This window comes from Rhea pennata, chromosome 1 (assembly GCF_028389875.1).
Source record: "Rhea pennata isolate bPtePen1 chromosome 1, bPtePen1.pri, whole genome shotgun sequence".
Lineage (NCBI taxonomy): Eukaryota > Metazoa > Chordata > Aves > Rheiformes > Rheidae > Rhea > Rhea pennata.
The window spans coordinates 99231793-99374384 of NC_084663.1; the positions used below are offsets into that span (position 1 = coordinate 99231793).

Sequence of the window (142592 nt, forward strand, 5' to 3'; positions counted from 1 at the left end):
TTTAGTTATCGTGGCAGTTTTAACAGCTGTGACCTTCATAAGCATGATACTTTTCATCATGAAACTAATCAACAGAAGAAGAACAAAGTAAGGGGAACTTCCATTTTCTTGTTAGTTGTATGACTTGCCTGTGTCCAAGCTGCAGCTTACCTTTCTGGTAATCTTCCTGTTACCTGTCGGTATCTTGTATATACCTGTGCTGGATATCTACCAGTTGGTGATTGCAGTCATAAAACAGCAAGACTCACACTAAATGCCAGCAGATTTCTAAGTGCCTTTAATGTTGTTTCAGACTGCAGAATCACAGTGCACCCAGCACAACTGCGGAGAAGCAATCCTTACACCAAGATCCAGGCAAGAAAGCCCCAAGCCTGCATATCCCGAAGGACCAGCATACTGCTTAATCACAGTGAGGTAATGCAAATGCCTGGGATTTCCAGCAATTATTCAGACCCATCAAAAGTCTTGGCAACACTTCTCACAAATGCATCTGCTATTTTATGCTGCCTGTAAGGTACAGCATCACTGATATTCTGTGTTTATTGTTTTATGGACAATGGTAAGAGAGGACCTAGGTGACAGAGATGAGAGAGGAAAGCTCTCTCCTCACATCCTTTTGACATTGTCACACAGAAAATGACCCCCAGAGATGTCCTGGTTCCCTGTGGGGCCATCTAAGAACTACTTCCCTGCTGCAAGCTGAGCTGCAGCTGCAGGTCATGAAGGCCCATCTCACTGGGGTAGTTACCACCCAGCGATGGGTGCCAGTGGTGGAGAAGGAACAGGTTAATACAGGAGGTCATCAGGGAGAGCAGCATGGATACCCAGCATCAGCGATGGCAAAATAGCTGGAAATTAGGGGAAAAGGTACTAGAAATGCCCAGGATGTCAGAGAAGGAAGAAGATGATGAAGCACTGGGGAGCTTGGGATCCATAACTAGAAACCTCATAAGGATGTTTTCACAGAAGTGGCTGTCCTGCCCTGTTGGTCATACAGGCATGAATATGTACTGGTGGGCTAGCGGCATCCAAGACAAAATTAGTCAGTGATCACAGCTGATAGTTTCTCACTTTTCTTTGACTTTTTTCAAATTTGCTGTTCTCCTTTCAGGCTCTTGTTAGTCCTGTGCTGTGGGTAGAAGCCCTTCTGTTTTTCCATCGTTTCTCTCTAGTAGATCATATTGAGCTGTGTCATGGTTACACCACTACATTGGTTCTCTTACAGAAGCAGACACCATGATCTTCACTTCTCAAAAGGCTACTATGTTTGAAGAGAAACCTGAAGGAGAACAAAAATTGCAGGCACTTGTTTTCAGAGGAAGCAGGGAGCCTGAACGGTAATGTGTTTGAGAGTGGAATAAGTGTCGTCAGCTGATTACAGAGAAAACAGCAATGAGTTATGTTTTGACTGAGGAACAGAGAAAACCGAGACATCTCTCGGGGTGAAAGACTTGCAGCTGGACAGTCTTCTCCAGTACAAGCAGAGCTCCACAGCCTCACCATTCCAACAATCATTTCCAACAAGTGACCAGAAATTTGGAAGGGAGCTATTTAAAGGAGTGTGTTAAGTTTAGAGACATAGGTTGTTAAGGCTGTGTTGCCTCTCTTGGTGTGGGAGAAGAACATGACACACGTAGAGTTTCATACTCACGTGACTCTGCTAAAATAAATTTCTTAGCTCCCTAGTTTTGTTTCCATCAACTTGTTTCCTTGCTGCTCATGGGAACCCGGGTGTAGCAGAGTCTCAGCCCCCGGCTGAAATAGCCTAATGTTGTTTTTTCTTCCCCTCCCTGCATTGAGTTATTACGGGAGAAAAGCCATCTGCCCAAGGATCCTTGGGGCTGGTGCCCAGTGGGGGGGGGGGAAGGGCTGAGCAAGTTGTCCAAACCCAAAGGTTGAGCTACTGATCCTCACACATGGCCTCCCTTCACACCTCCTCTTTCTTACCAGAGAGAAATCTCCAGCCACTGCAGCAGGAGCTACTGGAACCTATGGTCCTACGCTCCTTCCCTGGCCCACCAGTAACCATCTGCCCTTTCCAACAACAATCCACGTTTAAGCGTTGCAAGATACGAACCTGTATAATTGCATGCACAGTGAAACTCCATAGCATAGCTCCTTGAGAGCTGTTATTCCCTGGAGTTCGCTGGGGTTTTGGGGCATGCCTGTCATGTCCAAGGTCGCTCCTTGCAGCCACCTCCAGCTGAAGGCATGTCCTTATTCCCCGACACCCCACCATCAACTGTGAGGGCTCACAGATGATGGGTACTCTTGCCTGAGAGTGAGGGAGTGTGTGTGAGTGTGCAGGGCTGCAGGGAGGCAGATGAGGGATGCAGAGACAACAGCATCAGAGGTGCACAGCAGTTGCACAGCAGCAGGACAAGGGGCAGTGGACACAAGCTGGCACATGGGAGAGAGTTTTTTTTTCCTCAGCACATGGAGATCGGACACTGGAACAGGTGCCCTGAGATGCTGGGGAGCCTCCATTCTTGCAGGCAATCAAAGTTCACTTTGATGAGGCTTGGGACAGCCTGATCTTCCTGGACCCGCTCTGCATGGAGGTCCCAGACTAAGTGACTGCTGGAGGTGCCTTCCAGTCATAGTTATTCTGTGATTCTACTGGGTGTTTTTTCTCTATCTGTACTATTCATTTTGCTTTCATTTTTCCGCAAGACTGTGAGATGTGACCATATGTGTATAGAAGCCTTTGGAGATATTATCCCAAGTTTTTATTTTGTGCTCCCTCTGGATATTTCACAAGTAATCTGGCAGGAGAACCTCTGCTGCGAATATAGTAAGATCTGTGGAACCATCTCAAGGCAGATATTTTGTAAGAAATTATATTTTTAATGGTTGAAAATGAACAGTTTCCTTTGCAACTTTCTCTATCACTATGTTAGAGGATAAGCTATGTTGCAAGAATCTCTTCAACGCAGTTACATAGGCTTTTCTAGCATTTTGCTTCATTGTGCAACCTCAACGCCAAATACTTCTTTTCGTAACAGCAGAGTACCCTCTAGTGGGAGAGATCAGAAATTAAAGCGGTAATCTCTGTGAGTCATCCATGAAAATAACTTGAGAGTGCTAATTTTTGTTTTTCTGTTTGGACTTTCAGATAGACCTCTGGGTATGCAGCAAACCTATCCCAGCTATTAAGAAAGTAGAGGCACTATGTCCAGAGAGATTCAGGAATAACACAATGGAATGACTTTATGAGGATCTGATTGTGGTTACTGAAAGATAAAGTATTCAAATGGATTGACAGAGAGAATGGAGCATTTGTTTCCAGTCCTGGAGAAAGATCTTGCAAAGAATGAGGCAAGATGAGTATTTACCCAGCAAAGGAAATGGGGAAATGTTCCCAAGTTGCTTCTCCATGCTCTTGGGCTGGCTTGAGAAAGCTAAACGACAGCATATTAGGCCTCTCATGGAGACATACAGGGAAGGGGGAAAGGCAGCAGTTTGGTGGGTCCTGGGCATGGGACAGCAGTTAAGGTGACAAAATCCCTCTTATAAATTCTGCCCAGACACTGGTGCGGACCCGCTATCAGGGTGGGGTGGTCTTTTGATGGAATTGGATTTTCTGCAATAGGGTTTTTTGACTGGAGGAGCTCTAGCAAAGCATAATCTCCAGTGATGTTTTAATCACACATTGCTTGATGTTTAAAGAGCAATTATTCCCTCTGTTCTGGTAGCCCATGTGCTGATTCAGCTTGCTTTAAAATGTGCTGGCATAAAGCTTCATCTTGACGTTCCTTGAGTGAGAGCTTTCTGAGGATAAAAAAAATCATTAAATATTTTTTAAAGTAGTTTGTCCAAACCAGCACTCAAACCAACCACAGAATTTATCTGTGTTTTTTCCAGGCACCTGGAGGTCATGGATATACTGATCTTTAATCATAGTTATGCCTGGTAGCCATCAATGTATGTGGACGAACACAACAAAAAAGAGGAAAGTGAGTTGAACTACTGCTTTCAAAAGATAACTTTTTCCCAGGAAATGGAAATTCTAAAGAAAAATATGCAGGCTCTGTGCTGTGAGATAGCGATTAGTGGTACTCGAGCTATGCACTTGCTTGTAGGAGAGATGGATGGCCTCACCCCTATATTCTTGGCAGGGAGTACATGATTTATCCTCTGTGCACTTCCAGAGGCTCTTTTATAGGAGAGGAATGAGGAATTACACTGGTAATTGCCTGTGAAATTGTGCTAACAGTAACATTTTCTGCTGTACTGTAAGAGCAGAAACCTATTTTTGCCTTGCCTGCATATGTGTGGATTTACATGAGGCATGAGGATGAAAAAGATGGCAGATTCTATATAGTCATCAGCTGGAGATATTTAGTGTTCTGTGAGCAGTAGCTGCAACTCTGTTTCCTAACAAAGATTGCTAGAGCCTGGAGTATTGCTGAATATGTTAAAATTAGAGAGCCGGAAATCAAGGAAAAATATTTTTCACTTTCCTAAAAAGCAGAAAGTCCTCTCCATTGGTTTATTAGACATGCAATTTGTTGAATCAAGGATTGTAATGTTTTCAACCTTTATAATTTTACTACTTTTCATAGGTTATTTTCAGTAGCACAGACCTCATCCCACCTCTGAAGAAAACTGCATGCAAATTTTTAATGTTTTAAGAACTTTGGTTGAGGAGGAAAAATGAAACTATGACAAAATACACAAAGAAGGAGTCAAAAAACAAATAAGCAGAAAAAGCCCTTGTTTTTCCAAGAAGTCTCATTTGTGGGTTTTTCTAAAACATTCCAGTACAGAATTTCTGCAGGTCAGATAAAATGTTGTTCACAATTGCTCAGGTAGGAGTTTACAAATGCTCTTTGATTCTTGCTGATGAAATGGAATTAATTGTCTTTCTAATCCTAATATTTGGGTTCTGTCTCTTCAGAAGGAAAGAGATTAACAGTTTTAAAAGCAAAACAAAACCAGGCAAAAGCTGGGACCAAAGCCCTCTCAAAAGCCTGCCCCTCTATAAGGCTCAGATAATATGCCTGAGTTTTCCTTTTTTCTAGCGTTCCTGTCCTGAGAGCCAAAGGAGGTTCAGCAGGACCGCAGAAACGAGTATAACAAATTGTAGGGACCATCTCACCTTCCTTTTGAGATATTCCTCTTTGCTGACTATCAACCTGATTTTGTCCCGCTGACTTGTCTCGCCCATGGGAAGTGAGGATTTGCACCCTCTGGGATGAAAGAATATTTATCCGTGTATGTAATATGTTGTACACTTCTCAGGGGTCTGTGTATCCAGTGATGTCCACAATCCCCCCCCGCCCCTGGCTGCCAGGTTGCTCGGCCTCAAGCAGAGAAAATGCACTGAAACGAAGATCAATGCGAGAGTCATGATCTATCATCAACACGAAAGGACCAGGGTATTTTACTGGGAAATTAGAGAGGGGAAGAGACCTCAATCTTAGACACCGATATCTCAGATGTACTGAAATCGTAGGGCTGCATGACACACAACCTCTCCCACTTCTGTTAGGCTCTTCTGATATCAAACCTTCTCTTACAGCAAAGCTGAAATTTTGGGTTATTTTACACAGATGGTCCAGAACTGGAAAGCAAAGCAAAATGTAGAATGTTTCCAGCTCTTTCCTGCCGTGTAAAGGGGCCTTAGAGCCTTCTAATGTTTTTTCCTCACATTGTTAACATTTTCTGCTGGAAAATGTGGTGCTCTGTGCTTTAAAAATTGGCTAAGACATGAAACTGAAAAATGTTTAGCATTTGCCTTGTTTATAGAGGAAAGTTTGAGATGGAGAAAATATGTGGTTTGCCTGTGGTCAGGTGTTTGGATCACTAGCAAAATGATAATAGGTGGCAGATCTTCAGATTAGGCTGGACCTCCAAGTAGAACTCAAGAAGTGAGCTGGTCCAGTGTTTCTGACTTTTGGTAGGACTAAATGGATGTGATGATTAAGGGGGATATGCTAATTTGTACGCACACAGACAGAAGAGAGGGAGATCAGCAGAGCCAACAGCCTTGATCTGAATCTCAAGTAGGTGACATGACCTGTAAAACTTACTGCTCTTTCTGTTACTGGAAACTGCGTCACTGATTCTAGTCTTAGCCTAGCCCTTTATTTTGCTTCCTTGTTAAGGAAAACATGGAATAATGCATCACATTATTTTCCTTTAAACCTGTAAAAGGTTACTGTCTCAGATAGCTCTGCTTAAAGAGGTCATCAGTCAGCAATCAGAGGAAGAACTAGGAAACATGTCAACAGCAAGCATGTTAACAACATTAACAGCCTCCACCCAGAAGGCAAAGGAAAGAATACAGAAAATAACTCATTCCTGATACATGGGATTTTCCTGTTTAACCAGCACAAGTAGCATTGCAGATGAAAAAATAAAAGGAGCTGGAACAAAACACTCTCTAGATTTTAGGATTTGAGGTTTCTATTTGCTTTCTTTCTCACAAAACTTCAAAGGCTTTCTTACACCCAAGAGTCGGTGTTGTACTTCCCAGCTCCAGAGAAGGTGACTTACAAAGACCTCGGCAAAATTCAGCAGAGATGGCTGAACCGAGCCAGGAGCTTGTGGGAAAAAAAAGAAATAGATGAAACACGAGCTCAGAATAGGATAGAAAAAGACTTAGACTTTTGTTTCTTGTTCTTCTGTGATGAATATAAAAAGACTTTTATTTTCTGAAACGGTGGATCTGCCTAGAGAACTTTCCATTTGTCTCTGTCTGCCTCAAGTTTACCTGTAGTCATCACCCATTACTTCAGACCTCCCCTTTCCTTCTTCAGCTCTAGTTTCCTCCCTCTCTTCCAAGGAAGAAGCCCTCCTCCTTTCCATTTTCTTCTTTCTTCTCTGAGTTTCCCCACCCTTTTGAGGGAGTAGTAGAATTTTGATGAATACAGAACTCCTCCACCTCAGAAGACATGGGTAAGCTAATGCAAAATACCATCCATATCCCATGAATCCCCCTTTTAGTTTCATGACATAAGGACAGGAAGATGTCCCTGAGACTTCTCTGTTTCTGTCTCTGTGATTGCACAGAACACTTCTAGATAAATTTGTTTTAAGCTGCATAGTCCACAGTTCTCTGGAGTTCCCTCTGAAATCCCCTCAACTATTGTGAAAGCAGGTAAGTACATAAGATTTATAAATTTTTCATGGAAAAAAATGTGCGTGAAGGTTATGACAGAATCACAAAATGTTTGAGGTTAGAAGGGACCTCTGAAGATCATCTAGTCCAGCCTCCTTGCTCAAGCAGGGTCACCTAGAGGATGTTAGCCAGAGTTGCACCCAGGTGAGTTTTGAGTATCTCCAGAGAAGGAGACTCCACAACCTCTCTGGGCAACTTGTGCCAGTGCTCTGTCACTCTCACAGTGAAGAAATTCATCCTCATATTCAGGCAGAACTTCCTGTGGTTCAGTGTGTGCCTGTTGCCTCTTGTCCTGTCACATGGGACAACTGAAAAGAGTTTAACCCCATCCCCTTGTCACCTCCCCTTAAGGTATTTATAGATGCTGATAAGATCCCCTCTTAGTCTTCTCTTCCCCAGGCTAAACATGCCCAGCTCTCGCAGCCGTTCCTCACAAGGCAGATGCTTCAGCCCTCGAATCATCCTCGTAGCCCTGCGCTGGACTCTCTCCAATAGCTCCATGTCTCTCTTGTACTGGGGAGCCCACAACTGGACGCAGTACTTGAGATGAGGCCTCCCCAGGGCTGAGTAGAGAGGCAGGATCACCTCCCTCGACCTGCTGGCAACACTCTTCCTAACGCACCCCAGGACACCATTGGCCTTCCTGGCCTCAAGGGCACATTGCTGGCTCATGGTCATCTTGTTATCCACCAGCACTCCCAGGTCCTTCTCTGCAGAGCTGCTTTCCAGCAGGTCAGCCCCCAGCCTGACTGGTGCCTAGGGTTATTCCTCCCCAGATGCAGGACCCTGCACTTGCCCTTGTTGAACCCCGTGAGGTTCCTCTCCGCCCAGCTCTCCAGCCTGTCCAGGTCTCTCTGAATGGCAGCACAGCCCTCAGGTGTATCAGCCACTCCTCCCAGCTTGGTAGCATCAGCAAACTTGCCGAGGAGGCACTCTGCCCCCTCATCCAGGTCACTGATGAAGAGGTTGAACAGGATGGGAGCCAGTACTGAGCCCTGGGGGACACCACTAGCCACAGGCCTCCAACTAGACTCCACGCCACTGTTGACAACCCTCTGAGCTCTGCCTTTCAGCCAGTTCTCAGTCCACCTCACTGTCCACTTTTCTAACCCACACTTCTTGAGCTTGCCTATTAAGGTGTTACGGGAGACAGTGTCAAAAGCCTTGCAGAAGTCAAGCTACACAACGTCTACTGCTCTCCCCCCAATATCCAGGCAGTCCTTCCATCACAGAAGGCCATCAGGTTGGTTAATCAGGATTTCCCCTTTGTGAATCCATACTGACTACTCCTGATCACCTTCTTTTCCTCCATATTCTTGGAGGTATAGGTAAGTCAGTCTCAAACAGCAAGCAGGAGGTTGGTTGCTGGTGTCCTGGCCTGCTTTGGAGGGAACAAATTGATTCTCCAAAAGGAGAAGACTGGCAGAGGGAGATTTAAGTGACTCTGGACCTACCTGCTGGTCCTAGCAGATGGAAGGAAATGTTGAATAAAAGGCAATTGAAGAGCTTGAATTTTACTTTGTGTGTTGGCAGAGGGAAGGTCTACATTAAATTGAGCATGGTGGTTGTGCAGATGTCTCTGAGAACAGCTGTATCCAGCTGGAAGAGCCAGTGTGATGACTTCTAACCTCCAAACAGGTTAGATCTGACCCTACAGGGGGTTGCTCTCTTTTTTTGACATTATTCATCAGGTCTAACAGCACTGTTTTATACACTGAGATACTGAGAACAATGGAGAAGATCCATGTTTAACATATGGAGGAGCCCAGGATGGCTCTGGAAAGGTGGACACAGGCGTAGCAAGCACCACCCCATTCCTTGAGGTAGTTTAATGGCAACACTCAAAAAAACCCCAAACATCTGTGTCTTAAATATGGAAGGCTTTGGAGTTTTATATAGGCTCTCTTGACCACTATGAGGGCATCTTTGTCAATAACTTCGGTAGGGGCTTGAAATTGTTTCATACCCAAGTTGTTTTTTTTCCCCCACCAGCACTGATGTTTTAAAACAGGAGGCTTTCTAGAGCTTTGTAACAGAGATTTTTAAATGACTGTGAATAAAGTATGAACACAAACGTGCATCTATGCATGTGAAAGCACCAGGAGAAGCAGCAAGCAGCTGACAGCGTTGGGTATCGATAACAAAGGGCACTCTCACTAGCTGGTCAGTTTGAGAAATGGGTTGTTTCTGTCAAGCCCAGGACAGAGCTCTGATAACTTTACAACAGAAACAGCCTGTCAATGGGTGATCTACTACTATAACAACAGGAAGGTGGCAGGGAGATTGCAGTGTATCACCCACCACTTCCCTTTTCCTCTTAGCCCAACAGGAAGAAAATAGCAAAAGACCACTCCCAAGGATATAAAAGATACGGCCAAAAATCAGAAGACCTAATGAGGGCTCGACAGAGAGCATCCTCTGCCCTCCCTGTTGTTACAGCTTTCTGCTTGTGAGGATGAGACTGTGTAAAATCAACTTGCTTAGAGATTTCAGCATAATAAAATCACCTCTTTCTGTAAGTTTTTTCACTAAGTTTTTACACAAATTTCCTTCCGCCTCATGTCAGAAAGAAGGTATTTTTTGTTTATCTGGGTTGAGGATCCAGAAAAGAATTACCTTAGTCCTACTGCTCAAAATTTTACTGGTGGTGATGGCCAGGCTATTGACCTGCTACTAGCAGTTAATATTCTGATTTGTGCTAATTAAGAAAAAAAAACCCAACTTTTTCCAGGTTTACGATAACCTTAGTATATTTGTTACATAACTTTCAGTGAGGCTTTGCAATAAATAAGATCAAGAAATTGATCTGGTCTTTAAAAAAACCCCATTTTCTGGAACACTAAGTATTTACTACCTAGTACCTGTGAATGTCACAACTCTTAACTATTTATGTATATAGTTTATTATCATTATCCCATAATCTTCCTGCCATTGGATTATTGTTTTGTGACAGTAGGAAAGTCTGTAATGGTCCCACTAGGAATGAATTTTCATTATTATCACTGAAGTGAAATCAGGGAAGAATATGCTTTGAACATAAAACCACTTTGCTTTGGTGCATATTGGAATACAATCCAAAATTTCTTTAAACAGAAGGCGGTTCTGTTTTATGCTGCAATTGTGTTTTTAAAAGCAGTGTGATTGTCCATCCCGAAGCACAATTGGAATTAATTCTGTGATTAGAGTCCTGGAATTGTTAGAATCTCATAGTCTTTCAGTGTTTACTGTGTTTCTGTCTGAAGCAGTGCCAAGAACAATCAAGACATTTCGTTGGTATTAATTATCCTTGAAGGAAAAATGGGGGTTCCTGATGGGAACACAAAGGCTGAAGGAGGAAAGCAGTCTGTTACATTCCTGGCAGCTCAGCGCTTAGGGGAAGGAAATCATTTTCAGGAGATTCCAGAGGCAAAGGAGTCCTGGCAGATGCTAAAATGTGTTTATAGTTTTACTGCTGAATGATTAAAAAAAGAGCTGGGCATGAACCCCACGACAGGCTTTCCTACACCGATTTTGTTGGTGTGTGGGGCTGAAGCCCAACTCCATGACTGTCGTCAACCCCAGCCCATCATGGCAGCAAAACGGCAATGCCTTGCAGGTCCTTGAGGAGGAGCAGGAAGAGGATCTGGGCACATACCGCAGTTTGGCCTCTGTCTCTGGGATCACTATGGAGCTAATGCTCCTCCAAGTCCTTTCCAGCACCTGCAGAGCCAGAAGGTGGTTGGTGTCTGGGTGAATTTCCAATGGGCAAACCAGGACCTGCCGGCAGCGAGAGGGGTGGCAGAGCGGGCGTGGACACAGCAGGTTGCCCGCGTGTGCTCGGACGCGGTGCCCAGCATCGCCGAAGGGGTGAGAGAAGGCCCGGGGGCTCGGAGGGGGCGGCGAGCGCCGGTGCCGACCCGCCTGGCGGTGGGCCACCAGCCAGCACCGGCGCCGGCACCGGCACCGGCACCGGCGCCGCTGACTGTCGTTATCTTCGACGACCGGGCGGCGGGCGGCGCTGCCCCCGGGGCGGGAGCTCCGGTCCCCGCGGGGCGGCGCTGGGGGGGGGGGGCGGCACCCGCCCGGCCCGACCCAGCCCGGCCCGGGGCTGCCCGGCTTTTTCTCGGGTTTTGCTAGTCTTTTTATTTATTTTTCTTTTCTTTTTTTAATGTGATCAGCTACCAGCGTCCGTGCGCAGAGAGTAGCGTCGGAGATACCGCTGCCACGCTGGAACTCGCAGCCAGGCACAAGCTGCGCTTTGTCCGGACGGTAAAGTGCACCGAAAACCGGCGCGGGGATGCGGAGCGGGGCAAAGGGCTAGAAATTGTGTGTGTGTGTGTGTGGGGGGGACACACAGGGGTTTGAGCCGTTTCCGTGCTCCTCGTGTTTCTAGATATCGTCCTGCGGTGGTGCGTGGGGCTCCAGTTCCCGTTAGACCTGCGTATTTTGCTTCAAAAAGTATCCTTTGCTCAAAGCACGAAAGGTTTCTAAAAGCGGATTGGAAAAGGATTATAAAACGTCTTTTAGAGCAATTAAATACAGCAGTGGGGATACAGTCTGTAGCTCAGGAAACCTCTGAGATGCCGTTTGAGAGAGCATAGCATGAGAAGGAGCGCTCTTCACTTGCCTTAGCCTTACCCCCCGCCTTTTGTTCCCCTGTTCCCTCCTAGTACACTAGAATGGATCTCTGACTTAGAGGGACTTTTTTTTGTGACCAGTATAACTGCAAGATATGCTGGTTCCTCATTTTAGGACATCTGGTAGCTATGCTGGGTCAGAGCAATGATGTGTGAAGGAATTTGCCGTGCTGAAGCATCCAACTATGTTCTATCATCTGGCAAGTTCATTACTCATTTGGCTTGTTGCTGATGAATTCTTATTTCTTGATTTTATGTATACAGAACTTAGTCTGTATTCATGCTTCATAACTGTAGAGCTATATAAGGAATTGGTTTTGGCCCAGAGAGCTTAAAATATAAGGGCAGGCTACTTGAAGTGTGTGCATGTGTTATGTGCACAACTTTGCTGGGAATTTCTTTTTTAAATGCAGTTTCCTTTCTCCCTCTCATTCATTTATTTATCATCTCTTGCTTTCTAGAGCAGTATGATAACACAGAAAATACTCATCATTCATTCAGTTTTCTGTTTATTGGGTGTCATGAAAAACTAAGAGTTGGGGTTTGTCTGTGTTCTTGATAGGAGACATTGCCAGGAAGCATCAGCTAGCCTTGCTAATACTGGCAAGAAGTTCAGGAGTGTGTGAACTGTGTTACAAAAATACTTTTGGCCAAATAATGTTTTCCACTTGAATGATGGAAGCTTCAGTTCCAGGCAAGTCAACAAGTCAGGTGGATTATGGCAGTATTATCTGAGTGAGGGAATAGGGAGCAAGCCAAGAGTTATTCACTAAGGAAAGGAGAAACACAACCTTTCTTTTTCCCCTTCCCTTCCTGGGAAATTTGTGGGTAGTAGATGCAGTATGCCCCAAAGGTTCCCCAGTTCATTCTGTTTTGGGCAGATGGAGAGTCCTGAAGCCCTCAGAGAAGGTGCTTCCAATTTATCCCTTCCATCTTGCGTGCTAACTTTACCTCTCTCACACTGCTCTAGCTAGTCCCAGGGCATCTGCTGCTTCATAAATTACAGGTAATACATCAGGCACCCTTCACTAGGCACCTTGTGCAGCTCTCCTCTCAGTAAGTTGTTGCCACAGTCAGTCTTTGCCGTTAATGGATAATTTGCTGATAAATAAAATAAGGGCAGGGAGATGTGGGCAGAAAACCTAGGGATATCTGAACAACTCTCCTGGCTCAGTGATGCAGGTTCATCTGAACCTGTGCACAGCTTGAACCCTTTGCAGTGCCTTAAAGGGTCCCATCACTAAACTGTTTATTGCATTAACAAGAACTTGCTTTGGTTCATCTGAAAGAGTCCACTTAGCAGTTAAATTAGGTGTCACCTAGTGTTTGTGCTGGAAGAAACAGTGACTAACTATTTCTGTTCATCTCCTGCCATTAATGTTTGTATAGACCTTTCTACTATTGCAATGAGAATCTGTAATATTTTTTATCTGCTCATGTGGGTCTCTGAGCTACAAGAGCCAGGGTTTAAGCAAACTTAATTTAAAAGCATGCTTAAGTTAAACTAATTGCTTTACATGCATGAATTCATTTATTCAGTAATTCAATATCCATGAGCAAGTGCTGTATCAAAGAGTAAACTGCTGTTTGCAATTCTGGCTTTAAGTGTGAGTCCTTGAGGAACAGTTCAGAAAATGAATGCCTTTCTAACTTCCATCACAAAATATTCTGCTCTTTCATCTCAGCAATTTCTATGTTGTGTAACAACACCTGTAAAATTTGCTGTCTGCTACTCATAAATATGTTTTTCTTACATAACTAAGCAAATGTAATGCTCACTCCCTGGAGAGATGATATCCCTGGAAGATGATCGGTTATTAAGTATGATATCCCTGGAAGATGATCGGTTATTAAGTCATGCATCTCTTCTCATCTCTCTTCAGGTGAAGAGGATGCTGCCTTCCAAAATGACTTTCCAAGCTCTGCTTCTGAGTCTGTTTTGTATTGCGCTTGGAAAAGCAAGTAGTAAGTTGGATTTCCTTCTCTCTTTCTGAAAATGGTTGGAGGTCTGATCTCTGATTCCTGAAGCTTCACCAGTGAGAGTACAGGCCAGGAAAAAATAGGAGTAATACAGGTCACTGATCCTATTTGAGGCACTTTAGATAGCTGAGACATATGCATGGAGCTGGCAGATGTGACGCAGGACCTACTGGAGCAGCATTTGGAGTTGGAGGGCACACAACAGCTGCCCCTAAAGCAACACTGGACATCCTTGTTTAGGCAGGTGTGTTGAGCCCTAGGGGAGAGTTCACAGCTTCCCATGCTGGATTCTCTCCTCAGGACCCAGCCTCTCTTTCTCTTTCCCTCCCTTTCAAACATGTAGCAAACTCTGAAGCTATATTATCCAAAAATTCTCTTTAGCCCATTTTTCCATGCAGTTCTTTGAGAATGGCTTTGTATGTGCCTCCCCTGTGCATTCAGTCTTCCTCTAGCTTTCTGAGATCAAAAATCACCCATATATCTGCTGAAGATGGGAAACCATATATGGATTTAATAAAACTGAAGGGAATTTGCAGGATCTGGTACAGAAATGGGTTATGTTTTTTCCTGTTAAAGAATCTAGTGAAAAAAAGCAGGGCCTCAGCTAGTGTAAATCAAGATCACTCCATTGACTTCTAGAGGATACAAGAGCAGGACTTTTGGGTTTTGGAAAACCACAGAAACAATATGTCATTAATAAATTGCTATGTCTGTTGGTAATCCAGGCCTCAGAGTTGGCTACAGACTTTTAAATATGAGTATGATACTAACTCATTTCATTCACTGTATCTGTTCCTGCAGTGATAATACACACTGGCCACAGAAAGGTGAAGATGGGAAGCAACGTGACTCTGAGCTGTGTCCTGACAGAGCCCAAGGAAGTTCTGCAAGTGACATGGCAAAAGGACTCTGAAAAAACACGTGAGAATATAGCTACATACAGTAACGTAAAAGGACTAAAGATTCACAAGCCCTTTCGGGACCGATTGAATTTCACAAGTCTGGTTCTCAACGAGACAAACATCACTTTCTGGGACACTAGAATGGACGACTCAGGATGTTACATATGCCTCTTCAACGCTTTCCCCATCGGCTCCTTCTCGGGACGTACCTGCCTGAGCGTCCTTGGTGAGGCTCTCTAGAGGCAGATGTCTCTAATGGAAAGCAAGGTGTTTTCTCAGCCACAACATTTCCTTCGGTGGGCTGAGAAACTTCAGTGGTAGGAACTTGCTGCACGGGACATGGCATAGAAATAGGGCTTTATTACTGTGAGTAGGACTCTGTGGGTTGTATTCAAGCCTGCTGCAGTTTCGGCTCCTGAACTGTCGTTATTCATTATTTTGTGAGTACTAACTAAAAAGTAGCTAAAAGTGGGATCTTTATGCAGCCCCTGAGCAGCTGGAACATGTGCAGACCATGTTCCTTGCATGTCCTTTGGGTGCCGGGTATAACTCCAGTGCTGTGAGCTGCTCTGCCAAACCCTATCACTGATGGGGGATTAGCAAACAGGAGAACAGCATGAACCAAAAAAAAAAGGTTTTACCTGACAAATTATTTTAAAATCTGGGATATCAGATTATGTGGAACTTTTGCAGTATATCGTTTCGGTATAAGGCAAAGAGCAGTGAGTCATGGGGAAGATCTGGTCCAACATACTTCACTTGCATTCTTATGCTGCAGGCCTGTGTGAGAATTTGGTAAGCTGTGCTCTGGTTGATACTGGTTAAATTGCTATCAGTGCCTCTGACCAGGTGCTCTCTGTGGTGATGGATTGTTTCATTTGTGTCTTGGAAGGTCTCAATGCATCTGTCCATTATAACATTTCCGAAGGACATTTGACAGCCATCTGTAATGCTGTTGGCCTCCCAGAGCCTACCATCAGCTGGAATGGCTTGTTCAATTCCACTCCAACACAGGAGAAGGTCAGGCACGCCAATGGAATTGTGTCCATCACCAGTAAACTGGAGATCTACGACACACAGAGCCTCAGGGGGCAAGAGCTGACCTGCAAAGTGAGCAACAGGAATGAAGAAATGGAATTGCCCGTGAAAATGAGAAAGGGTGGGTGAATGATACTTGTTAGCGTTCTCTTAGCCTCTGTCTTTTGCATTAGTGTGCTTGGATCTGCTGTGAAACAGAGGGAGTGAGATGTGTGTGTTTCCCACGTAAGAAGGAAGGAAGCCCTACTCTGCGTTTTTAGTAGCAATGTATTGTGGTGTTCACCACAAAGGAAAAAAGCCAAACTAGGGGACTGTGGGTTTTAGAGGCACCACGCATTTTGTAGCAAGTTGAAGCTCAGTTTTCAGATAGACCTTTCTCATTTCTTTGACAGCCCAAAGACACATATCAAGTGAAAAACGTTTCTATCAAGTGAAAACTCTGTGGGTGGAAGTTTGGAAATGAGTATCTTTGAACAACAATTAATCAAATATCCCAGTTAAACTTATTGCTTGTTTTAATACCACATTCAGTTAACCTTCTGCACAATATGTTTTAATTTCCTTGACATTTTGACTAAGACAGGCGCACATTGCAGTAATCATCAGGGAAAAACAGCTTTTAAGGCAAACAGGAAGATGATCAATTGCAGATATTTATTCTAGTTTTATGGGGAAATCTTAAATACATCAATGGTGTCACATATGAACACTTTGCAGTGCCAATTTATTTCTTCTTCCAACATTCTGCTCTGCTGGAACGGTATTAGCCCAGTTCTACAGATGAGAAAGAGAAGCATTGTAAGCTTAAGTACTAGTCTGAGTTCACTCAGAAACATTATGATATAACCTGATTTAAAATTCAGATGTCTCCCAAGTCCAGAGCCTTAAAGACCATTTTTCTGTTTTGTGAAAATTAGGAAGACAGGAAAAGCAGTTTGCAATTGTGAATTAAATCCCTTGGTAAGTACTTAGTGAAAAGTGATTGTTACAGGAAAAATAGCAAAGAAAAAAAATCTGACTTTTAAAATTTTCTATCAAAAAATTTAAAGCAAATTAGCTCCTAATTCTCAGTGATCTTAAGGAAAAATTATACTAAATCTTTTTATCTTATTTCAAATACAATATTCTTTTGTTTTGTTTGAAATGAAAATGTGTATCTGAAAGCAAGAAACTGAGATTGCTATTATTCATTGCTAAGAAAATGAAAAATCAGTTAACAGCCCATTGTTTTAGTGATCTAGCCTTTCAGAGAAAGAGAAATTCAAATGAAAAAGTTAAACCTAGCTATGCTAAAGGACATGATAGTTTCAGCTTGATCCAAATAAAATTCAGTTCAGTAAGTTTTCCCACTAACATCAGAGAACTTTGAACTGAGCCTTCATATTATTATTTTGATTAATGACAATCAAATGAAGTAGCTAATGCCTGACCCAAGAGACCACTTGCACTGGAATGTTGGTTAGCAGGCCTCAAAACCCATGCGCGTACTTTCTTTTTTGAAAGTTAATTTAGTCCTTGCAACAGTGATAGAAATGTTTAACAGTAAAAGAAGTATCTGCTATTTTGCAAATAAGAACTTGAATGCTAGAGGAACAAAAAAATTCCTCTGGAAGTTTTAAGACTTGTATGAAATTCTGCTTATGTACATATGCCAAATGCCATATCAGGCATGAGAACTGACAATTTTATTTGCTGTGCACATTTTTTTTTGACAACACATTTTCTGGAAAGCGGCAGGCAAGTATGCTTGGCTTTGACACACACTCACTCTCTCTTTTGAGCAATTACTGCTGTCATGTAGCTTAGTAATAACCTCCACAAAATCTCAGTTAGGAACCATTGCCATTAATCAGGCATTCTCTTGGCTTTTTTTTTTTTTTTCCCCCACTCTTTTCTCCCATATAAATCATCTTTGTTTCTTGTTCTTCGCAGAAGAGTCATTCTCATTCCTTGGACTGATGATTACTTTGGGGATTTTACTTGTTGTCTTCGTTCTAATTGTGATTGCAGTGTGGTGGAGGAAGAGGATATGCAAGCGGGGTCAAAGCGGTGAGTCATCTGTTGCATGGAAACCGACAGTTTGCACAGAGCAAAAGGTCTTGCAAGGTGCCATCTACACAGAAAAATGACACTTCACTGAGATATCGTTAGGGGCTATGACACCATCGTATTGGACAAGGAAACTTCATAATAATGTGGCTAAAATTATTAGAGATTGCCTCAGTACCATGTAATTTTAGGAGCTGTTTTCCTACTATTACTGCCAAGGGGCAATACGTGACTGTAGATTAGGAGGGGAGGTTACAAGCAGAGCAAGACACACTGCCTCTATTTTGCTTTCAGGTGGAAGTCTTAGCAGACATAAGTAATTCAGTAGCCATTCTTGCTTTCACAGAGGGACACAAACATATTCGGTCTAAGTCTGCTCAGAGAGTTTTTGGCAAGAAAGCCGCTTGCTACATTGGAGAGAAGCTGAACATGAAGCGTGATGTGCCCTTGAGAGAAGAGCTCTCTTCTGGTCATGGCACCCTTACATATTTTAAGAAAAAAAACCCATATAATATGATGGAGAAGTTACTGAGTCTGAGTTGCTTCCAATTTGGTGCATGAGTCTAATTCCTAATGCTGAACTAAGGAGAAATTGAGGACAATGCAATTGTCCTTGTATATGTGATGACCTGATACACCCGATAAATAATCAGATATCTGGTCTTAATTATTATAATTAAAAAGTGTGTGGAAAGGAAAAAAAGTAGAGAAGGGGAAACCAGGTAAGAAGTAGGAATGAATGAAAAAGGCAAGGCATTGAAGAAGCTGCCCATGTGCGGAGGAGGTGGAGTCTTCAGCTTCAGAAACCACAGAAATGTGATAGTCTTTCCTAATCTCACTCTTGTATGAGTAGATCAAAATGGTGTCTGGCTTTAAATTGTATTACTGTGTTTAAAAGTAGTTTCTGAAGCCAGCACACATTCTGGCTTTAAATTGTATTACTGTGTTTAGAAGTAGTTTCTGAAGCCAGCACACATTAACTCCTGAATATTTATATTCAGGAAAACTTCAAATAGTTATATTCAGTAATATTTAAATAGTTGTTTCATACTGATAATGTGAATTCATGTAAAGAGGTATTTCCAGGAATGTCAGACTCTGTTGGGCTGGATGCATAGTATTTACTTTCAAGAGGGAGTCATCTAATAGATCTGCCATTACTAGAAGTACAAAATGCTTCACTGAGAAAAAAGAGAAGCAAATGCTTTTTAGCTCCCAAATAAAACTTTTAATTGTAAAAAGCATTGAGCAGCTTTGCATGAATCCTGCAAGCAATTTAGAAGAAGAAAAATATGGTACAGTTCTTTAAATCACTGTTTAAAACAAACTACTTTTAACACTTGGAATTTCAGACCAACACGGAAGTTAAAAGAGATAAAAAGCTTTATGTCTAAAACTGACACACATAAGGCCCATGCAGAGAGTTGAAAGCCTCGAAGAGAATTTACAAATGCATGGGCCATGAGTTAGTTCTTTGTTTATTTTTCTTAAGAGATTAAAAAAAAATGAGATGCTCATAAGAAAAATGTATCCTTACACAGCAACTTGTACTAAACAGATGGTAAAGGAGAGACTTGGAGGGAGAGGTGACCTGGTAGAGGTCTGTGATCATCTGCTAGAGTGGATCAGGGAGTGACCGGCAAAGAGAGAGCTAAAAAAATGCAGCAGGGTCCTGCGCAGGTGAGAAACTATTTTCTCATGTGCCAGATGAGGAGCACCCTGCTGAGATGCTAGGACTGCACTGCAGACTGAAGCAGGAGCAAGGTCACACACTGAAATGCTGCTAGGCCCGACCAAACTTCTTAGCTTTAGACAAGGCTGAAGATGTTAATTAACCTGCTGGCATGAGTTTGGCCCTCGGTAATTAGCTGTTCCCCAGACAACGTGTGCATGTGGTTCCAGCAATGTCATACAACAGCACCATCCCCAATGGGCAGTGTGGTTAGCTTTACAGCAGGTTTCCTCACCCTGTATTGCCCACTGTGCAGCAGGCTTTGGACCCTCGAGCTGTCTCATGCGTCCTTGTGCCATGTCGTGTGAGACAGTTTCTTGCTGTGATGCAGAACAACAGAGCTTGAGGGTTATTTTGGATGCTTTGAACAGAATATCCTTCCCACGCATGCAGAAACGTACCTAAGTCTTAGACACACAAGGTTACCCTGGGGGACCAGAAGAGACCTTCAGTCAAGTGCTGAGCAGTGGGGATGAAACATTCTGAGTTCCTTGGCTCTGGGGCCAAAAGTTGTCTGTGGCTTTGGCTTCAGCAGTACAGATGTAGCCAAAGTCTGCTTAAGAGAGAGAAACCATGTGTCTATGAATACAAATGGATTCCTTTCAAAATTTTTGAGAGTGGACTGAGTTAATGTGAGGGGCAACACATTCAGGATGTTTGCTTTCTGTACAGCCTGTTCCCTTTTTTCCTACCTGTTAAGTAAGGAGGTGTTGCTAGAGATGATGTTTCAAAATTGTCTCCCAAGTCCTTCTTGTGGTGGGCCTGGAGGTTTACGTTTTGAAGAATGTAGCTGGCAGTGGGTGATGGTCACGTTTGCTGTGATTTTAAGAAATGGTGTACTGCTGCTCCCAGGAAAGGCTGAAGGGATGGGCTGCTGCGACACGGGTCACAGCACTTTATAAAGTCCAGACATGGGGTTGGTAGTCTGGTGTGTGCCAAGGGATGTGCGGATAGGGATAATGTCTTAGTGCCGCTTAAATACCTCAGATTAATAGGTCTGGATCTCTTGATCTGATCTGTGGAGGATCTAAGAGCTAGTTCAGCCAGATAATGTCACTCAAATCTTAGAAGTAAGTGAGCATGTGTGTTTGGGTTCAGTCACCAAACCTAGATCCAAGAAAGATGAAAATTACACAATATTTTGGGCATTTTAGTTTTCTATTCCCAGAATCAAAACCGAAAAGCTGCATTTTGTTCTGTGTAAAATGTTCCATTTTGAAAAGAAATCCTTCGAGCACACTTGTAAGGAAAGTATAAGAAATGGTAAAGCATGATGTGTTTACACTCAAAGGGCTGTGCCCCTTCTTTCTCACCTAATAGCTCAAAGGTTAGAGTGCTCCCTGGGTCAGCAGTGATGCGGGTCCTCACACCCTGCTGCTCGGAGAGCATCTGGCTCCCCAGCCCCACACATGTCCTGGTGCATCGCAGAGTCAACATTTTAAGTAAATAAGTATTCACCAGGGTGGGGAGGGTAAGCCAGGTAAGCAGTGTCTAGCAGTAGAAGTGAGTTTGTTGCTTTAGAGCTTATTAAAAAGCAGATTTTTGGGGAGTTCAGTTGTCAGTGTTCCTTCCTACTTATAGTGAGTTTGGAGTAACTGTGATGCCAGGCTGTGACTTTTACAGGAGCGTTTAAAGTTTTTTTACCTCTTTTTTTTTTAACGCAGTCTAGTTTGTGTTGCTCTTGTTTTTTATCTTTTCAGTTGCTGTTCAATGTTTACTTTTGAAAATGCAATGCACTGGCTCAGATTCCTTCTGCATAAAGGCAGCATTAGTTTATCCAAAGTAATTTTGACTAGCTGGTCCTCTTCCTTTATAAAGGGGCCAACATATGTAAACATGTGTAGTCCATCTTCCTAATGTGCATGTGTTTCCTTGAAAGCTTTATTAGTTAGCCTGGCGTAAAACTCTCTAATATTGGTGCAGTTTGATCATTGTGTCACTATTTGATTTTCTGGTTGCCCTTTTTTATCCAGTGCTAAAAGTACTTCATCTTGGATGTGACTCCACTGTAACCTTCCCAGCCAAATCCTTAGTAAGCCAAGGATAGGTGTGGAGCTACAGTAGCCTTTAACACTGTATTTGGAAAGTGTTAGCACTCTAGAGCTAGTACATTTTAATGAGGAAATCCCCTACACGTCTTTCTTTCACCTTTAAACAATGCACATTAGACCCAGGTCCGGTTTTGTGGTGATTTGGTTGTCACTTGATCATCTTTGAGACTGAAATTTATGGTCTTTAAAGCGTTGCTTACAGCAGAGTAAACCAAAAGAGCGTAACATTTGGTGGGAAGCCCTTCTCTGGGCTCACTCTGCAGTATTCTTAAATATTCTGTTGGAGCGAGGGACAGCACCTACGTACATGTCTCTGGACCCAGGTCTTACAACAACACAAAACTGGGGGACTGGGGGATGGCATTACTTTCTGAAGTTGCTTTCTGGGATTTCAGTGCTTCTTTTCATTCTGGACTAGACTGAAAGCAAAGCCGTTCCAGTTTTTTAGCCTGAAACAGTGGCTTTTTGTTTGGGTGTCTGGGGATCCTCCTCTGTCACAGTTTCTGCTGCACTGTTTCTGCTGCTCGGAGTAGTGTGGGTTTTAGGGTTTGTTTGGTCTGCTGTTGCTTCACTCTCCCCATGGCAGACACTTGGGAATCAGATAAGGAGCTGGATGGAGCTCAGAATTGTTGTCCCATGCCTCAGGCATTTGTCTTAGGTCCCAGCTGACAGCGCTTACTCATAGTTTGCTTCTCTCCAAAACCATCTCAAGTGAAGCATCTTCACCAATCCTGTCAAGCTGGCAAAACACCATTTATTTGGAAACAAACTGAGCAGTCTTTGTGGCAAGAGCTGACACAAAAGCATCGAAAAGCTGAATCTTCATCCTCCCTTACAAGAGCAAGCACTTGCAAGCAAGCAAGCTCTCCTTTGCCTTGTTTTTGTTTACACAACCGATGAGAGCTATTTCTGAAAGAGCCATTTTACTGCTATTCTCTAGTGCTTATTCAGTCTGGGGAAAGCTGAGAAAAGATTGTTTACAAACCCCAGCTAAAAATTATCCCAGTTTGTGTTTTATTTGCATGACTTTGCTTCTTTCTTCAGTGGATTTACTTTGACACCCGGCACCGGGTGCTGGCGGGGTTCGGCAGCAGCAGGCAGCGCCCGTTGCTCCACGAGGGCCTTGGCCCACAGAAAACATGGGAAAAGCGGAAAACACAGCTGCGCCTCCTACTCCCAGCTTGTTGGTTAAGGAGCAGCTAACTGGTGCCACTTGGGCAGTTTGCTATGTGTGATTAATACAATATCTGTCCCATGCATCAGGTCCGTGCTCTGATTTCACTGCAAAATAATTTCCTACGCCCCGTTTCTTTTTTTCTCTTAAATAAGAGCGCTTTGTGTGCAGCCAGAGAATGGCTGGCAGCTGAAATGGAGGGAAAATAGCATTCCTATGATGCATGAACCGTTGTTTTGCTGTTTCAATTGCCCCTTTAGTTCCTTGGTAAGCATTTACAGAGATGCTCAATTCTGAATTTGTTTGTTTGTTTGTTTAGCAAAAGCAAAAAAAAAATACTTTGACAGTAGGCAGTGTTATTAGGCAAGGGCATGGAAACCTCTCTATTATACTTTTAGGCCAAATGTAAGGAGGCCAGGAATTTTGTTTTTCATGTCTCCACTGGTTTATTTGTTAGCTATCATTTTTTAAGTAGGATGCTACATTGTCTTAATGTGGGTGCCTTTTGGATAAATTACTTGTCACTGAAATGAGTGTCAACAGTAGGCCAGACCTAAAGTCAGTACATTAAACTTTAAAAGCTTTTCCACTGTCATGTTTTCAAGAATCCTATTATATTGTATGTTAATGGTATTTTCCCCTGATACCCCTGATTTCCTCTAATTCTTAGTCATGTTAACTAAAAAGGACTTTTCTTAAAATGGCCTGTGAAAAAAGATACTTTCAGGGGTCGTAGACTGGAGAGGACTCAAGCATCAGGACTAAATTTTGGAATATTTAGCTATTGGTATATTCAGCAAATATCCTTATTTGAGTATTTTCAAAACCCTGAAAGTCAGTTTGCTTTTCGTGGTTTATAGATCCATTTTGCATATCCCCAGTCTCAGTGTCATGTTCTGAATTTTGCAGTGAGTGGCTGCCATAATTAAAACACTGTTTTGTTTAGTAGCAGGTCGCTGATTATTTGCTTAAAACTCACATAATCTAATCTTCAGGTCAACTTTTTTCAAAACCTGAAATATTATTTGAAGAGGAATTGGTAGTCTTAGGTTAATGAAAACACAGAATGGTGTAATAATTTTACCTGTTTTTTTTGGTAATTGTAGGAAGGGGTGAATGCTTTATTTCCTTTTTTTCAGTAAGTCATTCCTCTTACGTGCAGATAGATTAATACTAATCCTGAAAATTTGTTTCACTGTACTCCATGCCTCTTGTTTGGGAATGTCTTCTTATCTTTGCTCCACCGTTTACTCAGTGAGGCTTTATATTCAGCTGCCAATTTTGTACTGTCAGAACGGGCCGTTACAATCGACTAGTTGCTTTCAAAGTACTTTTTTAAATGTACAGGGAATGCAAGCAAATGCATCTCAAAGCACGCTCCTCTTGAAGCAGGAGGCAAATTCCTGCGCTGCGCTGGGTGGGTGGCGCAGCTGGCCGGGGTCGGGGAGGGCCCGCTGGCCGTGCCATGAGCGGCATCTAGACTGGATGTGTTACATTTCCACTGCGAGTTTCACGGCAGGGCATGCAAATTTTGTTTGGATGTACATGCCTCTGCGGCAATTTGCTGTGGAGGGCTGGTTGTTGTTTAAAGCAATAGAAAGTTAAACCCCGAGTAACGAGCTGCCTGCGCGAGTGAAGCGTGCCACCGCTCGTCCTCGGAGAGAGACGGACGCGTGGCCAGGCAAAGGCTGGGAGTCCTTTCTTTAAGTGCACCTCTTCAGGGCATTGTCTCTACGCACTATAAACATAGCTCCAGCATAATTCTGGGCTGGAAAGATAATCTTTCTTTGGCGATTTGACAAAGCTGCCTTTTATAGTCTACTTTAAGCTGGAACTGATTCTGCAGTCTTGGTGATTTAGACCACCAAGGACAAAGCGTTGATTTAAATCTTCCAATGCAATTATGTTTTCTGCTTTTATGTTTTCATTAGTTTCCTTTAAAAAAAAAAAAAAAAAAAAAAGAAAGAAAAAAGGAATTTTTTCACAGTTGTACCGTAATAACTGTAGGTTTTTCTCTTGCAATCAGAAACTTGAATTTACATGTCAGTTGGTACTTTGTGTTATATATTTTTTTTTATCTTTTTTTAATACCTTTTTCAACAATGCACATCTCTCTGCATTGATAGAGGTGAAGTTACCAGACGGTAACATCTTTTGGCGACTATGGCAAGGTTATGATTGCCAACTTGCTCCTGAGGTGCAATAGTTTGTAAAGCGAAGCCTTGCCCTCCACCAAAGTGAACACTGTTGCATGGCATGTCTGCTAGCTGGGTGGTTTGTCACCAAAGAGAAAATGCCATTTCACAGTGCCATGCGCATGACACTTTCAGAATTGTTATTTTCAGACTTTCTCAGAAATAAGCTCCTAGAGGGCTTTCTCTCTCTTTAAGAGGAAAAGGGGAGAATTGAACAATGTGTCATCTCTAGTGAACAGAACCAGCCAGCAGGAAACGCAGGTCAAAGTCTGTTTTGGGGAGTTGTGGGGGAATGCAGACTCCATGTGTAGCAGGGAAGTCCCATGGTTGTTCCCCCAAGGGCAGTTTTGAGGCGGTTCCACCCTGCTTTCCCCACAGCGGCGTATTGCTCCTCGCTGCACCCGTGCTGCTCAGCAAGACCAGAGGAGGTAACACAATGGCCACGATTCATCCTCTTTCCTGTTTTTCTTTGTTTTCTAGGATTCTAGAGGATTCCCATTCATCTACCAGATCACTACAGCCTAGCAGCCTGAAGTTGACCTTAAAAGCAGTGACTTGCATGGCTGGAAAGTAACAACGATCAAAGGGAATTACATCAGGACCAGAGCACTACCTTATCTAGATGCTATACTTATGGCCGAAAGATTAGCACAGTGACTGTTATCCGGTCTAGTCACTTAACTGTAGAAAGTAGGACTGGGGGAGCATTTAGTCAACTCCTCTGCTGCCAGGCTATTTTTAGTGTTTCCAGTCTGTAAAACATATTTGCCTTCTTCCAGTTGAATTGTGAAAACCTTCAGGTTTGGAGGCTCTCTTGGGATGCTATTCCAGCACCTAATAGATCTCACAGTAAAGACAGATTTTTTGTTGATTTTTCTTTTTTCTTTTCTTTTCTTCTTTCTTTTCTTTTCTTTTCTTTTCTTTTCTTTTCTTTTCTTTTCTTTTCTTTTCTTTTCTTTTTTCTTTTTTCTTTTCTTTTCTTTTGCTATCGCATCTATCTGTAATTTTACTTGCTGCAACTCTGCCTCCAACACCTTCTTCATGTTGTCTGCTTCTCTGCTTTTCCAGACAGCTGATCTGACATTTGTCAGGGTGGCAGGCTGTATTGCTTAGCTCTCCCTAGAGTGATCTGCTGCTATGGGACTCTGATGGTACCAGATTTGCCAGCAGCCCTGGGAAAGGGCAGTAGGGCTCCCGGCAGGTGACAGATTAGAAACAGTAGTAGCCACAGTTAGGGAAGAAGTGTTTCAAATGTATATATTTTTTTGGCTTTTCTTCTAATCTTGTCTGTTCTTAAATATGTAAATGAGGAGAAGTGGAAAGCACAACCCAGTGAATGTGGAAGTACCGGCATCCCCTTCTTGTATTTCCTTTCTGAGAGATGGTTCTCTCTCTCTTTTTTCTGTTAATACCCCAGCTCATTCCTTGCATAGCTGTCAAACTGCAGGGACTAGGCTTCTGGGTAGTTCCCACATGTTGTCGTCATGTGCGCTATCCAAAGCGGTCTCCCCCTTTTCCATCCTTTCGTGTCACTTCCTTCTGAATGCAGAAAAACTGCCCTGCGGGCCAAAAGCAACTATTCCCTAGTTTGACTTTGTCATGTGAGATGTTGCACACAGATGTACCTATCATGTCACTGCTGTGAACTTCATGCTGTCAATGGCAAGTTTGACAAAGGTTGAGTTTGCGCGACGGTCCTGCCTGTCCCATCGGCTATGCCGCTCCGCAGCACTGGGGAGAGCAGGTAGCTCCCAGGCGCTGCGTTGCAGCTCCTCATAACTTGCAAGAGGTCAGAGCCTCTGTTTGCCCTGCGCCTCCTGGGGCTTGGTGAGGGCTCAGTGCACATTTGCCAGTGCGGACATTGCTAAAAGCAAGCCTACCTCTGGGAGTACCAACTGCATGGCCTGTTTTACTGACAGGTGGGAGGATGGAGGGGTGTCCTCTGGGAATGTTTGATCTACTGGTGAGTGCTGACATCCAAGATGTGTCTCCATCTTCTGCTCCGGCTTAATATTAGTCATCCTATTGGGTTGGCAACCTGCCTGTTGGGTTTGATTAGCCCTTTTCTTGTGCATCTGTAATATCATATTGTATTAAGCGTGTAACATTTTGGATTGTGCTTATTATGGCACATGTTAATCGAACACACCTACTGTCTATCTAAGCATCAATGGTGAAGATTTGGCAGATAGGAGACTTATGACTAATCATTTCAGAGTGATTTTTTTTTTTTACTCAGAAGGAGTACAGTAAGAATATTATCTTCTAGTGTGGCAGCCTCTTTAGAGTCTGGCAAAAAAAATTGTGCAAATGCACGTCCACATGTATTATTCAGAGCACGAGAGGGGTGATGTTTGTTGCCATTATTGTATCAGCAACCTGGCTATTTTGCAGGTGTGATACAATATATTTATACATTTCATTTTTTCAGTTTAAAACAGTTGATCAAGCCAAAACACCAACTGTTCCTTTTTTTTAATCTGCTGAAAATAATTGAAGTCCCCAAAAATGTTTAATTCAAAGTTGTGTTTTTTAATGTAGTTTTGATTTAAACTTCCTTTCTGTACAGAAAGTGGGACCTCACAGTTTTTTGTCTTGTTTTGTTTTGTTCTTTTTAGACTTTTTCCAAAAATATTTTTCAATAAGTTTTTAAATAAATTTAGAAAGTATATTTGACCAAAGCAGCTGCAGTTTACTTCAGTTTTGAAAAAGGTCATCAAATTTGGTCAATCAAATTATAATTTTATATATTTTTAGCAGTTTGGCATGTCTCATGTTTGCTACTTAATTATCCCTTATTTAAAGTTACATATTCTACTGACATATTGACTGCCTTGTCTTGTGTATTTGCCTTTGCTGAAAAGACGCCAAATAAAGCAACTTTGAAAGTAAGGCCGTATGATTGGTTTCACCTGTAAGCGGCACCCATGCCATGTGTGGGTCTTTGTAAATCAAACGCACTGAGTCTGAGCATGTTGGTACCGAAGATGAGAGACGCATCGTGATTGAGCTGTAAGTGTGTGATTAAATCCCTCGGAAAAGTCAGTAGCAGATTGCTGTATTCTTAAAGGCATATGACCTTTCCTGGAGAATTGTGAAACTACAGTGATTTTTTTTTCAATCTGCCAGAAATAGGCCTACACTTTCCTTCTTAAAAAATGGGATGATAAGAACATGCTTCTGGTTAAAAGGACGTGGCAACGCTCCCATCTGCCTAAAGGACTTGGAGCGGTGGGGTTATGGCCTATATTTCACAGTATTAGGGAAAGGCAGCAATTTCTTGCTTGTCTGAGTCTTTGCCAGTAGGTAAAGTAACCTTCAGAGAATTTGAGGGTGCGGCATAAACTCCCACTTACGTATTTTCGGAGGAAACAAAAATCCTCCTGCTGCTGATGGTTGGTAGGAGCGTCCTGTCGGGTGCAGGCCAGAAGCGAAGGTCCTGTTGCCCTCTCGCTTGCCCGACATGCTGGGAGGGACACGGTCGGGGTTTGGCACTGCCTTAGCAGGGCAAAACAAGCACCGAGCGACAAAGCTAATGCATGGGGACCGCGGCCGGAGGCTCTGCATAAGGAGTTGCTTTTTGGCGGCCGGCCCGCTCCTCAGAGACTGTTGAGATGTTGGCTTCTCTGCCGAAACAATTGACAGCGATTTGTTTAGTTCCTACAGCTGTGTCCTCTCTTTGTGTGCTTTTCTTCCTGGCAAGCTCAAGGCTGCTGTTGCTCTCAATGTGGAATTAGGCTGACAGGCGGGGCAGGAAGGTCAGGGCAATGCTGGAGATAATGTTCTCTGTGCACCGCTGTGCTGGCGGGAAGCGATGGTCGTCAAAACCCCAGCAGGATTATTGGGTGGGAAATGGGGAGTTCCTAAAAAAGTATCACTTGTGACAGAAAAAAAAAAAAAAAAAAAAGATGATATTTTTCCTTGCGTCGGCCGCTTCCGCGTTGTTTTGCCATTCCATTGCTCCAGCTGCCTCTGAAAAGGGGCAAATGCACGTGGAGGTTTTTTCTTATATCCCATCCTCCTCCTTCACTGATCCAAGAACCTTCCTCCTGCTTCTGCGCAAGCTATTTGCATTTTCCTATGCTAAAGGATCGACTTACTGGAGTCTACAGGTGCCTTCTCGCTGGTCTGTCTTCTCGCACTCCTGGCCCCTTGGCTCCATGGCCACCTCGCGCCCAGCTGGCTCCCTGCTCGCTGCAGCGGTGGTCGCCACCAGTGTGGTGGAACGAGCTGTCAGGGGAGGAAGTGCAGAGTAATTTTAGAAGCCAGGAGGATGTAGGGTGTTTACCTGCGGTTTTTTTTTTTTTTTTTTTTTTTTCATAAGATGGGTTGAAGATAGTGACAGAGTCGGCACTGGGCAAGAATTTGTGTGTCGATGGCCAGTATTTAACACCCAAATGGGGCTTAAAGAGCTTCTAGGTTAAAAGAACCAAAACTGTGCATTTCTGAGGTCATGTGTATTTAGCCATGTTCACTTTTTCCATATGGATATCACATGCTCTCTCTCCTTTTTCCTAGATTAGGAAGTTTCTATTTCCGTGGTCCTAATTTCATGGCATCTAGCTGTAAACCTCTACAGCCTTGTGCAGCTACATTTCTGTAGGGTCAGCCTCCTAATGCTGTGGCGATCATTTTATGTGCCAAAAGAAATTCACTTTACAAGTTTTTGTAGCATATTGGAAAGCTCACCAGCACTAGGGCATAGGTGGCTAGCATGTCTTCTGGCAGTCAGCAACTTTGATGTGTTGTCTTCAAGAAATCTGACAATGCAAGGTCTCAGAACGACTGTCTACCTTACCTTAGTATGAAAACATAAACTGCAACGGGGGCTACCAGTTTTCCAGTGAGCACCCCAACTTGCTGTAGTCCTTGTGCTGAAGCACAGACGAAAATTTGCAGCTTTCCTATGCCTAAAGAATCAATATATTCTCTGTAAACTTGGGACCCTTTTGCCCTGCGGTATGCAGGGATGGCTTGAAAGCAATGGAAATGGTGGGTGCTCAGCACTGTGGTTCACAACGTGCTCTGCCAGTGAGAGAGGTGGACAGAATGGGCAGAATGGGGCAATGCAGAGCAGGATTCCAGTCCTAGCATCACTCATCTGCATTTCCTTTAAGAAAAATGAGAAGTCGGATTTCCTTACTAATTGCTCTTCAGTAAATCCCTTCTGGAAGACAATGTAGCTCAGTGTAGGAAGTTGACAAAGGAAGGAAATTAGGTGGTTTGCCACTGCTTATTAGAAACGGGGTTTAAGCACTTCACTTCTTGTCAGATGAAGCATATATTATACGAGCTGGCTTTTCCACCAGTGGTATTACAGAATCGCAGAACAGTTGAAATTGGAAGGGAGAAATCTGGAGATCATCTAGTCCAACCTCCCTACTCAAGCAGGGTCACCTACAGCATGTTAGAGAGGGTTGCATCCAGGCAGTTTTTGACTATCTCTGGAGAAGGAGACTCCACAACCTCTCTGGGCAACCTGTTCCAGTGTTCTGTCACTCTCACAGTGAAAAAGCCGTGAAAAAGCTCATGTTCAGACAGAAATTCTTGTATTTTAGTTTGTGCCCGTTGCCTCTTGTCCTGTCAATGGTCACCGCTGCAAAGAGTCTGGCCTGTCCTGTTGACACCCTCTCCTGAAGTATTTGTAGACATTGATTAGATCTCCTGTCAGTCTTTTCTTCTACAGGCTGAAGAGTCCCAGCTCTCGCAGCCTTTCCTCATAAGAGAGATGCTCCAGTTCCCTGATCATCTTTGTAGCCCTATGCTGGACTCACTCCAGTAGTCCCATGTCTCTCTTGTACTGGGGAGCCCAGAACTGGATGCAGTACTCTAGATGAGGCCTCACCAGGGCCGAGTAGAGGGGCAGGATCACCTCCCTTGACCTTCTGATAATGCTCTTCCTAATGCAATCCATTTAGGTTAAGAAACTAGTACGAAAGTGCTTAATGTGTTTCAGTTAGTAAACATACTATGAGAGTCTGATGGATTTTTATTTGATAGATGGATTTTTATTTTTATTTATTTTTATTGTCAAAAAATGTTCCTGATTTTACCTCCTTTATTCCTGTTTATGTCCTTTCTCTGATATGTGTCCTTCCCTGTCCTATGATCCTTTGTTCCTCTCAGTCTTGGATATATCTTTTACTTCTTGGTCTTTCTTTTGTTCCTTGCTAAGGATTTTCCCAGAAAGTGCTAATTTCTGTCCATCTAGCTGGTCCCCTTTCCTCTCTGATGCCAGAGTATTCACAGCAGTCACTCCACCTAGAGGGAAAATACCAAGAAGGTATTGTCTTCTCCCTGGTTCTCAGTAGCCCCATGGTAAAAGTAGCCCTAATCCTTCTCCTTGTTTCCAAACCAGTTCTTCTAGGAGAGGTGAATAACCCACACACCAGCAGACAGACTGGGGAAAACCAGAAGCAGCTACCTACCCTTTGGCTGGCAACAGGAACTCCTTGCAGGGCTGGGATGCCTGGGACTCATGACGCCCTGGCTTCTCCTCCTTCTCCTGGCTCCTCAAGTCTCTGATCAAGACACATGAAAAAAGCAAAGGTGCAATTGAGTAATGTGACTTGTGTTTCATTATAGAAAAAAAGGGAAGCATGCTGCACTTGTGCTAAGATAGATTTACGTCAAGCAGCTGCAGCTGGGACGGCGGGCAGCATTGGGGTGCTGCGGCACAGGGCTGCCACAGGTACCCTGCCAGCAATCTCTAGGCAAGCACTGTGCCCTCCTCTTGGTGTTTGCTCCGTATTGAGGGGAAGTGCTCTCCTCAGCCTTGCCCCGTGGTGATGCTTTAACAACAGCTTTCTGGCTGTAGCAGTAGTTTGCTGTGGCTTAGTAGGAGGTAAAATTATTCCTGTTTTGTATTCAGATGAAAGCTTAATTTAACATGACGCTAAGGCAGCAAAAAGATGACTCCACCCATACCAAGCTTTAAAAGAAAGGAAGTGAATGTTGAGGGAACTTGGGTTTGGGTTTTCTTTTCTTTTTTTTTTTTTTTTTTTTTTTTTTTGAAAGAGTTCACCATAAACAATACCTTATAAATCTCATCCTAATGCCACAGCTAACAGAAAAATCCCCTTTGGTCTCCAAAGACTATGAGTGCACAAATCTACGAGTCTTTGACCTTGAACTGAATGCGTGTTCCTAATGCTTCCTTGAACCATCAGGTTTTTCTCTACATACAGGGACAGGTGAGATGAGATACATGAAATGTTTTACAGTCCATGTGGAAAAACGGGATTGAAGTTCAGAGCTAAATGCATGTGCATTTGTCCTATGTGATCTGGAGCGATGGTAAGATCTCAGACAAACCATTCAGGGATGTTTCTGCACTAAATTGTATAGTATTTACTGGGATCCTAGATTCATATTTGAGTGTAAGGATTTTTAGGAAGTTTGTTGCCATGTTATCATAGACCAGCTAGGAGCGCTGCTGACTGGAGTTCATCTATAGTGAGCAGCTCACCTCTCTGCCCTTCTCTTCCTTCCCCATCACTCCCACCCCTGTGAAGCCCTTCCCAAATTGCAATTGAGAATCCCATCTTCTAACTGTATTTAGACACCAGAAGGGCTAAACCTTATTGCAGTTTACAGTAATAACCATGAACCATCCTTTACCCACATGTATCAGTGGAAAGAGCAATTCCCATTCTGCTGGTGCTGAGGAGCAGCACTTTGGCTTTGCTGCTAGCAGACCCGGGATATTTGAGAGCTGGCCACAGGAGAAAACAAGAAGTGTTCCTCAGCAGGCCTCCTATTGCACAGATATTGCAATTTTGCTGAAAGGGCTAAAATCTCAGTGTTGGGGAGGAGAAATGATGCAAGTTCATTGAATGCGTGTAAGATCTTGTTGGCTGCCTATAAAGAGCGAGCAACGCAGAGGAGGAGCCTGTCTCGGCTGCATCTGTCCCCTTTGTGTCGGAAGGGGCCGAGGTGGTGTGAGGTCCTGGGAGGTGCCTGCCATGCAGGGCTGCAGGAGTTAGTCACCGTGGCCTTGTTTAAAACCTGAGGTTAAGCATTTTGCTGCAATCTCCCAATGTTGTTTACTATAAAGTGCTTATTAGGACTGAAAAGAATTTATTTTTTGAGACTTTCACTGACCTAAGCTGTTGTGGTTCGCATGAGATCTGGACAGTCTTGAGTCTTCAGACACATTTCTCTTAGTACTGTGCAGACCAAAGTTGGATAAGAAACTTCGAGCTGACGCTGGACTTAGGAGAGAGAAAACTCTGTGCTGTGGGATAAATGCAGTGCCTAGAAGTCAATATAAAGCATTTGTTATGCTTCTATTTTTGGTATGTGAGCAATACTGTGTGGAAAGTCCTCGTCTCTGTGGAAAAATCCCTCTGTTCCCCCCAGGAATGGGAACTATGTCCCAGCCAACCAGAACAGATATTTCCTCTCTCTCTCTTCTGGCACAGCTTTGCATGCTAATCCATGCTATGTAAAGAACCTGGGGGTAAAACTAGCCCTAGGAAGTGGTATGGGAACCACAGCATTTAAAAGAATTGTTATATTAAAACCAGAAAAGACAGAACCATCACAGATGAACAAGTGTGTGAACCTAAAACGGTGCAAGCAGCTAACTTCACTAATTTTCTAGTTCATGGTGTTAGAAGTGCTCCTCGGGATATTTTCCCACGGTGTTTAAAGTAGGGTTTCTGCTGCAAAGTTTTTCTTCCTCAGTCTTTTTCATATTAGCTGAAGAATCAGTATTTTAACGTAGGAAAGGAGATATTCCTGAAAACAGCACAGATGTTGGGTCTGTTTTTTGTGACCTTTTTGCAAGTCTGATTATTTCAGGGCATAGGGAAAGTGGTAAACATAAGGCATGAGTTTATTTGCTATTATCCCGATCCAAATGTTACAAAACCTGCAATGCAAACTATAAATCTTCTGCTCAGTGGATTTACACCACTCTTAAGGCAGTAAAAGTAGTCTTAATTTAATACCCTTGCTTCATTTGCTTGTCTAATGTAAAGAACAGCCGCTTTAACAATCTCTAGGTGTATAGGATCATCACAGAATGGATTTAACCAGGTACAGCTTTCAAGCAGTCATTACTTATATGTGTTCCCGATTGAGTTGGTGTGCTTTTGCTAATCGTTCCTGTTGAAATATCTGGGATAGTATTTCAAGCTTGATTTAGAGCATGCAAGTGTTTATATGCTTTTTAAAAATGTATGTATTTGGGGACTGTTTCTCAAAGCAGACATGTCTGTGAACAGGCACTTGACAGAAGTGGGGCTCTTGGTACAACTGCATCCCAGAGCACTGGCATTCCCACTTCAGATGTTGTATGATGTTTGCTCATTGCCCTTGTCTGCTGACGTACTCTCAGATAGTAGGTATTAATGTGTTTATTTTTAAAATGAGGAGTTTATATTAATCTTGTCACGGTATAAATAATATTAAGTCAACAAGAAAATAGTACTTTACTGGATTCACTGCCAGAAGTTTCACTTCCAAATATAGGAAAAATCTAAACAACTGCTTTCTTGCCTTTCCCACTGAGCTGGTGAAAGGAAACCTTCAGTAGTAGAAATATTTTGTGAGAGAAGTGTTTTTGAGGTTTAGTATGTCTATAAGTTAGTGTTCTATAATTTTTATTTTACATTTATAAATGACTATGAAAAAGTTATAGAATAGATATTTTGTAAACAGCCCTGAATATTGCACAGTTCTACATCTCCTGATTCTAATTTGCTTCCCTGGATGAAAGGAAGGGATTGCAGTAGAGGGTAAAAAGCAGCAACGATTAGGGCATGCAAGAAACCCAAGTAAGCTGTGCTGTGACTTAGGTAGGGGTTGGATTTGTTGTGAATTTCCTTTCTCAGAGGCATTTCCAAACCAGTAACTATTTGGAAATGGAGTTACCTCAATTCTCCTACTTTATACACGGAATTGTGTGGAAGGAAACGCTGAGAACAGCCTCCACTTTACTCTGTGTCCATGCAGTCAGGACACTGAGAGCCTGATGGCTTTGGAGCAAATCCCCTCAGGGAGGGCAAAGAGCTTGAACCTGCCTTGTGTGACATGGGGTACTGTAGATAAGGCAGTGCTCCACAAAAGAGGAACTACTGCTAGTAGTAGAAGTGATTACAAGGAATGGTGTCAGCATTTCTAGTCTCTGCTTGGGTCAAAAGTTTAATTCTTTACCTCTCTGCCCTTCCTTCCCTTCCCCACCCCCCACCAAAAAAAAAAGAAGAGGATAAATTTAGACCTCTTTTGAGTAGAATCAAAACTTACTCCATCTTTTGTTTTATCTGATACCTAAGCTGAAAAATTGAGTGATCAGGCAGCACTGTTAGGTTTGATAAGCCCAGAGGTTTGGCAATTTATAGTACTAAAAGCTTCAGTAAGAATACCTTCGGTACTCTTCAGAAGAGTAGCTTCTTTTGGGTGGTCAAGGGAAAAGGCAGATCAAAACTCAGAGCTACTACATTATTTGAGTCTTCCTGAGTAACGTGCTGACACCTCTTTCCTGGGCACTGATTAATCCTATTGCTATAAAAAGAGAAAGCTTGCTTTGGGAGCTGTGGGTGGAATGGCACAGCCATGGAGGCTGATGCACAGGTTAGGAAATTGTGTGTGCCAGATTGCTTCTCCCTCATCACCTCTGCAAACTGGATCAGGGCTGGAGAAGCAATTTAGAAGGACAGAGACCAAGCGTGGAAAGGAGATGTGTGCCACATCCTCAGCTCCCTGAGAAGGACAGAATTTGCTGGGCAGAAAACAGTCAAAGCTATGCAATAAAATCTTTCTTAGAGCATCCTTCTGGTAAGCTGATTTAAAAATAAACTGCTGTATATATCGAGGCTGGCCATTCGTGAGTAGCTGATTCAAAGTTTGGGGTTAGGCTTTTCTGTGGTCTTTTTTCTTCCTTCCTTGTTCTCCTAAGTCTGGAGAAAGTTTGACTTTGTGATGAGCAGAGTAGAAGCCCACAGGGCTGCTTCCGTGTGTGCTGGGAAAGTTTTGCTGATGGTGAGCAAGGAAGGCACAAGTCAGGAGTCAACTGCAATTCCTGTTGTTGTTGGAAAACCCACACTTGCAGAAACCTGTCACAGGACTTCTTCAGATAGCGCGTCATGGATAAACTCGCCTGTTCCCAGGAGAACTCCTAATATCTAATGAGGACCTTTACACTGAAAAAAGAAAAGGACCAAAGCAACTCACCCCAAAGACTCTGTCTGAGAACTAAAATCTCTAGCTCACTGAAAAAATGAGGGGTAGGACTGAGCAAGTTTCCTGCCCTCAACACCCACAGTTTTTGAGAACCAAGTCAAGTACACTGAGGAGTTGTGGGGAAATTTGATAGAAGTGGCTGAGCTAGTGACAAACACATGGACTTCTCATTCAAAAAGCTGTCCATCACAGAGAACATTAAATATTGTTCTTCCATTGCTCTGCCGAGCTGATTTTAGTTCCAGGTAACAGGACCCAACAGAAGTACATGGAAATGCAAGTGTTTAGTTTTCATTCTTGCAGAAAAAATTCTGGGATACTCCAAGTTCCTTCTAGCGTCCCATGTAATCTTACATTTATTAATTAATTACTTCTGCTCCCCATCTATTCTCTGTTCCCCTCAGCATCTTTTTCTGAGGTTGCAGGTTTTGGGCTCTTTGCTGGGATTCTTTTCCTACTTCCTTGCTTCCAGGCAGAAGCCTTCTTTTCTGGAGCAGATGTAGTTGCTTCATAGAAAAAAGAGAACTTTCCTCCTCCTTCCCAAATACTAACTTAAACCAATCACTCTCTTTTTAAAGACATATGAAAAATTGAAAAAAAAGAAAACAAAACAAAACAAAAAAACCCCAAAGGTGTATCAGGAATTTCACTTCTGCTCTAGAATAAAATTCTTAGATCCAGGGAAAGGCACATCTACAGGACCTAGGACCACCTCAAAAGACCTCTGAGAAGCAGCTACCAGAGCACAAGTTGCATGGGGGGGAGGGGATGTATCTGTGTGTATGGTATGTCCAGATCATCTGGGAGGGGGTCTTGTCTTCCAAGAGGAAAAACTCTGATTTTGCTGCTCCTCATAAACTTTCATTTTTCCTCACCACCAGTAGGGAAATCCTCAGAGCACTGATTCTTGGGATAGGGAAGGATTTGAATATAGAAAGTGCAATAAAGAAAGTACTGCCAGTCTGAAGGGCGGGTGTCAAGGGGATGGGGACAAACTCTTTTCAGTTGTCCCATGCGACAGGACAAGAGGCAATGGGCAGAAACTGAAGCACAGGAAGTTGCGCCTGAGCGTGAGGGGGAATTTCTTCCCTGTGAGAGTGACAGAGCACTGGTACAGGCTGCCCAGAGAGGCTGTGGAGTCTCCTTCTCTGGAGATCTTCAAGGCCCACCTGGACGCAGCCCTGTCTAACATGCTCTAGGTGACTGCTTGAGCGGGGGGTGTGTGTGGGGGGGGGTGTTGGACTAGACGATCTCCAGAGGTCCCTTCCGACCTTACTGATTCTATGATTCTAAGAATCCCCTAATAAGAAAGGGAGATAAGAGATGATCCAGGTGTGTACACAAGTTCCAGCTTTAGGCTGGAAAAAATCTTTGAGTATTAATGTGGAGATCTGGCTCTTCTTTCTTGTATTATTTCTGTTATTATAGGTTTGAAGCAGTATAAAGAGGAAAGAAAAAACAGTACTAGCTTTTCCACCCCAGCTTGAAAAAAGGAATTGTTTTGTCCTATGGGAGCAGGAATTAAAACCTCTCACTGAATCTCACATCATCTTTGGGGATGTTTCTTTTTTTTTTTCTTTTTTTTTTCTGCTCCATAACCTCAAGAGAGCTGGCTACCAGCAAGCCTGAGCCTTTTAGCTCCATATCCTGAGAAAGTTCAGACTGCTTTCCTCACAGCATGTCTTTTTTTTTTCCCTTCCCAAGCTGTTGTACAGGAAGAGGTGAGAGCCACCAAGCCACAGTTTGCCTTGCTCCCTGTGAGCAAATCTGTTGATATAATGACCCAGTTTGGAAGGGGAGGGTGAGGGCCAGACTGCTCTGTTCCCATTATAGCAAAACTGCTTGTAAATGGTTGATTCCCATTCTTTGTTTTTTCCAAAGGAGTGTGGTGGGCTACCACTTCTTTCCTACAAGCAGGCCACTGCGGAAGGGAGGATGAGAGGTGGTGCATGTGGGCGGTTGGTCACTGAGTTGTTTTCTTATTTTGAGTTATTTTCTTATTTTGCGGCCTTCACTGCTTGAGTTCAGGGAATGTGTCTGAATCACCAGGGAGGAACAAAAAGCCAAACTGTGAGTTTTAGCTTGCAGAAAACGATTAGGAGACGAAGGGGAGCCACAGGAAGCTGTGGGTGTAGGTAGGATGGGAACATGTGAAGTCACTTCGGTAGGACATTTTCATAGGCAGAATGTCACACGTTTTATCTGTCTCCTCCTGCCTACCTTTTATCTCTGTTGTTCTTGTATCTCAGCTTTGCTCACTGCCCACATGCTTATCTTTTTCCATCTCACATTTTGTTTGCTCTTTTGGCTCTTCACTTGCCATCGCCTTTGTACCCTGCCATGACCGAAGATTATAACCAGTGCAATGGAAAAAAAACAGCACATTTTGGCTCCCAGTTGCCTGCATGTATTTTGGCAGTACTGCAGGATACCTGTAAGTCTAGACCCCTTACTTGCTGTGGCTGTGAATGGAAAGGTTTGCTCTGAGGTGAAGACTCTAGAGACGAGGAGCCTCAGAGTCATGTGTTCTCAGCAATGGACAAACGTGCTGTGGGATGTGGTTACTCCAGCACATAGGTGTCATCCACTGCGTTAACTGCAGCCATCAGCTCATCCTTTAGATAAGGACCTCCGTAAAGTGAATCAAAATACTTTTTCAATGAAAAGAGACCCAAAAGGCTGAGAGAGTACCATTTTTCCAGAATCAGTTGCTGCAAATATGATTAAAAGCTAGTTATAAAGGAAACTTCTGCAGAGAGTACATCCTGATATTTCACAGGCAACTTTTATCTGAGTGACTCATTCTCCATCAAAGAGAAAAACATGGCACCTCTTATTCTTTCCACTGCCAATATCTTAAAATATTCTGCTTTCAGATCTGAGAAGCACTAATTAATACGATAAGCTGTAACTTCACATGTTTTTTTTTCCAGCATGCGTTTTGCTGATACGCGTGCGTTTAGTAGGTTTTCAACAGGGAGCAATTCAAAGGTTGTCAAGATAAGAATGAAAAGTCTTGTACCAAAATTCACTGAGAAACCTAGAAAAACAGTTAATTTTAAGAAAAATATAGTAAATATTTTCAGAGATCTAGTGTAGCAGTGCACTCTTCTTTTGATTATGTGAGTGCAGCTATGCTGAAATCCTTGATAAGCAGTGAGCAGTGCTTAGCCTGTAACTTATGTGATTAATATGGGACTCTGGGAGGCCTCTAAACAGTGCCTATATATTAAAAACCAGAGACAAACCCCTCTTTCCTGTGGTTATAAATCTGATGAGCATTATTTCCTTCTCTGTTCTTATATGTAGCTCCTGCACTGAGGCAGACTGAGGGATTTTTGGACTTTTAGGAAGTCTTTTGAAGAGCAAACTTGACAGCATGTCATTAGTGCCCACAAAGAGGGAGAAAGACAAAACAGCAAAGGTTAAGAATACATATATTGTGAATATGTCATGGCAACCCTCAGCTGCCAACCAAAGCTAAAGGATCATTCACTTTGATGGCACTGTCCTGCCATGTCTTTCATGAAAGCTAGCCTTGAGCTAAGCATGCCGTTCTCCTTTATATGCCAATATGAAAATATGGAACTTCTTATACGTTTACATGAAACATTTTTATCATCTTATTCAAGGTCACATTGTGGAGATTGAATCCTGACCTGGAAGTCCACAGACGGTACTTATTTTGCAATACTTGATGATATTGTCAGTCCTTAGGTTTTGTGCTCCTGTTCACCAAAATATTTTCTGGGAGGCAACTCTCTTTTCTCCCTTGGTAAAAATGACAGCCTCCATAAATATCAGGCTGATATCATCAAGCTGAAATTCTGGGAAAGAGCATCAAAAGTTGATGAATTACAGGAAACGTGAGAAAGATCTGACATTGATAGAGAGCTCAAGGAGGAGGCAGATCCATGAATACCAGGGTTTTCCAAATTTACTGAAGCTACAAGGAGGTACTTATGTCTCTGAAACTCATAGCTGTTTTACTATTACTGTCTGTGCATTGTCATCAAATATTTATTTAGGCAAAATGTAAACTTACTTCGTTTTTATATAGCTGGATAGCCACCACCATTCAGTTTCCCAGGGAATAGTGATCAGTAGATTGGGGGCTTGGCCATGTTTGGAGCACCTCATACCCTCTCTGCCTGAGAGCTAGCAAAGCAGAACATCGATTGGAGAGAGAGATCTGCCACTGACCATGTAAATCCCAGTATCTTTGACCTGCAGCAGGCTAGCAAGAGATTGCTTGAATCTCTCCATTAACTGCGGATTTGTCACAGAGTCCTCCCAATCAACTATGGCATAGAGAAAGGCAACCTTTTTCTCAGCAGCTGTTTCTTTTGCTGAAACATGCTGCCTTATCCCATAAGCCGAGCAGTGGAGGCATCCGTAGCTCGCACGGGTTTGGGAGCTTGTACTGTACCTATAGTGTCAATTAATGTCTTAGGATTCATGCTCTAGCCTTCCTAAAAATTCATTTTGTGTAGAGCTTGTGGCTGTATGACATCAAACTACTTTTTTTTTTCTATGAAGTTTCTGCGTTTTTTAATTTTGGGCAGGCGTAAATTTTTATTTATTTGGCTTTTATCATGTGTAGTAAATTTATTAATTACTAGCATGCAAAACAGCTGTTTATATTGCATTTCATTATCTAGCATTACTTGTGTCGATTGTTCAGCTCATGCAAAGACAGGTGGCAGGCATTAGCTGGTGTAGCACTGTAGTATTGCTGAAGAGGTGTGCATTACGTTTTAGGCTGGATTTCAAAGGTACCAAACGGATTGAGATTATGTTCATTGATTTGTCGAAGATAAAGTAATTCTAGAAATCTTTCACTCTAAGCTAAAATCCTTGCTGGAACCTACTGGAGCTCTGTCTTAAATGGGAAATCTGTCAAAGCAAACAAATAATGCACAACTTAGATCTACTTGCAGCAAACACAGTAGAAGCGCTTCCATCTACAGGCTGAATTTCAAATGTACCTTGAAGCTCAACTAGGTTGAGACAATTTTTGATTCTGTTTCCTCTCCATTTGATACTTCTGCACAAGTATTTGCATGGAGTTTATTTACTGTATTATTGTCGTATTGCTGAAAATCAAAGTTGGCAAATGATCTAATGCATCAAGGAAAAATGCAGGGAAAGATAACTCATTTTAACTTATGAGATTCTTATGCAGTCTTGATTTCCGCTTAAAATGAATCTAAATTCAAACACCCACTTCAAATATGGATCCCAAACGGCATATAAATGTTAAAGCAGTTATACAATCTTTTGGCAGGCAATGTGGAAATCTTTAAGAATCTAAATTGAAAACTGTGGGGGAAAAAATGTGTGTGTGCACCTACGCTGTTGGATCAAAAGATCTTTCAGTGCTTAAATGTGAAGGCGCAAGACCTATTACTTGCTTCTTGCTTTAACTTTATACCAAGGAAAAGTATTTTCTTGCCTGTTAGCTAGAAATATCTTCATCTGAGACATTTAGGTTATTAAAATATCTATCATATGATGTTCAGATAAACTTTAAAGGACTTACTTAAGTTCTGTAACTTATATAACCCCCTTGGACCTTCTCAAAGCCGTGTTCAGAATGTCCAAACTGGAATGCTAAATAGTAAAGAACTGCCTTTATGTTTGGCTGTTGCTTATTGAAGTTCCTGGACTTGCATAGACCAGAATTTATCTGGTGGCGCCACAAAATACGCAGTGAGGCTCAAAAGAGTTTGGGGAACCAAAGGGAAAGCCCACTGCCCTCAAAGTCCTGGCCTGAAGTAGATCATGCAGCGCAACTTTAAAGGCAGTGTTTGTCCTATAAAGACAGGGATTGTCCTAAACAGATTAACAGTGATTTGGGTTACTGTATTGGAGAGACTAACAGGAATGGGCAACAAGGATCACACTGATAAATGAATAGTAAGTAATGCTCAGGAAAAGGGTATGGGAACTCCTCGCATGAGTTAAGTATTTGAAGCTAATTGCAACAAATGAAGAAGAGGATGAGGCATCACCAGAGACTGCAATATCTGCTTTTGGAAGGAGCGGAAGGGAGATCCTAGAAGATATAGGTCACCCAGATAACAGGATGAATAATAGGAAAAATGTCATTTTATCATTATGTGACTAGGGAGTTAGGAAATGATGGAAGTAAAAGCTTACATATGTGACCTTACTTTGGCATCACTGGGTGTATACATGAGCATAGTCTCAGTCCACATTTTTCCCCATGGGACCCCCCCCCCCATTCAGCAAATAGGGTAGGCAGTGCTCATAAATTTTGGTTGTTCGATATGTGCTTTTTCAATGCTTTTCGCAAAGCTCATGCTCTCTTCATGGCTCTACTTGAGCACTTCAGTGGTGTGAATCTTCCTGCTTCTCCTCCTCCTCCCTCTGAAGGAAGGAGACAGCAGGGATGTGCAGAGCCCATCACAGCATGACCCAGGCGGGCAGGCTTAGGGCTCAGGAAATGAGTGATGTGCAGTCAGGACGGAAAGGGCTTCCTACCTTTGTATTCTCTTTCTTTAAGAAGAAGCGTGAACTATCCTGGAGCAAACCATCATTTTTGCCATGATGCAAAGAGAAAAGGCAGAAAGCAGATTTCCTGTCCGCCAAACAGCCCTGTTTGCTCTATCCTTTCTCTGAAGTTCTCCTTTGTTTCTTAACCAAGACCATCACTTCCAAAACAGCATCTGATGCTGCACAGAAATTAAAATAGCATTTTCTAATGAAATACTGTAACATCTATTCAGATAGCCTCAAAACGAAATGTTATGATCTTCCAGAAATACTCTAGTTTTAGACATCGTTAGTCATAAAAACAATCTATTTAACAAATAGAAAATTTTCACCAGAAAACATTCTTTTCTGAGCATTTCAATCAACTTCTTAGGGGAATTTAAAACAAGACAGACTCTGGAAAACTTTCCTGTGGAAAAAAAAACAAGGTGGTGTTTATGACTAGTACATTAAATGTTATGGGTATATAACCCTGACTTGAGCATCAGAGTAAATACGCTGCCTTATCTGGTATTTGAGTGTGCAGAGCTTTCTTGACAGAGCTGCTAAATTGCTCTCATGCTCATTTAGACAAAAATGCAGTTTTCATGCAACTTTCCTGGCAATTTTTTAAGCTTTTTTCTTTTTTTATTTATTTATTTATTTATTTCCAGGGTGGTTGGACTCAGCTTGGCACGCTGTTTGTCCCACCAAACCCAAGTTATTTAATACCAGGTGCAAAGCAGGGCTCATACCCTGGCTGTGGCCCCTCAGCTGCCAGGTGTCCTCCCCAGCAGTGCCAGTTTGGCCATGCTCCTCCTCGACCCTGCAGCCAGGCTGCGTCGCGGGAGAGGTGCCTTAGCCCATCACGGCAGCTCATGGGGCTGTGCATGCAAAACGGGCAATAAAAGATGAGCTGTTTTAACAGTGCAAAGAAAGTATTTTTTTAAATCTGATCGTAAATCTAATTGTCTTTTAATTATACTGCCAGCTTTGGCCCTATTGGTGCTACTCAGGAATATTTCTGCGGCAGGGACAGGGCCAGCTGCCTCTTCCTGCACCCCCAGCCTCTGTCTGGGGCTGTTGACAAAGACTGAGCCTGTGGTTTAGAAGCAGTGAAGCAATGACACGGAGGCGACACAGGCCCCACACGTCTGTGAAAATTATAGAGTATTGCTTTGTGTGTGTCACGCCCCGAATACAGTCCTTCATCAGCTACACATATAGCCTTCCTGTTGGGAACAAAAATGTGTTTGCAGAAAATTCAGAGAAAACAGAGGTGAGGTGGGTGGAGAAAAATGTCTTGTGGAAAGGACATAAGCTAAAACCTCTATTTAGCACGTGAAAGGCTGTCTTGTGCCTGCTCATTATTGCAAAAACGTTTACAGTTTCTGGACAGTCTCAGAAGAAACTAATGATATTTATTCCTTCTTATCCTAATGTTTATTTCTTCTTACCCTAGTCTTTCCTCTCTGGAGACAGCTACAGCTCAGTCACTATTTATAGAAGGAAAACCCAAACTGCCTAATTCAGATCTGCTTTTCTTGGAAGATCTGCCAGAGGGTATGGTGTTCCCACGACCGACGTGCTCTGCTGTGACACTCTGCCCCAATATTACACAACTTGGGTTGTGTCTGTAGGTTTTGTGGCCCAGGAAGAAGGTTGCAAGAATCCAACTGCATCAGGGCTGTGTGCTGCATCAGATAATCTCGTGAGAGGTCTTGAGTTTCCTGCCCCTCTACCTGTCATTAGTCGCAGAGGGACAGCTTGATTGCAAGGCAGTCTCACAAAATGTTGCTTCTTTCGCTTTCTGATAGGCAGCAGGCCTCAGCTAGTGGTGCCCAAATTTGCATGTGCAGATGTGGGACTAGTATATTTAGCTTGGCTGATTGCAGAACTCATCTCTAGATGAAGTCTTCTGACTGGCTCCAGTCATTTTTCTCCAGGGATGCAGACATATCATTTATCTGCACTAATAACTAAGCTTTGTTGTAAAGAAAACTAGGTAACATTCACAATATCCTCTCAGTATGTGCAGTTTGCTCCAAGACATCAAGTAATCCCTATAATACAAGTGTTACTATCATAGTGGTGTTGATGTGGTAGTAAGAATACCAGTAGGAATTTGTATTCTGTCTACTTCAAGAACAGAGGCTTTCTCAAAACAGTGCTTGTGATAACATGCAGTTTTTAAACCAAGTCTATCTGTATTCAGATAACATACTGAAGAATGTGTCCAGTACCCCAGAATATTAAAAAGGAAGGAAGGAAATGAGAAAAAAAAAGAAAAAAATAACCCAAGGATGATCTAACCCCATAATCCCATACAACTGTTAATCAAGGCCACCTATGCTGATAATATAGCCTGTAGTCTGGAAATAGTAGCTAGTAAAAGGATATTTATTTATGGAGGGGAAAAAGAATAAACAACCGTGAGAATGCTAGAGGGATTATCTTCAGATCTTGTTAAATCTTTGAGATTTGGATTAATAGTGTTCCTCTGCTGACAGTTGGGCAAATTGCAGTTCTTTGAGGGCCTGTTTCAGAGCACATTTATTTTTACGTTCTTCAGAGATAAGTGATAGTTAAATGTCATAACTGTATTTTCTGGATTTGGAAGGGTGTACTTTGTGTGTCTTGCTGGGACAGCCCATTGGGTAAGGCATTTTACAAGGATCAGAGTAGTAGATTACAGGGAGGAAACCTTCATATCACAGTCCTCCCCAGCGCTGCTGCTGACCCCAAGAGCACGCTGTGAATCCAAAGGCTCAGCTTCTCGTTCCTGGTCTTGCACTGGTCAGCTTGGGGGAACTCGAGAAATGTCTTTTCCTCTTTTTTTTTTTTTTTTTTTTTTTTTTTTCCTACCTCCATTTTGGTAACTCGTAAAGGAGGAGTTATGCTAAGTGACTGCTCTGACTGTGTGGCTATCACTCTCTGACATTTCTTCCAATAGCTCTGTCTTTGGCTAAGGAAGAAGGCGAGTAGTAGTAGTTTAGGGTTTACCCCTTGGTTTTACTGTACTCTCTATACTGATGCTTAATGAGTGTTTCTAACATAAATCTTCCAGGGATTTTAACAGGCCTGCTGTAGCTGCAAATCAGGCCAAGGAATTTAACTCCCCTTCCTCCACATATTATAAAAAGCTATCATTTTTCATGATGGAAGGATGTTAACTGCAGTTGAAACAGCTTATGTGGGATGTCTGCTGCCACTCGCTCCAGCTACCTTGGCATGCTCTGCGTTCAGACAAAACCCAAGCTATAAAAATACTTTTTCTGTTATTAATAGTTTTATTTCTTCTGGTTCTCCTACCTAGAGTCCTTCTCTGAAAGTGTTTACCCCAGAACATGGCAAGGGCAGGCTTTAACCAAACTATCTTTTTGTGCAACAGAAGACAAAGCTGGGAGTCAGCCTCCCTCCGCCACTGACTTCTGAACTCGCTTTATCTGATGTGAAAACCATTACATCGAAGCAATTGTGCTTTGCCATGTTTCCCCAGAACTTTGTAATCCCACTTCAGATGCTACAGGGATCAGAGAAACTGAAGTCTAAGGGCTGGATTGACGTATTTTACCCATACAAATCCTAGACTTCCCTCTGCTGCCACCTTCATGTTAGGGGGGGAAAAGCCAACTCAGTTCTGCATTAGGTAGAGGTGCACCCCAGGTCTCCCACCAGGATCCCATGTCATGCTTGCTGCTGTCTTTGAGCTCCTAGGAAGGACTCTGCAGTGCAGTTTCTTTCACTCCTTTCTGTTCAAAAGGCTGAGACTGTAACTTTGCTTCCTGCTTAGTGATTATCTGTTGTTGTACTTGCAACTTGATGTCAGGTGAGCAGATACCATTCATAGATGTGCCTAGATTTATCTAGGTGTAAGTGTGTTAGTAGCATTGGAAAGGAGGCCTGCAGAGAATGGTGAATGGATGTGCCATGGTAGACTAAAAGAATTGGGGTTTTTCTTGGTGAAGTTCATAGCAAAGTTACGGGATCCCTGCTCTGTGGGTGGGATTCATGCAGTGCCTACGAGCAAAGCTTTCTTCATAATCAAGGAGTGAATCAGCCTTTTATATGGTGTGAGTCATCTGATACCCACTTAACAATAAGGTGGACAAATTGTGAGATATTTGTCCCACAAATATCTTGAGGGAGCCTTACAATGGCTGGCTCAGGCACAATGACTTCACATATCCGCAACGGGTGGGGTGGACGCCACACCAGAGTCTGAGTGCAACTCGGAGAAGATGACAAGGTCCAGCTTGGGGATGCTTGATTATATCCTGTTTTAGTAGATGAGGTTTTACTTTGTTTTGTTTAGTTACTTTTTTTTTTTTTTTTTAAGAGGAAGAAACTCTGAGGAAAGACTAGTACTGTATTTTAAAGTATTTCATTTGTCAGGGATAAAGCTAGATGAGAGCAGAGAACACCCTGGATAAGACTGTAGTCTTCATTCTCAAAATATACTTTTTAAAGAAAATAAACAGAAAGGTAACTATTTTAGCAATGAATTTGGGGGAGCCAAGCGCTAGTGAGCATGTGAGGCAGCCTGCTGACAGGGGGGCCAGGGGCTCTGGTGACTGGAGTCACTGAAATGAAACACGGTCAGCTCCTCGCCCAGGCACAGTGCAGAGATGGGATGAGGGCAACTTCCATCCTTGCAGGGGATTCCTCGGGGTCAAGAAAGACATAAGAGGATGCTAATATTTTTAAGACACTGTTTCTGTTCAGACTACAGCTTTTTGGATGACGAGGCCTTTCACTGGCACCAGATTCATTAAAAAGTGTAGGATTAGAGAAAAGACTTGAAATGGAATAAATGCGGTAAAATGGACTTAGCAGTCCTTACTGTGCTTGGTGTTCTCCAGTTAAGCAAATTAAACCCCTTCTGGGCAAAAAAAATCAAATAAAAATAGTATCTCATCAATTTAGCACTGAAATTTCAACAGTTGTGTGGGATTTTTTTCCTGGACACTTACCTTGTCGTGAGAAGAAGCAAAAGGGTGAACAGCTAAGGATATAATTCAAAGAAAATGGGCTAAATTTTGTTCTTAAATCAACGAAATCCACTGTTGGCTGAGGGCACGTCATCCAAAGAACTGCAGAAAAGGAGCCGGCGCTGCTGGCGGCCGGCATCTCCGAAGAAGTGACGCGTCCTGTTTCAGCACCGTGCGAACGGCGGGCGAGCCGAAGAACCCCTAAAATCACCAGGAAAAAACAAAGGAGAAGAAGAAAAGAAAAAGAAAAAAAAAGGGGGGGGGGGGGAGAAGAAGAAGAAAGGAAGAAAATAAGCCAGCAGAAAAGGGGAAGCTGGCAGGGGGCTTGCCGGGGCGCCGCCGCGGGGGAAGCCCGCGCGGTGCTCGGCGCTGCCTTTCGCTGCCACCTAGCGGCCGGCGGGCTCCGGCCCCGCCGCTCGCCGCGCGAGTTTGCGGTAAAGCCTGGGCTTTACCGGCGGGGTTTTAGCCGGCCCTGAAGTGGAAGGAGTTAGCAGGCTGGCACAGTTTTGGGGGTGTTTTGTATTACTAGGCTGGGAGGAGCAGCACCTTCCAGACCTGAGCAGCCTGACTGCAAATGAGGTTCCAGCATTGCTGCCAGGCACTTCCAGACTGACAGGTAAAACGCTGATAAACACCGGAATAAGTTTCCTAGTGTAGGCAGCTCCCCCCCACACACCCCCATAGCCGTCCTTGACGCCTGACTTATCATCCCTCAGTAGCACCTGCTCTTTCTGTAAAGCTTTAGCTTCGCTGTTTTGGAACAGCTGTTGCATTGGTGTGGCATACTCAGACATAACTATTTATTGCAACCAGAAATGAGATTTGCAAATGCGGGCATCTGCACGTGTTTAACACGCAGTCAGTCTTGTTTTCTCAGTTGCTGAAACTAACAGACTTATTGTGTGTGTGCACCTGCGGCGTGTTGGAGAGATTTCAGATGTATTCCCTTTTTTCTGGAAGGACTTATTTGGCCTGTGTTTGGGGACACAGGTTAGCATCCCTGCATGCTTGCTAGGTGCTTCATACTCATAATGCAGATTCAGTCTGCAGTGTATTGCTTTTGTATTTGATTTCCAATTATCAGGAGTTCTGTCACTGCACTGTAAAAATACTTCCCAAGGAGGCAGAGCATTTTGAGAAATTTGTCCAAAATTTCCACACATGTAGAAGATGAAAGACTTTCACTTTACAAGTATTTTATGTGCGTTAGAAGTCTGGTACTTTCCACCTTACCCTTGGTGGTAATGAAGTAATTTAAAAACAGGAGATCACTCTGCGTTATTTATTTTATCTTTCCCCTCCAGAAAAGTCAGAGTGTGTTAACAGCAGTGGTACGGACTGGCAGGTGATTTCCCATGCGCACAGCTAGGGGCCAGTGACAAGGGATGCCCGTGGCTCAGGAGCACACTGGAGGTCGGAGGGGCTCGTGGTTGGGCTGGAGCTGGCATTGCTACAGCATCGCATGACAGGAACTGACGGCCCCAAGCTGGGCCAAAATGGGTGCCTGGACCTTGGCCGGACAGAGGCCACCATGCCTGTATAAAGTATTTTCACAATCCATGCTTCTCTTGATCCATCACCCTAGCATTGATACTGTAATGCAACAGTGAAAGCTCACTGCATAGCATGTGTCTGCTTTCTGGAGCAAGAATGCTATTTCCAGATCTATGGATTTACAACCTTTTATCCAGCACTACTGTTTGTTGTTGTTGTTTTTCCTCCTGTAGGGCAAATTTTTGTGTTTGCTGATTCAGGGAAATAAGGATTTCAGCAGAGATATATGAAGTAGTAAGTCCAGTTTTTCAGGCATTATGCTTGAAGAAAGATGTGAGCCAGTTTGAGACAGCAGCAATGGACCACCAATGGGTCTGAGGATGAGCTGAAAGAAGTGAGGTAACTTAGTCTGGCATGAGATGTGGTATCTTCAAATATGTAAACGTAAACATATTTACTCCTATCCTGCACAGAGGATAGGAGTAAATGTTTTCCTGACCCCTTGAAATAAAATAGGAAATGATGGCTTTAAATTTGTGGAGGACTGTTCAGGCTGAACCTGAGGAAAAGCCTCTGTGAGTAAATGATTATAAGTAAGTTGGCAGAACAGATGACCGTGACTGACTGAGGACTCTCCATCACTAATGGCTTTAAAAACAAGTTAGGAAAAAGCCTGTTGCAGATGGCTTCAGTATTGTGGCCCTGCCTTGGGTCATGTAGTCCCTCCTAGCCTTCCTTCTCTTGCCGTGCACTCTGCAAAAGCAGTGTCATTTCATTCACTTTACAGGTGGAAAAGGAGGAGCTTGGAAAAACACTAAGCCCTAAGCAACTAAAGGTACCTTCAAAGTTCACCCTTGTTAAAGTGCAGGCTGAGCTGGGGGATGGCCAGAGGTCTCCTCCAAAATCCTCTTTTCCCAGCCAGTGAGAGATCCTCTGTGGTCCTAAGAGAGGTCCTCTGTGGTCCTTAGCATAGCCTAAGGTGACTTTATCGAGAGCAGATGCATCGTATTTAGCGCTAGAGCCAAGTATGTGTACCTAGGGCTTTCATGAAGGCAGTTCCATTTCATTATCACAACCAACAGCCAGAAGTTGTCTGACTTCTAAGCCATTAATATACCCATTCACATTTCCCATATTATGAAATAGATGCATTTTTGCAAAACATGCCGAGAAATGTATTACAAAGGCCACTTCAGGGATGACTTACATTTCTTCTCTTTTTTACTAGGGAAAAAGAAAGTTCCCCAAGCCTTCTGTGCTTGTGAAAGATGGTGCACTGCCAATTCTGATACCAGCTATCCTCTTATCACAAGAAAGATGCTGCAAAACTCTTCAGATGAGGAGAAAATGAAGCTTTCTGCCCTCAGCTGCCACACAGTTAAAAAGTCTCTCTCTCTGCATTTTTCAGCTCACACATCTCAGTGGCAATTGGTGCTTCAGCAAGGGCTACATCATCAAAGGGCTGCTGGAAAGACACGTGAGGCTCCCCAAATCCCAGAGGAGAGCTGCCTGCTCTCATTCTGCACACTTCTGTTTTGAGTGAGGCACCCTCTCCCATAATCTGAGGTCAACCGGACTACTTTAGCACTTCTAGCTTGTTTCTGGTTCATCTTTTGCTTTTTCTCTCACAAGCGTAGAGCTCTAAAGCTCCCAAGGAGAGAAGAGAAACCACACTGGAAGACGAACGCCTTGCGTGGGCACTGAAAGCTGTTTCTGCTCAACTTGTGTTTCCTCATGAGAAGTAGGTGTCTAAAATCAAAGCATGTTTGTCACTTCCCTCGCTTGCTTATGATGTGAGACCACTGTTTTAGTAAAGCCTGTCCCCAGACTACAGAGAAGAGGAAGCTGATGGGTCACGGGTTTTTCAGCCTCTGAGCAAGATAACTGGCCTCTGTCTGCATCTGTGAGGTCCCAAACTGGGGAGGTGATAGTGATACTATAACCACAAATTGCGTAAGGTAATTTTTACGCCTCACTTTTCTGTTATGACAGAGGCTGCCACTGTAGATAAAATACACCACTGTAGTTTTAAATTTGGCTTTCTTGAGAAAATGGAGGGTCTACTGAACCTACCACTTGTAGCAATGACTAATGCACGAACAAAGGTAGCTACAAGTCGTTTAATTCATTTTTTATTAAATGAAATTGAAGTGACATTTCACAAAGGCTCTGGGCCTCTCTACAGAACTTCTGAAAATGCACAAAAATGAGGCTAAATCCATAATATGAGTTTAGATATTAGATTTCTGGGTAAATCCTAAAAAAAAGGAAGGACAGATGTTAATTAGTAAAGTTAATTAGTAAAAGCCTTCCCTACTTAACCTTCCTTTCCATAATCCAGAAATGATAGAGAGTAGCTAAGTTGCTCCGTGCATACTGGCAACAATCCTATCTTTCTCTTTTACTGAGGCAGAGAGGAGTAGAAGCTAGGGGCTACATGAGAGAACAGAAATTTCATCTGCTGAGCCTCTAAACTGCAGGCAGAAATCTCTGGATAGTGACTTTACAGACTCTCCTGAGCTCCATTTGAAGAATAGTTATCTGTGAAATGTAAACATCTACAGGCACTTTTCAGCTGGTGAAAAATGAGAAAGTACCATCGATTTTGATGAAGCTGAATCCTTTTGCATTAGATAAAAATCTGGCTCTTTGTGAACAGAAAGTGAAAATGCTGAGACTTGATAAAATGTGGTCACAAGTCGCAGTCTGGGTCAATGGACACATGTGCATCTGCCTACATAGGGAAATGCTGTGTATGCAGTAGGAGTGCCTTTTAACAGATACTACCCCAACTGAGGGACAAGTAGTCCTCAGAAAATAGTATTAACCACAATTTCAGATGGAAAGAAATAGATAGACTGTTATTACAATGTTAAAGAGATCCCCATTAGCCAGCGTGATTGAGTTTAGGAAGTGCTGTTTCCCAGACCACTGAGCTAGAGCTTCTTACTGGGATGGCCTGGAGCGTTTGTTAGTTACTGGTGGGTTTTAACCACATATATTATCATAAAGTTCCTTTACGTATACCAGTAATGTGCTTTTTGAGTATGTTTGCCTCCAAATATCTTTCTGCTTTTTGGAGCTATACTGTGGGTCCTGAGCACATAATTCAGTGTCCAAAGAAAGGTTTTGTCTCAGCAGCTAAGCTGCCGCTGAGCCCAGGACTGATCTTAAGTGGCATCAAAGTAATGCTGCGTGCAGCCAGACCAAAACTAGAAAATAATACATATACATTAGCTTATCAGGAAAATCTCATTTGAAAAGAGGATTCCTGTTGGTTTACCTCTGAATAATATCAGTTGGATAAAAAATTAGCTGTCACATCACTTGCTTGAGGCAGCAAAGAATTATTCTTGAACTGATTCACAATGATCACTGCAGGCTCTCAGTTAAGCCTAAGTACATGTCATGACAAGCATATTCTTTGCTCCAAACTTGAGGTGATCAAGTATTTCTCCTCTCAATACATGTCTATGAGACATGTATAATTCTACAAGTTCATTGAAAGATGAACTCCTCTGTCTTACGTGCTTCGGCTGTTAACACTCTCTGTTTCCAATATTGATTAACTTCTGTTTCTGTAGTTATATTACAGTAACTGTGGCGGTAATGTTTCCTTCATGAATTTCCAGAGCAGTGTATGTGCACATGAAAAGGGAGAAAGAGGAACAGCCATTTGTGGTTTGAGCTCAGGCTCAATACTTAAATGCAGTAGTTAGGAAAGTAGAGGGCTTGGTAAGGTCACCTGTGTCAAACTGAAGTGTATCTGTGCGGTTGATTCACGTGGATGATGTATACTACTGACCTGCGTGGAGAGTAGCAGGGGGCTTATTTGGTTCCTAGGCATTTTCCATTTCAATAGGCAACAGAAATTGCACATGAGTGTGCCCCTGAGGTATTTTTTTTCATGGAAAATAGTAGTTGTCATTTAAACTCCCACAAAACTGAGAGAGTTCTTCATCTTGCAAGTCCGTATCTGGCCTGAGGGACACGAGCTGCCACTTACACTGCAAGCTCCACAGCTGACTCTGCCGTCCTCTAGACTCCTGTGGTTCTTGCTGGGGACCCTCTTCTGTGCACCTTGTTGGACCTCCTTCTCCTTTCCTCCGACTTCCTCTGAAATCTGCTCGCTGTCTCATCCCTCGCCACCTACTGTGTGTTGGTTCCTGTCTTTTGCTACCATTTCTGTGGCCTAGTGTTTGTAGATACTGAATAAGGTAGGGAAACCGAGCTGCGGAGACTGCAGAATGAGGAACCTGGTGAGGGGAGTGGGGTGGGGAGCAGTCCAGGTACGGAAGTTTGCCTCTTCCCTGAACCTATCTGTGTACCCAGTCCGGTGGGGCGACCTAGTTGCAGGACTCAGCTCCGGGCTTGCTTACTCTGCTCCCCACTTAGGACCTGTGGGATATAGGGAGTCCCAGGGAGCATTAGCGCTCACCTGGAGGTCAGAAAGATCCTACCCAGCAGCATGGGGAAAGGCTGGGGTGCAGGGAGCAGGATGCTGGGTGTGGGGCTGCTGAGTCCCAAAGCAGCCTATGTTTCCAACTGTCTCTGCTGCCCCTTTTGCTTCTTGTGTTGAGTCTGCTGCCTAAACTGTGCAGGTAATGCAGTTAACAGTGGTAGGTGCCCACGCTCCTTATGATACGTAATAGGGATCAGGATATGGTAGCTATGTGGGAGAAAGTATTGCAAAACAGGTAGATGGAGAAGCAAGGCTTGGCAAACTGTTGCTTGATCTAGCAATGTGGAAAAGTTTATTGTTCACCAGATGCAATCCTGTCTGTCCAACCTTTGAACCCAAGAGCTGGCAAATTAATAAACCTCACTCTAGTATACATATTTTTCAAATTTCCTTATAAGGAGATAAAATTTTTAGGGGAAAATTTGGGGAAAGTAAAAACTAGAAGGGTTGGCATGTTTTATTCTCTGTTCAAAGGGCCCCACTCATTCTATACAAGCTTGTAAGAGGTTTATGTGATGTGTGGGTTGCTCAGGAGGGAGCAGCTGGGCAGCGCAGTTACGGGTTCCTCCCTTGCCAGAAAAGCTCACGGGATTTCAGTGAAGGGCAGTCGCGAGCTTTGCTGGCTTTGACAGACCTTCAGCTTCGTGGACTTCACTGTTTTCTTTCCACATGGCTTTGTGGGTGTACCTGAGAGCAGCGCATCTTTGTAGGTGTTCTTCTGCCTTCCAGTGGGACTATACCTGTACAGCACATTTGTTGCAAAAATAGCAAAAGAAAGTCAAGAATGGAATGTTATATAAAATAGGTGAGAAGCCCTGGGGCTATGTCTTAGGAGGGCTGTGCAAGTGCTGTACGTTCCCCACAGACTGAGTCCCAAGCCTGAATGTCCACTTCAATGCACTGCAGTGGCTGTATGGTGTGCAAGGATAACCCTAACCCTAGTACCTCCTCATTTCAGTAATGTGCTGAGCCCGTAGGCAGGACAAATCATGAGACTGCGCTGGTCCTACTGGTGTCCTGCCCATCTGATAGGTTGTTGCCCTGTAAAATCTGCAGGCCGTCCACTGAGCCTTAACACAGGTGGTGCTAGGTGTGCCATCTCAAATGTCACCTTCGGGTATTGCGAGGTGCAGCAGATGCCTGAGATGAATATGCAGCTGCTTCGCCGAAACCTTACACAGTCCGCCCGGTCCGCTGGCTGGTTTTACAGCATGGGCGGGAGTAACAACTTCTTTCGTTTCTTTCGAGACGGAGAAAACTGAGTGACACTGTACTTAGCTGAATGGGTTATGTTTGCCTTAAATGGCAGATGGCTTCAGTGAGCTCCTTCTGTTTCCTTGCTTCAAAAGGCGCAGTCTTTTGATTTGTTTGCTTAAAACAAAAAAAGAGCCTACTGCGGGCTCCTGTGCTTTTCTTCCGTACGCTAGTGCATTTGATGGGTGAGGTGCTTCCTGTTTATCTGCAGAAATCTCCCCTTCCAGATCAAATTTGGCTCTCTGGGGAATTCACTCAGCCGAAGTTCTCGGTCTCACTCAGACGAGCCCAGCTTAAGATTTTACTAGCCGTTGCGTTTCTTGGTGGCGCAGTACTTGTTACACCCGTGCTCAGCCCGGTCGCAGGTCTCCAGTGCCAGCGCTCTGTTCTGGGGCAGCTCTGAAGGGACCTGCCAGTGCTTCTGGCTCGCAGGGGCGGCAGAGGGAAAGCGGCACGTGCTCGGTCGTATGCACCTGGGTGCTTGCTGGGGACTCAAACAGGCCCCCAGCTCCCTTCCTTGCCCTTCTGAGGGATCCCGGACTCTTCCCAGTATGTATTGTATCACGGGCAGAGTTTTGCAAAGCATCTTCGAGAGCGGTATTTTTCACCTGTGCTTGCTCTCCAGAAGGAAGGCTTTTTTACTCTATCCCTTCTGCAAGGCTTATGTTCAAGTCCACTCAGGCTCCCTTCATCGAATGGCTGTCCTTGTTTTTCAGTTTAATGCCACTGAGGTAGAAGCTGTTTCAGAGAAACAGTCCGTCCTTATATTCTAAAAGCTATTTCTAGTCACTGAAAATAGTTTTACCTTTATCAGCTGCACAGTAAATGTAATTAAAGCTCTATTTCTGAGCCCTAATCATATATAACTTGATCCAAAAGTCTGTGAGTCTCTCATCTAACTTAACTAGTCTGTAACTGTATAAGGCCTGGTCCACTAAAACAAACACAGCCAATTAGATTTTTCTAGGAGATAATTTTCTACTTTAAAAAAAATAAAAATAAAGACTATCACTGAGTTAATAGATTGATAGATTATATATTTCCAAAAAACCCAAAGCATATGAACCACTAATGGCCTGAACTTACAGCTTAGTGCAGGAACAGTTACCACACTTTTTTTTTTTTTTTTTTGCTACAGATAGTATGATTGAGGTCAAAGACAGGGAGAATTCAAATGTACCATAAGAATAATAAACTATATCTGAATTATCAAAATAGCAGGCTGAGTGGGTTTCTTTTAACAGCTGTAGCGTTAGCTGGATTAATACGAACTAAAAATATGACCACAAAAGAGTCAGTCTTTCTTCCATTAACTTAAGTGCAAATCATCCAGTGCGATGTGTGCACCCTGACAACAGCACATCCAGCACATACAGTACATCCGTCCTTTTCAACTGTGGTCTGAATTTTTAGCAAAATTAAAGACTCTTTATTTGCTACTGTAAACCTCTTGGTGTAAATATTGCTAGGAATAATTTTTTTTAAGACCATTATTTTGCAGGGGCAGATGCATGGTATCCAAGTTGGAGCTGAGTACGTGGTGCAAAAGAAGAGTGTGATTGCTCTTTTCAAACTTCAAACGGCACTTTGGTTCTTACCTCCTTTTTATCTTCTCTCCCACAAACCTGAGTGTGAAGCATAATGACATTTTTGTGCCAGTATTTGGAGGAAGACTTAGGATGGTACAGTTACATGCACGTGCTTGTGAACAAAAATTTCTGATTTCAGCTGAGGTCTGTCACTGCTCATCATTTGTCATTTCTGTCATTCATCAGAGACAAAAGCAAAATGCAGTGACTTAGCTAATCAATCATCACACCAATAGCAAATCAGAGCACTATATTTCTATATTATCTCAAACTTTATTTTTGTGAAATTTTTGTTAGAGGAAAATAACTCTCTCCCCCTCCTTCCCCTGCAAAAAACAAACAAACAAACTAAAGGATTCACTTGTTTATGATTAGTAATAGGATAAGACATTCATGATATGGTATTTAGAGAACTTCCCAAGGAGATGAGTAAACTGAAATGTAAAACAAACCTTAGAAGGGTTCCCTTAGCAAAATTCAGGAAACCTCAAAGGAAAATTCTCCAACAAACATTCTTAGCATTTATTTAGGAGAAGGTGAAGCAGCTCAGTATCACCTTCCTCATGGATTCATTTTACATGTTTGCATCCCGGCAGAACCCTCCCCTTCTCCTCCCCTTTCTCTGTGTTCAAACCCCAGCCAAACGCAGGTCAGACTGGAAGCAGAGTCCTGAACACAGGAAGGATAACGAAGAGAAGTAACGGGAGACAAAGGAACAATGTCCCAGAGGGGAGCTAGACCTGGGACTGCGTGCAAAGTGGGTGACTGGAGAAGTCCTGGGCAGGTCTGTTTTTTACATTAACGGAGGCATATTCAGTAAGTTCACTTTCTACCATTGGCTGCTTTCTCTGGCATTTTTCTGCAGAAGCAGAATGATTTAGTGCAGCATAAACGAGGACATCTGGGCTTTCAGGTGCAGCTGGGATAGAAGGGGTAGCAGGAGGCTTAGGAGGTGCTGTCCTGTGAGCATCCCGGTGAGGCACATCGTTATAAGTTGCACTGCCATCGGAGAGCTGCCAGAGGCTCACCATGGAGCAGTAGTAAAGTGAGGAGCTTTCGTCTGAATCTTGCGTTGTCCCAGCAGCGTGGTGTGGAGCAGCTACTGGACCTCTGACCTGCAGAAAACAGAATACAGCACTGGGCACACTGGGGTGTCACTCATGCTCCTGCTAAAGAAGGGATGTGTAAGAATTTAAATTGCTTGCTCCCTTTAAAACTGCCTCAATAACTAGAGGCATGCTTTTGAGTACAGGTGAAATAGCTCATCCCTGGTCTTTCTACTGATCTTTGAAATAAAGTTAGAAGTCGTTCTTGCCTTTCTGGCCTTTCTCCATTTCCTTTCCCAAACTCAGCTATGTCTTTTCTTTCTTGCTTGATTTCACTTAAGACAAAACTGGTTTATCATCTTGAAAAGCTCTTTTATGCCACTCTTTCAGGCTTTCCCTTCCAAGCTTATTAAGTCTTTCTTATCTTCATCTCCAAACCCCAAACTACCTTTTCCTGATTGTCCCTTTTCTTTCTTTTCCTGATCTTATGGTTTGTCTCCTTTTTGTCTTACTATTCTCCAAATAAATCTCCTTCTCCAAAATCTTCAAATTCCTCTATAAATTCATCTCTCCCTAGGGGAATATTCTTCTGACATCCATTTTCTGGCCACATAAAATATACCTCTTTTAATTTGCTTTTCTCTGACTTGCCCCTGGGTAGCTCTGCAGTCTGTCTGGTGCCCTGTGGTTGCCCCAGCGCTTCCCTCGTGACCCTTAGCGATCAGCTCCAGCCGCATCTTTTGCGTTCTGCCTTCGGCCTGTTTCCTTTCCTGGGACTGCTTGCCAGAACCACGTGAATTCAGGGCAGCCACATACGAAAGCCTTTCTTTCCAATCAGTTGCCTCAGTCTGCGGAGCATTTTCTGTCTTATGCAGCCAGCTGGAATCAGATCCACAGAGGCACTTTAGGTGCTTGAACTCATGTTGAAATGGCACTTACAAATTATTGCATTTCAATAGGAGTTTAGGCACCTAAAGGACCATTTGTGGCAAAAGCCCTGAGTTTCTTCCCTCAGGTCAGCCATGAGGATATCTCCCAGCAGGGAAGCCCTGCTCTCCAGGCACCAAGCAGGTCACTACTTTTGTTTCTGGTTCTACTCCAAGTTTTATACTATGCAGAGATGTGTTCTCAGTACACGGTTATGCAGGACATGATGAGGTTTTGCGTTACAGCAGTGTTTAAACATACCAGGCTCTCTTGTCTCTGTGGGGTTAACGGAGCTCTCTTTTGCTTTGCTGGGACAAAAACAAAACAAAACAAAAAGACGTTTCAATATACCAGCACTGAGAAGGTGCCTTTCTTCACGCGGAGGGAGTATTAATTACTAAAGCAGTCCCTGCCTTATTGAGTGCACCTCAAAGAACTGAAATCTGTTCCCAGTCTGGATTTGGGAAGAGCCATCCTAACAAAAGGTTAAACGCACAGAAAGCTGTATTGGTAGAATGAGTTTCTGTGGTCCTCAGACCCCCTCTGAATAAAAGCAGAAAAATTCCTACTGACTTTGGGCAAATTTCTCTATATTCAGTGAATTGGTTAGGGGAAAAAAGGCATGGAAAACCTTCAAGCCATCTCATTAGCAAAAGCAATTTTTTTTGGAAGATGAAAATATTTCATTTTCCTAAAATAGAAAACACATAGAATTATAATAGGCAAATGAGCAATCATTTCACATAAGTTAAGATTTGGGGAACGCTAACTTCCATTCTTAATTTAGACGATAGTAGCTGTATAAGAGTTCTCTGAAACAGGAAAGATTAGTAGCTGGATAGAGTTTGACTGCATTTACAGGGCTAACACACCTACTTACTTATTTGTAACATGATTATTTGCAAGATAGGACAAAAATGTCCAATTGTGATGAAGTATTAATTTTTGATTTGTTTTTAGTTTACTTCTATCACTGTCTCTCTGGAAGGAACAGTATATGGGATAAATTAAATTCTTAAAAAGTCAGTATGGCCACACTTGATAAGAATATCTCAGCAATCAGATGAGGTAATTATTAGAGCATTTTCATAGTGCTTTGAGTGACTTTAAGATGTAAATAGGAGTGGAATCAAACACAGTAGAAAGAGACTGTATGATAAAACTGCTCACCATGGTACCACCTTAGAAACCAAAACATGCATATGAAGATGAGTGGACAACATAGACGCAAGGATAATGCAGCATAAATAATGTGCAATATCTTGTCATTTCCAGATTCTTGGGAATCTTCTGAGATAGTAGTGGGATCTAAAATTGTATTAACATGCATTAGCATAGAGTAATGTTTGACAAGTGATTTGAGCATTCGGTCTTTCTGATGCAACTTGCTTCTTAATGTAACTAAAGCATTCTCTAAACTAGTATCAGCATGCTGTGAGATTACCATCTCCATGGGTAGATTGCTGAGTATTAAGATACTGAAGGAAAAGTTCATGGAAAAATGTAACTGGTGAATGATGCATGGTAGAAGACCAGCTGAAACAAATAAGGGCCAGGATGAGAGCACTGCTCCAAACTGCTATGTATTTCCATTATGACCTTTCTTCCTCTTCTTTTTCCCTAGTCTTTGCACTGCAAACAAACAAAGATGCTTTCTGGCAGATTTGTATCAACTCTGAAAAAAATATAATGGTTGAAACTAGAAATGGGTGCTATTATGAGATATGCATATGGCAGCACTGGACAGATAAATGATGTTAAGAGTCTAACTTTAAAATCCTTTTAAGTTAGACCCTTTTAAGAATTGGACCTTGAGCTTGGTTTTGGATTACATTAGAACCTTGTTAAAAAAAAAAAAAGAGAGAGAGAGCGAACAGGGCTTCTAAGGGAAGCATATTAGAAGGCAGGAACTGCCCTTGCATCCTGCACATAGGAATGAAAATAGAGGACAAACTGAGAGATGGGAAGAAAGGCAAAGACAGTCATAAGCCTCATTTCTATTACTAAGGTTCTTTTAGGAATAAATTCTTGATGCATGCTTTAGAGATCTGCTGTCTTGTGGTGCACAAAGCATGGACATTACTCACAGAACAGATCTAGTGGATGAGTGCTATATGGGCTTGCATAGTTGTCCACAATGGTTGTATTGTAAACAATAATCATGAGCAAAAGCCTAACACTTTGTAAGTAAAACCTGTATTTATCACTGGGATATTAAAGAGTGTATGTAAAATCAGCAGGGTGGTTTATACTGCCAGGAGGTGATTTGATTGGCTTTTTCTCTTTTATGCTGGGTGCTGGAGAGTTGTAGGCTTGAAAACTCTGACCCCCTGAGAGACTGTATTTTGTTCAGGTGGGAAATATGCAATAGCAGTTTAGCAATGCATTTAGATTTGTCTTGAATACACAAAACAATTCAACCAGAAATTCATATCAATACTCATTAGTTCCCTTCTCTTAAAGAGGAAATAAGAATCACAACTTACTTTCTGTTGAACCTGTTGTAATGTTTGCAGGCTTTTCTGAAAGATAAAAACAAGACAGGGAAATTAAATGGCAGCCTGACATTCTGCACCACATTTGTATTTTCCATACCACATACTGAAGTCTTCACAAGTCTCTGCTTTGATCGGGGAATAGAGGACGGAACAAAATGCAAAAAGCAAAGGGTAGTTTTGAGGAGAGAGGCAGCGGAAATGAAGTGTTGCTCTCCCACTGCTAGCAGAGTAATTCTGTATTTGAAATCTCTTTGGCATTCAGATAAACTGATAAGCAGAACACATAACTGTCAGAAGGAGATGCATCCCACCACTTTTTCATCGTACGGTATTTGTAATTATACTGTTCAGGGATCTATGCCATTCTTCTCACGCCAAAAAGCTTGCATCATATGATTTGGGCATGTATTCTGTCTGCTAGCATGTTACAGCCTTATGTTTTGATGTTGCTCCCTCTGCTGCAACATTTCCTGTGCCAATGAACAGGGTTTTTGAGCCCATTAGCTTACTGGGGAAGAACTGGCAGCAGAACAACCTTGTAACTGCGCTGCTAAGAGTCCCATGGACACTATGACCACTCAGATCACTTCCTAGCTGCAGAGCAACACTGCAGAGGGCAGACATGGCTTGCCATAATACAGACTTGGCCTCTCAACTGCCTAAGTTAACAGGAGGGCCTTACTTGCCTTTAACTCCTTAAGGTCATTTAAGATTATTGGGAGATTTCTTGCTGTTGGTGTACAAAATTATACTTTCTTTCTGTTTGTAGCAGAAGAGATCATTCTCAAATGAGGCTTGAATTGCTTTCTTCTCTTTACTGTTATGTGGCCTTATCAGCTGTTAATACATGACCCTTTGGGTCCTGTCTAGTCTGTATGGCATATAAACACAGTGACCTTCTGCAGTCTTTCTTTGTTCTAATTTATAAATTTTATTATCAGAAAATCCACTAATGCCTGTTCAGTAGTAGTGACTTTCCTTTTCTGTTCCAGATCCTCCTTTTATTTATTTAATTTCTTCTTTCCTTTTCCCAGTACCAAGGAAGCAAGGTAGTAACTGAAGCATGAAGAAGGTGGTGGGTACCAGCACAACTGGGTGCAGACTAGTGCCCTGGCACTGGAAAAAACATGTTTGGAGAGGCCACCTTCTAGCATGCACGAGTTTTTCAGTATATGGAATTCATATGTTTAAAAGGGGCCTTAAATTCGTATTAAAGGGGCCTCACCTTCAACAATAACCCTTATTCCATGGCTCTCACTGGACAAGGTGCCCACTGTTGCTCGACAACGGTAAGTTCCACTATCATTATGATGAATTGAGAAGAACTCCAGAATAAACTTCTTACTGGTCTTCCATTCGACTTTGCTTTCTTTCAGCAGCACACATTCATTCCCTTCTATCTTGCACCACTGCATGACTGGCCTCTCCTTGCAGTAATGAACTGGGCAGTATATAACCAAAGAGTTCCCAAGATAACTTGTGTACTGGGAGTTTCTTTTAACTTGAATTTCAGCTGGACAATCAGTGGCATCAAATCCTAGAACAGAAGAAAAACATGAAAAGAATTTTAGGGTTTTGTTTTTCTGCTATATGCTCTCCACGACACTAATCACAGTCTTTTCTCTTGCATTGCTTGAGACTTCCCTTGACTACTTTCAGGAGATCTTACACAGCCAATAATGTCTGCTAACTATTGTTTCTTTCATTTTAAGGAGATTGTTAAAAGGCACTTTCTCACTCTGATAGGAAATTTTCTTCCCCCCCCCCCCGCCTTTTTTTCCTGTATCTCAGTCAAGTTTGGAATCAAATAGTTTAGAGAAAAAAATATGTAAAATACACATGGCAGGATTTTCTGTGTCATCCTTTTCACAGACCTTTTCTTTTACTTTTAGATTTATTTCAGATCATTGTTTTCCTCTTGGTAATTTACGGAAGAAAAGACTGCTCCTCAGTAAACATCTGTTGTAACTGGAATAATGAAGAGAATTATATTTCATGAAAATACACCTTATCTTTATTTTTTGTTTCTCTGTAGTTTTGTTGAACTTGGTGTTCCGGTAAGGTATTGTATACCACCTTAACTCTGGGTCTTGGTATTGAATGTTCCGACATTTTCTTAAAGATTCTTTTGTCTTGTGGTCCTTGATTTCTCTGGCTAAATAAAATTAATGAAAACTATGTGATACTGAAGTGCTCCCTACTTCCCTACACTGTCAAAGTCTAAAGAAAAAGATCTTAGATATACCTGTATCTTCTGTTTGATGGAAGGGAGTAGGAAAAAAAATGATAAAATCTGTTCAAGTAAAGTTTTGTACGTAGAAGAAATGTATTTTGGAGGAGAGAACAGAGCAGAGAGGGGAAGGGTCTATCTGTCAGGAGCCTCTGGGCTCCAGGGCAGCCAGTACACATAAGTTGTGAGACTGAATGTCTCAGGCATACTATCTCAACTGCAGAGTCAGCCAGGATTTCTTATGCATGTGTATAGCATTTCTTGTGAATACATGGGTAATATATTCAGGAACCTGAGATGGCCAGACCATAAATTTCCATACAGATAACCTCTAATTTGCAAGCCTTTCCTCAGCAGCTTTCCTACTATTCTACACCATAAATAATTTTGTGTGTTCATCGCCGTCATTACAGCAGACCTAACACTTTACTATGTTGATTTTTTTGTTTACTTTCTTAAAGTGACTTCAGCAACACATGTTTATAAATTAGATGGTATTGATCTGCATATAACCTATAATTCTTTAATATTGTTCTAATCTTGCCAAATCAAATATGCCTGAACTAACTTGATAATAGGGAAGAGATCATTCATCGTAAGGGTGAGATCTGTACGCCACTGAGGAAGCAAGAAACTCTGATCTGTGATACCTCAGGGCCGTAGAGAAACTCATCTGCTCACAGGACTTGGATGCAGAAGTGTTTGCTTCCAGGGGTCCAAATCTGAGATCTTAAACGATAGTTTGTTGAGACTCCCCTACTGCTCTGACCATCAGCCCGTTCTGCTCAGACCTATGGGGTCCCTACAAAGAACGTAAGGGAGCAATTAGGCAACAGTGACAGGGCTCTGGAAGCAGGTGGGCTGGGACCAGGAGCTCAAGGGCATTCTCATTGTATCTTCTGTGCTCACATGTGCCAAGGGCCAGTTAGGGACAGGTGCTTATGATTTCCCTCATCTGAGGTGGATGGCAGTTCTAGAAGGCTGTTGGATTGTTCAAATATGGTAGGGTGGTGTGTGAAATCTGTTCCTTTAGGGGAGGAAAAAAAAGGAAAGAGCATTTTTGTGTACTAGCTTTCTCTAAGTCCAGGTGGCTTTAAGTGACAATCAATGAGGGGTGAGTAGTGAAAGTACAGAGGTAAGCCATTTGGACAGGGATTTTAAAATTAATCTTTGGTGAGAGGGAAATAGAGAAAATTCAGGTGTTTTGATGGAGGTCAGAAGATGAACAGGGTGAATGAAAATAGCTCTTAGTACAATGTATTTTTACTGACAGAGGAAGTGTGGATAATAAACAAGTAGAACTAGAAACCTTAATGCTTTCAGTACCCTTCAGAACAAAAGGGGAACAGCAGAATAAAAACGATCAGACTTGGCAAGGAAAGCTTCAGTAAGTTTAGAAAACTGGAAGTTAACTCATGAAATGTAAGTACGAGGAAAAGGAGGTAAACAGAGCTGGTGGTTCATCCTGTAACGGATAGAAGGAGTGTAAGCATTAACTATCTCTGCTACAGAAGTGTAGTAAAAGACCTGCTTGAACGAGCTACAGAAGCGTAGTAAAAGACCAGCTTGACCATCCTGAATAGGATGGCTCTGAACCACATGTTTTAGGTGTGAAGCAGGAGCACTTATCTGTCACTTACACCTTGCCATTTCTGGAGGAAAAAAAAAAAAAAAAAAAGTGTGGTTTGGTTTCAGTCAAGTAGGTCATAATGATTTAAGTCATACTGCAGTAGCAGCATGTGGCTAGCAACAGTCTGAAAATGGAAACAAAGAACTAATTAGAAAGCAGAGATCTCATGTATTTGAGCAATGATTGTTATGGAAAATAAATCTTCAGAAAGTATCTGTTTTGCTCAGATTTTGCCTTGATTGCAGCCTTCTTTCAGGTATAATCCCATTTTGCAGGTATTTTTAGAAGGATGTGCAGGTCTCTGCAGAAGTGGCTTTTATTTATTTATTTATTTTTTTTTTTTTTTGATACTGTAAAACACTTGATGTCCTTCATCTAAGTACTTTACCACATAGCTTTAATTTTTTCAGAATTCTCTTTAGAAAAGAAGTTTTCTGGAAGTCCAAAAAACCTAGTTTCTCTCCAAGTTTTGAAACAGATTTCAGTGACGCTCTTTCTTTCATTCAGCATTATTATTGAGGGCAACAAAACAAAATTGTTGTACCTCTTTCATTCTTATATTTTGCAAATTAGTATTTCATTCTCTAATTTGAAGCTTAGCTCTGCTAATGAACTCCACAAGCAGTGCAAAGGGCCTGTCTGCAGACTTCATTGCAGGCTTAAGCTTTTCAGTGCAGGGATATCATCTTTTTCCTTGTTTTCAAGTCACCTGGTACTTTTATGACAAGCTACAAATCACTGTCAGTCTTGGAAGAATCATCTGAAGACATTTAGCAAATTATGGGCATCTACTTGGAACAGAGTACTAACCCCCATGATAAATTCTGACTGACGTTAGATATGCAGGAAACTGGGAAGGAAAATATGCTAGTCAGTGTGAGGTAGCACTCTGAAGAGTGTTTGTCTTGCACTGGTCAGTGCAACCTAGACCAGCATCCAGTGGCAGAGCCTCGCAGAGTGAGGCAGCTGGGTGGCAGTGGACGTACAGGACGGTATGAACTGTCCCCCATCCATACCGTGAGTGGAGGTATAGACGCTTCTGGAGCAGAAGCCTTACTTAGGTCTGGATATGCTTCTAGAGCAGTTTTTGTGTAATCCTTGTCCTTGATGAAAGACCTAAATAGAGCAGGTGTAACATACTCAGACTGATACCGCAGCAACAAATTTCCCTCCCTAACTTCATTGGTAGTAGTGCAGGAAGCTTTAAGTTTTTTTAAAAAAAAGAAAATCCATTGGGGCTGAGATTACCCATATGATTTTTGATTACATAGTATGTTTTTAAGAGAGTTGGAATAATATATGCTAATTTGTTTCTCAGATGAGTATAAATAATGTGCCCCCCCCCCCTTTTTTCAAGAACCTGTGCCAATATGTGCCACAGTTTTGCTCCTTCATCTTCAGTGATTATTCACCTTATGAGTATTTCCAATATAATCAGGTTTGGTAAAATGATAAGAAGTTACCAAAGTAGAACTGATCCCCTGCTATCTAGCGAGCCTGAGTCCAATGTCCCTCACTTTCTCCGAGAGGTTACCTATAGTGTATATCATGGAGTTTTGGGACCTGCATGTGTGAAAACTTTCACTGCGCTTGCTGCTTAACCCGCAGGTGTTATCCCTGCCTGCCCATGACATCTGCGCAGTAGAGTCCTCCTGTGTAGCTGACCCTCAGAGGCTGTTTCAGATGGAAGTCTGCTTGGCACTGACTCATACACTGATGATTCTAGCCTTCATTTCCAGCTGCTGATACAGGTGAAAGTGTTAGCTGCCTGCTGTCTATCAGCCCTAGCGTATAAATCCTCTGTGGGTTTTGTCCTCAAAACTGAGAAAGTTGAGGTTAGTGCATTTTGCAACTGCCTTCTGCCCTGTCTTCCCCTTTCCAGGATTCCTGTCTCCCTCACCCCCAACATTTAGCTTACTGAATATTACCTTAAATTTCTTAGTTATTGATTGTGGACCCCTTGGAAGCAGTCTGTGGGTGCTAGGTAAATGCAGTGATTTTATTTGGTGATTTTTTTTTCTCCCTATCTGTCAAATATAATAATCTTTTCAAATTGCTAAGAGCTATGAAAACTACTGATTGTCTTTGAGCACGTATGAAAAAGTTGTTCTATCTGCAGAACCCCCAAAAGAGCCTTCTTTGCAGAGAATTAAACCAATGGTGCTTTAAGCTGCCTACGTTACTTCGTCCTGTTTATAACTTGTTACAAAATAATGATCAAAGCAGGAAAAAATAATTATAGTTGCTTTTGCATGCTTTTGCAATCTAGTGACTGGTGGCTAGATGACTTGTTATGTTTTATAATTCTTACTAGGAACAAACCTAGTACTTGGTTACCATTTATTAGTCTATGTAATGAAACTTGAGAACCCTGTAGAATAAATAATATTACCAGAAGAGAAGTGAATAAGAGCTAGAAAACACTTTTTTCAGGCTTTGGCAAACTCTTAGTTTGAACTACTTTGAAGTACAAAAACTAAAAACTTGGGACAGAGGAAACCTACAATCTATGTTTCTTCCCGCATCAGTTCAGTGCTGGTGTTCATAATGAATGTGCTGTGAATTTCTCACTACCTTCTCCCAGATCACATTCAACTTGGCAAAAGATCTTAAGTGGATAAAACGCATTTAAAAATTAATTTATAAAAAGAGATTTGGAGCCCTCTTTATACAGAATACAAATACTTAAGGGAAACTTTAAAATATCTTTCACAGGTTTCCTGTAAGGACTCTTCAGCAGTAACAGATGTCAGAGCTGAAGATCTGGAGGTTTAAATTCTAGAATAAACCATGATGCCCTAGATAATGAGGGGAATCTTTTAATAAGAAAATGGAAGGCACATGGGGAGAGAGAACCTTTTGTGTTCTGCTGCTGGTGGGTGTTAGAATGAGGGACATGCTCCACAAACTTCCGCTGTTGACCGAGCTTGAACGTGGTCTGGAATACATTTCCTCTGACAACGTATTTTAATTTTTCCTGTCTGTTGCCCGCTGTAGCTTAGGAGAAGTCAATATTAGGGGCGTTATTGGTGGCCAGCTATATTCTGTGCGTGCAAGCACGTTCTGGGATGAATATAATTATGCTTTTCGTAACACTCTTGGAAACTGAGGCCTGAAAGTAAGACCTTCCTCAGGATGATAAAGCAAGGCTTGAGTTTTCAATATATTACATACAGGTGGTCATGATCAGGATTTCTGTGGGGTTTTCAAGAGGATAAAAGTGGAAGTTTTATCTAGCAGCTTCAAATTTACAGTCCTCAGTAAGTTTGACTAAAAGCAAGTTTTCTTTTAAATAAACTGAGCCTATTTCTGGATAGGCTGCACTGGTTCCTGAAGGCTGGGAAATTTTTCTGTAATGTGCTTCACTAGGATAGCTGTTCAAATGAAAGTACGTATTCTAGAACTCAAGCAATAGAGAAATACCCATGACAATACTTTTTTTTATTACTAAAAAAAACCCCATTTTTTGAAGTTTATCTCATTGTTTTATGCTCTGGAGAAAATATACTCATGACATGATTCACTAAGCAAAGGGAACGAGGCTGACGCAGATGGCTTTGCCTTCATCTATCTCAACTCATTAGTAGAAAAATAATAGCTAAAAAAAATGAGTCTTCTGATCTTTAAATTTAAAGAGGTGTATCATTCACACCTGATCATCTAAGAATTCAAAAAATCCCCAGTGAACTAAGACTTGCTAATTGAAACTTCAGAGGCAATTTTTTTTGGGGGGGGGGGGGGGGATTTATCTTTTTTTTTTTTTTTTTTTTTTTTTTTTTTTTTTAATTTTTTCTCCCATATTAAAAGGGAACAAGGGTTAGAATTCAAGTGATAGGTATGATTTCCCCAAGGTAAATAATGGCTGAGGTATAAAATGTCAATTAGTCATGAAAAATAAATGACTACAGTTAGTTTTGAATCCTACTTTTCTGTCTGTGAACAGTGAAGTGCTAGCAATGGCTTTAGCTCAGCTGCAACATTCCTTGAAGTTTCTAATCGGATTAATGCACTTTCTGGTTTATTTTTTGTCCTATAATTTATTTGGAGGTTCAAGTTTAGCCCTAACATCTTCATGACTCTTAACTTTAGGGAGGGAAGGGAGAAAAAGAGAGAGAAAAAAGGTATGGGGGAGGGGGAAATTTAATGGAAAAATATGTTTCCCCCTTGAATTTAGGGAGGTGTATTTAGAAAAAGAAGCACTAAAGATGCTCGTTCTAGTGATGCCTGGATATAGGCTTTTTTTGGACTGTTTTTGGTCTCAGAGAAACCTTTGAGAGTTTTCTCTTAGTCATTCAACATACTCATATCGTAACTTGATTTTTTTTTTCCTAAAGAAAGCCATTTTTGTTAACAGAACTTTATCTTTGGTTCTTATCACTTAATTTTTCTCATCTTTTATTAAAGATGCAGCAGTGTAGCATACATATTTGCTTTGGATTGTGTACAGTGAAGGGTTTGCTTTTCTTTTGCCTCCGGCAGTGGTAGCAGTTGTAAGCTGGCTTGCTTGCTGAGGTAGCTGATGGTTACGTCATTTGTTGCAACTGCTTGAGGATGAAAGCTGTGATAGTGCAGAAAACGGGTGCCTTTATGTTTTGATGGTTGAAACCTGACTTCTTTTATTTATATGAATATTAGAATTTGTAGACTATCTGACAACAAGATGTGATAGAAAAGGTGTTATTTGAACTATGTCCACCATAAATCTGCCTGCATGCACATATCTGTAGTGATTGGCTGGGGTTTCTTCAAGTGAGGTCCACTGCTTTTTATTTTCATCAGTATTAACACAACACAAAACACCTAGTTTCCTTTATGTACGTTGTCCAGATGGCAACAATGACCATTTGTCAGGCTAGGGGGAAACTACCTCTTTTTGCATGTTATAAAGGAGACAAGGTTTCACTGGGCTGAAAATACATTCATAATAGCAAAGGGAAGTCCGTTTGCTTGTAATACCTTAAATGTATTTGGTCTCCTTCCCTAATTTAGCAAAGATTTGACTGTTATTAACTCCTTGTGCAAAATTTGTGAGTGGTCAACTTGAGTTTCTGGTAGGAGTTGCAGAAACTTTGTGTAAACTGGCATCATGCAAAGCTTAAGCAGCTTGGCTTCAACTTCCAGTTTACTTCTAAGCAAAGTAAAAAACAGGCAAGTTTGAAAAGTTTATGGCTAAAATATAAATACATTAAAAATACAGATACTTAAACCAAGATTCTGTAAAGACTGGCTTGCAAAGTTTTTCTCTCTGTAATATGCCTAAAAATATGATACTGATATTTGCAGTTATTATGTGAATAGAGGAAGAAATTGTTCTCACAGGGCCTCAGGTACTTTTGATGTAGATCAAGGGATAAAACTCAGTGAAATAGATTATGCTCTTTGTAAACCAGATAGATATTGTGAGCATCATGGTAGAAATGATTTTTGTGTCTGAAGAGCAGGGTCTAGAAACCTGGCAGATGAGTTTGTGTTGGTGATTTGTACTAGATAACACAGACAGGTGATGAGGGAGGGATTAACAAAACAGACACAATGAAGTTGTAAGAAGTTAACTGCTGTTTCTTTTAAGATGACAACCAACTTCCAGCAAGGTATGAAGAAGGTTATCAGCTCTGGATACACCTCCTTGAGAGGGATCAGTCATTTGAAATCCCAGTGTGAAGTGGTTCAGCCTGAGTTCCGATTACACCATCATTAAAAACAGCTGCATCTAATTGACCCAGGGAATTCGTGTCTCTTAAATCCAAAGTTTGGGGTTCCCTGCCCAGGCAGGAGCACTGAAAGTTCATTTAACCTTTCCTATAGTATCGGCAAGGTGTTCTATTCATCCAAACAAGGGGTGTGCAAGGTGCTATATGTTATTAGTGTTATTCATGCATGTTTAACTAAGATTCATGTTCCCCATTCCAATCAATTGTTTGTGTAACCTTAGTGGTATCTTATAACAAATGTTACTTTTATAATTTATCAGTTGTACCTAAAATGTATGTAAATTTATGTACCTAAAATGAATCAACAGCAGCTGAGCATATCCATCTCTCCGTAGCTATCATCCCTTCTGTGTGACCACCTTCCACTTTTAAAATGAACATTTACAGCTCCTGCATGAGAATAGCATGGAAGAACCTGAATCAAAACAATCTCCATTGTAAAATCAATATAGGAGTGAACTGGACACAGTATAGCCCTTGTATTAATCTGAGCTAGGAGAACCTGTCTATTTAAAAACTGTGGAGTTTCAAAGTTGAAAGTGGGATGAAAAATAGACTATGTTAAGCTAAATGACTGAAGGGCTAAATGATCTGGTAAGGACACTTCGATTGTAAAGTAGATCCAATTTGGAGCTAGCAGAATTCCTGGATTTCAAGCAGAAGCTTGAAAACCCCTGAAGGCAGAGCCTTTGGCTACAGAGTAAGATGTGTTTTGTCCCCAAGTACTAGAGTTTTGGTCTAGAGAGCAATCTAATATTTCCCAATTACTGTCATTATCATCTTATCATTTCAGAGACTCCTGATTTGATTAAAAAGATAGATTATCTCCAAAGTACGTTAAGCGTTCCTTTGGCTTGTGTTCCCTCAACCCTCCATTTTTAGTCACTAAAGACAGGTTTCAAAACCGCATCTTACCGTAAACCTGATAGTTGCTCTGAGCCAGCGTTACTAGAAGGATGTGCGGTAAAATCCTTTTCAGAAACATGACTGGAGGACCCTTCATTTGCTGGACATGGTACAGATGGGAGAGGTTCCCGCGAGCTGAAGAAGTGCAGTTTGGATGGCCCCTTACATCCTGTTAGGTTTTACCCATGGTGCATGTCTGAGCCAATTCCCTTCTCTAGTTCCTTCAGTGAAGAAGGTGCAGAAAGGGGTGGGGAAGCAATATATTATGCAAAAATCAGATGGGTTACTTGGTAGTCTTTTTGTGGTTAAAACACGAACCACTTAATCATTTCACATCTCTGAACTGCTTTGCAGTTTGAGGCAAAGCATCTCTTTCAGCCTCCTCTGGCTCCCTTTACAGTGCAACAAGCACAGCTGCATTTTTTTTTTCTTAAGGTACTTCTACAATTGAAATTTCAGTTCACAAGCAGCAATACACCAGTGTTGCACACAATACTATTTTACCTTTTTTCTCTTGCATTACTTGAATTCAAATTTAATTTCAAATAATATTTTTTTTAAAATGGAGCTATTCTTGAAGCTGAATGAACCAACTATTCAGAAATTGTGAAATGTCAGAAACGCATCTGTCTGAATAGCTTGAATTGGCATTAATTTACAATAATCCAGAGTATGAGACATGACTGCTTCCCCTGTTTCCAAGTCCTGGCCTTCTGTTATGAAATGCTAAGTAATTCAGGCTTGGGTTTTTTGTGGGTTCTTTTTCAGCATGCCCAGGACACTTTTTTTTTTTCCCTCTACATCTTTCTGAAACATCTAAATATTTCTAAAACATTGGAACCATTTAGCAGAATCTTCCCCAAAATTCTGCCCTTCATAAAGTTAGAAACAAGCAAAGGCTGAATAGGAGCTTTGTATACAACCATTATTGCGTCTTATAATGCAACTACAACAGTCACAAAGAGAAAGTAGGGAAGAATAAAATGCCTTTATGAAGTAAAAGGAGCTAGTAAGCCAGTAGTGCCGACTGCGTTAGGTTGCATTTCTGTATAACGAAGACATCTAGTGGCTGAACCCAGACCAAGCTTGGATAGTAAAATTGGCCATTAAGGGCTGTGTTTCCTGGCAATGCAGCTTACCTCAATGGGTTATCCAAAGTCTATGCTAGGCGTGTAATATCAGTAGCTGATTCTTGTTTCCTTATTAGAACACTTTAATTAGGGAGTAAAACAATCATTTAAAACAATCATTCAAAAATGGACAGATGTTTAGGATTCAGGTTTGTTCCCTACATTTTGGCATCCACCTGGATAGAGCTTCAAAAAAGAAAAAATCAAGTTTTTCATCCTGTTTAAAAAGCCTTGACCATTTCTAATATTTTTTAAATCTTTTAAAACTTTTGGGAAGTTTTTTTTTTTTTTTTTTTGCTTTGGTTTGGGATTTCTTTCTTTCTTTCTTTTCTTTTCTTTTTTTTTCCCTGATATTCTAATTCTGTTTCAACTAGTTTGTCTGGTTTTGCCCTGGTTACATTTTTTAAAAAAGTTTAAGGGTCTTCCTCAGCTTTGCCAAAAGAGGTGGAAGGGTGAGGTGTTTATTTTGAGCAAGCAGAAGGGAAAGCTGGCAGCTGCTTCGAACTAAATATGTTGCCCCTGACTGAAGCTTTGCCTGTGTTTTGAGACTAGCCTTCTAGGTGGATAATTCCTTGTGGGTAGCCTTGTGGGAGTATTCTGAGCTGGAAGATAGATGCTGTTGGGCCTTTTTTTCTCAGGAGAAGTCAAGTCAGAGTAGCAGGAAGGAGCGCACATTTCTTGTATCGCATACACTATGCAGTTCTTGAGGTTGTTGTTGCTGTTGTATTAGTTTTAATACTAAGTAGCTTGGGCAGTTGTCTGTGCTTTGGATCCCTTTCTCTTAAAAGGATATGGCAAATATGACTTCTACCATCAATGCTGACATTTCATTGATTCCTTTCTGCTTAAGATTTTTTTTTCTTTAATCTGGACTTTTTTCATGTTTTCTTGTTAAGGCTTTCTGACTACCTTTAGACACTCATGGGAGCTTTTTGGGGGAGCTAGAGTATAGATAAGATGTTGTAGACCTTTAAATAGTAACCTATATCCTAATTTTAAGAAAGAAAAAAGGTCAGCCTCCCTGAGTTTAGGCCACTGAAATAGTTACGTTTTAAAAGTATGCTTCAAAAGATAAGTATTATGTAAATATAAAATAACTATTTGCCAAAGAGGGAAGGAATAAAATAGAATCCTAATTCGATAAGCTCATGCCTCTCCTAGTTATACAGTATCTTCTAAGTTTTGATTTAAGATGAAAGAACATATGAATATGTCAGGAAAAGATGTCACTAGATGGCACTGACTTCCAGCATCTGCAGTAACTTCTTTGCTGTATGCAAATTGGACCCCAGCTGAAGCCAGTATTTAAAGAAGTGAGAGAATTCAGTGCAAAACAAATGTAACAATTGGCCTAGCTCAGTATGTGTTGATTACCATTCTGAAGAAATGTTTCCAAAAATATGTAATAAAACTTGGACAGTCTTAAACGTCTGAGAACTGCTGTTAATAAAAATCCATCTCATTCAGTAGAGTTTGTCATGTCTGCTTCACTGAATGCAAGTGAAAAAAACACCTATGTAATGCTTTTTTTCTTTTGTGCCATCTCTCTTTTTTTTTTTTTTTTTTTTTTTTTTTTTTTCTGATGAGACAAGGTTGCGGTTTTTGTTGTTTCTGGTTTACTTTTCTTTATTTTTAGGTTGTTAGATATCTGCTCCTACTTGCATAGAGAGATACAGCATTCAGATGTTGGGCTCCAGTGAGTCTGCTGAAAATTACCTTCACAACACTGCATGGGGAAGCTTTCATCTCTTCAGGAACTGGAACAATAATTTAGACTCTGTGCACAGACTCTCCTATCCAACTCCTTGCCTTTCACTACTGATTGCACAGGCTGCAGCAGTGTGCGCTTCCACCTGCACGGGGCAGGTGGAGTGGTGGTCCCTGGGGCCCATCTTTGTGCCTCATTAGTGTATCTCAGTGTTTGTGCAGAGATCAGCTACTTCATTTCTATGCAAGCTCTTCTTCCCACTGCGAGATTCTCTGCATCTCCCTGCTTTCCTTGAGCAAATTCAGTTTAACTAAATGAGCAAAGCTTTTACTGTTGAATCAGCGTACAAATACATCACATCAGTTTAAGTACAGACTGAGCATGAGGCTTGAATACTCTCACCTGCGGTGTCAGTTGTTCATTCAATATGGAGTAGGGTAAGAATCTATTCAGGGTTTTGCAACACATAAAATCTTTCACTAATTGTATGTGCTGAGTAGCTTATTAGACTCATTTTATAGTAGTGATGGGCTTCAGAAATACAAGCGGAAAGCAATTTAAAACTAATTACAAAAGAATTAAGCTAAGGAGGTCCCATTTACTGTACTGGAATCTAGTACTGAATTTAGAAGCTATTCTGTACACTGCAGGACTGAGGAAAAAAATCTCAACTTAGAGGTTTTTTGTATGTTGGTTAGCCGTAAGTACCTCTCAAGCTCCTAATTATTTTTCCCTCAGCCTTGAACTGAACCACTGAATGATACCTTCCCTCTCCTGCATTGCTATAAGCTGTGCTCTTCTAGCAAGACTAAATCTTCAAAATTTTCTGGTTTCTGAAGCTTAAAGGGATGATGGGATCAGGACACTCAAAAGCTCAACCAAATAGGATACAGACTAGAATAGCTATTCAGCAATGATATATCACATGAACTGGTCTATTTTATACTTAGTATACAGCATTCGGAATTCGTCTTGAGGCTACCCTCAGCCAACCAGGAGCAATACTAGCAGTAGTTCTGTCCTGTACCTCAGAGCCTGCATCTTGTGTCACAACTCAGATGGACTGTCTGCTTCTGGATACTAAAGAGGAAATGGCCTCTACTACAAGAAGACTCACAAATTCCAAACACCTTGCAGAAAGAGAGAAGTGGTGGGATGCACAGGAAAAAAATCCTTACCTGACTTGAGTAGAGCTTCCACAGGTTGTGTGTCCTCCAACTTCTCCTGCCCAGCCTATGTAAATGACAAATGTCAAACCTAATTATCAAGATAAGCATAGTCTAAAAACAGTTACTGTACACTTCAGTTTACTCCATCTTGGACGTGGATTAAACCACGATTCACCTGGGGAAATAAAATGTTGTCGTAGGAGTTTAGCATGGTCTAATCAGTAAGCTTTAACTTCACACCTCACCTGATCCTGCACCAGCTTCCACACAAATCCTTATGGATGTTAGTTTTGCAAGTATAAATAATGTGTTTCAAAGGGGAGCTGCCAACACAAAAAAAGAAACTTTGTAAGGAGGTACGTCTTTCTCTTCTGCTTTTCCATTTTGTATAAGGGCAACAAAAAGTAACTTGTTCTTAACGAGCTGTGACCTGAAAATGAATGGCAATGAGAAATGAATGATAAATTCGTGAATCAAGAGGTTGCAGGAGTTTGTTTATCCTTGATCCATCATGAGATGTCAGGCCAGACAAGAATTCAGGAAAGGTCTTGCATATCAAACCTGCACTTGATTCAATTGGCTGATGTATTTGCTCAATTTCCATCAAATAAGTCTATAAAGCAAACTGACTGTTTTTGCAGACAACTTGGAAAGAACTGACTCTTCCATACTTCAGGCCTTTTCAGGAAGGCGTTTCTGCAGCATTAGGCAGATGAAAGACCCTATACCTACAAATCATCTACTGCAATGTCAAAATGCTTAACCTTGATTATTTCACTTAGTCTTCACTTGCAGTGGAAGGCGTGATTAGGGAACCTCTGTCATGATGAAGAGGGAAGTCACCTATTTGACTGGCAACGGGGGTTCTGTATAATCATTCCTGAAACACAAACTTGAGTGTGATTGTATTGATATGTCAACAGTCAAACTGCTTCAAAGTAAGAGTTATATTAACAATGGCACGACACATTTTTATTTTTTCTTGCCAGTATCCATTTCCACTACATTGCGTTACCTTTAAGTGTGAACTGCCCCAATTCCTTTGTCCGTTCTGTTGGTGAAATAAGAGATCATGCATAAATTCTATGAAAAAGGTATTCCTTTATTTTAAAAAAGGACTATTTTTTTTCCATTACCAAATGAAAACTTTACAAAGTAAAGCATTTCTCTTCCAATAATATTTTAATATAAAAACTTAAATCACTTATTCTGGTCTTACTGATCTAACAGGAAGTCCAGTGGCACTGCAGAAAACTGAGCTGGGATAGTTTCAGCCTCACTCCAGTAGCTAATCATAAGTTCATCACTCCTTTCAATAAAACCATGCCTGTGTGCCACTTACTATTTGCAAAACATCCTTATTTCCAAAACAAAAATGAAGGAAAGCATGTTCACTAACCCAAAACAGACTATTCTCTAATAGCATTATTACAATGAGAAGCTTTGTTAAAAAAAATTTATTTTGAAAGTTAGACACAACCTTAAAATTGTACAAAGACAACAAGCACTCGAATTACACAACGAGTTAGCAGTGAGTACAATGGGAACACAGCAACAGTGAGTTTTGCCTCTTTTTGTATGTAAATATAAATAGAGATCATTCTTGCCAAACTTCCAGCTCTTCCACTTTTTTTTTCCTGAAAACCTGCTCATTAGGCTACAAAACCTAGCAAGGATTACTTCACTGTTCAGTTCAACAGAATCACTAAAAGGGGCTCAGACTAAAAACAGTCCTTCTATCATGAGAATATCCCATACTTTGCAGAATCAAGTTTCTCTCTCAATTGAAAAACAGCTTTCCCTTTCATTATGTCAAATGTTTCACCTCTTCTAAAGACAAGCCAAATTACAGGCTTCAAAATGCTTAAAATATTAGAACTCACTCATGGTTTTCCAGGAACATGCAAGCTGAAACTAACATGGCACATACACGTAAGTAATCACAAAACAGAGAACGTTGTTTTTGTCTAGTATTTTACTCTTTGAAAGTGTTGTTCTAAGAAATGCACTTCAAAGCCACTTTAGCTGTCATTGGCTAAACTAATATAAGTACATGGTCAGAGTAGAAAAAAAAATTTTAATTACACTTACAGCTTCAAATATATTAATAAAACCACCTGGCAGAAAAGTATCTCTTATAGCCAGCCCCTACATAAGTATGTAAAATGAAAAGCAAAAGTTCCTACCATCCTCTCTTTACTTTTGAGAATATTCTTTACAGGAAATACATGGAAAAATAATGCAGTGTTTTTGCAGAAAAAGGAAAACCCCATAGAGACTGTTAAACAACTTACTTAACCACAGGCTGTTCTAGGAATTTGTTATTACTTAGGCTTTGACATACCAGAAAGTAATTTCTACTGTAAATCTTGCCTAAGATCAATAGTAATTAAACTGAGATTACGCTTTTTCCAACTACAGCTACAGTAGCAAAATAACGGTCTGAACCTGAGCATTTGCAGGATTTAGTTCCAAGACTAAGTGGAACCACTTTTACTTTGAAAGAAAATAAATGTAACTGTCTTGTTGATGGTTTGGGTTATGTCTGTAAATGTAAACTTGCTTGTTCAGTGTTCTTTTTAGATTACCTAGAAGTGCTTTATTTTTCATTGTTTTATTGCACTCTGGGTATTTGCTGTAATGATTCAGTATGTTGACTTTCATAAACCTTTGCAATTTTTTTCCCCCTAACAGAAGTATCCTATTGTTAAGCCACCACTGTTCTACAAGCTGCTGTGCATCTGAGTTAAGTTCAGATTAAGTCAGTTCCATTCCAGATCTTGATGCTCAACTTTTATTTCCAAATTGCTAAAGTTGGTAGCCTCTGGCTACACTGATAAGGTTTCCCTTGAGGCTGGTATCTGCATTAAAAATAAACGTTATTAATTCTATGAATTGAGGTTCTATCTACAGACTTTGCTTTACAAGAAGACAACAAGCTTTTGAGAAACTAATTGTTCTTTGTTGTTTTGCCCTACTGAAGATAACTGAATTTCTTTTTTTAGCAAAAGCTGCTGATACTGCTTTTACTTTCAAATAAAACCTTGCAAATGACTTGCTTTCTCTCATTGAGCAAGAGCATATTTAATGTTACCATTAATCTTTTCAAAATGTCTGTCAGTCTGCCAGTCTAGCAAACTTACTACATTCTAAATCCTATATAAAATGGTTATGTGAAATAGCCTGTGAAGTTCCCGGTTAGCAAGGATTGAGCTAAATAGCTCAAATTCACACCTTTTCATCATACCATTCTTCTCTAAATGCTTTTGCTTTAATGGAAGCTTGTTTTCTCAGTACTCCATTCTCTTCTATTTGCTTCAATTCTAAGATAGCATTTATAGGCTTAAAAAAAAAAAAAGAAGCAAGGATGTTGTTTCCCTGCACTGAGACAGCAACTCTAAAAAGAAGACTTTCAATTATTCTTAGGACAGAAAAGGCTATTGGCAGTGTACCTTTCACTTGGCTTAAGAGGATTTATGAAACAGTACTAGCCCAAGGCAGTTCATGATCTTAAGCTAAAACCAAGTTTGTGCAATAGCAAGTGATATTTGGGAAGACATACTTTGATATCTAGGATGAGCGGGAAAAAAATGCTGTTATTTCTGGCCTAAGTTCTAAACCAGAAACCAGTATCATTGACAGGATTGCTGTGACTGCATGGAGTCCCACTAGCTTCAAAAGGGATCAAAGGTGCAGCAGTGTGCTGAGTACCTGTGTACTGGTACTCATGGATAGGCAGCCTTCTGTTTTTGGGGGGTTTTCTTTCCTTCCAGTTATACAAACATCTCTTCCAGCAGAAGGCTACAAGAAATGGTTATATTGTAAAACAAGTGCATTTCTTTTGAAACCAATTGCACAAAAACCAGTTGTGACTAAGAATGTAAGTCTGTTTTAATCCAGCAAGAGAGGCTCTGCTCTAGGAATAGCTACAGAAGCAAAATAAACAGGTTATTTTGTGTCTCTTAGCAATTAATTAATATTGTTGTAAATATCTTGAACAAAAGGAGTAAAATACTGTGAAACTTTATGGAGGGAAAGGAAGCTGAACAGAACCACCAACTCCACTTGAGGGAGTTAAAGCACGCTTACACCATTATATCCACTGAGTGGAAGATTTCTGTTCAAGGAGATGCTTGGCATCTGCTTGAATATAGAGCTTCTAAAGAGAATCCAGAGAAGAAGGTAGGCAGAAGTTGGTCATGTTCCAGCACCTTGCACAATGCTCCCTCCTTCTATTCAAAAACTTTATAGACCACTGAAGTGGAGTGCACGATTTGGCATAATAACCTGGAATAGTTTAGTAGTAGAGGGAAACATTATTAAATTTTATGATTCTACTTTTTGCCTGTACAGTAGATGTGATCTTGGCACAGAAAAAGCAATATAGCCAGGTCTGTACTTCCAGTGTAACTTTGAAGTATATACGCTTTTCTAGTCACGCTTACTGAGTAGCCTTTGCAGTAACTATTTTGAGAACTATTTTAGTCACTTTACCTCCTTTGACTAAAAGAGTGAGGATGAGGTCAGAAAAGTAAAGGACCTTTAGGGAAAGATGGAGAAGGTCCTTTTCTGTGCACTGTAACAGACCTGCTCATCTCCACCACTTAGGGACTCCCCTACCTCCAATTTAGATTCGGCATCCTTTGTCTTGCTAAGAAGAGAAAGAAAAAGGCATTAATCCTTTCTACTAAGATCTTGGTCCAATGTAATTTTCATTGGCCAGCAGCTGCATTGCAAACCACACACACTTATTAGTTTGTCAATTTAATATTCCAAGATTGGCACTGAAACAAAAGGGAACAAGTTAAACTGAGAAAAGGAAATGGTGATTTAAAAAGTGTGCATGGTAAACCTGCAGAACTTCTTGCTTTATGACAGTAGTGAAGTCCAGAGCTCCATACAAGAGACTGTCTGTTAAGCCAGATAATGAATACAGCCACAGTTGCATCAGATAGGATGAGAGTATTCTAGAAGAAAAATGTGTTCTGTTTTAGAATATAAACCAAACTTCAACATGAATTATCAATCATCCTCCCCTAAAATATCACTTATTTTAACTAACCGTTCTACAGCTTCTTGCACTTCAAATGTGCAGTACTTCTTCTTGGTCAGTCATGGACAGGATACTGTACAAAGCCATCCACTGATATGATTAACCATTCCTATCACATCATCTTCCTTGTATACATATAGATGCACAATTTAGGCAGGTGAGGTCCTCCATTCAAGTGCCTTTTTCTTAGCGTCAGTTACAGCTGGGCTGAACATAGATAGGGTGTATGCCAGGTATGTTCCCTACTTTCATTGAGAGTTCTACATCAACGTAGCTCAGAAGTCCACAGCAGGGTTAGCAACAGTCTGTGGCATATCAGTAAGTTCACAAACAGATTGTCATTTCTACAATAATACAAAATAGCTTGTAAAACCAATATGTAACACTGTATATATGCATGAATATAAAAATAAACAACACCATCAATATGTAAAACTTCACAACGATGATGGAAAACAGTTTTCTTCTCAACGGTCTTCAGTATTGATGAGTTGGTTCTCGTTGTCATACCCATCAGGCAGGTATGCTTTCCTTAGCTGGTCTGACTTAGGTATGGAACTTCCGTTCTTGACGTAGCGGGACAGGAAGGCTCGCACTGACGGATGATCAGCCTTCTCAAGTGGAATATTTGCTTCCAGACACATTTTCACAAAGTCCTGGATGACACTGGTTTTCTCTGTCTGAGCAGTGCTGTTGCACTGAAGGGAGGCAGTCAGAGTCCTTTGCTTCTTCCTGACGTTCTGTTCTTCAAACTCTGCCTTTCGCTTTGTGTGTGTTTTAGACTTGAGGTGGTCATTGATTGCAGACTTGCGGACATGATTCAGAACCACGTTGCAGGAAGTACAGAACAGTTTTCCTCCATCTTCGTGCAGTTCACTGCCAAACTCTGTTACACGATCCTGAGGCGTTACATATAAAGCAGTCTTCGAGCGGTTACGTGAAGGGGCTGACTTCACTCCAAATCGTTCCATTGTTGCCTTCAATAAACTTGTCCTGAAGGTTGAGGGGAAAAAAAAGTTAAAGTATGCTAAAGTCTTCAGCATACAGACATAGATGCAACCTATTCAGTATCCAACATAGTGCTTGTTACTACCTAGAAGTCAATTACATGGAAGATATATATGTGCAACTATCACTGAGAAGTTATGTACTTCAAGTAAGTTCGGAGGCAGTAAAATAGTTCTGAGTCTCTACAATGGCAGAGTTCAACAGAACCCTCAAACTCAATCTGTTCATCACTGAAAGTCAAACAGAAAGACTTTCGTTTTTCCTGAAGACAGTTTTTATCCTTTTCTTTTTTTTTTTTTTTTTTTTTAAAAAAAAAACACTATGGTAAATACTGCTTTCTTCTTAGTATTTTAGATGTGTTTGACAGTTTAACTCAGCTAATATGAGCCAGCATTTTTCTGTTTATTTCTTGAAAATCTATGTTACTTTTGTTAGCAAAAACTTAATTGTCAAAATATCAGGCACAAAGGCCATTACTGTCATTTCTAAAGACCGACACAAAAGCCTAAGCTTTGTCAGCACTCATCTGGGAACACCCCCTGCTTTTGTCCCAGCTCAAACCACAATTATTAGATTGAGTCTTAACCTAGAGTCAAAAGAAAATCTTTTGTCACTGCAACGTGAGATTTGTGAAACAGTCATCCTAATGTGAATGGCAACTTGCATGTGTTTCAACTCAAAATAAGAACCTAAGCAGACAGCTTCTCAGTGAAAGGTAACAACTAAGAGAAAAACAAGCTTTTGACTCCTTTTACATCACTCTGAATTATATTATGGTACCAAAGCAAGCAATAGTCTAGTCAAGTGTACTAAAATTGAATGGTGTCTATTTTTGTTGTTTTTGAGAACTGGAGTAGCTGGTATAGATCTGAGTTAGGATAATTTAAGTCCTTTTTAAAGTAAAGTTTAACTCAAGATATAGCTCAGCTTTAAGGGTTTTTTTGAGCAAAACGGCCATTCAAGCTGATAAATTAAGTCCTTGCTCCACTTCCTCATCAAGAAAGGGACAACAGATGTTTCTTAAAAAGAATGTATTTGAAATAACAGGCTGCCTGGGCATTTAGTTATAAATATCCAAGACTTTAGAGAATCTAGTGTTACCTATGCATTCCACCTAAAAGGCTGAATTATAAGATGTGAATGGTGTATTACTCTCTGTCCCTATTTATTCTGATACACACACACAATCTGCTGTTGCAGCATTTTCAGAGATCAGCTGAACTTCCAAACTAGCTCAGCTATAAATTGAGCTTTCCCAAGTTAAAGGACTAGATGGGATTTCTGCTGTCCAGAACACCTTTTACTTGTTCAGAAGAGACACAGAGACACAACAGAGTAAAAGAATAGAGAATTCAGTCTTTAAAACAGCCTCCCCCCTTTTTAAAATATTCTTAGAGTTGAGAACCTTTTGAAAAGGAGACAAAAATCTTGGTATTAGTTAGCATCTTGAACTATGTGCTAGTTTCCAGAAGTAGCAGTCTTGAGTAACACTGCACAACACTATAGTCTAAGATACATAATCCTTTTCCAGTATGAGTGGAACTTTTTTCACTCCTTTTTGTTGTTTTATACAATTTATTCATATGAGCTTCCTAAGTGACTCTTTCCTGAGATCAAGCTTTGAACGAGTCTTACCGTAACATAAACTTGTTGCTTAGAGTTCTGAAATATCAGAAATCACTTAGCAAAGTAGGGGTTTGCGCTGATACAGTATCAAAAATTGAAGCAGTAATTCCATGAACGGCCAAGTCCAAGCTTTTTAGGGGTGGTGGCGGTGTTTTGCTTTGTTTTGTTTTTTAAGGACCTCAAGTTTGACATAGATTCTTTGATGTCTATTAATGCCTGAACTACTATTGTGTTCTCAAGTGCAAGGGGAAGAGTAGGTGCATGCAGATAAGGCATCCAAGAGAGACATCCTATCCTCTGTTATACTTTCGAATGAGCTAAGGCTTTCAAAAGCAGCAGGAGCTCTGGACAGCGCAAATGAATAAGCAAGCCTGGTCTAAAAATGGACACTGGAGAGAGAACCACTAAAGGCACAAACGATCTTTAGGCAAGACCAAAGAGTATTTAAGATTAACATGAAAACAAGTTTTGTATTTTCTGCTGTCAAACAGGTTTAGCTAATTACAGGCTACTTCCCTTGACAGGGTAACCAGGAGGCAAAGCTAGATATGTATTTATTTCCCGGGGTTTCGTCACTGTATTGACCGCACGATTTGACTACTGCCTAAATACACACGACGTCGGTTCCTTTCGAGCCCATGTTTCCCCCGCTGCTCTGCCCGTCGGGACAGCCTATCGACAGCGGACTCCACCGTGCGCTTAACAAAAAGATCTCCTAAGGGACGGGCCCAGACCCTGCGCTGCCTTCTCGGCGCAGCCCAAGTTTTGGCAGGCAGCCTCCGTCCTCCACAACCCTCAAGCCGCAGTAACCCCCCAAGACCTCTCCCCGCTCCGCCCCCGGGAGCGGCCGCGTTCCGCCCGCCCGCCCCGGTCCCTCCCCGCGCGACGGCGGCGGCGGCGCCCGGCCGCACCGCTGCTTCCCCGCCCGCCGCGGCGGCTCCAGCGCGGCGGGTGCTTCCACGGCCGAGCCGGCGGGCGCCGCCGCGCCGCCCCCTCCCCCGCGAGCCCCGCCGGCCCCCGCCCGCCCTCTGCCGGGCGCCGTTACCCGCTCCGGCCGCGCGGCCTCCCCGCGCCGCGCCGCGCCGGGCGGACGTCGCGCTCCGCCGCGGGGCTCCCGCCGCTCCCCGGCGCCGCCTGCGCCGCGCTCCGCGCGCCCCAGCCGGACGCGGCCCCTCCGCCAACGGCCGCCGCCGCGCAGACAGCTCCGCGCCGCAGCCAGACAGACCTACCCACCCTGGCGGCCGCGGTAGGCGGGACCTAGCAACCCCCATAGCAACCGCAGCGCCCGCCCGCCGCCCCGGCCTCGCGGCCGCGATTGGATGCCCGCCGCGCGGGCGCGCGAAGACGGACGGCTCTGTTGCCCAGACATAAGTGGGGGGCGGGAAGACCCGTCGTGATGGAGGGGCGCTCGGACCAATCAGAGTGCGCCGAGGCCAATGTTGAGCGTAGCGGACGGGCGCCCTGGCCAGTAGTAGGAGGGAAGCCGGGGGGGGCGGTGTGACGGACGGGGACAGCAGCCAATGGCGAGAGGGGGCAAAGTAATGTAGAGACTTTTGCTCCAATGGAAGGGCGCTGCGGCGGGGCCGGGATGAAGGGAGGAGCTGAGGGTGAGAGGTCGTTCGCGAGTTCTCTTTTCGTTGGCCGTTGATTGGCGCCGCGGCTGGCCCAATGGGAGCGAGGCGGGTGGGCAGGGCCGGAAGTGAGGCCCTGGGGAAGGGGGCGGGCCTTCCGGCGCGTCGGGGCGGGGGAAGGGGGGCGTTCGGTACGCGCAGGGCGGCCGGAGCAGCATGGCGGAAGACGAGAGCGATCAGGAGTCGGAGCGGCTCAGCGAGGAGCTGGAGGCTCTTGTGACGCTGGGGCTGCCCGCCGGGCTCCCGGCCCTGCTCAGCAGCCAGTATTACTGCCGCCGCTTCTGCCAGGTGAACGCCGCCCCGCCCCCCGCGCCGCTCCTCGCCCCTCCCCCCGCGGCCGTTGAGGCGGGCGGGGGTGGGGCACCCCCTTCCCCCCCCCCCCCCCGGGGCCGTTACTCCGGGGGAAGGGGGGGGCGCGGTGCTGCGGCCGCTCCCCCGCCGGCGGCCGCTCCTGGGGGCCGGGGCGGGGAGCGGCGCCAGCGGCTCGCCCTCGGGGCTGAGGGGCTGGGGAGGGGGGAGCAGCGGCCGCCCCTCCGCCGCTGAACGCCCCGCGGAGGGCAGGGGAGGGGAGGGCAGGGAGCGGGCCGGGGAGCCGGGCTGGGGGAGGGGACGGCGCCCGCCCCGGGGTGGGGAGGGTGTTGCCGCTGCCACCCGGCGCCGGGGGCGGCGGCGGTGGTGCTGCGGGCAAAACAATTCCGGGTGGCCGGTGCTGGGGCCGGGCCGGGCCGGGCCGCGCCGCGGCGGGGAGGCGTAGCGAGGGCCGCGGTGAGACCGCGGGTGGTTTTCGCCGAGCGGCCTCTCGTCGCACCGGCCCCAATGTGTGCGCTCTTTGTAACCTTTTCACGTACGCGCCCTTTGCGAGCTGAGAGGCGACAACAGGTTGCCTTTCCTAGTCCTTTTTCGCGGGCCGGTGTTGATCAGGCGTTAGTTAGCCTGGGTGTATTCCAACCGTGTTAATTGTTGCTTTTCTGCGAAGTTCCTGTTTTTTTTTTTTTTTCATGAACTTCTTGGCTGCCTGCTTAGCCACTACACTTGTTTTCTTCCGTTTAAATAAACGCAGTTGCATGTTCATTAATTTTCATCTATTTTTCAAGTTCAATGAAACGTCTATTTGAAATATTTACTGCAATATGTGTTTAAAATCATTGCAGGTAGCATAGTGCTTAGTAAGTGCACTGCCTTGTTTTTTATCGGTGGTTCTGTGGTCTACTAATAATTTATATAAGTCGAAATCATACTACAGAGATTTTGAAAAACCTGTTGTTGGCTGTGAAGCCAACAGAAAGCAAAGTCAAGGTGTTTGCTAGTACATAGTAAATTATAATCATAAGAAATCATAAATGTGGTTTATGAAATTCAGAGGTTGGAAAGATATGCTCACTTATGTAAAGAGTGAGAGTTTTCATCTTAAATTTTTCTAGCTATTCTTACTGTGTGCTTTACTGTCTTAACGAGGAAGCGTGGACAGAGTGATAGCTTTATATACTAATGCCGATTCCACTTCCCACACAAAACTAGGAGCTGATATGGAATAAGGAATGACAAGACCAGAGAAGAAATTTTTCTATAAAATAGTTGTATCACAGTTATTAATGGTAGAATACTTAAACCATTTGACCTTGGCTTCCCCTGCAGTTTCTTTTGTCGAGAAAGATTGCCAAACCCTCTCCCCTACTTTGTTCTGCTTCTAGTTATGAATTCTCCACGTGGGCAGCCAGTATTCTTAGTATATGAAGAGCTATGTTTCTTCTCTTTTAAACACTATATTTTAAATTATCCTGACGAAAGTGAACTAATATATTAACACTTTGTCACAAGGGATTTTTTTTGGTGTAAATTTGGCCTGGTGAGCAGCAGTTCCAAAGTCATGTGCTCACTCAAGATACAGTCTTCTGTGTTTGTTTAAGTTTTTTTTTGTTTGTTTTTTTTTTTTTTTTGTTTGTTTTTTTTGGTTTTTTTTTTTTGATAATGGATTCTTCTAATGATTTAATTATATAACTACAAAATCTTAACTAGTGTAGTGTACTGGTATAAAAGGCCAGTAGCTGTGTGACCTTCTGAAGTTTGACACCAAATGAAGTTGTGTGTCCTCCACGTGAGATCATCAGCCCTCAGGTTTGCAGTGGTATAATCGTACTGAGATATGTATCCTTACTCGCTGAGGATTGACAGGCCTTCAGCTTGTTCACTAAAAGTGATGAAGCATATTTGTATTTCTTCTTTAGGTAGCACAATAAATTTACACACAAAATTCATGTTGCCTGCTTAACACTTGTTATGAAACAAATTTTTCGTATTCTGTATGACTTTATTAGGTTTAGAGTATTTTGGATACGTTTTTGTTTTCAATAGAAATTTTCACTTTGGCTCTAGTTTTTGCCAGAACACTTTGCTTTGGGCTTTTCTATTCAGATCATTCAAGGGTCATATTTGACTGTTTTGTAGATCATGCCTTTCCACCTTGTTCCACCCCATGCTGATAAAACAATTTTGGTTGATTTAATGTTTTTTTATCACTTCTAACTGTCCTGATTTTGCCTTTTATGTTTCTGTTTCTTTGTCAAAAGTTGAACAGCAGTTGTAAAGGTAGTTGCTTAAAGCTCATACCATGAGCTGAGCTACCTGGAGGAAGCATTTCTGTTTTTCAGAATAACAAGCTTTTAACATATCTGCCATTATTTAATTAGTAATGATTAATCCTGATGGCAGCTGAATAGAATAAGTATTAAGACTGCTTATAGTTATACAACTGTCTGAAGTGCGTGCACAACCATGTTTCTCAGAACTGCAGCAAAAACGAAGCAAAGTGCAAAGCCTTTTCAGCCTGTAGAGCCATTTACTGTAGATAGACCTCTTGACTGATTTTTAAAAGCTGAGATACTATCATAGACCTTGAGAAACATTGGTGTGCATGTCTTTCATTGTTGAAATGCATCAAAAGGCTAAAACATAGCTATAACTGGACAGAGTTGGTATTGTGAGGCCTTCAGTGTTGTAGCTGAACTTAAATATGTGAGTAATTGCAATTTAATCATACAAGATTAAAACATAGTGTGGCATGTCTAAAACTGTATCTGTTATGAGATCTCTCTTTATTTTGTAGATGTTTATGGTCATACAGTGTCATTACAGCCTGAATCTTCCAAGGCAAATGGAACAGAACATTTTGTTAGACTGTTAATTGAAATTGATAATATGGGGAGAACAAAATCAAGATTTCTGTGGGTGAGATTGAAGTGAGGCAGTTGGAAAATGAGAAAACAAATGTCCAGTCTATGCATCTCACAGTACAGTATTACTTTTTTTAAAGTAATTGTGATCATTTTGGCTGTTTCTGTTGCTTTCTAGCATTACTAACTTGATGTTCCTTTCTTTTGTAGAGTTTAATATTTATTGATACCATTTATACTTTTCAAAGTAAGTCAGCTGTTCGCAACTTTGATGAACAAAAGAATGTGTCTATGACTGTTTTGTAGGCTTAAGGAAACTTATAAGGTGGTATCTAGGAGACACTATGCATTTGGGAAAGCTTCACAAGAGCTAACTTGTGTTTCATGCAGAATCTTTCGCCAACTTTGTTTTCAGGGATCCTTCCCTTGCCTCTGTGGCCATAGCTTTGGGGAGGTTGCTGTGTGAGTGAAAGACAAGTGATGAAGGGAGGAAATAGTGCAGATGTTTGCTTTTTACTTAAAAAAGCCTGAGGAACTTTGGAAGAATTTCCAAAGTTACTTAATTTGAAAACAAACCTTAACAGTGAACTAGAAAAGGATATAGCTTAGGTCACCGCACCTTAAGTGGGTATGATTTTATCAACTGGCTTAAAATGATGTATTCTCTTCAGAATCTTTTTTCGTAAACTTGTGATATTTTCATAGTATTTAATGTTATGCATAGTAACTGACTAAAAAGATAAATGTCTTTGCCTTCTCTGTAAAGCTTGATTTTGACGTAGTTAAGAGGTGCTTTGAGGAAGTTAATTCATATAAAGCTTTACATCAAAGTTGCACTGAGCGTTTCTGTAGTTGGCCACATGGCTGCATAACTATACTAGATGTTATTTTTATGTTGTTCTGTGCTGACAGAAATAAACACAAGATGATTGCGATCTAAAGTAGCAAAGTAATACTGTGAGGGCTAAACACTAGTTGATCTCTTACTGTGGCATCAGTTTACAGCCTTTCCAACATGATATCTCTGTGAAATCTGATTTCGTATTTGCTCAAACTAATTTGTGATACCTTGAATTGACTGCTTTAAAAAAAAGGAATAGAATAGAATCTTGAGCTTATAAGGCTAATCATAGAGTTATGAGATTGGAAGGGACCTCTGGAAATCATCTAGTCCAACCCTCAAACAAGTGGTCCGTACAGGGATAGAACCCGCAACCTTGGCATTATTTGTCTGTCTATAGCTGCCTAGGTATCAGTCTCAATTTGTAAGGACAGTTAGAAGAATAAACATCTTTAGATGTTTGTTCTTTTGATTCTCACCTCTGATCTTCCAGTTGTAGTTATTTTAGTGACTTACTTTTTTTTAACAAAATACTTTAGGTTATGCCAAACTTGTATTTTACTACTGCACTGTTGTGAGACCTGTATTTGATCTCCATGCATCATTTTGAAGTTTAGCTACAGAAATCTTGGTCACATGAGTACTAGTACCAGTAGAATGTAATCATTTAAGTTCCCCTGAAGCTTATTTCTCTCTTGGAAGATGTAATTTTTAGTTTTGAACCGACTGTTTTCTCTTGCAGTGGTTTGTGATGTTCTAGGGTATTTGTGTAACTAATGGCTCAAATTTTGAGAGCACCATTGAGATCGCAATTTGTCTTACATGACAGGCATATTCAGTTATGTTTTCAAAATGTCTAATGCTGCTAGTTATGTGAAAGCTTTTAAAGGGCAAACTGCAAGATATAATAACTAAATTTACCTGTGAATCTAGGAATACCATAACTCTTTGAAGCAGATTAATTTTTAAAAATACCCTTTCATTATTTTCCATATTTACTCAGTGGATGTTGTGTGGATGGTGAAAAGGGGCTTACTCAATTTACTACCAGTTAGCACTTTCTCTTGGATTTAGTACTGTGCTGCTTGAGATTAAAGTGCTTCTGAACCATATTTTGAAAAAGAAGAGCCTATAAATTACTAGTGATGGTAGGCACCAAAGCTTGTTTGCTCCCAAGCTTAATTCCAAATTTATGCATTCAGTTCTGTTTACGATTATATGTCTGCAGAGAATAGTGTAATGAGTTAGGAGGTGGAACTCTTTCCTATCCCACTTGATGGGAAACTTTCTAAGCCACTATAATGCAAAACTAGGTTGTGGTGTATGTATGTAGCATACTTGTTTATTTTCAGTCTGTTTTGGGGGAGAACTCACAATAGCAGTTGATTAGCAAGCTCTTTATTTGCAGACTAGTAGACTGAAGGAATGGGTGATCTGTCCATTAACATTATAAAGTCTGTATTCTTATTCGCATACTCAGTTCTTGTGTGCCTGTTCTCCTTAACTTTTGTGCCTGTTGTCCTTTTAGCTTTATTCAGAGAAATTATCTCCCTGCTGTAAATACTAAATCTCTTCATTATACTTTTGGAAAAAGGGGAGATTTGGGGGATTTTAATTTTATGCCTCCTCCCTCCCTTCCCTCTTCCCCTCACCCCCTTAGCTGCTGCTAGGAGATTTGATGTTTTCCACCATAAATTTTTGTAGAATGCTCTTAAGCATACTTTTTCAGGTCAGAAAAGTAGTACTGATTGCTAATGGAACAAGAAGGCGCTCTCTCTGTCTGTTGGTACAGCAGATGGATTAGCCTCCACAAATTGGAGACGGAAGAATGATGGTAGTAGAGAAGAGAATAAGAAGGAAAACCCTTTTGTAGAAAAAAAGTTGGGAAGGAAATATTTTTGTAGCTAAAGTTCCTTAGAAGATATTAGTGTGCCTTGCCTTTCGACCAAAGCTGTTACTGTGTGTTTGCAAAGCTTGAGAAGAGCTCTAATAGTACTGTTTGCTTGGTAGCACTTGATACAGAAAGTTACAGAGGTTACCTAAGCAGTTACTGTCTTTCAGATCGTAGCTCAGCCTGAGATACAGCAAATGACTCCATGGGCACACATCTTTATTGATACTGGAGAGTAGCCACCTTGTTTGTATCATCTACCTCTTTGCATGAGGTGAGAAGTACTGTATGTGCTAATACTGATTATTCAATTTAAAGTAGTTAGTCAAAAGAGTAGAGCTGAATACGTTTAGGCTGTTTGCGGGTGTATTTTTTTTTTTGTTTGTTTGGTTGGTTGGTTGGTTGGTTTTTGTTTGTTTTTTGTTATCCAGCTTCAGTCTGTATTCCCTTCCTCCTAGGCTATAAATGGCTTCCATATTGCAATTATGTACTTTTCAGAGTCTTTGTAATGTTATTTTCCTTCCACTTCTTTGAAACGTTTTTGAGTATACTCTCAACTTGTTTATATTGCTACTTCTGCAGTTTTTAGTGCCTTTTCTTAACATTTAACTTCTGTAAAAAAGAAGCAATTTGAGTTTTGTGTGGAAAATATATGCCAAGATTTCTCTAACTTTTAAATGTTACGGGTTTTTGTACCTAGAAAGTGGGACCTCTGTTGAATGATGCCTCTATATCGTTGTATTTGACAGCATGTAAGAGCTGCTTGTTACTTGGGCTCTTTCAAATTAGAAAACGCAGGCTTGCTGAAGTAAGATGTATAGTTTAGAATGAAGAGAATTTGTACTGGATAACAGAAAAAAAATCAAATTAAAGACCTCTTCATTAGCAGCTATTCAAGTGAGAGAAAGAAGTATTATAGTTTGTTAACTTGAAACTCAAAATTTGTTTTACCAATATCATTTATGATTACGGCATGTGTATTAATGTGTCCATTTACAAGACAGTTAACTGTCTTATCCATAGATATGTATGGAAATGGGCTTTTCAGGTAGCTAAATGTAATATATATTAAAACTGTTTTAAGTATTGTTCATACTTCAAGCTAGCAGAGGAAATAAGTTAGATTTCAGTGACTGAAGACTAGGGGGAAGCATTTAGCTTTGAGAGTTGAGCTTTGGCCGAAATTTGTCTTATAAGATGTGTCATACTGTTGCTGGGTGATGTTTTTTCTTTTGCCACAAGTATGATGAGGTTTGATTACTCCTTATGTAATATTTGCATGTGATCTGCAAAGATAGGAAAGCTATTGCCTACATCCATTTTTTTTAGTTATTAATTTAATATGTTTTTAGGTGATATATCTATTAAATAATGATTTATGTTGCCTTAGGATCTTAGGACCTTTTCTGCCCTTTAATTGGATAACTTAATCTTCATTTTTTTATAAAGAAGCAGTTAGCTTGATTGTATGTGGAAACAACACAATGCTGCACGTACACGAAGTAGAGTAAAAAGATGGTAAGAAGGTTTGATTATTTTTTCAGAAGTTTCTGACAGAGTGAGTTTAACATTTCTCATACTCATACTCTTCTAGAACTAAACTTACAGAACTGAATATCCAGGCTGCTTTGGCATGTCTGTTGGGCAGACAACCAAGTTAGGTATTGCTTTTAATTATGATGATTTTTTAATTTTCAGGCAACTCATTTTTTAGGTCCCTCCTCCTTTTTTTGCTTGACACTTTAAATCATGTTTTCAGTTGGTTCTGTTCTGTCTGCCGTGATACTACTTTACTGTCTGTGCTTTTTTGATAACTATATAAGCAGCAGCATTCACAGAAGGGTTGTGGTTTTTATTTTATGGTGACTTTCTTTACAATTAAATCCTAAAAAGTTATGGGCACAGCTTCATTTAAATCCTAATTATGACAGAACTTTAAAACTAGGTGCTGTGTGGGTTTGTTTTGCTTTTTGTAAAAAGTTGTAGCAACCTTGGACTTACCATTGCATAATACTTTGTTTCTTGTGTCCTACATATTTGAGAATAGTCTACAGTTATTTGTAACAGTATAGTTTTTTGTAAGTGGTATACCTGAAAGGCAGGGAAAATGACTTTTTTTTGCATTGGCTTAGATCTTTAATTACTTCCTTCTTTGGAGATTTAGGAGGAGTGTGGTCTAATGTATCATTGTAAAAACACAGCTTTTTTTTTTTTTTTTTTTTTTTTTTTTTTTTAATGGGATACTGGTCACATTTTGCCCTCAATAGGACATGTTTAAATCATGTATATATCTTTCTCCGAGTTATTCAAGCATATTAAAGAAGAGGTAGTAGTGTTCTGACATAGGAAGAAGGTGGAGTTTAATAGTTTTAGACAAAAAGAAAGATGCTGTAGTCTCACTCTCAGTAACACATCTTCACTGAATGAAACAATGAGACTGAAGGACACAGTCTGTGGGTGAATGGTGATTACTTAAAAGGTGTAAAGACTAGAGAGTGGGAAATGGTAGAAATGGGGAAATAAGTGTGAAGAGCTTATAAGAGTATGACAGACTGCCCGCCCAGCTGAATTCTTGAATGGAGTTGTTGCAGAAGAGTATCTGTGAAAATGTTTCCTTCTTTTGGCTTTCTGCACTGTAGATTGGCAAGAAGTGTACCACTTTGTTTTGACAATGTTTTGTGCTTCTTCAGTTGTATGTTTAACTTAATAATTTGGAAGTTATTGTGCTTGTTATGATGATATGCATACTTTACTTTCAATAAGAGCAACAACAAAAAAGCATTCAGGACTCAGAGTAATCTACTTGATTTTCTGGAGTGCTCTGGTGGGATAACATTCTGCATGAAGATGAGCATATGTATATCCCTTAGTCATCTTTGTTTTCCTTCAAAAGATACTTGGTTTATACTCTGAATTACTGAGTAATATAACAAAATATGCAATTACTGAGTAATATAAAAAATATGCAATATAACAAAACTCTGTTTTGTTATATTGCATACTACCATGACAGCTAATATATAGTCAAAGCATGGCATGCTGAATATATTGAATAAAAAATGGTGCTTGCATTATAGAAATAGCTACTGAGTGAGTGTTTTAAAGCAGTCATTGAAGTATACATATAATTGTAAAATGAATGTTTTCTTTCCTTCTGAAGAAAATATGTATGCCAGGTGGTTTCAAATGTCTCATACTTAGTTTAGCATAGATTTTTCACTGTGGTTTGTTTTTTTTAACACTTTTTAAAGTCTGGTGAGAATTGATCCATTGCAGGTAAATTTGGGGCTCTGATGAGTGTATGGTTTCAGATACTGAAACTCAAAAGTAAGGCATTGGTATTCCTCTTGAATAGCTTAAAGTGCACATGTGCGGGGTGAGGGGCAGGAGGAGTTTGCCCAGTTTGTAACTCAAATGTATCTGTCTGAGTGCTGCTGATGTGATGTCTTCCTTCATACCCCGCTGCCTTTGGTACTTCTCTGAAAGGTTGGTGAGGCCAGTTCAGGGAGCTGATGCAGATAGGAACTGATGGATTTTTTGGGAGAGGAGACTGGCCGCTGCCAGGTAGGTCCTGAATTACCTTGGGCTCAGATGAGTGCTGTTGGTGCAGCAAGAACAGATGGCAGGACTGTGCATCTTTTGCTTAATTTGAGAAGTAGGCCTCCATGTTTCAGAGACTATATCTAACCTGATCCTTATTATGAGTCTTCCCTTCAGTATATTGCTTTCATTAGTTGCAGAAGCAATGCACAGACATTGGGATCAGAATTTTATCAAAAGGTCATAAATGCTGACAAAAGAACAAGGTGAGCAAATATAGTAACTTTCTCTTCTCTGAGCAGTTTCAATTCAGCTAATTTATTGTAGTTAATAACTTTCTATGGATGTGTTTTTAAACTAGTGCAACCTCCCCTTCAACTCATGTAAACTTTCAACATCTGCAATGTCCTTGTAGTAGGGAGCTCCACAGCTTAATCTTGCATTGGATGAAGAACCTTCTGTAATTTATTTTGATCCTGCTTGCCACATGCCTTTATGCACCTCCCCCCCACCCCAAACTTGTCACTTCTTGATAAACTGAAGCGACCTAGTTTGCTTCATTGATTCTTATGCAAAGTCTATTTCATTACTTAGCATTCACTGCCTTGGAAGCTTTTCCAGTCTTTCTGTACCTCCTTTTAATATAGGAATGTGTAGGCACCAGAACAGCCTGCAGTTTTAAAGATGGAGAGGTGTGGTAACCTCTCCTAACACTTGACTTACTCACTTGAGCACTGCTGGTAAGCACTGATGCGATTGTCTCATGAAAACATCTACTATAACCACATAATCTTGCTATTAGTTGTCCATATGAGGGCCATCATATTAAATATGCTTTGATTGTTTTTTTCCAAGTATCACTGTACATTTTTTGCACTGAACTTCATTGCTCACTGCTCTAAACCATTGCTACAGTTCTTTACAGTTAGCACTTCGTGCTACCAAGAAAAAATTAGTATCATCCCAGAATGTTGCCTCATTGTTCTCATTTATAAACATACTTATGCTATGGCTCTCAGCATAAAGTGTTGTAGATTGCCATGGTGGGAACTGATGATTTGTTGCTACCTTAATTTTTAACCTATTAGAGGCTAAAACCACTAAAAGGATCTTCTCTTGGTCTGCTTGGTTTCTCTTAAGGTGCTTGTGATTTCCTGTGGAAGGGACTTTGTTAAAAACGTTGCAGAGAAATTGCAGTAGGTATGTGAGGCAGTATTTCCTCTTCCCTGTAAGTGAAAGAGAATTTATCTACAAGGCTGCTCATTCTATTCTCAGAATAGATTTTCAAACAGGAATTATTAAAGTAAATTTGGTAAAAAGGCAACATATGATTTCAAAATACAAATCAGTCTCAAGTGTTGACAGTAAGAAGAAAAACTGGTCTCATTATCCATAAATGCTGTAGTGTGAAGCAGCTGATTACCAATCTCTTAGAAATGGACATTGGTCTATGCATGTTGCAATGAGCCTTAAAGCTGGTCACTGAGCTTCAGAACTAACAGTGTAGGCCCCTTAACCTGGGTTTTAAATCCCATGTTTAGCTGATGGGGAATAGGACAAATCTAAGAGGGATTCCCAAAACGTAAAGTAGTTAAAAAGAAATCCTGGAAAGGGATATGTCTTTGGGGTGTGTGCTTGTTGTTTTTGTTTGTGTTTAATCTATGCTTTGTTAGTCAACCTGGTTCTTGAGATAGATGCCCAGGTGTAACTAGTTCTGCAAAATTTTTTAGCTTTCTTGGCATCAATTATCTGTTCTTTCTGTATGCTATGGAGTGCTTCAGTGTATTCTTTGAAACATGGCTGATGGTGTGATGTTTCACTGCCTGCCTGCCTGGTTCTTGCTTTCTTTGGATTAGGTAGGTTTCATCAGCTGAAGAAGTGCATGAAGCACTAGAGGCAGCTAGGCTGCTCTCCTCCACTTCTGTTGAAGCTGAGCTATTGAACTGAAAAAATACGGGAACAGTAAGTGAGGAAAAGGAGGCTGAATGCAGTGCAGTGAGATGAAGTATGTGCCAGAAAGTGGAAGAAACATGCTTTTCGATCTCTACTGTGAGTCCTGCCTATGAGTCACATCTCAGCTGCTGATTAAAGGGGGGGAACAGACCCAAAGCCCTTCTCTCCTCCTTGCTGGGGGAGTGCAGTGTAATTGCTCACTGAGCTAGGGAGTGCCTCTACTAGCACCTGTTTCATAGCTATGGCAGCTGTACTTCATCCTGAACTCAGTGCTGCATGTGTGTGTTTGTGTTTTTTAAATGTGAAGCGCTCTAACTAGAGTGGGCCTTTCAGAGGACTTAACTATGGGGACACCTGTTTAAAAATATCAGATAGTGCGTGGTCCTTGAACATCTCCTAGTGTGGGCATAAGCAGTACTAGAAATGTAGGTGTTCATCCATTTATTAGTGAAAACAAGATTGACTAGGTGACTGGGCAAGGATTTCATAGATTTCTCTGTTAAAATGGGTCTCCATCACCATTTATAACTGTGGATCAGGATGTGATTATCTGATAAATAAGTTTAAGGCTAACAAATGCTGACAGTATGTTTGTGCCTTTCTTTGCTGATACAAAGGTGAGAAGAGTACAGGCTAGTCATTTGCCTCTTTGAAAGTTTGTTGAGAATGGAGTATCTTCATTTTGTTGTAGACTTTCTAACTGCTGACCTGTTACAAAATAAAAACTTGTGTTTAAATCCAGATTGTAATAACTACTCTGATACTGTATCAGAAGAAACTATTTCCTGACCTTAGCCTGTGATAAGAATCAGGGGAAGGTCCTTTCTGAGACAGACAGATGTGTGTGTGTGTGTGTGTGTGTATGTACACACACATACTATGTTTTGGTGAAACAGATTAGTCAAGATTGTGTTTTTGTGAAATGGGACTGTTTGGCTACTCTGTAGAAATCCTACTTCTGAGGGAGAAGAAGGGGAGATGAAGCAGGTACTATATTAACTATGTATTATCTTTGACCAAAGAGTTGTTTTCTGTTGTAATACTTTTTTTTTTCCTTTAGGTTGTTGAAGACTATGCTGGAAGATGTCAGGTTCCTTTGCCTCAGCTTCAGGTGCTTCAGACAGCGCTCTGTTGTTTTACATCTGCCTGTGTGTCATTCCCAGCTGAATGTGAGCACGTACAATATGTTTTGAGTAGCCTAGCTTTGTAAGTATATCTGATTTTTCTATTTCTTTTGCAATGTAGACTATCAATGTTGTACTTCTACAATGGTGATAGCATCTCAGAAGAGAACTTGCAAGAATGGTTTTACCGTGTTACTCTACTGTGAGGAACTGATACACTTGATACACTGATTACACTTGATAACCTGACTGAGGATACAGAAACTATAAGCTTAGTTATGTCCTTGCTAAATATTCAAGTTAAGTATCATAAGACTATGTCACAAAGATTTTTTGGCATTATGAAGCATCTAAAGTAGTATGTCAAGTTGTCCCCTTACAGATTCTTCATTGGGAAAAGTCTCATTTTGGAATTATTTGCAGACCTGCATTTGACACACAATTATAACTACAGTTATCTAATGTTTTTACTGTTCCACCTGTAATAAGCTGTAATAACATAAATTATTCTAGGATTGAACAAATGAATCAATTTATTTTTTTATGGTTGAGTCATCAATATGCTTATGAGAATGACTTGTTAATTGATTGAAAATTCTTTAATACTACAAGGGGCTGTAGAGTGCTAGATCATACATCTTGACGTACTCTTGATTGTTTCTTGATGTGATGGCAGTTGTCCCTTTCCTTTGTGAGGGAAAAAGGTGAATAATGATCACTAGGTTACTAGAATTCCAGTTTTTTTTTTTTTTTTTTTTTTTTTTTTTACTTGCTCTACAAATCTAAGATAAAAATCTAAAAATAAATCTTTTGGTGAGTTATAGATCCCTAGCCCATATAGTATGTATTTTATCTTCTCATCAGCGGGCGGATATGAAAAACTGAAAGCTAGCTTTATTGCTAGTTCTGTCCAAGTAAATCGGATTATTTGTCCAGCAGGTTAAACAGCTTTCTTGTTGAGTATTGCTTTCGAATATAGTTTGGTATCTTAATTCAGTCTTGTCTTGCTCTCAGTCATCTAGTCATCAGAGAGGAATGCTTCCTAGCCCTTCTCTCTTGGTTACTTCATCAGAGGACTGGATTGCTTTTTTTTTTTTTTTTTTTTTTTACTGTCCTTGAGCTATGATGTTAATTACATAGAACTCCAGGCTTTACCTCTGTCCTTTACCTTTCACCAAAGAGATTTATTCTTCCATGGAGGGGGAAGAGTAATCCATAAACATGGAATCAGATCTTGATTTTTTTTCCCTCCTCTTAACTAGAATGCTCAAATATCAGGGAATGACTAGCAGTTATATCAGATGATCTCTTTATTCACTAGTTTGTAGCAAAAAATTGTTTTATGAAGATCAAATCATACTTTTACTTGCCAAAGCATATTAAAAAAAAAGTAGAAATTCAGATATTTACATTATGTTTAGGGTAGATTCTGTTCCTGAGAGTCTGGGAGTGAACTGATCGTTGAGCTGTGTCATCCTTGAACTAGAAGGATCTGAACATCCTTAAACCATCCTGGAACTGGGTTTATTTACTGAGAGTTTTATTCCATCCTAGGATTAAGGAGCAGTGAGCTTGTTTTTCCTTCGGAATCTACTTCGTTAGCTTAGTTTTGCATGTGATATCATAAAGTGATCCTAGGATTTAGCAGTTACCTGGGAAACCTTACTCAAATCTGGCCTTTGAAAATTTGGTGTCTGTTAAGTCCTCATTCTTAGAGAACAAGAATCTGGCTGACCCCATATTGTCATAATCAAATAAGGTTTCCTTGGTAACCAGACAATAAACTATTAACAGCAGGCACTATCACATTCTCCATACTTGTTAGCCATGCTATTCATCACAAATGAAGCAGCATCTGTACTTGCGTTAACCTCCGTGGGTTCTAATAATGATGCCAGCATAGTAGTGTTCTTGAGCAATCTTCCGATGCCTATAAAATCTGAAGAGATGATGTGACAAGTGGAAGCACCATCACTGTAAGTGGGTAGATGTAAATGCGAGTGTGTAATGTTGCAGGCGGTTTTAAGGCAAAAGGTCCGTGCTGGAATTGGCTACAGTAATTCTGACTGAACAGAGGCTGGTGACTAGGAAACTTCAATATTTTGATAGCTTCCTTTATTAATTTGATAAGAATGTGAAGCAGATGCACTAATACTGAAAAAAAAAAGTAGTTTACACTTGTAGTTCACTACAGACTTTTGTCAAAATCTTATTCTCTGTAAATCAGTCAAAAAAAAATGCATGCATCATTTTCTAGACCTAGTTTCATCTTAACTGATTATTATTTAAGTTCCAGTTTGGCCACTTCCCAAATTATGACATGACTCAAGTCTGACCTTTACTGAGAGTCAAATGTGCTGCTGTTTATCAACATGAAATGAGATAATATGTTTTCAGAACAAAGTATTTATTTAGGAACATTTTTTTTCTCTACTTGAGTTGAGATTCAAGGATTTCATCTGGAGAAAAATCTTGTCATTGAACATAAGACTACAAAAGTTAATGTACATTTTAAATTCACTATGTTTGTTTTCAGTGCTTAAATTTACTAGGTTTGTTTTCACTGGCTAAGAAAGAACTTAATGGAGTATAATTTAAAGGAAGCTTAATTTCATTTATGATAATTTGCCACTCTTTTCATAATTTTTCCCCGTACAAGCCTTCCTTCTATTTATATAAATGTTAAGATCGTTTAGTCCACAGAACATTCTGAAAATGTTCTTGAGAGAAAACTTGAATTAAATCTGCTCTTTGAATGTTTTTGGATTTGCTCTATTTAAAAATAAGATGTTCTGCTTTGTAAGTCTGCTTTGGATGTTACTTAGATACACTGAGGATATAAGATTGACTTTAATTTGAGAGGTAATTGCATAGTGAATTTAATTATTATGCAAAACTTATAGTCCCTTGTCCAGCCGTTTGTGAAAATCTGCCTTTTATACTTCAACAGATGTTGCAACTAAAGACTAAATGCTCTAGTCAGGAAAGAAATTGTCCTCAGTAAGATGTTGGGTCAAAAGCTGCAAGTGGAAGAGTGCTGAAACTTCTTCAGGAATTCTCTTCTGCTTCTTCCCTCTCTACTTCCTTGTTTTCCTTGTTTATTTTGTAAAATGTCTAGAATACTGTTTAGAGGAAAATGATTCATGTTTTCTTCTGTTATGAGGTGGAAAGCCTTTGCTGTTCAGTTGTGTTTCAGAAACGCTCTCGATATAAGCAGTTGTGCTTTCAGTACTGTATTTTCATTCAACTTTGAATGAAAGTACCATCATTTTCCCCACACACACACTTTGGCTTGTTTTTTGCCTGCTGCTCATAACTGCCCCAGTTGGCAATTGCAGGTTATATTAATGTAATGTTTGGTAATTACCTTCTTTCAAAAAAGCAATAAAATTTCTCAAGCTGAAGGCAAGAGCAATGGGAGGTACACTGGAGATGTCTGCAGATGTGTCAGATGCAATTACCTTTATTTTGATTGAATTGACTGACTTGCAGTAATGTCTGGAAACATACTTCTGTAAATGAAGATCTAAAATTGACCTCAGCTCTGGAAAGATAATTTTTACCAAACTGTCCAATTTCACTATCAGGATTGTTTGTCATTGTCATCATATTAATTTAAAATAATAATTAAAAATAAAAGGCCACATAATTATTTTAAGATCATGGAAAACATGGAAGCCGTAATTAGACTGATACTATAGTCATCTTGAATCTAGTCTGCTGAACAGTTAAATCCTGTCTTCTCCCTTGTCTGCCACCTCTTTTGAAGTGACATATGCAAGTTATGTTGCTGCGCATGAAGCTGATTTGCCTAAAAACTGTCTGTGGTGAAGTGGAAGTTTTACCAGTTCATTTGAGTGCCATGCAGAAGGTGAACAGAGGTTCATTTGCATATTTCCACCAAATCTCTCTCTTTGCAAATATTCAAAGGCTTTTGTTGGTATATATGGCATTAGTAGCACCTTTAAACTACTTTTCCCTTGTTGCTAGAGAGACTTCAGTGGGCATTACATCAAGGCAGGTTGAAATGGAATAGAATGTGTCAGTAAAAGTTGCTTCTTATACTTGAAAACGTTGGGAATTTGCAATTAAGTAAAGTTACTGTTCTTTGAATGTTATTCCTTATATATGGTGCGCCCTCTAGTAGTTTTACAGCTGTCTTTTCTGTAAAATTACTGCCCGTCTGACAAATTCTTTAGCTTTTTGAGGAAGATCCCTTTTTAAAACAGGGAATGGGGAAGAACAGTATGGAGGATGTTTTGGTTGTTGGGAGACAAAAGCAGGTAGATACTGCGAGTCTAGATGTCCTGAAGTTATGAAAAAGATGTGGGTGGGTTAAACTTATGCTTTACTGTTATGCATCTTATTGTTGACTTGGACTTCTTGGGTAACTTACCTGTAACTGTGAATGCTTTTTACTTGTGATTTCATGCTTGATGAAGGGTTTGCTCAAGGGTGAAAAAAAATATTGCCAAAATCCAGCTCAAGAGACCACCTGAAAGCTTATGAAGTGAGTAGTGTTTCAGAGAGCCTGGGCATTACCAAACCTGAGTGACTTGTGTTGCGATGGGCAAGGGTCTAGAGCTTATAAAAGTTCTATTTTATTCTTAGTGCTATGAAGAGCAATAGAATTGTGATTATCTTTGGATTAACTTTTTTTTTTTTTTTAGTTTGGTTGACTTGTCACTACTTCTGTTTTTTTTAGGAGTTTTTTTGAATTGCTGCTGTTCTTTGGAAAGGATGAGTTCTATGAAGATCCTTTGAAAGATATTTTAGGTTCAATCCAGGTAGTGTTGCCTACTTTCATATAAATCTTTAGTAATATTATTTTTAGCACATGAAAATTTTTGTGAATATTAAAGTATATGACCTGAATGAAAGATGCCATTATAGTGAAAGATGATGGTTGCTACAGTTGTATGCAGAAGTATATAGGGTATTTGAAGCCATTTATTCTTGCATTCACTGTCCTTATTGATATTTGGATCTGTCTGGGCTAAGTAAAATGCAATTCACTTTCTTTGTAGTACCAGCTTTTCTATTAAAGACTTGTTTTGTGCATTTCCCGTATGGAAATGGGAAGCTTTCTGTTTATATCTAATATTAGTTTATATCTAATATCTAAGATTAGTGTCATCCTGTGAGTGCCTTATATCAGTTCACAGCATGAAACCTGAAGTTTCCGCCCACTGTTTTAAACTGTAACCTTGAAATTAAAGCTAAATTTCAATGAACTCTTCAGATCGGCATAAACTAGCATTATTTTCTGTACTCTTGCCTGGAGTGGGGCAAGTTTTTATGTGCCTAGGTACAACTGCATTAGAGTACTGATCCTGGCTTCAGAAATCTAGTCTTTTTGTGCCAGCTAAGCTTTTCAAAGTGGAACAATTTTCTGAATTAAGTTCACTGCGTGGAAACACAAATGCTTGTGCCAGCATGAGAAAGGAAGCTTTGTGGTTTGGAAAGAAAGAGTGAAAAGTAGTGTTGCTGCTTCTGATAATAAAATTGCAGTTTGAGAAGTAGCTATCCTTTATTTTTATGTTGATACATATTTGTTACTGCTGCTTCAAATTAATATATCAGGACTACTGGTGTTAATTATCAGAACAGCAGCAATTATGTGCTTGATTAGGGTTAGCTGAAGAATGGGATCAAGGAGTGGCTTTAGCAGCCCTAGGAATAGGTATGGTATCTTAAGTAATTGTTACAGGCCATCTTTGCAGTCTCAAGTGCTTTTCAAAGACAGTGTATGGACCAGATAGAACTTAATAAACAATTGAGATATATAGTACTTGCTTCTCTGTTTTTGTGATATAACTCAAGTGCCTTGTCTTTTGAACAATGAATGCATTAAAATGTCTTTATTTTCTTAGTAAGGAATTTCTGAATCTGTTTTTATAACCAAAGTGGTAGTGAAAAGCATTGTTTCAGTTACTTAACCAGGCTTTATTATCCATTGTACTCATCTGAATATAACTGAAGAAATTGAGAAGAAATTGAAGGTAAAAGAATTTACTGCAAAAAGGGTATCTGAAGCTATATGTGAATAGAAGCCATCTTTCAGTTGCATTTGTATACAATTATTGTAGCCCTTTTGGAAAGAACAGATTAAAATAACCCAAAAGAAACAATTCCAAAAAAAAAAAAAAAAAAGGAATTAAAATGACATTTTATTTCCCTTTGAAACTTAGGTACCTTTTTGTACTGGTTAGAGTTCTGCTGTTGATTAACATTAATGTTGACACTTTCACCAGCAAGTAACAATGGAAGAAATCTTGATGTGTGTGTATACATATATATGTATATACACATATGTGTGTGTATATCTGCTTCCAGATTATTTTAAGCAAGCACTGGAAAGCATATGTGATTTATGTTATGTAGAGCTTTGGATAAAGGAAATTTCCAGAGGCCTGGTGACTCACATGGATTAATTCAAATTTTGCCTTTAAAATCCAGTAGAATTTGGACTCAATCACCAGATCCTAATTTCCAGTGTCAATATGCATAAATCAGTGCAGACTAGCATCAGGTGAAGATTTCTCCTATAAAGTATGCCAGTAATGTCTACAAATTCAAGGAAAGGAATTTGCTTTGTGTCATACAGATAGCATGGTCTTGCTGAATGCCAACAGAGGACATTTGCATTCAGGCTTCTGTGCTAGTATATTACTGTTTTAGAAAACATAAGTTGTTGTTTTATGACTTTGTATAGGCCTAATCAATGAAAGAATTCGTATGTTGAATTGTTTATTGAGAAATACTTGTGATATTGTGAATACTTGTTTAAAGTTTTTTATGCAGGCTAACTTTTTTGTTAGATATCTCTCTTTTCTAACTTCGTACATTTCTTTTCACTCACAGGAATGTCAGAATCTTCTAAATAAATACAGAAATATGAACCTGGAACTAGTGACTCGAATTATCCGAGATGGTGGACCATGGGAAGATCCAGTATTACAAGCAATTCTTAAAGCAAAGCCTGTATCACAGGAATTAGGTACTTCATTTACCCCATTAATTTTTTAGAGTACTGAAAAAAATGCGTTTAAGTTATGCATTATTCATTCTGGAGTCAGGAGGTGTCATTAACTTTTTTCCCTGTAGTACCAGTCCCTTTTTTATTAAAAAGGAAACAACTTTTTTGTTAGCAGTTTAAATTTTTTTATAGAATAGCAGTGAAATTACTCTGATACAAGAGGCTATTGAGCTGTCACTTATAAAAATGAATTACCAAATCAAGTTATTTACTCCCTAAAAGAGTGCACAGAAAGGCTTGACTGTGGTTAGGCCGCTGAAATATCATGGTGAGTGGAGGTCTTGATGTATAAGTTTGTTTTAAGGTACTTTGACTTGTTTATTTCTTGTTTTTAAATTGTATATACTTGCATTTGTGGTGTTTATTTTCCTGGACTGTTTAGAATGAGGCCTGTGACTGTACCTGATATGTGTTTTTTTTTTATTATTATTATTATTACTACAGTATGTGTAATTCCTACGTTTGGGACTAGGAGAAAGAGCGCTCAAATTTCTGTTAGGGCTTCAGAGTAAAACAGCATTTTTAACAGTGCATGGAAATAAAGCTAGCCTGATTGTTCATGGAGGTTCCTAAGGGTGAAAAAGACACATACCCAAGCTATAGTAATTAAGTTTTTGCTAGTCATATTGTGTGAGAGGTTAGTAATGTTCACAGAGGACCTCTTTAAATTTGTCTCCCTTTGATAGTGACAGAAAAGATATATATATATATATATATATATATATATATGTTTTGAACTGTTCTCAGATTAGCATGGTATAATGCATGATTCGAATTCATTACTCTGTATTCATGACAATGTGTTCATGCTACAGTGAAGAGGCCTGTAAAGTCAGAAAAGCTCAAATAGCTGCCTCCTTAACTACCTGAAGGTAGTTTAATAACAAATTAATATGATTAAGTGGGAAATCCTTGATAGGTATTTTATGTCTCTGGTAGGGCAATCAGGTGACATAGTTTGTCTGTGTACTTCTGTATGTTATAAATTTGAGTCAAGTACATACAGAATCACAATGAAAACAAAGATCATCCTTATCTTGCTCTACATCACACTATTAACTCTAGGAGCTTTGGTGGTTATGATTTAAAGCTAGGTCTCAAATTGAGTTGTAATCCGAAAAGACTTAATGAGAGGATATCCCAGGAAAGAAAAAAATTACTTGTAACTCAGTAGTAAATAGAACTGTTCTGCTCAGTCTCCATGTCTCCAGCAGTGAATAAGTTCAGTCCTTTTCCTTGTGATTGACTTCCTTGATCAGCATGAGGCCTCTCTACAGTGGGTAAAAGTGTGAGGATCTTTGCCTAGTTTTAACCTGAGAGACTAAGAGTGAGACTACCTGTAGTCATTAGATGATCGTTCTGTTTCCTTTTGTTACAGGGTACATCTCCTTCCCTCTGCTGAGGTATTCTTCCTCTTTTACCTTCAGATTTCCACACACACACACCTTTGTCATATCTCATCTGTGATGGCAAACATTTTATTACGGATGATATCTTTTTGGAAGCTTTTTTTGTCTCTTCCTCTAAAATCTGATTCTTGTGAAATTTGTCTTGGAGCAAATATTCTGTGCTGCTTTATCAGCTGACAGTATTTAGTGTATATTTTAAAACTTGGCCATATTGTTCTCTCAGGGATGCTATTTTAAATGAGGAAAACTGTTATTGCTGAATCACCAACCATTACTTGTGAAAGTCAGATTGATGATATGAACCGTATGAACTACATTATCCTATCTTAGATTCATTAGTTACACTGACGAGGCTAGGCCAAGACAAAGCTTGTTTTGCCTGTCCTTATGTGAATTTTGAGAAGGCTGCAAAGGAAGAGGCAGTCTTTGGTTTTTAAGGAAAATAGCAGGGTTTGATGTGACCCTTAATTTCCTCGAAACATAGGAACAATAACCCTCTATTAGATTAGGGAGAATACATTGTGAGAGAGCCTACTGTGAACTTCAGGAAGAGAATATAGTAGACTGAGGAAAAAAGAAGGTGTAGGCAGTTAATTAGTTTCTGAGTTGGTGATGGATATCTATTATCTTAAAGCAAAGCAATGCACACACTACCAGGACAAGAATAGATGTTGTGTTCCCCAAGGTGTTTTTAATGTATAGCAGATTTGTCTAAGTGCTACTACAGTTGGAAGTTGTATTCTGCTTTGCAGGGTTAGAACAGCTGTAAATGCCTCTTCAGAAAATGAAAGCATTGCTCTGTAGAGGGAGCAGAAGCCTGTGAGTTGTTTAGTTGAAATTCAAGATCTATTCGAAGCAGTTTTAGAGTGTACAGGAGACATGTTCATTGGAAATTGATGCCGTCAGAAGTGGAATTCTCATTTAAGGAGTAAAGGGGCATATTGACCTAAGAGCTTATAACTCAGAAAATGGGAATGATACGTTAACAAGTCAAGCAGTATTGTGAATTGCAGTCTTTCCTCCCTTCATTTAAGTGAAAAGGATGCTACAGGCAACTGTTGTATGTAGTGCTTCTTAAACTTCAACAGATACAAGAACTAAATATTCCTGCCCTAATTTAATGATATGAATATCTTACAACTGCTAAATAGAGTTTGTTTATGAAACTGATGATTGGGATTATGATTCTAAGTATGTTAATTCAAAAAAGGAGGGGCTGTTAAATGCTAGCTTTTCTTCTAGTCTTACTCTTTACTGTGTTTGTACTCGGAAGTGCTAGTGAATAGTGAGAAATAAGATCTGCTCTTACAGTGGAGTATGTGGTACATCCATTAAGAAATCTAAAATCTTGTATCACTTTGGATAATATTCCCTGTTCTCACTTGCACATCCTATTAGCCTTCAAAAAAAAAAAAAAAAAAAAGAAAAAAAAGCAGACAGCACAGAGAATCCTGTTTGAGTATAGAGAATGTCTTTCAAACTGTAGTTCCTTTTTAAAAAAAATATATAAAAATAAAACTTGTTACACAAGTAATCTTTTTATTTCAGAGGAAATTTTACTCTTGGCTGTTCAGATTGTGTAGTTTTCACTTTCATCTATTTTATTTGAATTATTTTAATTGTCGCTTTCAGTTGCTGGTAACTTTTTTTTATGCAGGTTCTTTTTAACATATAAACCTCATGCTTGCTCCTAGCCTTCATTGACTTTAAATAAAAATCTCTCCTTTTTGCATATGAAATATTTACACAATGCTTTGGTGTATACACTAAAAATTGTCTTTTTTGACTATCTCTGTCTTAAGGTAGCTATTAAGAATATAAGCAGAAGATCAGGCCATATTGTCTAATGCATTACTTAAATATTAACACGTTATTAACACCTTAGAGTGTGTATTACTTGACAAGATGCAAATAATTCTTAAAACATAAGCATCATCCTGAAATTTAATAGCTTTGAGTGATATTTTAGCCATTAATCTTTAGAGATACTGGAATCTGTATCATTTTTTTCAACTAGAGATCTAAAGCGTATCATCATCCACATATTTCATAATTTCCCAATTACGTAAATATTGTGAAGTATTTTATGAATATCTATCTATCAGTTGCAACAGTTTCATTAAAATTCTAGCTCTAAGTTTAATATTAAAATTTCTAGATCTGAAAAGTAGATTTCCAAAACTAGAGCTAGAATTTAAAGGTCTTTAGGCATCTAAGATTTCTAAATGTGTCCAGCAGGGTTTTGGGGGGAAATTTTCCACTTATCCAAGCAAAATCAAGGTGTTCAGTGCTACTTAAAGAAACAGCGTGTGAACTATAGATAACTCTTTTCTGCTCTGAGTTCTTCCATTCTAATGGGTAAGGAGTATCCTGAGTGTTTTGAACATTTGTAGCTATAGTATTGTACGCGATATAGATCCTTCTGGCTGTAGACAATCAGCCAGACTTCAGTGCTGAGAAAGGAGAGACTTTCTTTCTGAAGATTATTTGTATCTGCTTCTAAATAGTATTTATTTTATTAATCTTTTGCAGCATCTTGTGTTGATCTGCTAGAAACAAAATACTGAATTAGTTAGATCACTGGTGTAAGAAAAAAAAAATTGTTTCCAAGCAGAAATACAGATTCTTGATGATGATATTTACTTAAATATTTGATAGCTTCTTTGGCAGAGCCTTTTATGTATTATTTGTTGGCATTGTACTATTAAAAACAACATTAAGTATATTTGTTGTTTGGACTTCATATTCTAATTGCCTTTAAATCTTTCTTTTCTGTACAGTTAACAAATATTTAAGCTCTGAAAATCCACTGTTCTTTGAACTACGTGCCAGATACCTTATTGCCTGTGAACGCATCCCTGAGGCAATGGCTCTTATCAAATCTTGCATAAATCATCCAGATATCAGTAAAGATCTGTATTTCCATCAAGCTCTTTTCACCTGTCTTTATATGTCACCATTAGAAGATCAGCTATTCCAGGAGGTATTGTTTGTCAGTATATTTTTTTTTAATGAAGTGATACATTATACTTACTGTATACAAATTGTCAAGAAGAGCATATGGAAGTCTATTTTTGTAGCACCAAATGTTATAAAATCAGGCAACTAGACTGGTATTGCTTAACTCAGTGCTCACTTAAGCTTTGGAAAGATAAATGTAATTAAGCACAAATCTTGTTGACCTAAATGATTTTTTTTGGTCAAGTTTGCCTACGGGTATATTCCCTAAGTAACTTAAGTCACTGATACTTTGCAACTTCAGTGTAATAACTATTATTTTACAATGGGACTGGCAAAAGCAATTAACATACTTTATGTCAGTCTAGTGTTTTGTACACTATTTAGTCTTGTTAGCCTTAAAGATAATGTTGCTCCAGTACATAAAATGGCACCCCATAGCTAAATGTGGTCATACTTTTGTCACTGATAGTGCTTACTGCAAAATGGTGCTTTACTTAACCTTATTTTAAAGACAGGCTACCTTTGTACAAAAAAGGTATGCTTAATGTTTAGTTTCTCAGACAATTATGCTCATTGTCATTACTCTGTAAGAAATACTGAAGAGCTCTTAATTTGTCCAAAGTATCTATTTATAGACCTACCCAAAAGCTGTACCAAAGAAAATCCTATTACTAGCAATTTTTTAAAGTTTTCAGTGGCCTCTTTAATATAGCAATGTCTGATAGGTTTTTTTACTTCATGTTAGCCAATTTATCTAAGATGATTTTATTTTAATTGTATAGCACTTGTTGAGGACTGATTGCAAGAGTGGAATTGAGATCATCTGCAACACTGAAAAAGAAGGGAAGACTACCTTAGCCTTGCAACTATGTGAATCGTTCCTAGTCCCACAGCTCCAAAATGGGGACATGTATTGTATATGGTAAATACTTTATTTCTGGTGAAGCAGCTTAGCAGATAATAAATGCTTATTGCCAAAAAGAAAGTAACTTTAACTTTGAGATGTAGCTGAAGTTTAAAATACTAGATAAAACATTCTAATGTGACATTTAAATGTTCCTAACACATCTGTTATGCCTGTTACCTTTTACACAGTCCTGTTCAGTGGCAGCCTATGCAGTGCTTATTAACCATTTCACTTACTCAACACTTAACTGTTTCAAAGTAACAGAAGGATGAGCCTTTAGATACTGTAGGCTGTAAGTACCTATAAATATGGCAATTATTATTAGCAAAGAGTAACAATAAGCTGCCTGTAGACTCTTTGGCACTGCAGGTATTTTGCTGTCCAGCTACATGACTGTACTCAAAACTGTTTCATGTTAGAAATCTTTCTAGAAAGAGAATTTAGGCTTCTGAATGTATGCTATGGATTATGCAGATTATTACTTCATAAACAGAGCCACAGGGTAAATGGTATTTCTCTAGCAAAGATTTAAATGAGACTGTTTTTTGTACACACATAGTCAAATAAGTAGTTAGACATATTTATGGTTAATATATATTCTCTAAAGAGAGTTGTCAGAAAAAACTTCTTTCTGAGGTCTGAAAGATGTCTAAGGAAGGTAATTCTTCTTTTGATAGAACTTCCATATTTAAAGTAATATACACCTGCCTTGATAAAGTATGCTTAATTGGTCTAATTATGTGGCTGAGACAAAAAGGCTCAATCAGCAAAGCTTTGATTTTTTTTTTCCCCCAATTACTTGAGATTTGATTATTGATCTACTCAGTTATAAAAACTAACTTCAGTATGGAATCTAGAAAGTATTTCCTTCTTCTCCACTGTTGGACATAATGTTTTGTTTCCTCTAATAAAATAGTCTTCGCTGTTAGATGAGTAATTGATTTGGTTGAGCAAAAAACATTGGAAATCTTGTTATGAAATACAGAGTATTGGCAATGCCTAGTTATTCAATAACATTTTTCATCCATAGTCTGCCACAAAAAGGTGGGCATGACTGTGCCCATAGCACAAGTGAAGAAGCTCAACTGAAAAGATACATAGCTTGTCTGAGTCCCAGGGAACCAACTTCAAACTGGAATGCAACTCTGCTGATTCCCACCTAAATGCTGTATCACTTTCAATCTTATCTGGCAAGACATTTCCAGATGTAGCCCACAAAAATCAGTAATATGGATAGTTCTTTCTGCTTCAGGATCTCAGTCTCTTAAGAAATGCATTTTAAATATTGGAGGTGAAACTTGCTTTTTATACCTTATGCAGTAATAACATGCATGTTAACCTTGCTGTTATCCAGTTGATAATGTTCTGTTATCCATGGTTTAAAAAAAAAAAAACAACAAACAACAACAACAACAACAACAACAACAAAAAAAGCACCTATTAAAAACAAGGTGTCTGTTATAACATTCTGGCAAAATGGTCATCAACAATGAAATTCCAGACATGTGTATCAGTTATCTGTTCATTGTGAATGCATTTTTATCTTTTAGAATATAAAATTTGAGGATCTTTTAAAGAATTTAGAGCAGTTATGTCTTTGCAGCTAGAATCATTGCTTGATTCTTTGCAGATGTTTAGCAGTCACAATTACATACTCAAGAGGAGAAATCTGCTTAAGATAAAGCAAATCAGGACAAAGCTTATGAAGCAAAAAGGAATGACTATGCCATCATTCAAATTTTCAAAGAATTTGAAGTCAGGTTTAATTAGCCCTTATTTTGCCTTTTTCCCCAGAGAAGTATGTGTTCAGTGTGGTGTGTGGGTTGTTTGTTTGTTTTTTCTCTACAGTGCTATGCATAGCAAAAGTCACGTAGCCTTGTGGAGGGCTGAGGATCTTGCAGACCTAATAGAGACTTGCTAAGTCAAAATCTACCAGCAAAGATAACAGATTAGGAAGCTGGAAATAGTAGACAGTTATTATCTCTTTATATGAAGCCTATATCAGGTAGATCTTTGAACTGAAACCATTACTTCTCATGTTATCTCAGCAAAAGATGGACTTTGAGCAGCTCTGTTCCAAAGCTATTTCATTGGTGTGAAGAATAAATCCTAGATTCAAGTGATCCAAATTATCACTCTTTTTTCTGAAGTGAAAGCCCCCTTACACCTATGTCACAAAAAAGCTACGTTTAGTCTTGCTAGAAATATTGTGTATATATAAATAATGTGTACAAGTGTGTGCAATACCTTTGTGTATTGATAGAGCAGTCCATAATGATTTGATTAATGACTTTCCTGCATGAGTCAACTCTATTCAGAAAGACGACAGGATTTTTTTATGGAACAGGCTTAGCGGAATGCCTTCTATACCAGGCAGCATTTAAATGCAGTTTTAGGTGTTTTCAAGTAGGTCTTATGTCAATAAATCAAGAACTTTTTTCCCCACAAATTTAATCAATTTTAGGTAGTGTTATTGAATTGGGTAATTGTAATACCCAGTTCTCTGATCCTTTCATACCAATATAAATTGCCCTTGATCTATCAATAATAGTTTAAGCACAGGGCTGAGTACAAACTAAGGTTTATTCAATTTCTTGGATAGAATAACTTACGGAGCAGTATACTTCTATATCATACTGTGCTAGCACTGCTATTGTACTATAGCCACCCCGGCTGTATAATCTCAAATATCTGTCTTGTGGTGAGTGATAAACAAATGTCCCAAATGCAGTTGAATTCAGTGGTAATTAAAGTTGGTATCCAAAGCATGTAAATGATTAAAATGGGGTCTGATCAGTTCTTTGATGATGATTTAACCCTTAGTGATTATCAGTTAGAAATCTTGAGAAGGAGGAGCCTCAGTGGCTACATGGAGGAATAACTGAAATATTTTATTTCGGGGTCTATTCAGATAGTGGTTAAACTTATTGAATGGCTTGCTCTTCATCCATGGAGCTGTTCCTTCTACTTTCAGTTTTATCCATTCTCTTTTCTGCTCTTTTCTTTTGCCAGCTTTTGCACTTGTCTGAATCCATGAGACACTGAGCTGCTAATCCATAAGGAAAATAATTTGAGTTTTCTCTGGGATTAGCATTAAAACAGCTTACTCTGAAATATTATGAGACAAAGCAGAATAAAAGAAAGAGCAGTATCTACTATTCTGTTCAACAGCAGCAGGCAATTAGTTCAATTAGCTGTATTATTTAACAGCATCCTTAGCAAAAATGTTCTTTCTTTCCTATGTTAGGCTGAAAATTGTATTGAATTCTTATGAATGGTTTAAATGAATAGGTGCATGGAGACACTGGTTGGTTCAAACTTCCACGTGAAGTTTGCAGAGAGCTCAAACGTTTAGATTTCCAACCTGGTAAAAGTGAAGGTGAACAGCCTGCACCTCTAGAAAACCTATAGGACTAACTTGCTTTGTGCTATTTGCTAAGAGCTTCCCTTCTTAACTGTCTACCCCACGTAAGCTTGAGGCTTCTCCTGACTGCAGTTTTCTTGGTTCTGAAGAAAATAAACTATCAAGATCTGATGTCTGGCCCAATTAGCACTTAGTCATGTGAAATTATAGAGTTGTCCTAAATTTAAAAGTGAAGTTAGTGTTGTGTCATAGCCAGTACTGTCGTTTCTCTTCGTGCAGACGTTGACATGACTCGACAAGCTTAGTCACAAAAGGTTTGCCAGATTCTACCTAGCACAAACTAGAGATCTTAGAAGATTAGCCAAGTATTTTGTCAGTAACTGGGTTTGGGATTTCTGAGGGAGGAAACTGGTGGAAGAAAAAGTGTATTCCTTCAGAAGGTTAAAGTCCAGATGCGCCCCTGTTTGCATTTTATTGTTGTGGTAGGATTTCAGCCTGGTCCTGACCATATCTGCCTCTGAATAAGATTTTTGACGTGATGGCACTCTTGACATTGTTTTAATTAAATAAAGATCCAGTTACCCTGCAGAGTCTCTGAATTAAAGAGCATAAAACTTTTTTGCTGGCTGTAGAGTTCTGTCAGGTATATTTTATAGACTAAATACATTACTTGTGTACAAGGTGCTCCTCTGCAGTAGGCTAGCAATTCATTCTTTTCTTATGCTTTCTTGTATCACTCAGAAATGTTATTTGTTTGTAGATATATATGAGTATTTAGCAGTAAGGGCTAATACATTCAAATATAATACTTTTATATAATTGTTGGGAGTAGAAAAGTCAATGATACCAGCAGTCAAAAAAGACAATTGTGTTGTAATGTGTATAACTGGAAAACATCAGTATTTCCTATCAATACAATGCATCAGAGACTAGTTTTCTGCTATGCTCTGATTTTCCACATTCAGAGTTTTTTTTTTTTCTTTTTTTTTCTCCTCATCATGGCACTGGCAGTAGTTTAATCCATAAATACATTTGGAGTGCACACAGCGCTTGCTTCTTCAGTCTGCCATTTATTTCATGTGATGTTAAGGGCTAGATGCTGTAGCATTTGCTTTTGTTGTGCCATTCTCTGATGCTAAACTAAATTCATTAATATTCGGATGCATATTTAACTGGTTTAGTGATAGGAGATACACTGAATGCTTATGTTATATTTTCCATTGTGCATATTGTGTACAGTTGTGTTAATTAGACTGGTATTAATCACATATCAAAAATAAGATCTTGGTTACAGAAAATGCAAGTAATTGTTTGTAGGAATACATCTTGTTTAGCAGTATAGTCCTTTAAAACTCAACCTAATCAAAATATTTTGTTCTGTACTTATAGGGACCTGATCTTCATTTGGAGTAAATTGCAGCTTAAATCTAACCCATCAAAACAAGTATTTGTTGACCAATGCTACCAGCTTTTAAGAATTGCTACAAATATCAGAGTAATTTTCCCTTTCATGAAAGTCATTAAGGATGAAGTAAGTTTGGGTTTTTTTTCTCCCTCTCTTCTTTTTATTACTTGTAATACTGAAGAGAAGTGATGGTTATATTTTATAGTGGTGATTTTTTTGTGGAAAGTGAAGAGAGGCCAGGGAAGAACGCAGAAATTGAAGTCAGAATGAGCTTTGATGTTATGGTAGTCCTTGCTCTGTTGTGCATGAGTTTTTCTTTCTATCTGTTGCAGAAAGTTAGTTTGTCATTCTGTATAAATAAATGGAGAAATTGGTAATAAACATATGAAGTAAAAGTGAAAGATACCTGTTGTTTTTAGCCAGGTTTCTTAAGGAAATAGGACTTGTGTAATGCCATTGCATCTGCCTTTCTCCTTTGTTAAATTCTGAACCTTTTGATCAATTCTAGCAAGATTTGAAAATGTACTTATTATAACATAAAACAAGAGCTAAACCAAAATAGAAGAGAAAATTTTGCTTCAGAGAAGTATATTTCATGCTTAATGTTACAATTATACAAAACAGTGCAAAAAATAGTGTAATGTGCAATGCTTCACACACAAGTGTGGCGATTGTTTCAAAGCAAATGTTGCTTTTCATCATTAACCTGATTGAATGGAGCTCCTTCATATTCTGTGCCTTAAATATTTGAGGAGTTTACGGACTTCTGTGCAAAGTAATAAACTTACTTTATCAAAGATGCTACTGTACAGTTATAAGTAAATGCATTGATTTGCTGTTATTCAAGACTTTAATCTGAGTATGTATTCTAAAGTACTTCTGGTGACTTAAATAACTTGATCAGTCTTTAATGACTAATTTCTAAGACTCTATTAGTCTTAGAAAAGTTTAGCTTTTATTTGTATCTGAATTATAATATTTTTAATAGCCCACTAAATATGACATTGAGTGAGAGTGTGTGTGTGTATACATACATACATATATATATATACACACACACACACACACACACAAGAAACATTTAAATAGAGGTCGGCATTAATCATTCTTAAACTTTCCTGTAATTCATTTTGCTTTAACCAGTGATACATGGGGCAGTATGACTATTCCTCCCAATTTTAAGTTTCCTGGTTGAGCCCCCAACCTAAAGCGTAGAAAAGGAATTCTGCTCATCAGAATAAATTGTCAGCGCAGAGAAGTCAGGAATCATAGAGTGCTTGGCTGTGGGTTGTAATGTTTTCCTTAGTGGTCATCATGGAAAATTGAGGGCACTGTTTATAGCTTTTATTTTTTTCTGCGATGCAAGTTAAATGAGATGAAACAGGGACAAAATTCAGAATAACTGTCCAATTACAGTGAAACATTGTAGTTAATCAGGATGCAGACAGAAGATAGTGCTGGATCAGATAGTATTACCTGCTGTTCTGTTTTAAAATCATTAAGGAATCCCAAATAGTTAATTGTCTTAACAATAGAACTGCATGTAGCAAGAATATATAGCTTTGACAGTAGCTGCAAAGTCTTCACTGCAAACCAGTGTTATTCATGGGCATTTCCTTATCTGTAGTTTGTGGCCTTGTTTAGCATTAATTTAAAATATACGAACTTTTAGACAAGATTTACTTTTTACAGTTTTTCTTTAACTAGCAGGAAGTTTCCTGAGCTTTTAAGTATTTTGCAAGTAGGTGAACATAGATGCATCGAATGTTGACATTTGAGCTTTTGTTTATACTAGTTAGGTGGGTGTTTTCCCCCTTAGTCTGATATATTTTTTTCATTTGACTTTCAAGGCTTAGGCTTCTGTAAACCCATAGGGAAAATAATGTTATATAATACTGTGTACTGTAATTTCCTTTCTGCAGGTTGGTGAAGATGGTCTTCAGATATGTGTTGAAATATGTGGATGTGCCCTGCAACTGGACCTCCGTGAAGATCCCAACATGAAAAGTCTCATATATAAAGCGATAGCTCATTTTTTGCCAAATGACTTGGAGATCCTCAGAATTTGTGCACTTTCAGTCTTTTTTCTTGAGCGTACCCTGGAATCATACTACACTGTAGAACATTTATACAAATGTGCAGATGAAGAATACAATGAGTGCACTAGTTCTGTTCAAAACCGTGTACGTTTTGAATTGCTTCCAATTTTAAAAAAAGGTCTATTTTTTGATCCAGAATTTTGGAATTTCTTGATGATCAAGCAGAATTGTTTAGCATTATTGGGGGATAAAGCCTTTGCTGGTTTAAGTGAAAGTACACTGGAAAACTCTACTGCAAATACAGAGAAGATAACAGAGTATACGGCTTTAAGTGAAGACCACGCCTGCCTAACAGATGTAAATAATGGGGAGCTTGACACTGAAGACCTGTCTGAAGTCCAGTCCAAAGGTAATGCCAAAAAGAATCATGCAGCTCTTGAGACATCTAAAATGTTAGATCATACCGTACCGAAGCACCGTTGTGTGATATGCAACAAGGAATTTCTTGGTGGTCACATTGTGAGACATGCACAAGCTCACCAGAAAAAGGGCAGTTTTTCCTGTGTACTTTGCAGCAGAAAGTTCAGGCAAAGAGGACTTATGCTGAAGCACTTAAAAAATCATGTCAGAAAGATAGAAAGGCAACATCTTGCTGCAGTTCTTGAGGACAGACAGGAGACTCCAGTCTCTAATGAACTAGAATGTTCTGAAGTTTCTGTCTCTCTTGAAAATGGGAATTCTGATGCTTCTAAAGATAATGAACTAGTGACTGCAATAGTTCCAAGTGCTGATGTGGAAGAAGAGAATACTGAACAGATATTTGATACGGTAGAAAATCATCTAAGTGACCAGGATGATGTAACTGAAAACAGCAGCTGTGACAGCTGTTTTAATAACATCCCTGATGCTTTAAATACAGAAAGCTTGCCAGAAGATGATGGAAGCTCCAGTAAAGAGTCACCGGTCCTTCATAAAGTAAATGGAGCTTTTTGCCCTCAGAAAGATGTGGATGCTATGGATCAAGAAGGAAGCTTTAACTGCCCTGCCAATGGTTGTGCTAGGGTGTTTAAAAAGATAAGATTCCTCAATAAACACGCAAGAAAAGCTCATCCAACTGATTTGAAGGTGCAGCAACATATAATGAAATGGAATAAAGGAAAATGTCGGTTTTGTCAGAGAAAATTTGCTGATTCACAACATTTTATAGACCACCTGAAGAGACATGTGTATCCGAATGTTTACTTCTGTTTACATTTTAATTGTAATCAGAGATTTAAGCTGTCGACTGAACTGGCAGAACATACAAAAAGTCATAGTGTTTTTAAAGCTCAGTGCAATTTTGCAGAGTGTTGTGAGCTATTTGAAGAGCTCCCTTTGCTGTATGAACATGAGGCTCAGCATTATTTAAATAAAACACCAGAAGGTTCAGAAGATGCAAGTGAAAAAGATTCTTCAGATGATTCTTCAGAACTGCTTTGTAGCTACCAAGAAAGTGATGCATCTATGAATGAAACAGAAACTGTAGATTTACCAATTCCAACTTGGAAGTCAAGGAAGGATTCTACAGAACCAAAGACTTACATTCAAAGTGTTGAAAAGAAAGCAAATAATGTAATTCAGAATGGAAATGAAAGCTCATCTGAGGGTAGTGCTACAGTTTTAAGCTCAACAGACCAAAAGACACCTGTGTTACAGCCAAATTCTGAAAACTGTAGTGTTGTTAGTGACCAACTAGTCAATGGGCACAGTGACCTGGAGCAGACATCGTCAAAGTCACCAGAAATAGCTTTGGACAGAGTGGCAGATGAAACAAGGACAGAAAATGGGTCAGTGTTACCAGTTTTACAGAATTGTCATGATACACCCCAAAATAGTGCTGCTGCCTCGCAGTTATCTTCTAAACCAAATCAGACGACAGAGAATACTTCATATGGTGTCATCTTAACAAAACCTTATGTTAGACCGCTGCCTCCAAGTTATCTTGATGAACGTTACATTAGCATGCCAAAACGCAGAAAATTTTTGACTGATAAAGTAGATGCTCATTCTGAGCAAGATAAAGTTTGTAGCAAATCAACAGAAAGATTTAGATGTGGCAACTGCTTGACCATCTACTGTAACTCGGAAGCACTTGAGGCTCACCTTGCACAAAAGAAATGTCAGACGCTCTTTGGATTCGATTCAGATGACGAAAGTAAGTCTTATAGTTCTTTTGGGTGTTTGTTTAGAGGTAAATATCAACCAAGAATGGCTCTCAAAGTAGGCAACCTGATGGAACAGATGTGACAACTCCTAAGCAGTTGTAGCATGTAAGATTTTTAAAAGAGGAAGGTCACGGAAATCACTACGGACCTGAACACGGAGCTGCAATTATACTGGAAGATCAGTTTAGTCATGCTTCCTGTTTAGAATAAGAAAGAGATGATGAAAATTGGTAAGCAGCTCTAATAGGAAAGATTTTTCTCATTAAACAGATTGTAGTAATTATCTGTCTTTCCTTGCATGTTTGAAACTAGTGTAGAAAAACATAGGCAATGTTTCAGTTTAAAAAATGATTTTTATGGGATAAAATGAATAATGAATAACCAGTATATTCTGTTTTACAGGTGCCTGATTAAATGTTGTGAAAAAATGTATCAAACAAGGAGTGGTGTAAGAAAACACTACATGAAGAAGCATCAGTTTGTTTCCCAGTTGGCCTTAATCACAAAGCAGTCTCAAATTACTAAAGAGAAACATGATCTTGATAAAGACAAAGCACATTTTCTAGATAGAACTCACAGAGGAATAATACGACCTGTGCAGGTTTTGAGTCCAGAAAGGTTGCTACAAAATCCCCAAAGTACCAGTAATCCGAAAAGCCACATTAATTTCAAATGCGTGATTGAAGCTTAGCGGCACAGTCTTTCTAACACAAAAGTTTAAGGAAAATAATGCATTCAGTTGAGCAGAGAGAGAGCAGATATGGTAATTGCCTTATGGAAAGTAAAACAGTTGATACCTTAAGCTGCTTTAATTAGAAAACAGTTTCATGAGTGGTTAGAGGATATCCATCCATCACTTAAAGTATCACAGTAATTATGATATAAGACACAGATAGAAGAACCAGGCATTCTTTTTTCAGAGTTTGTGATTCCATTTTCTGCTAAAAAAGCATGACACTCATTCAGTAAACTTGTAGTGAGAATCCAAAAAGAGGAATGTAGAGAGAAATCTAAGATAGAAGGAATGCAGCACTAATAGCCAAAAACTACAGAGTATGCAAGGCAAAGTGTGTTGGTATGATATTAAGTGTGTAAGTTATACACGGTGGAAATGGGGTGCCTGCAAGAAAAGTCCTTTTCAAGGCTATGGTAAAAGTATATGTTAAGACTGTTGGGAAGTGTCATATACAACATCTGTTTTACGTGCAGGAAAACTAATGCAAGTACATTGCACAAGTTGTGTAGATATTAACAGAAGCAGACAAATAACAGTGCAAAGAGGGATGAATTTGCATAGCAGGGCAGAGGTAAGCTAATTTGGTGCAAATACAGAGAGAGAGATCTTTCAGCTGTTGGTATGACTGAAAGAACTTGAAAAAATGGCTTCATGGAGGGGGAAGAAAACAATTTTTAATGAAGACAGGCAAAACTAGTGCACATGTCAATTTAGAAATGCCAGTTCAGGAAAATGCAGGTCAGGAAGAGCCTATTTCACCTATGTGATATGGCTTAGTGGTGGTAGATCATAACTCAGTGCTCTTAGTAATTATGTACTGCCTAAAGGAAGGGAGAAAACATGCAACAATTCAGCCTTAAGAAATATTACAACCCTATGTAGTATCATTTCTGGAAAAGGTAGTCCTTCCCAGAGACTAGTGAAGGTGTTGGATGCTAAGCACTTTATCCAGCAGTTGGGTTTGATTAAAAAAAAAAAAAAAAAAAAAGAGAGAGAGAGAGAGAAAAGAGTTTGGGAAGATGGGAAATTTCAGTATTCTAAATATGATATACCTCTGCTTATCGTATTAAAAGACAGGACATGAAGAAGCTGTTGCAGTTTTTGGCCTTTTGACCCCAAACAGAAGTGTGGCAAATGACTGTCTATTTGCTGTGCTAATTTACCCTCTAATAACTATGTTATACTATCTGTGCAATTTAAGAATGGTTATTTTGGATATTGTTCTATGCCATTAACTAAAAATGTTAATGTGCTCATAGGTGCAGAAGGTATAGTTATGAAAAACTGTGTGTACAGCTGGAGTCATCACAGAAATGTAGGACAGCAAAGACCTTCCTGCTCTGCTAGTTTGCTTACTGAATAGCTCATGACAATGTGTGTATGCTGTAGTAAGATGATCTTTAAGAACTTGCTTAAATCAACAGATGTGTAAAGAAAATGAGTAAAAAATCAAGAGATACATAAAAGATCTGTTCATTGTAGCAATGACTCACACTTGCAAACCTAAGGGTTTCATTGTACAATAGGCTGTTAAGTATTCCTGGAAATTAAACATAATAGTTCAGCAATGCCTCTGCTAATAACCCTCTGTGAAATCAAACAGATATTTGCATTAATTCTGCTTCCTTTTCTCCTCCTAGGAGGTAAAAAGAACAGATTCAAAATTGTACTTTTTTGAATCCTAAAAGAATTATGCCTTAACTTTGAGTTGGCTTAAAGTAAAAGGTTATAAAATTATGATCACAGGTATGTGTGCATTACATCAATACCAATGACTGGCCCACTTTGAGAGATCTATATGACATTTGAGGCACCAAAGAATTTTTTTGCAGTTGCAAAAAGAGGATTTAAATGCATCATTCATATTATATATATACATATATACACACATATATATTTACCTATATAAATACATTAAAAGTTGCTTTAACAGGAAATTAATGGGGACCTTATCAGCCAAATGCACTTTCATGGTTTTTTGCTTTGAAGTTACAAACTAATTTTTAAGGGCCCAATTATCATCTTGTCTGTTCCCAGGCTCCCCTTTCTTTGCTTAACATTGTTAATCTAATTAAATTTGTTTAAATACATTTGGAAGAAAATAAGGGTTAATTTTAAAGTGTTAAGTTTTTAAAAAATCTAAAACTTTGGTCAATAGATATGACAAAAATGTTTATATGTAAAATCTTTAAGTGTACTTTTAATCTTTGGTGCTTTTTTGCCTTTTCCTGAAGCTCCATGTGTTTGAAGATGCTTTAAAACTTGATTGAAACGTGTATTTTCTTTGGTTTAAAGTGTATAGATAAATGCATCTATGTACATGCATAAACTGTGACCATAATTTTTTGTACCTGCATTAAACTCACTTTTGTTCAAAGATGCTTTTCTTGGACACCACCATTTGTTTATACCACGTATTCCATATATATACTCTGGAGAACTGAAAAGCTGATTTCTTACGTAGGTGAACATAAGGTATCACCTAGTGGATACCAGAAATATGCTAAATTGACTTGAAGTAGGAAGGAGTTAATAACGTTTTTAAGTAATGATTTTTACTTCAAAATACTTTTAATTGTCTTTTTTTAAAAATTGTTCTCTAATACCTGCTGGTGTACTCATTTAGTTGCAGTATTAAGCAACTTGAATTAGGAGCAAAAAGATGCTTCTAATATGTATGGGATTATTCTTTTTTTTTTTTTTTTTTTTTTTTTTTTTTTTTTTTTTTTTTTTTAAGGATTCTGTAGTATGTAGGATATTATCCTATACTGACTCTGCAACTTCAGGGCTGAAAAAGGTTCCAAGTCTAGAATTGAAAGATTTCTTCCCCCCCCCCCCCCCCCCCCAGCAGTAAGCATTGTATGGATGTAATTGGAAAGACTTCATCGAGACATATTGCTTTGATTCAATGAATACTGAAGTGCATGTGTAATGTAAGCATGCAAATTTATTAAAGTTGCCTGACGTTATACATGAACTTAGGAGCTTTGTTGGATCAAAGTTTGTGCATTTCATGCTGATAATCATATTTTAATCATGTTTCCTCCAGGTGGATTTAACTTGGATTTAGACTTTGCTTTTAAGATTGTCTACTCTAACCTGATCATGGTTCACTGTAAAGGTCATGTAAGTTATACTTTTCAAAGAGCTGCCGCTTGGTAGGCATCTTTCACAGAAAAAAAAATCAAAAAATCAAAAATAGGTTGAAAATGGTTTTATCTGTGGGGAAAGGTCACTGGTACTTTGGTTATTTAGCCATATTCATTAAAACTACATAATTGTATAATTTGGATAATTTATAACATTAAACTTTGTGATTTTAATATCACATTGAAGGTTCAGCTGTACTCATTTCTTTTATTGTTTAACACCAGTGGTATGGATGAAAGAGTCAACAGGGTGGTAGTGTTCTTTTTTTAATTTATTTGGTACTGTATAACACCTTTCTGATTAAATGCAGTGTATGCATTTGGGGACTCTGTTAATTTGTAAAAGCTGTTACAGGTTCAGCAAGAAAGGAAATTTGTGCTTCCTTGTTGAATGTTAAATTATTTTACTTTGCATTTTATATAAGAGTACAAATTAAAACTGAGCCATCAAACTGCAATAAATCAACAGTAGTGTTTCATTTTGAAAACTTTTTGTACTGTACATAGATTTGTTCAATAAAACATTGTCTTTGTTGTTAATAGAAACTGATCTTGTCTTTGGGGGGATCACTGAAAATACTGCTGCAGTGTTAATGGTTACCATGTTATGCTGGGTATATGATTGTGTTCGTAGCACCTGTGTAAAGTTGTCGGTTCCTGATGTTCCGTGTCTGCGTAATCAGATTTCAGCACAAATCTCTCCAAGACTATCCAGGATTCCTACAGAAATTAAAATAGACCTCCCGTCTATTTTTTTGTTTGTTTGTTTGTTTTGTTTTGTTTGCTGTTAATCATCTGCCCCAGTAAATCTGAGACCTCTTAATTACTGTTTATTTCAATAAGTCTTCAAAAAGTCATGGTGTTATTACAAAACCTTTAAAAAACAGATGACCTCTTGGAGAGAGAAGCATGTGTATGCCAAGGGGAGGAATGGCTTTTTTGGTCGTCAGAGCCTGAGATGCATGATGAACACAGCTATGCAGAAAAAGCTTCAGTCAGCGTTTCACACTTAGACACCAGGCAATTCACTCCTCAGAGCTGACTGGGTCAAACCATCTTCAAAACACCGGCAGCTTTTAAGTCATTTAAAAAGTCAATCAAATCCTTTGGGAATCAGACTTCTTAACTGCTTTGTATACATAAGTATCTTAAGGCACCATGTATCATTTGGGTGATATACCCTGTGATAAAGGGAGTCAAACAGAAAAAGTAATAAAATCCCATTTTTCTGTGCTATTGTTTTAAGTAATTAATCCAGGATCCCAGGGGGCACATAGGTCTTCAAAGCTACTGACCTGGTAAGAAGGAGGAGTTAATGTAGTGTTTTCTAAGAATTTTCGATAGTATGCAGAGAGAATAGCATAAAGCTGGCATGCCAGAGATGGAGAGATAGTAGTGTTGAAAAGGATGTATTAAGGCTTGCAAAGAAAGGTTGTATGTGGGGTTTAAAGAAATGTGCCAATTCATGATCATTTTATTGGCTTGTATGATACTTATCCCTGGGGGACAAAGGTTTGAAAATGCCGCAGATGTTAACTGCTCCAGCCGTTTGTGCAGGCCTTGAAATACAAACAGGCCCATGAGCTGATCCGGAGGTAGGAGTACTAAGATACTGTTGTGTCCGCTCTGTCTTTCTCTATTACAAAACTATCAAAATTCTTCAATAGTCCTGTGTTACAAGTAATGAATGCTAGTTTAAACTGTATAGAAAGACTGATCTGTGCTAATACAGAGTTGAGCCTCAGTTTTTGCAGAGTATAAGCTTATGTTCGTTTCTGATACTACTACTAGCGGAGGATAATACTGCTAATGGAGTGTCACACCTCTGGTGTGATAAACTTGCTTTCGTTGCTCTTTTCTAGTCACTTTTTTGATTTGTATAGTCCCAAGAATTAAGGATAATCTAATTGCTGTTTCTTTGACTTCAAAAAGCTTAATGCTGTCTTCTGAAGATGCTGGATTATTACATTTAAAAATTTACAGAACTATAAAAAGTAAATGTTCTCAACTCAGATTTTGACTATCTTTGGTAAAATTTTGAACGGTGATTTCTTTGTAACTTCAAATTTGTATTTTTCTACTGTGTATAGTTTTGACAAGGTCTTTCACTAAAAAAAGAATACTAAGTTTGTGCATAAGGGCAAGGGGTCTCAATCTCCAGTACTGTGGCATATGCATGTAGCAGGCAAAATTACCAAATGATTTGTGTATGCATTGCAAATCTGATACTAAATTCATTACATAGAATATAAACATACCAACTGTGAACTTTTTTTGCCCTGATTTGTTTTAGTTCCCTTGTTATGCTAACATTTCAGGCAGAAGTAAAAATTTCTTAATAGAACAGTATCCTTAATTGATAACACAATGTAATCTTGTAACAGTCTTGTCAGTGGCCTAGCTCACAATGGTTTAGTACGGCTGGTCAATGAGGCAAAAAAATCTTGATGACTGATTTCTAGTGTTAAGCATCTAAACTGTGAAGGGGAAAATATTGAGCTTTGAGCCCAAAAGGATGTTGAGGGGTGTAGATGAGTGAAGCGCCTAATGATTAGATGCAGCTGGTAGATGAGAGAAATGCTCAAGAGTGCTTGCTGAATAGTCCATGTAAGCTAGACGAATATCAGTTCTGAGGGTGTGGGTGGGCTGTCACAAGTGGCATTGTACAAGCTTGATTTTGTATTTTGAAAGTTAGAAAGGTTGCACTTGAAACAATTTCTTAAGTTCTAGAATTATGCAAGAAAAAAACATAAAAATACTAATGATGGCACATAGGAAGTATAAAATACCAGTTCAAAGCTATTATGAAATGTAATTGAAGGGGAAGTGCAATTAAAAGACAAAAATGTTTCCTACAGTAACTTGTTAGGCTGTGGTCATTTTTTAAACAAAAAAACATTAAGTCCATAGGTGGTGTCTTCATCAGTCAGCATAACCAACACTATGTAAACTAACTTGCTGGAAAACGTAATGTAGAAATAGCAATGGGTAAAAAGAGCTAGTATTATGGCTGGTATCATTTAAGTGTGTGCTTGAGTATCCATAAGTTGTTGTAGTTGCTGACTGCACTCACCTGTAAAAAAATAACTACTTTTGTAGGTGGTGGTAAAACTGATGCTCATGTTTGTGTTCTCGTTAGTAATTTCTAATTCATTCTGCTTGGTTTTCAAAGGAAAGGAAGGAGAAAAAAAAAAAGAATGTAACCAGTATTTCAGTTAAGCTTGGCTCTTGTCCAAATGTTATTTATGACCTCATATATATTTTGTGCTGTCTTCCTGATGTTAGAGCTGTGCATGTGTGACCCAGAGTAGTATCTAGTACTGTCTGAACCTATATTCATATCATCAGTATGATAAAACCCAGTACTGTTATATACCAGTGCTTGACTTTTGCACCATCTTCACAGAAAAAGAGGATGATCGACATCTGAGGAATATAATTTAGAATAAACACATCGTTTCTGATGAAAAAGAGAAGGGATCGTTTCTAGCCACTCCATGGTTTACAGCTAGATTTTAATGTTACGGACAGTTCCATTCACCTCCTTTTATTTTTCTAGGCTAATTCTTAAGAGCCCTGTAGGCAATGAGTTCTGGGAAAGGAAGAGGGGAGGACCCACAACTTCTTTGCCTCCCTTCCCCTCCCCACCCCGAGGAAGCACTTACTTTAAAAGGCCACAGAATAAGGAGGGGGAAGGGGGGAGAATGGCTCACGTACCAAACAAGGTATTGGCCTAATCCTGCTAGAAGTACTGGCCTTAGTTTAAAATATATATTATCTCTGTTCTGAACATGAAAGTAGCTCTTCAATCTCTGTGGTGACAATACACTTTCTTTGGATGAACAGGAATGTAATGATGCTAAAGCAATCTACTTGAAAAATACATTAAGTGAAAACAGCAACTTCCTCAACAAAATTTAATTTTAAAAAGTGGCATCTTAACCTTCCCCCCCTCCCCCCGAATTCTACAATACTGATTTAGATCTTATTCCCCTGAAGATGGCAAAACTAATTAGGCATGTTGAAACACCAGCAAATTGAGGCAAAGTTCGTTCATAGTTTCTAGGGAACTTTTTCTAATTTAGTTTTTTTTTTTCATTTCTTAAAATTAAACTTTCAGCAGCAAACTTACCTCGGTGTCATATAAGGTTTTTTTTTTTTTTTTTTTTTTTTTTTTTTTTTTTTTTTTTTTAAACAGTTGTGTTTTGTAAACTCTTAGTAGATACGCAAAGTGACTCACTTAATATGGTCGTGGGAGGTTTTTTTCTTACGTGGCAAGTGTGCAGTTAAGTAGTCTTTTAACAAAATACAGACTCGCTCCAGAGAGAGGGCAACGCGCCGCCCCGGCGGAGCAGCCGCGGCTGCCGCGCCGCCTCCCGCCCGGAACCGCAGCGGCGGGCGCCGTTTCTCGGCGGGCGGAGGGCGGCGCGGCACCGGAAGCGGAAGAGGCCGTCTCCAGGGCGCGCCGTTGCTAGGGTGCCGGCGAGGAAGGAGGAGGCGGCGGCGGAGGCCGCGGGCCGCGCCGGGCCATGGCGTCGCTGGGGCTGAGCGAGCGGGAGCAAGCCGGCTGCCGCGAGCTGCTGGAGTTTCTCGAGACCGAGGAACTGATGGCGCTGACCGACACCATCACCCACCGCCTGGTGCACCCCGAGAGCCGCCAAGGTGCGCGGGGCGCGGCCTCGGCGGGGCCGTTGGCGGCGGCGCTCGCAGCCCGCGGCCCTTCCCCTGCTCCTTCTCCTTCCCGGCCCTGCGCCCGCCGCGGGCGGCATCAGGCCGCCGTTAAAGCGGTGCGAGCTGCCCCTGAGGCCGCCGGCGAGGTTGGCGCAGCGCTACTTCCCCTCGGCGTTCACAGCTTCGTGTAAAAGCTCAGCGTCCGCTGCTTCCTGTCTCTATCTCCGCCCTCAGTTTGACTTACCTCAGAGGGTAAAGTGCAGGTCGAGTCCTGAGCTTCCTTGTTTGTAGAGCGGGGCACCGCCTCCCCCCCACCCCCGGCCTCTGCGGGTGCTGAGTCCTGTGTCATAAGACTTAAATTGGTGTGTCTGTTACTCGAGGCTGCTCAGCATATCGCCGTGACATACACTCATCCAAAAACCTTGAATGTGTTTCATATGGGGTGCAAATCGGACTTGCAGCATTTTCTAAATGCACTCCTTTGAAAGTTCCTGCACTAAATAGCTCTGCTTCTTTCTTTTTAAATCTGCTTCTTGTAGTGCTTTAGAATAAGCTAGCAGGTGTATTTACTTTCTACCCCAATTAGTAGTTTCTTGTTGTTTAAGCCTATAGTTTCTATTGCTGAAATGTTAGGCACCTGGTTTCCGTTCGAATGCAAACTAGCTAACAGAACTACTTCAAAACTGAGTTTCATCTTAATGTACTTCCTAATTTTGCCACAGAACCTTGCGTTTGAAGATTTTTCACAGTTACCTTTCAGCGCACTGTCTTCCCCCCTGCTCTGCATGGTGTTTCCTTATGAACCTGGGAGTTTTCATGCGGTTTTTGTGGAAATTGAATGGATTTGATTCTATTTCCATCAATCTACAGAAGTCTGGATGGACGAATAACTATGTGTTGTCTAAAATCTGACAAGTTTTGTTTCTAAAATTTTTGTTTGGCATACAAGAAATCAGACTGTTACCTTAATTATCTCCTATCTGCATGTCTGTCAATTTTCTGTTCACAGCAAACATAAAAGATCTCACATATTTTCCAAAATAACAATACGCTTTCTGTCTGAAGTGACACAAACTACCCATTTGATTTGAAAATTAAGATTAAAATTCCATGTTCAGAAGGACCATAAAAATGTGTCCAATTCTTCTTTTTCTTTATAGTCTTGTCTTTGAGATGACAAGCCTATTTTGAAATGTCTAGAGGTTTTCAGATGAAGAAAACAAGCTTAGATTTGCTTTTACTCTAAGGTAACTAAAATAGGAAGCCATGAAAAATTTTGTGTTAAAACCAAATCAATTTATTTTGAAGTTAAGACCTAACCGCTTGCCAGGGAATATGGGTACAAGTGTATTGTGTACAAGACTCTTTCTTCTTCTTGAAGTGCTTGGCGTTTCTAAGTAGCTTGAAAATTTCAACCCATTTGGATAATATTAACTTCATTTGGCAGAAAAGTTGGAATGCTATCATCAATCTCAAATAATAAATAATCTGCTCTGAACAGTCATTAATAGTGGTAGTAGGGACTTCTGCTAGGTTTTCAGTACCAAGAATATCATTTTTTTAAAATGTTTCAAAGGCTTTAATCATCTCCTGTACCTAATTCAAGTTAGAAATAGTTAGATCAGACTTTAATTTACAATACTCTTTTAATTCTTTGCATTTCACTAAGTCTTGTGCAGCATCAGGAGGCATTAGTCAGAAGTTTAAGAAATGGTATAAGTTTGGATATGACTCATGAGAGAAGCAGCTGCTAACTATAATTTCTTTGCTTGCAGAAGCCATTCATGCAATTTTGGTTTACAGTCAAAGTGCAGAAGAACTTTTGAAACGAAGGAAAATCTATCGAGAAATAATTTTTAAGTATTTGGCAATGCAAGGAATTCCAGTACCTCCTTCCTCAGAGAAACATCAACTTATTGATCGTGCAAAACAATACTGGAATGGGCAGCTCACAGCAAGATCCTCAAAATCCAGGGACAAAAAACCACACACGGTGGTGAGTGCTACTTTCTGAAACACCTGAGAATGTTCAGTGTTTTGCAGGCTAATCTGTGTGATAAATATTGCTCTTTAGGAAGATGCTAAATCTCAGTGCCACCAAATCTCAGGAGCTTATTATGCCAAGGCATTACTGCAGAACAGTCTTCTGCTCTGCGTGGTAAAGTGTATAGCACACTTGAACTCTTGATGTGTGGGGCCTTCTTCAGGCTTTTAAGTTGTACTGTAAGCTAAAATCAAAGGCATCAGTTTTCTGCTAGAGACAGTGCAATCAAAATAACACTTTCTGTAAACCATTTTCATTCTTATTCCTTGTAGGTAATATAGTGAAGAATAGATTTTTAAAATTTTTTATGGAATTGAAAGGTCAAGTTTGTAGCAGTACTGGTTTCATGCCATTTTCTACCCAGTCTTTGCTTAAAGCAACAAATGGATGTGTTTTGGCAATTATGGGTTATTTTGAAATTATGACATTTAGGGAAATCAAAGTTATGACAGTTAGGGAAATTTTAGTGGTGTAATGAACTTTTAGTGTTTTATTAGTCTTGGATCTTCACCATATGACTCTCAATAGCCACTTCAGCTTTTTGGTGTGTTGTGCCTCTGAGACATAAATAGGCAACAGCCCCACCAACTGGACTGTCAGAGCTTTGCAGCTATTACGCTGTTGCATAACTATTGCATTGAGCTTTCTCAGGTATTAACTGAGACACATGAGGATTGAGTGACTTAGCTAGAAGTTGGCTTTAAATTATTTTGATGTATACTTTGAGGGAAAAACAAACAAAAAATTGCTCTTACATGAACAGTTCTCAATATTATCCTGTGTTGAAGTTCTGAGATGAAAGGTAAGTAAATTAAGTTTTCTAAAGATTTTGAAATGCATTCATAAGGAATAAGAAGTTCAGCTGTCTTACTTATCTCATATGTATTTCTTTGCTTTTATTTTCCATTAACCCTTTGTGGCCCTCTCCATTTTGAAAAAATAGGTAGTGTAAACCCACTTACCAGCACGGATGTATATTTGTTCTGCACTATAATTCATAATTCTGTGTAGAAGTCTCCACCTTTGTAGTAGTTGATTCCAGAAGTAGACTTCGATGGCTGCAAACATGACGTTGTTTGATTTGCTTCTGAAAGTCTTGTTGTAAAGTAACAAATATTGATGATACCTATAAAAAAAAAAAAAAGCACATCTAATTTTTGTTCAAAAAGCATTTCACTATACAGCTGGAGGTCAAGTAATTATATGTGGGAATGTTTGAATGAATGGTGGGTCTTAAGTAACTTAAGTCTTATCTACTATAAGAGAAATGGAAGGATAAACAAAGTATGTATGTAGGAAATAAATAGACTCATAGAACTGTTACTTGAGCGTCAAGTGCAAGCATGCTTTTCACATGATGACACTTCCTTTGTTAGAAAGAAATGTCCTCTAAGCCAAGTTTATTTTTAAAAGCAAGTTGAAAGCCTTTCTCAAATATTTAAGTGCTAATCAACTTGTTTCCTGAATATTTTTTCATAATTTTTGCCATTCTTCAACTTTTAGTTGTACACATAACAAGAATACAACTGCTAATTCAATTCAAGAATTCAAATCAAGAATATATTTTTTATTTGAGCTTGACTCATAATAAATAGTTTTAAAAAATTCTTATTGTTTACTTTATTGCAATACATATTTAGTAACAAGACCTTCTTTGGGTGGTTTGCCATCCTTGCCTGGTATATATTTAATAACATGGTCATTAATCCCTCACTGCTCTTGCTACTTGCCGTGAATTTGGCTTCAAAATTTTACACCCTTCACTCTCGGTTGCTAGTCTTAGCTGCACAGCGTTAACCTTAAACATTATTCTGACGTATTTCCTATCCCTGTATCTTAGATGTATTATGTAGGCGTGTTTGTGTCATTTTCTGTAAAACAAGAAAACGGGCATTAGTGGCTTTCCCCCGTATCTCGAGGCAATTAGTGGGAGATCTGTTTCAAACAATTTCATGCTTTCTTTTGTGGGCCCATTCTTTTCCAAGGCTCCTAGACAAGAATCTTTGATTGAGGCTTTTCAGCTTGTTCTTTGAAGGTTTTGCTGACTAACAGCAACGTTTACTTTGTAAAATCCTTTTCAGCAGATTCAGTGTTGAAGGAAGGATTTTATGATGATCTGAATGAAGTTTTTTTTTTTTTATTCTCGGAGTAAGTTTATGCTCCTTTGTGAAAATGTCTGCAACCCTCCCATTCCACCATATTGCCTGTATTTTTTTTAAAAGATCAGTTGTTCAATTAGAAAAGCAGCTGAGATTGCCCATTTTTTCAGTGGCAGAGATAACATTAGCTGTAATTTTATTTGATTTGGGCACTTCTAGATATATGGTGACAACTTACAAACATCACTCATGAAAGTGACCAAACATCTTTAGGATAATTTCAGCAGTTTTACCACCAAACTGAGATAAATTCAAGCACATGATCTAATGGTGAGAAAGGTCTGGAACACAGTAATTCTGTAAGTTTCAGTTCTTCCTGGATTAGTTCTACATTTTGTTAGCATATTCCACTGACATGGGTAAAATATCTAGGTAAAATGGAAATATCCTGTCAGCTTCAGGTGTTAGGATATGCATATTCTAAAGATGACTTTCTGATAAGTACTATTTATTATTCCTAGCTATATGAGGGTACAGAGAACAACATAATTTGCAAGTTCAAAAGACAGAAAAGAGGTTGAGGGTAACATGAAACGGGGAAAATGTCAGAATAATTGCTTAATTATAAATACTTTTAAGTAAATTGATGTGTCTTGATATAGGATTACTTTTTAAGGTTGGGTCTGTATCTTTCTGTTTTTTCTGTAACCTTCTTTGGGGATTGTAAAGGCTAGTGAAAAGTTCCTTATAAAACCTTTTTTATGCAGCAGATATTTTGTCCCTCAGTGTGAGAATCCTGACTTTGTGGAAATTGTTCAAAAACTTCCCCCGTTGCTTTTTGTTAGAACCAGACTTTGCTCTCCGAAGAGAAATTGCAGCTTGAGATAAAATTGCAGTACCATTCTAACTTCAATTTAAAAAGCCAACTCTTAATACCCTAGATGTTGAGATTATGATTGAATTAAAAACAGAGAGATTTTGCTTTGTTACTTTTCTTCAGATATTTAATCCCCAAAATTTTGACTTGAAGAACTCTTAGAATGTTTAAAATAAGAATTTAAAATAATTTAATCTATTGTAAATGGCAAACTCGGATGTTAAGGCTAAATAATTCTAAAAACAATAATTTGTTTGATTGCAGAGTCATGAGAAGAGCCAAAAGCTACCAAGTGATGATATTCATGATCTAGGAGAAGAGTTCTGTCAGTGGTTCTTTGAACTCCTGAACTCTCAACATCCCTTGAATGTAGAGTCTGGAGAAACATGGGGACCACAGCATTTCTGGGAGGATGCCAAAATGAAGTTCTGTTACAACACAATAGAAAAAAACATGGAAGAATATGTTGGTGCAGAAATGGTGAGCCTTCGCTTGCTCTCGCTGGTTAAAGAAGAATGCCTTCTATTGAATCCCAATTTGAATGCTGATGGACTGAAATGCACAATGTCTCGACATGGGTTAGTGCTGGTAGCAGTGGCTGGTACGGTACATAGAGGCAACACTTGTTTGGGTGTCTTTGAACAAATTTTTGGACTCATCCGCTGTCCAGTCAGAGAGAACACCTGGAAAATAAAATTTGTGAATCTTAAAATAGTTGGACAGAATGCTCTGGAGCCTGGGAAACTAAGCGAAAAGCCGTCCATAAAATACGAATCAAACCAACTGCAGGCATTGTATGATGGCAAAGAACTGAGTCTGATGGAACCTCAGAAATTCTGAACAGTTTCTTCAGAATCGAGAGACTGCAGGGAAAAAACACAGGGCACTTGCAGTGCAACCTTAAATATTGAAATGATTGCAGCTGTGTGATGTTGTCTCTTTCTTGAGTCAGATTTACTAACTGGATGGCAGACTGAGATACCGAGTATAAAATGTTAATAGTATTTTGGGCACCTTTCCACAGCTAACAGACACTTCAGAATGTTTCTTTAATTTTTGTAACTGTATTTAGGAATGGAATTATTTCGGTTAATCTTGATTATAAAACATGGTTATGTTTAAATATGCCACAGCAGCAATATATGGTGAACCTGAGAACTTAGGGTGCATGAGTTGTAGGTTGCTTCTCTTCAGGTCACCAGTTTAAACTCTTATCTGAGTGGTAACAGAAGGTCTGTTTTTGTGAAATTGGGATTATTGAGTGTCTTTAATGGACTACTAAATCCCAAGAGAACCAGCTGTCATTCTGGGAGGTTTTGGAGAGAACAGAAACAGACAAAATAACATGAATGGAGACTACTTCTATTTATGTTCTAAATGTGGTTCCTTTACTGAACAATAGGAGTAGCTTAATGTGACAATGTAGGGTAGTTAGCACTGTTGAAGCCTTTTTCTTTTTGAATTAATAGCTTCCCTTTCTTTTGCCTTACAGTATCAACTTCCAGTCAATTCAGACAAACTCTGTTCTTTTAGCTACATCCCCAAGCAGGCAAATTTGAAGTGGTTGCCCAGGCATTCTTTTCTAGCACTAGATCAGGTAGTTGACTTCAGAACTTACTGCAGCACTGTGGGAAACAAATGTTTTGATAATTATTTTGTAGCTAGTTGCAAGAGAGTTTCTAATATAATTGTTGTGATTCTTGTGTATTTTCTCAAAATAAGAGTTTTTTCTGGTCATAGCTGTAATAAACTACATTAACTAGAAGTCAATTTGGTAATACTGGCAAGTTACACCTAGAGCTGATTTAAAAAAATGTCATTACTGAAATTAATGTTGTTATGGAACTTGAGTACTTTTAAAAATTCTCTTTTTATAAGTGTTTAAAGAAGTGGGATTTCTTTGTTTTTTCCGGTGGCTTGCTTGGGTTATTTGATTTTTGTTTTGTTTTAATTATACAGCTTCACCAGTACAAGCTTTGAAAATGGGAACATTTCCCATATCAAATACAAAAGACCTGTTTCCATACTGTATTTGTAAAAGAAGAAGACAATATTGGTAAAATTGTGGGTGAATGAGGGGAAATAAGAAGATTCAAATATATATCCTGAAATGTCCAGAAGTGAATTTTTTAATGAACAGTCTGAATCTCAAGTTCTCTTTGACAATTTTTTAAATAATTTATTTTCTAAACAAAAGTTTACATTCTGAGTTAGAATGTTCTTTCCTGATAAACTATTGAGGTATGACTTTGTCAGCTGTGTAATAAACACAGAAAAAGCAATTTCCTTGTGTGCGCTGAAAATTGTGTTCCTCTTAATCTGAAGACAAAGGCCTTAAATGAGCACCTTTTCAATATTCAGTATGTAAGTCTTTAATTAAAAGTAAATATATTGTCTTTTACACAACTGCACTTTGTAACTGACACAGTAATGGTTACTGTGGATGTGTTGAGTATGAACATGACTAAGTGTAGTTTTCATTATTGCTTTAAGGTGGTCCGGTGTGAACTATCCCATTCCTCCTCTTAGGTGTGCGGACTGCTCCTAAGGACAACTAACTGATCAACAGAAGCCTTTCAGGCTGCTTAGCTCCCCTAAAAGGCTGGTCACACACGTGTTTGTGCCACCTTAAGAAACAGAGATAAGAATTTTTCATTTTGTGAAATTCTATGGGATTAAACAAGTTATCAAACAACTACATTCAAAGAGTTTGTGCCTGATAACTTTAAAATAATGTATGTGGGAAGCATTTTGGTAAATCTGCTTTTTACTAAAGCTCATACGTAATGAAAGTGTGCAATTTTTCTTATGTTAATCTGCAACAGCCTTGTGACCTCTGACTATGCAGATCTCCATTCTGTTGCAGAGCTAAGTAGGTGCTGCCTGATTTACTGATAACCTGTTGGTGCAGTTGCTGTGCTTACAGTGTTGATAAGGCTGGTAAGAACCTGCAAATGTTAATCTGTGCTCAGTAACTGTTGAATGATAACTGCACTTTGCTATAGCTAGTTTTAGTCAGTGCTTCTGAGTTACTATAAATTGCAGTTATCATGCAGCAGCTGATCTGCAGTTATTCCAGGCAGCTGCTGCAAAATGTAGGAAACAGTACAGTGCCTGTTTTTTACATTCTCACCCCTGAATATTTGGTAGACACTGACATCAACTGATGCCGAATAATTGTAGTTTTGCAGTTGTTAACTGGTATGACTTTCTACCCTGTGATACTCCTTCCTCTTCTTCTCACAGGCATGTATTCCCTCTTTCCCTGCATTCGCATCTCTTCTGATGCCTTTTTTTTTTTTTTTTTTTTTTTTTTTTACCTTTTCCAATTTGGAAGAAAAGAGTCCAAGTTATATAATGATTCTTCAGACTCTCCATCTTGCAAGGAGGCAGGACTGTGTTTAGAAAGCTGCTGCCCAGCCAGTCAGCACTGGCTGACGCTTTTGCACGCTGTTTGTGTGGAAGGCAGAGAGGTGGTGAGGCCTCTGCTCCTTGGTGTTTTGTTTACTTAGAAGCATGCTTGCTTTGGGCCAGATGAGCTTGCGATACCATGTTTGTACTACAGCATCATAGGATGTCACAGTCTTTTTTTTCCGGTGATCAGATGATTGTTGATAATTCATATCCTTAGTGAAGGTTCAAAATTCATATTTCAAGTAGTTGTCATCTTTGAAACTTTTTAAGAGTAGAAATAAACTAACTGCAGAGCAAATTTGAGAAGCTGCTTATAGTTTAACCTTGACTTAGAGGGAAAAAATAGGACTTGTTTAAATGGAACATGATTGAAAAACTTTACTTCAAATAAATTATTTGAAGTGATTTCATCACTCCCTGTAGGTTCTGCTGTTCCTAGCTGAAGTAATTTTTAACTGGTTTACCCTTGGAAATAATGATCACTTTAGTTTGGGATTTCAAACAATTAAATGAATGTGTTTAAAACTATTTTCATCAATTTTCCTGTGTATATCTATTTAGTCAAGGCCCAAGACAACTGTTTACATTTAGTAACAATTTGTTATCATCCCTATCACTGCTACTGAAGTTGAAAAGCTAGGTTTGTTTTTCCTAGATCTCTCTCTCTGAAACATAGTTTGATGATAAGTAAAATACTGAATTGCAATAAAATAAGTGAGACTTGCTGAATTGTGCAAACGTTCAACAATGGAAATCATTACTTTCTGTTGTAATCCAGCACACTATATATATGTGTGTGTGTGTGTCTAAAAGTATATACTTTTAATCTTTAAAGTAGTAAGCTTGAATGTCTTTAAAGCAATATATGAGCAGAACTTCTGTGATTATGTAAATCAGCTACCTTGCTGTAGGTTATGCAGCATTGGCTCAGTTGTGTATACTCTTCATATACAGAAAAGTGATCAGGAAGAGACCTTGCACAAATTATTAAACAATTTCTGACTTGTCACTGTAGTTTGTGGTCTAAATATCCACCAGAGTTGAGTTACATATTATTTTATCAAGCTTGTAATAACAAGAGAAATTCATATTTTTTTTGGATGCTCACTTCCTTTATGTTTAAGTGCATTTAGGAATTTGTAAAAGGTGTCTAATATTCTTCATGTGTGTCCTACTTGTCAGTAATCTGAAGAGGAAATCTTAAGATTGCTGAATAGTCTTCATCAAAATATTTGCTAGGTTGTATTTTCCCTCTCAAAAATTGAAAAGATAGATTAAAAAACGCCTATGCAGACTGCAGAGTCTTCCCCCCCCACACACATTTTTTTAATGTTTCATAACACACAAACGATAAAGCAAGTTACCAGTTTGACTCATTTCCTATGTTCTTTTCCACAAACTTAAAAACAAAAGCCCCAATGCTTATTTCAGGAGCTATTTAAAAAGATGTGGATTTTTCTTTACTACTGAAAAGACTGCTGCAGAAATTGCCACATTTCAGATTAACCCTAGTTTACTGATTCACAAATTAATTGTAATGTACTCTGGTGGTGCCTGCAAGAGTAGCTCACTTGTTAAACCACTGAATAGAAGGAAAGCATTTTCTTTGGAGTTTTGATACTCTTATTTTTCTCAACTAAAATATTTGCAAAATACAGGAGTATGGTACTCTGGCTGCAAAGTACCAACAGTCCTTTTCAGGTATCTAGTAGAAGATCAGCAGGATAGAAATAACAATTTCCCTGCTAAACGCTGTATGAAAGTGTAGGACTTCAGTTTTGTAAGGCTCTGGATGCCTTCAGAAACACGTAGATCTCCTATTTAGGAGTTGTTATTATTGAAATTGAAAGTTAACAGCAGTTAGACAGAAAATGCTCTAAGTACACTTGGAGTAAGGGGTGTGGTGCTGAGGGTAGTAGGATCTCTGCAGATCAGAAGTTGAAGTAAAGGATAGTGTGGGAGGTGGTACAAGGCAGATATCTGCAGGGAAAAAAATCAGCTCTGCTAACCAATCTTCTGATCAGTTGTTTGACAAGATTATTTTTTCAAAACAGGATGTAGGAAATTGTCTCAATGCAATACACCCCCGTAAGTGTGTATTTGACCCTTTTTCAAATGGTGCAAATTTGTCTGTCTGTTTGTAACATTTAGTGACCTTTTCTTTGGCTGTTGAAACAAATTGCATAAGCCAAATGCTGCTTGTAGTGGTCTGTGGCTGAAAACAGTTTTAGTCTGAATGATACAATTGTTTAGGGAGCAACAAAGCTGAAGAGTGGAGTGGTCTGAAGAATGAGAAGAGACGAATGTTTGCTTGAAATACTGAATTTCCTCTGCTTCCCAATTATTTTGTAGAAATGGCACATACTTTTGACAAATGACTTTTAAAGATTAAAAGTGCTTATTAGACTAAAATCTAAAGATGGAAAAGTAATACCATGTTGGTGGTGGTTATTTTCTGTAATGCATGCTCAGATTTGAAAATCAGTGTTGCAGTACTTGCAAGAGCTGGACAAATGACACATGCAGTTAAGTAAAGCATTTCAGGTGAGGAAATTTGGGATTTTTTCATTGTTCTGCTTTTATTTTTTCCTATTCTGATTATATTCATTTTGGCCAGAAGTTTTCTGTGTTCTCTTGTCAGTAGGCACTTCTACTTCCTCTACATACCTTGCTGTTTCTTGCAAGCCCTTACCCATCCTGATAACTTGTTCTTTTTCCTCTGAGCATTTGAGAATGCTAAGTTATGCAAGATGATCAATAGAGAAATGTAGGTCTTCAGTACCCAGAGAACAAAAATCATAGAGCATGTCCTTTAGCTCATACTATGTACTTGAATGATCAACAAATTTTATTTCAAGACTTAATGCTGATTCAAAGTTTCTTTTTTTTTTTTTTTTTTTTCTTTTCAGGAAACAAAATAGAAACACTAAGTTAAATGTATTGTTTATTCCACAGCTTGAAACTAATGGATACTGCTGTAAACAACTGCTTTTTTTAGAAGTATCACGTTCTAAGATGCAGGTGCTCATTTTGAGTCTAGTGTATTCACCAACCCAGCATATACAGCTATCCTACACTCTGTATGATGTATGATGTACTTATAGGGCAGTTGACAACACAAATGCTAGTAACAGTGGGGGCTATAGTAGCTAGAGACGGAAAAGATGTAAAATCATTTTTGCCTTCCCATCAGTAAAGATGCTGATAAAAGATAGGTAAGTAAAGCTATTTCTATGGCCCCGTATCCAAGAAGGATGGAGGAAAAGAGGCCAGCTGTGACCACAGCAGTTCTTGTTGGAGCACTTCATTAACCAAAGCAGGGAAAGCATTTAACAGCAGGATTTTATTTATCCTGACAAAATCTCCATTGCTATTAAAATAGTTAATCTGGTATTTTGAGTTTCAATCCATGACTGACGTGAATTTGTGTCTCTCTGGAAAGGTTAATTGGAATGTCTGTTGTGTAAGTAAACCCAGATTACCCAGCGGTGAGTTACTACATGCCAATGAATTGCAAAGACATCCCTTTTCCAACTCGTTTTCAGATGTTAGTACTAGAAAAGCTTGACCTCACGTAACTGTAGGGGGAATGCCTGTGCTATAACCACCTAGTGCCTACACTCCAGGAAATCCAGCAGCTTGATTTTGTAGGGCTTCTCTCAATAGGCATAATAACATTTTGGTGACACCTGGTGGCAGATTCATTGCTTGTCAGTACACTTATTAAATCCCTGCACCGATAAAAGGACATACCCCGAAGGGATGCTCAGGAGAAAGGAAATGAACTTCCTCCTGGAAGGGAGTACTTTTTTTTTATCCCTTTTGTTGTTGGCAGTTTAAGCGCCTGGCTTTGCCTGCGGCTCTGTCACCTTGGTCAAAGGCAAGACCTGAAGACCATCGGCTGCCATTGAGAAGACCATAAGGCTGTTCTAAAGATTTGTCCTTCTTTCAGCCCATCAGCGGTGCCAAGCTGTGATAGTCAAGAAACCCGTGTTTCTAAGGTTGTAGAGGGAATCGTTACTGTGACAATTACAGGAAGGCTGCCTGGAAACAAAATTTCAGCGGAGTTGTTAGCAAATACATTTGGAGGCACTTCTCCTATTTGCTTCAGAATATCGTACTTGAAGGGCTGGGATCTTGAAGGCAGTACAGTTGCTAGATCTCAATACTGCTTGTGACTCCAAATTTGGAGGAGGATCGCTCTCATTCAGAGGTAGTCCATGGGTCACACTGTATATAAGAAGCATTCCTTCTACTTTTTTAGATTATTCAGTGCTTACTGAAAATGTCCCAAACCCCAGCCAATTAAATATGCTAGAACTTACATTTGAAGCGTACACTCCTAAAAGAGAAATTGGATGTGCCTGGCCCATTGCATCTTATATAGAGAAAAATGAGAAGTAAGAGTTTGTGTTGCTTTGACAAACTTACAAAGGAAATGAAAATACGTGATTTAGTGAGCTTATTGCCAGTAAGGATTGCTCTTTCAAGGCCTCTTCAGAGACATGAGCACTGCATAAGTTTTGTAATATTCTCATTTGTGTGGTAAGGTAAGGATTCAAGCTGTATTGGCTTCAGTTGTTAAACCGTGGTAAAAAGTCATCAGAAACTGAGTAATAGTTATTAGTTGTTAGAGCAGCTATAGCTGTTTTTTAATATAGGCAGTTGGAAGTCACCTGTCAGTTCGCCAGATTTCATGTAGTTCTAAAAGAGAGGGAGAATGATCTACGGATTGAAGATGCCTTGACTGTGTCCTTTTGTGTGGTTAGCTCTGCTCGGAAAGAGCAGGGACAGGTAATTTCTGCATGCCTATGTGTTATCTGCACTGTGAGAGCACGCTTGCAGGGGGAGTAACAATGTTATATGTGCAGCAGTAAATCACTCATGCAAAAACCTAGCCAAAGTTTCTCATTGAGATTTGGGGTTGGCACCTTGTCAGTATTTCCCATAGGAGACTAGTGAGAGTGAAAAAAAATCACAAATTTAATAACCTGAATATGATTTAATGAGAAAAGAAGAAGAGGCAAACCTCATCTTTTATCTCAAGACTTTCTCCCTCTTGTGCTTCCATGCCTGCTGTAGGCACAGTGGATTGCATCTGAGAACCTCAAAAGAAGAACAAAAGAAAAACCAGTCACAATCTTTACTAATGGGTAGGAACAGCCTTCACCCAAGGAACTACGGCACAGACAAGGGCTGCTCAACCTGGAGAAGTGAAAGCAGAGAGGGGGATATCACAGGCAGCAGTAACCCTTCACCACCTCTGATGTAAGAGTCGGGGAACTGAATAAAACTGGCATGTGGCAGATGATAGAAAATCATGAAGACATGGTTTCCACTTAGTTAAATGTAGTGGAAGAGACTTCAATCTGTCTGTTTTTCCTTTTCTTCTATACTTACTGCTTGTTTTCTTTACCTCCCATGTCTAGTCAGGTCCAGCAGCTATCTCAGCTCTCTGGGATGGGCATTTTTAGGGTTTAGAGGTATTGTGGCTACTTTGAGGAGATGAAGGTGTTTTACTTCCTTTCAACTACAGAGAGCAAATGGTGGTGGTGGGGGAGTGAGGAGGACGAAGGGGAAAGCCAGTCCTGTGGTAAAATAAAAGAATACATCACTGGGCTATTTATGAAAGCCCTCTTTTGTGTATTAGCATTTCCAGCTCCCTATTCTCTCTCAAGTTATTCCTCAAAGACAATAGCATGTGAACTGATCTTACCTAGAAATAATAATAAAAAGCTCTTGAACGTACGATTAGTGGTGAAATTTGTCTCATTTTGAACTGGAAGCATATAGAAAGTTACTGGAAGTTCCTGTTAGAGCAGCCTGGCTGATTCCAAGCAAGCTATTTGAACAGCCGTCTTAAAATCCCCATATAGCAGACCAAGTTTGATATTCAGCTTAGCAAGTTGCAGAAGCTGCCAAGCACATGAAAAAACATGTTTTTATCCTCTCTCTTTACAGCTGTTGCAGCACATCAGTACCTAAAAGACTTATTCTAGATACCCATCGTTGTCATAGGAGCATCTAGGTAACGTGGGTGAGTGGTGCACAAGAGCTGCATTTAAATTCCTGCCCTGTATCTGACACTCATCATCCTAAAGAGAACCGGCTACAACATTATGGGTGCCTGCCCTGTAGGAGGTGTTTTGATTCTAGTCAGGAGGCAATTGTTGAAGAAAATCTCATGATTGCCTCCACTTTCATTGATTCACATTATAGGGTCGTCTTGGAGTGTGCTCTCTGGATGCCCTTTGGATAACACCAAGTTAGAGGTACGCTTCAGCAGTGCACTTAAGAAACCCTGGTCACTGAGAGGGCGTTCAGGGGTCTGCAGGACCAGCCTGGAGCTAGCTGTTAGTAAACCCCTTAAAATGTGTATAGTTTGTATGCCGGCATCTCAGCAACAGCTGCTTCATGCTCCTATTGAACAGCACTGTTTCCTAATGTAAACCCTAAGGGTGGTGAAAATGCTATTATATCCTTATTAGGACTAAGTTAAATTAATTTTCATCGTAATACACTTTTCAAATGTGTATATATACTTTCAACAAATCTGTTTCTTTCTCTCTAGCGTTTCCCTCGCTATAATTACATTTCAAATGAGGTAATTGTCAGTTCCTCTCTAACAGCAGTAAAATACCATGTCAGTACCTTGCTCCTTTATTCTCTTTTCTCAGTTCATTAGTATTATTTATTGTGTGGCCTGATTTTCAGTATTAATGAAGCTTTCTCATAGTTTGCATTTTTTTTAATTTAAACGAATTGATCCTTTTAACATCTACTCAGTAATTATGGTTTAGATGTATTTGCACAATACCCTAGCACTAACAAGATTAGGGGTGAGAAAATCCCATTCAGAAGATTAGTGCGATGAATTGAGTTGAACTATAGGATTTTACTCTTACGTTTTCCTCATAGAGATCTATTGCAGAAAAAGCACTTTGTCTTCTCTTACTTGCTAGATGCCACGCGTGTGAGATGCTCAGGTGAATAGCCATTCTTTTCCAAAATTAGCAACCTCGGATTATGACTTGCAAAAGCTTTAAACTCCGCTACTGAAAATAGTTGGTATACCATCGACAGGGTCCCAACATTTTCAATTTACAATGAAGCAGATAAAAGTTGAGGTTGCTCAGCCCCGGGG

General features: G+C 39.9%; 5 protein-coding genes across 12 annotated transcripts; 3 read left to right on the forward strand and 2 right to left on the reverse strand.

The window, feature by feature from the left end:
• The first annotated feature begins 10817 nt into the window (after nucleotides 1-10817).
• CD200 (CD200 molecule) lies at nucleotides 10818-62999 on the forward strand. 5 transcript variants are annotated; one of them, XR_009957946.1, is made up of 9 exons: nucleotides 10818-10972; nucleotides 11284-11374; nucleotides 13626-13707; nucleotides 14524-14850; nucleotides 15517-15783; nucleotides 17595-17711; nucleotides 50262-50774; nucleotides 61844-62098; nucleotides 62702-62999. XR_009957946.1 is itself a non-coding variant. In XM_062572622.1 (6 exons), the coding sequence occupies exons 2-6, from the start codon at nucleotides 13635-13637 to the stop codon at nucleotides 25349-25351; spliced, it is 792 nt and encodes a 263-aa protein (XP_062428606.1). In that variant the 5' UTR covers nucleotides 11225-11374; nucleotides 13626-13634; the 3' UTR covers nucleotides 25352-25717. The 5 variants fall into 5 exon arrangements, 1 of the variants encoding a protein (XP_062428606.1); XR_009957949.1 differs by lacking the exons at nucleotides 10818-10972; nucleotides 50262-50774 and having other exon boundaries at nucleotides 11225-11374; XR_009957947.1 differs by lacking the exons at nucleotides 10818-10972; nucleotides 13626-13707 and having other exon boundaries at nucleotides 11225-11374.
• Nucleotides 57046-71383, reverse strand: BTLA (B and T lymphocyte associated). Its single transcript, XM_062572632.1, has 6 exons — nucleotides 71296-71383; nucleotides 62035-62346; nucleotides 60798-60833; nucleotides 59482-59619; nucleotides 58573-58619; nucleotides 57046-57453 (listed from the first exon to the last, which is right to left on the reverse strand). The coding sequence occupies exons 1-6, from the start codon at nucleotides 71381-71383 to the stop codon at nucleotides 57073-57075; spliced, it is 1002 nt and encodes a 333-aa protein (XP_062428616.1). The 3' UTR covers nucleotides 57046-57072.
• A 5352-nt stretch (nucleotides 71384-76735) lies between these two features.
• CGGBP1 (CGG triplet repeat binding protein 1) lies at nucleotides 76736-84234 on the reverse strand. Of its 3 annotated transcripts, XR_009960933.1 has the most exons (3): nucleotides 84026-84054; nucleotides 80356-81339; nucleotides 76736-80260 (listed from the first exon to the last, which is right to left on the reverse strand). XR_009960933.1 is itself a non-coding variant. In XM_062596926.1 (2 exons), the coding sequence occupies exon 2, from the start codon at nucleotides 81315-81317 to the stop codon at nucleotides 80814-80816; it is 504 nt and encodes a 167-aa protein (XP_062452910.1). In that variant the 5' UTR covers nucleotides 81318-81339; nucleotides 84214-84234; the 3' UTR covers nucleotides 76736-80813. The 3 variants fall into 3 exon arrangements, 2 of the variants coding, with proteins under 2 accessions (XP_062452910.1, XP_062452902.1); XM_062596926.1 differs by lacking the exon at nucleotides 84026-84054 and adding an exon at nucleotides 84214-84234 and having other exon boundaries at nucleotides 76736-81339; XM_062596918.1 differs by having other exon boundaries at nucleotides 76736-81339.
• A 498-nt stretch (nucleotides 84235-84732) lies between these two features.
• ZNF654 (zinc finger protein 654) lies at nucleotides 84733-120182 on the forward strand. Of its 2 annotated transcripts, XM_062596941.1 has the most exons (9): nucleotides 84733-84899; nucleotides 97067-97212; nucleotides 101836-101917; nucleotides 103995-104130; nucleotides 108359-108561; nucleotides 109322-109461; nucleotides 114200-114341; nucleotides 116138-118448; nucleotides 118861-120182. In XM_062596941.1, the coding sequence occupies exons 1-9, from the start codon at nucleotides 84768-84770 to the stop codon at nucleotides 118866-118868; spliced, it is 3300 nt and encodes a 1099-aa protein (XP_062452925.1). In that variant the 5' UTR covers nucleotides 84733-84767; the 3' UTR covers nucleotides 118869-120182. The 2 variants fall into 2 exon arrangements, with proteins under 2 accessions (XP_062452925.1, XP_062452931.1); XM_062596947.1 differs by lacking the exons at nucleotides 84733-84899; nucleotides 101836-101917 and having other exon boundaries at nucleotides 97140-97212.
• A 6650-nt stretch (nucleotides 120183-126832) lies between these two features.
• On the forward strand, nucleotides 126833-134316 carry C1H3orf38 (chromosome 1 C3orf38 homolog). The gene is made up of 3 exons (XM_062572643.1): nucleotides 126833-127005; nucleotides 128790-129010; nucleotides 132299-134316. The coding sequence occupies exons 1-3, from the start codon at nucleotides 126873-126875 to the stop codon at nucleotides 132872-132874; spliced, it is 930 nt and encodes a 309-aa protein (XP_062428627.1). The 5' UTR covers nucleotides 126833-126872; the 3' UTR covers nucleotides 132875-134316.
• The last annotated feature ends 8276 nt before the right edge of the window (nucleotides 134317-142592 follow it).

What these genes read in the sequence shown, in the direction of transcription:
- CGGBP1 (XM_062596926.1), bottom strand. Translation starts at nt 81,317, where the DNA reads ATGGAACGATTTGGAGTGAAGTCAGCCCCTTCACGTAACCGCTCGAAG.
- C1H3orf38 (XM_062572643.1), top strand. Translation starts at nt 126,873, where the DNA reads ATGGCGTCGCTGGGGCTGAGCGAGCGGGAGCAAGCCGGCTGCCGCGAG. An exon ending in GCACCCCGAGAGCCGCCAAG is followed by an intron (nt 127,006 to 128,789) that starts GTGCGCGGGGCG and finishes CTTTGCTTGCAG; the next exon opens with AAGCCATTCATGCAATTTTG. An exon ending in ACAAAAAACCACACACGGTG is followed by an intron (nt 129,011 to 132,298) that starts GTGAGTGCTACT and finishes GTTTGATTGCAG; the next exon opens with AGTCATGAGAAGAGCCAAAA.
- ZNF654 (XM_062596941.1), top strand. Translation starts at nt 84,768, where the DNA reads ATGGCGGAAGACGAGAGCGATCAGGAGTCGGAGCGGCTCAGCGAGGAG. An exon ending in AAGATCAGCTATTCCAGGAG is followed by an intron (nt 108,562 to 109,321) that starts GTATTGTTTGTC and finishes TTAATTGTATAG; the next exon opens with CACTTGTTGAGGACTGATTG. An exon ending in GGGGACATGTATTGTATATG is followed by an intron (nt 109,462 to 114,199) that starts GTAAATACTTTA and finishes CTGTACTTATAG; the next exon opens with GGACCTGATCTTCATTTGGA.
- BTLA (XM_062572632.1), bottom strand. Translation starts at nt 71,383, where the DNA reads ATGAAGGGTCCTCCAGTCATGTTTCTGAAAAGGATTTTACCGCACATC. An exon ending in AATAAGGGTTATTGTTGAAG is followed by an intron (nt 60,834 to 62,034) that starts GTGAGGCCCCTT and finishes TTTATCTTTCAG; the next exon opens with AAAAGCCTGCAAACATTACA. An exon ending in GTTTCTAAGGTGGTACCATG is followed by an intron (nt 58,620 to 59,481) that starts GTGAGCAGTTTT and finishes TTTTTGTCCCAG; the next exon opens with CAAAGCAAAAGAGAGCTCCG.
- CD200 (XM_062572622.1), top strand. Translation starts at nt 13,635, where the DNA reads ATGCTGCCTTCCAAAATGACTTTCCAAGCTCTGCTTCTGAGTCTGTTT. An exon ending in TGCGCTTGGAAAAGCAAGTA is followed by an intron (nt 13,708 to 14,523) that starts GTAAGTTGGATT and finishes CTGTTCCTGCAG; the next exon opens with TGATAATACACACTGGCCAC. An exon ending in TACCTGCCTGAGCGTCCTTG is followed by an intron (nt 14,851 to 15,516) that starts GTGAGGCTCTCT and finishes GTGTCTTGGAAG; the next exon opens with GTCTCAATGCATCTGTCCAT.